The 144,179-nt window shown below is 42.0% G+C and overlaps 3 protein-coding genes across 4 annotated transcripts; 1 reads left to right on the top strand and 2 right to left on the bottom strand.

The window, feature by feature from the left end:
- Positions 1–30,358: 30,358 nt before the first annotated feature.
- LOC147893498 (uncharacterized) lies at positions 30,359–32,984 on the bottom strand. Its single transcript, XM_087386104.1, has one exon. It carries the CDS (start codon positions 32,343–32,345, stop codon positions 30,699–30,701), a length of 1,647 nt encoding a protein of 548 aa, XP_087242230.1. The 5' UTR covers positions 32,346–32,984; the 3' UTR covers positions 30,359–30,698.
- An 8,595-nt stretch (positions 32,985–41,579) lies between these two features.
- LOC147893497 (uncharacterized) lies at positions 41,580–95,148 on the bottom strand. Of its 2 annotated transcripts, XM_087386038.1 has the most exons (11): positions 94,928–95,148; positions 94,557–94,751; positions 79,153–79,266; positions 78,145–78,249; positions 77,346–77,452; positions 77,092–77,198; positions 59,459–59,671; positions 42,505–42,557; positions 42,097–42,200; positions 41,876–41,969; positions 41,580–41,788 (listed from the first exon to the last, which is right to left on the bottom strand). In XM_087386038.1, the coding sequence occupies exons 1-10, from the start codon at positions 95,074–95,076 to the stop codon at positions 41,893–41,895; spliced, it is 1,224 nt and encodes a 407-aa protein (XP_087242164.1). In that variant the 5' UTR covers positions 95,077–95,148; the 3' UTR covers positions 41,580–41,788; positions 41,876–41,892. The 2 variants fall into 2 exon arrangements, with proteins under 2 accessions (XP_087242164.1, XP_087242163.1); XM_087386037.1 differs by having other exon boundaries at positions 41,580–41,969.
- Positions 95,149–124,155: 29,007 nt separating this feature from the next.
- Positions 124,156–130,844, top strand: LOC147893496 (uncharacterized). The gene is made up of 11 exons (XM_087386481.1): positions 124,156–124,226; positions 124,729–124,839; positions 126,773–126,847; positions 126,959–127,048; positions 127,206–127,289; positions 127,493–127,570; positions 127,705–127,954; positions 128,150–128,285; positions 129,635–129,729; positions 130,196–130,319; positions 130,518–130,844. Exons 2-11 carry the CDS (start codon positions 124,794–124,796, stop codon positions 130,584–130,586), a joined length of 1,047 nt encoding a protein of 348 aa, XP_087242607.1. The 5' UTR covers positions 124,156–124,226; positions 124,729–124,793; the 3' UTR covers positions 130,587–130,844.
- Positions 130,845–144,179: the final 13,335 nt, after the last annotated feature.

Genomic DNA, 144,179 nt, shown 5'->3' with positions numbered 1-144,179 from the left:
GCTTACCACATCACTCATCTACCTAGCATTTTTGCCTTACCCATCCTCATATCATATGCCCTCATGACAATGCCACCCAATGCATTCTTTTGTGTGTGGATTTACCATGTCAACAATTATACTACCACATGGGAAAACTACCATTTTATCATTTGTCAAATCATTATTTAACTAATTATATTGGACTATATAATCTATTCATTTATTCTAATACCCATATATTTATTATAGTTATGATAATAATAATAGTATTAGTCAAATTTTGGTTCATATGAGTAGATGTTTACATATATGTCCTATACTTACTCATTTTATTAATTAATACGTCACTTTTTGTCTTTTCAAAGCCATTTAAAAAGGTATTCAAACTAATTATATTGCATTGTTTCTAATCATTTTTTACTTTGACTTTTAAAATTTTGAATAAGTATGCTTCACTAACCTCATGTATTCTATCTGGATTGTTCCAACTTTGAGATGTTAAAAACCTCATTTTTTAAGTGCCTCCATTTGTGGAGTTCCTCTTAATCTTTTTTTTGGGGAGAAAAAAATGTATAATTTTATATTACTTGCTCAAAAGATAAATATTTATGTTCTATTACATTCCACCCTCTAGACGAGGAGATATCATCATATAGAGAAAGAAATATATGACATTCCACCCTCTACACATATTATTATAAAAGGAGCAAAACAAAGCAGCAACATCACTTTGAATCCGAACCAAGCTGAATAGAACCTGTGCACGCATTCTATATTGTGTTTCAGCTATGATATCCTTCCTGATGGTCTTGAATTTCCTTGAAAATATGATTGTGGTGCTTATTGAACGACCTAATGGCTTGATCTAGCCTTTGTTGATCCTGATAACCAATCTAGACTAGTGTTTTAACATTAGTAATAGTTCCATTAAACTGAAAAGCATTCCTGGAGATCCAAATAAGCCACAATTCATATGCTCTAGAAGGTGTCCAAAAAACATGTTTAACTTTAGAAGATTCTCTCAAAAGAATAGACTTCTAGCTTAGAGATTTCCCTAACTGCATTTGGGCTATTTTCCAAACTTTCTTGGCAAAATCGCATGCAACACATAGATGAAAAAAGTCTTCTTTTTTGCCTAGAAAATGTTTACATAGCACATCCCCCTTGCCTATTTTGTGTCCCTTAACATTAGTTCAGACTGCCTTGTGTAATATGACCCAAAGCAGAGTGGAGATTGTTTTTGGTATAACTTTACTCTAGATTTTGCAAATTTTGGCTTTGCAATAGAGCATGTTATCCCTATGTTCCATCTAGAGTTCAGCTCTTACTATGTCACTAATGTCCTCCATGGGGATAGGATGGGAAGCAAGTGTGTGGAGTTAACCCAGCTAAATTCCATTGCATAGTTTAAGACTATACCCCCTTCCATTGAGCATCTCCTTCCCACAAGACAATCTTCATGGAATCAGCTCAGCAAATTGGTTGGAGATTTTGGATCTCTAGCCAAGTCATCCACTTGAACTATTCTCTATTGCACAATTGGCCCCAGGACTACAAGCCTTTCTTATTTATATAGTGGTAATAATAAATTCAACATGAGTCAGAGGAGAGCTTTTGTGAATCATGGAAGCCCAACTAGAATCAAGGCTCATAAAAGTTCATTTCCCAAAAAAAATGAGTTGAGTCTTAATAGTCTCAAAAGCTATCCATAGGGATTTCCAAAGCTAACTGCCTTTCGTAGAGCAAGAATCAGGATAGAACATAGTTGATAGAATGGGATACCCTTTCTACTTAATAACCTTCTAGTAGCTTCTAGATTCCCCCACTTAGAGTTGCATATCCTATTTTTAAATGGTTAATTTGAGACTCCAAGACTTTGTAGAAGAGATCCAAACACTCCAAGACACCTCTAACATCGTTCTAAGTGTTTCTTGGAATTCTTGTCATCTACAAATTGTTGTGAGACAAGATATTTCCCAAATGGTAGCTCAATACCTTTCAGGGTCCCTTTTTGGGTCTTGTCAAGAAGCAACCAATCCAAAGCATTTGATGCTACAATAGCAAAAAGAAGGGGGACAATGGGATATCCAAACTCATACCTCTTAATCTAGACCTCCAAACTCATACCTCTTTTAATCTGGAAATGTATTTATTTATATTAGCATCAACATAATTTTCCTCTTACTTAGCATGGGTTCAAAAAGTAGGAACTCTTAACAATAGATCTAGATCTGTAAAAGCACAATCTTCAAGAGAATTCAACATAACGTTTCCTTAGAATTGAAGAAAAGATATTAAAAAGACATCAATCATCATCTAAATTATAAAGAGTTCGCCCCATGGTTATAATCTAAAAAGCTGTCACTCTTATTAGGAACTTTTAGACATTTATAAAAAATGCATTTTATTGAGAGTAAATATGTTCAACACAATCTTCAATAAAACAAAAGTAACAATCCAATATTCAAAAGACCAAGCCTCTACCTTGAGATATGTGTGTAGCATAATATCAACCAAACAAAACAAGTGAACAATACACCTTCTTTATAATTAAACCTGCCTTGCTACTGTACAAAACCAAAAGATGAAATGACAAGGTTCCTTGCATGTCACATAACAAATATACAAAACTAGTATAATCAAGGAGCTTCCATATACAATACAATGTTATTTGTCAGCCCATACATGACCATACAAACACTTCCCATCATTTAAAAGGCTTTCAATGCCATTTTAAAGATCAGTTTTAGAGTTGTTTCTGCAATGGTTAAAAGTTGTACATACTACAAAACTATTTTAATTTTTCAAATCTTGATCCACTCAATCCTTGTAAGGATCAAGGAGATCTGTGTATCAAAAATTCCAGAGAAGTCTGACTCAAGCACAAACACTTCCTTACAAAAAGTTTCCTACAATAATCTTGACACAATAAAGCTGACTTGTTTATTTGTCCCAGCACTAGTAATTGCTATGGGTGGTGCTGATGAGTAGATAACCTTTGTCTTGCTAGAAACTAAGAAGCCATGGCCAACCTGTGAAGCAATCAAGTCTTCAGTAAACCACAATGGTTTAATTATAGCTAGCTTCCTGCTGCTTGCTCTGCTATCCAACATGGGTTCATACTTGACACACCAAGGTTTATACCAATTAGGTTCTTAGTTTCAAAGCTAAATATGGGACCACGTGCAATAAATAAAAGTGAGCACAAAATATGATTTAGAAGAAGAACAAATAAAATGCAAATAACATACAAACCAGTAAAGAATTTAATCAAGAGTTTCTCAAGTAAAGCAAATGATGGTATACATCACTTCCCTAACACCATTGAAAATGGAAATGCATCCAAAATGGAGGGAGGGAGAGAGAGAGAGAGGGAGAGAGAGAGAGAGAGAGAGAGAGAGAGAGAGAGAGAGAGAGAAGCAATAGTAGTAGCATTTACATGTGTAAACCTCTGTGTGTGTGTGTGTGTGTGTGTGTGTGAGAGAGAGAGAGAGAGAGAGAGAGAGAGAGAGAACCTGAGTTGCCCGTGGCCCGATACACCTCTTCCACTTCGAGCCACACAGAATAAGAATTAAGCATGAAAGACAATATATGACCTGTAGTAGCAGTCCAAAGCAAGCACCAATTTCTCCCTGCATCCACCTTGATACACATGGAATATATGATCATGATATATTCCTTTCCCATGTTGTAAGAATCAAGAGAAATATCAATCGGTAATAGTATAGTGTCTCTGTCCAAGAAGTCAATCACTCGCAACAAGATGTCATCATGAAGGGGATTCACAATTGCAAAGTTGCATTTTATGCTCTGTAAAAAAAACAAGGCACAAAGTTATTAGATTCTTAGTAAATCCTGCTTTGATATCTGAAAACATTAAAAATTTTAGAAACATTTTAAAAAAACTATGTAAAACACATAGATGATCAATTTAATAAACCTTTAAATGTGATAATCTATTGAAATTTGATCATTCAAAATCAAAAGTACCTAGATGTCCTCATTCACAACACTGCGATGCTACTTGGGAAAGTTTCAAGATATCCTCGCTCACCTAAAGCAAAAATAACGTGCTACAACCTTAACACAAACAGACAACTCTTCTTCTATCACACCAACACAAAAAATGACCACAAAGATGCAACACAAAGAAACGACCACAAAGATGTGACACATTTCTCTTCAAAGCAACCCAGCAAGAAAAAAGGCACAATTAATTAATGTGTAGCGCACAGGGGAGTGTTAAGGCTTAATCAAGGTGCCAAATGATTGTTTCATATAGGTAGATATTCGCTTGGAGGGGGAAAATATTTGAGAGAAGGGTTGAGATTCTTGGAGAATCTTCTGCTCTCTAGAGGTTGCTACTATAAAGAGCACGCCAGTCTAAAGGGAGAAGGGTTAAGGAGAAGGGGGTTGTGAAAGTCTCCCAATGTGGTAGTGAAGGAGGAGGAAGGGCTGAGTGGAGGGAGAGGGAGGGGAGGGATGGAGGAGGACTACAGGTAGGGGAGAGGGAGGGGAGGGAGAGGAAGGGAGGGGAGAGCTGAGAGCAATAGAGAGGGAGGGGATGGAGAGGAAGTGAGGGGAGAGCTAAGAGCAACAGAGAGGGAGGGGAGGGATAGGCAGGGCATGATGAGCGAAGGAGAAGAGGGAGAGGGAGAAGAGGGCTAAGCATAGGGGAAAGGGAGGGAGAAGGGAGTGGAGATGGCAGCGAGGAGAATGTTAATGTACAAGAACAATAATCTTGAAAACTTAACTTCAAGTCATCATACGGCACAAAGACCTATTAATTAATTAATTATTGTGCAAGGGGGATTCGATGGCCAAATAGGAGCGACTAACCTAAGGCTGCAAAGTTATGAATTAATCGATGAGTGGCGGTGGTGGTTGAGGGCATTCTAGAATCATGCCTAATTCTCAATTAATTGTCCTCCACCTCCGTCAAGGGTGGCTGCTGAGGGTGTTCCAGAACCATGCCTAATTCTCAATTGTTTGCCCTCCACCTCTGTCAGACCGGAGTACAAAATGGCCAATTCTCAATTAATTGCCCGCCACCTCCGTCAAGCCGGAGTACAAAATGGCTTGAGGATTTGTAAATGCTACATTTAGAACTCCTAGCCAGCTTCAAACAACTGATGCATGGAAGCATCCATGTCGAGATGAACTCTAGCTACTACATGGTCAAGCGCATTGTTCCACAAAGTTTGTCCATCGCTTTCCAAATCATTATTCAAGAACCAATCTCCTTCATCGGGGGTACATCAATTCTAGTTCTCCATAAGTGAGTTAATATCCACTTCCACTTCAAAGAAGAGGTGGACTCTTTGGAGCCTTGGGCATACCTTGGGGGAGCACTAAGTGGTTGTCGATGGGGCAATCCCAGGCACAAGGCGGACATGAGCTGGAACGCCCAATGCCAGCGATGCCTTCCACAAAGCGCCAGTAGAGAGGAGGGCCAAGAACTTAAGCTGTGAGCCCCAAAGCAAGCATAAGAAAGCTAGATTTGCTTCTGATGCATCATTTGGTATAGAAGAGCGAATTCAATGAAAGCAGGGATATTTTCAAGAGGAATGCATGACCAAGAACACGATCCGATGGAAGGGATGAAGGCCAGATGCAACTAGATTAGTGAATTGTAGGATGAAATGAGGTAAGAAGGGGATTTGGAGAATGAAGAGATGTCATGGGGATCCTTTAACCTTTACTTGCGAAAACTGCTGCTTCACCAATGACAACTTTCAGGCAAGTTGCATTGCATGCTTGCTATAGATGCATCAGATTTGCACTGTTCTGAACTGAGCTAGTTTGAGCATATAAAGACATGCTGTGATACCCAACAAAGAGCAAATTGTGAATTGCTATTGATGATCAAGAGTGTTATCCTTCTCTCCTATCAAATTAGACTCAATGACGAAGATGCCAACAACATTTGGGGACTTTTTTTGGCTGAGATGCATAGCTCTCCTATGGCAAGACACATTGGGCTAGGAAAGACCTATGAGAAGGTGAAATACAACTTCTATTGGAAGGGGTCTTGGAAGGATGTAATGTATAAGGGAAAAGCATGAGGGAGGTTTTTTCTCAAAAGGAAAATGGCAAGTCACTGAACACAGACTTTTAACCATATGTCGAGGGCCTATAGGAGGATGAATTTCTACTTTATAGCTCAGATTCTAAGACATCTTCTAGGCTTGATGGCAATGGGGGAATGGGGACACTGATGCAAATAGCTTGTATGCACTGATTTAAGTTCTACAAAGAAAAGGGTGCGATCGAAAGGTCGAGATCTCCTTCTGTCCGACTGCGAATCTTGACGAATTATGTCAAGAGTTGTGAGCACTATCAAAAAAATAGGACTGAGAACAAGGTCTTTTGCATCCCTTACCCATTCTTGAGGGTAAGTGGACACATATTAGTATGGATTTTATTAGCCCACTATAGCAAAGGGATGGAATAGTAATTTTGTGGTGTTGGATGGGTATGACCAAGATAGCCCACTTTATCCCTACCAAAACTACTTATACCACCTCACAAGTGCCCAACCAATTTGTGGAGAATGTATTTAGGTTGCATGGTCTCCCATAGGCGATAGTAAGTGACAGGGATGCCAAGTTTATGAGAGGTTTTCAGAAGGAGCTCCTCTCACAACAAATAGGGCATTGTTGACCATGAGTAGCAAGAGCAATATAAGAAATAGCATGGGAGTTTTCATCATCATTCCATCGGTCATCTTAAATAGCATTGTTCTAAGTCGCAAAAAACTCCTAATCCTCTGCACAAGTCCACTGTAATCATTGAAGAGATTCTTGATAGTCAGTTCAGTGTTCTCTCTTTCTTAGCCAGCCAAATCCTAAGCAAGCAAAAGTTTTAGCCACCTCCATGCAAAAAGCTAAGCAAGACGGCATTTCCTCCATTCTTCTTAGTGTCTCTCCCAGTCTAGATGAGTCAGTTTTGCTAGTGGTTCTAGGAATGATGAAGCAGTAGTCATGTTAGCACAGTTGTTCAAGAGTCATAGCCATCTTAACTAATATCTAGTCATGGTTTTATTTGATTGTGGTTGTATGAATGAGTACCTCAACCAACTATGTTGGAAACAATGCCCATAAATCGACATGTCTAACTCTCTCACTTGACATGAGTACCCAAGTCAAGTATTTAGTTAAGGGTACTTTGTTGAATCTCTAAGAAAATCAAGTTGCTCAAGTCTATATAGTTGCATCTATTGTAGGAGTAGATATCATCTTAGAAGTCAAGTGGTCTCGTAGGTGTAAGCCATGGATTAATTGATAGTAATGTTATGTATTAAAGGCATCTCATTGGTGGTGTTTAGGGGAGGATTTACAAGGCTTGAATATTTTAATTGTGCAAGATATAGCACCAGTTGTTGGAGAGTCGAGTAGAGATAGGAGAGTCAACCCCAATCCCCACCTCTTGTCATACACAATCAAAGAGATGATAAGAGCATGACAACCCAAGTAGGGCATGGAGGAATCCCATAAGTGAGAATGATGAAGACCTCTTTTAGAGTATACTCCACCCCAAGTCTAGCAAGGAGGACATGCCATTGATTGGCAGCCTCTCCCTGCTACTTCTAGCAAGCCCAACACCTCTCCCTCACTCCATTACTCACAAAGAATGCAAATGCATCAATGGCAAGCAAGTGTTCACCATACAAGAAGGAAATCATACATAAGGCAAAGCACATCCAAGCATGCAAGAATCACCTCATGCAAGGACTCACAAGTCAAACACATAAACATACATGCAAGCACAAAGAGGGTGAAGAAGGTGAAAAAAGACAAGGAAGAGCTTGAGCTCCATTGGGTCTTTTAGAGTTATTGAATTCTAAGGTTAAGTTTGTACTACACCTACCCTTAAGTTAGAGAAACCCCTGAGTGAGTCTATAAATATGAGCAAGGGTCGATATTTAGGATCCCAATGGGATAGACTCCTTGGGACACTTCAGACCTAATGATGTATCCCCACTAGATTAACCCTAAACAAAGTCCAAATAATCTCTAAAGACTATATAAAGATCATCAAGAAACTCGCTTCCCAGCCACCCTCGGGTTGGAGATCAAACCCCCACAAGACCATCATGCCCATAGCTTCGGTGTCCCATACACCAGCAAAACAATCCACAAGGAATCTTCAGCATAGTATCATATGATCTACCATGTAGAAGGTAGGAGTCTAGGCTCATGATCCAGACAAGCACATAACATTCTTTCCCTATTTTACGTGTTTACTCTTCAACAAAATTGGGAAACTTTGCTTGCAAACTAACAATACACTCCCAAGTTGAGTCTTCCTCATACCTATCCTTGTACTTAACCTTGTGTTGAGACATTGAGCTCCACTCGTGATATGCCAGGGTGACGTTGTGCATTTATGTCACCAACTTGTTAGCTGTAGATGCGGTTGGTACACCGCCCATGAATAATAGCTGGATGACAGCTAACTTTATGTACTCTAGTTAGTGACTCAGTTAGTATGCCACCTTAGTTAGCTGAGTTTGGTTTGAGAGCCACGTATAGGGTTCACCTATTCTTTTGTACTAAGTGAGAGTTCTTTTGGCTTTCAGCCTCCACCTTTGTGTATATTCCCCCATTGTGTATGTGAGAAAGTCGCAAGTGAGACTCCTTCCTTCTCTCTAACTCTCTTCACATGGTATCAGAGCTCGGTTCGTGGTAAGGAGCTCAAGAAAGCAAACCAAGTTCACGGTGTCCTAGTAAGAGGGTCAGTGTTGCTTTCCTTTTTCTTTCGAGTTTGGGAGCGAATCTCTACAGGTAGCACAGCCGAAAAGTGCAAGAGTGCACTGTCTCATATTGGGACACCCTTCATGGTGTGGCGGGAGGGCAGTATATGCTACAGGAAAGAGCGAAGCCCTTAGTGAATTTTTTTTTGATTCGAGGCCTTTTCGGGGCCCGTTTTTGTGGCAGAAGTTTTTCAGAGGCACTCAGGAAAGTGCCTTGTTTTTGCTGTGCGACCACTGTTCTACAGGTCGGTGAAAAGTTATCGCAGAAATTACATCGTATGCCGATGTGTAGAGATATTGGGAGTAACAGAATCATTCTTATTGCCTGTTGATGCATAATCATCACTAGGAAGTGACTGTGTGGTCAAATACCACCGTCGTCAGTTTTGCAGATTTGCCCTTGTGAGGCAGAAGTTGTGTTTTTTTTGCAGTGACATAATATCTTGCAGTGTTCTCTAATGGCGTCTTATGCTCTTTCATAGATTGTCACTGAAAAGCTTGACAAGAACAACTTCCAAGCATGGAAGTTTAGAATGACGAATTTCCTTAAGGAAAAAGGTTATTGGGAGTTCATTACTAGAGCTAAACAAGAACCAGTTACTCCTAATGTTCCCAATCAACAAGAGTTGCAAGCATTTAAAGGTTGGCATGAGAAAGCCAGAAAAGTTATGTACTGGCTATCTATCAGTATTTCAGATTCTATGATTGTGCATATTCAGGATGCAAGCATGCCGAAGGAGGCATGGGATACTTTGATAAAAATGTATAGCACAAATACACAAGCCAAGAAAATGCAGCTCAAGCAGGAGTTGCATAATGTGCAGAGAGAAAATATGAGCATAAATGACTACCATATGAAAGTGAAGAAGATTGCAGATGCACTTGCTTCTATTGGGTCGCAAGTGGAAAAGATGATGATTTAGTTTCTATTACCTTGAATGGTCTAGGAAAGGATTATGCATAATTTCGGACATCCATTGCCATCCGTGAGAATTTTCCTGATTTTGAGGAGTTGATTGCTCTTCTAATTTCTGAAGAGCAGAGAAATGGTGGTGCATCTTCTTCAGGAGGAACTTCAAAAGAAGCTGTCTTCTACTCAAATGCTAGAAGAGGTAGAGGTGCGGGTAGAGTAGGCTGATTTGGAGGCTATGGCAAAAATCACGATATGCAACACATTCAAGAAGACCAATCCTATGGAGGAGGATGTGGTAACTTTAGAGGTAGGGGGAGCCAAAGAGGTCATGGTGGATGGCAGAGAGGCCAAAATGCAAACAACAATGTTGAATGCTACTACTATGGTAAAATGGGTCATATGGTTAAAGACTACTATAAAAAGCAGAATGACATCATGATGACTGGAACATTGCAGCAAGGCAATTATGCATCCTTTAGTAGACAGATGACAGAAATGAGCATCTATTTATGGTGCAGCACATGACCAATTCTATGACAAGTGTAGAAGAAAGCAATGATGTGTGGTATGTCGACTCAGGTGCATCAAACCACATGACAAGTCATGCAAAATGGATGCAGGATGCACGAAAAATGGAAAGACCATGATTTGTGGAGACTGGTAATGATATTGCACATCCTATTGTGCAGATTGGTAAAATTCCTTTGTCTATGTAGGATGGAAAAAAGAAAAACCTGTCTGATGTATTTCATGTCCCAAATATCACCAAGAACCTAGTTTCTATTGGTCAAATGGTTGAGCAAGGCTTGCAAGTCAAATTTAATCCTCATGGATGCTTTGTTGAGGATATGAAAAATAAAGGTCGCTTGATAGCAAAAGGGAAGAAGAAAGGCAGGATGTTTACATTGGATGTAGACATGCCTGAATTGAGTGCAGCAATGTTTGCACATGGGACCAGTGTAGTTGCAGATATTGATATCTGGCATAAACGCATTGGTCATGTTAATGTAGAGCGACTTAAATTAATCCACACCCAAAATATTATTGCAAGATTGCCTAAGTTCAAGGTTGCAAAAATGCATTATGTATGTGAAGCCTGTCAATTTGGAAAACAGGCAAGGAAACCATTTCCTAAACATGTTCAAGAGAGTAAGAGGCCATTGGAATTAATCCACTCTGATATGTGGACTACTAAAGCTGCATTTATTAGAGGCTATCATTATTTTGTCACTTTTATTGATGACTACAGTAGAAAAGTTTGGGTGTATTTTATGAAAAAGAAAAGTTTTGTTTGGGCATTTCAAAGCTTTGAAAGCTATGGTTGAAAAAGAAACAGGCCTGCAAATAAAATGCCTAAGGTCAGATGGAGGGGGAGAGTACCTCTCAAATGAGTTTGCAAGGTTCCTGCAGGAGCATGGCATAAAGCAGTAATTATCATGCAATCATACCCCACAGCAAAATGGACTTGCAGAAAGGAAAAACAGGCATATTGGAGAGGTGCCTATGCAGGTCACTCTTATGTGGATGGTGAATCCAGTGGCTCAGAACAGAGCCTTGATGATGAGTTGGGTATTCCTTCTATTGTTACACCTAGAGTAAGGAAGACAAGGGAACCTATTTTGCACAGGTCTACCAGAGCTAGGTATCCTGTGGATAGGCTGAAATATGATAGATTTACAGCCATTCATTATGCCTATATGGTCAAAGTGATACATGAACCAGAACCCACTTCTTTTGAGCAAGGCATGGGAAAAGAAAAATGGGAGAAAGCCATGGATGAAGAAATGGATGCCTTGGAAGCAAATGCTACATGGGAATTGGTGCCTTTGCCTAAAGATAAGAATTCAATTGGCTGCAAGTGGGTTTCTAAGGTGAAGCACAATGCAGATGGTTATGTGAACAGATACAAAGCAAGATTAGTTGCCAAGGGGTATGCACAGACATATGGCATTGATTATGAAGAAACATTTAGTCCGATTGCAAGGATGGCAACCGTAAGAGCAGTCATTGCTATGGCTACATCAAAGGGATGGACTTTACATCAGATGGATGTAAAGAATGCTTTCTTGCATGGTGATTTGCAAGAAGAGGTCTATATGGAGCAGCCACCAGGTTATGTTCATGCTGTTCATCCTAAGTTTGTTTGTGTTAGATATCAATGCTCCACTCTCCTGTAACTATGCAGGAACCAGCTAACTCTACTTGTAAGCCCCCCATATGAGGAGAAGGCATTTGAGTACCTCGGTTATCCGGTAGGTCCTGGTTTGGACACCAGATGGGGGCCATGTGTGGCCTAATGGCTGGACGGCTTTAGATAGACTAGGCTACATGCAAGTGCGGGAAGGCATCCTTTGATTAACTGCACTGAGGGTAGATGGAGCATTTCCTGGGGCAGCCCACCACTCTTGGGTTGCAGGGCCCGTTTGGAGCCTCAGATGATCCCAGATGGCTCTGGGGTGCACCGGTTCTATCGTATGGTCAGTGGCCTATTTCGAGACCGACCCCTAGTCGACCATTTTGGGTGGACTAGGTCAGCACCCAATTGAGCCTAACCAACTACGACTGGTGGCTATATAAGAGCAAGCCCGTGAAGCCCATTTCATCACTGGCTACAGCAACCGTGATTCCTTAGCATCTAGCCTCCGTCGTCGAGCGCACGGTTGGGAGGCAGCGCCATCTATTGTATCAGTTCTATAGTAATCAAATTTTTGATTCTCCATACTATCTTGTTTTCTCTCTTGTGTACGAGATCCTGTTATCTGTTGAGCACAGACGTTGTATTATTTTCTTACAGTTTGCACGTTGAAGAAAGCCTTGTATGGCTTGAAGCAAGCACCCAGAGCATGGTCTGACAAGATAGGACAGTATCTTGTCACTATTGGCTTTCAGATTTCCAAGGCAGATTTCTCACTTTATGTGAGAAAAATAGAGAAAGGCATTATGCTGCTTGTCATTTATGTCGATGATTTGATCATCAGAGGTGATAGTGATGAAGATATCCTTCATGTGAAAATGTTATTGAAGCACAAGTTTGAGATGAAGGATTTGGGAGAGTTGTGTTACTTCTTAGGCATTGAGGTGATTAGATCCACAAGTGGGATATGGCTCTTGTAGAGGCAGTATGGATTGGACATGCTATCCAAATATCGGACGACAGGTTGTAAGCCTATTTCAGTTCCTTTAGAGCAGAATGTGAAGTTGAGCGCAGATGTAGGTAAGCTTCTGGAAGACCCTACTATGTACAGACGCATAGTAGGAAGTTTGATTTATATGACTATTACCAAGCCAGATTTGAGCTATGCTGTTGGGTTGGTACACTTTATGCAGGCTCCAAGGAAACCGCATTTGGATGCGGCTAGATGCATACTGAGGTATGTGAAGTCCACATTGCAGTATGGACTATTTTATGAGATTGGGGTTCAGATACAGTTGCATGGATACACTGATGCTAATTGGGCTGGTAGTATTTCTGATAGACGATATACCATTGGATATGTGTTCTCTTTTGGGAGTGTTGCAATCACTTGGAGCAGAGAGAAAGAGCCTACAGTTGCCTTGTCGAGCACAGAGGCTAAGTACAGGGGTGCAGCAATGGCTGCATGTGAGGCAGCTTGGTTGCATAAGCTACTTTATGATATGCATCAGTCTACAGATGGGCCAGTTGTCATTTATTATGACAACATGAGTAGTATACACTTGGCAAATAACCCAGTCTATCATGCTAGAACAAAGCACATTGATGTGCATTATCACTATGTGCGGGAGAAGGTTCTAGTAGGTTTTATTGATCTAGTTTATGTCAGCACAGAGGATCAGGTAACTGACATATTCACAAAGGAATTGGGTGCAGAGAAGCTACACAAGTTCAAAGACTTGCTTGGTGTGCAAGAATTGGGATTGAGCTCGAGGGGGAGTGTTGACATATCGAGCTCCTTGCTAGGGTGACTGTTGTGCATTTATGTCACTGACTTGTTAGCTGCAGATGCGGTTGGTACACCGCCCATGAATAATAGCTGGATGACAGCTATCTTTATGTACTCTAGTTAGTGGCTCAGTTAGTATGCCACCTTAGTTTGCTGAGTTTGGTTTGAGACCCACGTATAGGGTTCACCTATTCTTTTGTACTTAGAGTTCTTTTGGCTTTCACAACTAAGAAGAGAAAAACTGTTTTCAACCTCCACCTTTGTGTATATTCCCCCATTGTGTATGTGAGAAAGCTGCAAGTGATACTCCTTCCTTCTCTCCCAGTCTCTTCACACCTTTAGAAAAAACTTATTCTTGGTTTCCTTTCTTTGAAATCAATAACTCTTTTAGGTTCATGTGAAACATAGGTGAAATCCTCAACTTCTATAAGTTCTTGGATTGAGCAATGACTATCTCCAATCAGACTGCCTCTTTCAGCCTACTGACACAAAAGACTGGGTGAACTTTTACATCTAGAGGCCATTCTATTTTATATGCAACCTCATCTATCTTCTTTAATATTAAGAGTGATCTACAATACCTAGGGGGAATTTGGAAACTTTTATACCAACCCCATCTCGTAAAGTCTATGAAAACTTTAGGATTGGCATGTATGTTCGCATGCCCTCATGAAACTCTCCCAGTGAACTCTGTCTATAAAAATCTAAGCATTCTCTACCTTGAGAACTCTTGATAGATTTCCATGTAGTCACTAACATCTCTTGCCAATCGTACAAGGACAACCATCAAGCTAGCTTTAAACCTACCTGATGGCATGCTAAAAAGAAAGGGGACCCGTCGATGCAAAATATATGAACAATTGTGGGACTCCAATGCGGGTCTCATGTGACCCATCCAATCAAGGTAAATAAATTTTCTTTGGTTTAATTAGGAGTAGATATAGCCACCTCCAAGAACTAGAGCATTGTGTCACACCAAGCCGATGTTAGTATCATGATTGCAAATCTAGATTAGAAGAGAAATCTAAAGTCTTTTCCACATTTCAAGAATTCAAAGCCATGGAGACAGGCAGAAAGATCAAAGTCATGAGATCAGACAGAGGAGGTGAATACATGTCTTCAGCATTCATGAACTTTTGCAGAACTAATGGCATTTAAAGACAATTCACATGTGCCGATACTCGTCAGCAAAATGCAAGAGCTAAAAGGAAGAATGGTACTTTAGCAGACAGTGCTAGAGCAATGCTCAGTGAGAAGCATCTTCCAAATCAGTATTAGGCAGAAGCAATTCCCATTGCAAACTACTTGCTTAATCAACTTCCGACCGAACCATCACAAGGTATGACACCCTATGAAGAATTCACTGGATACAAGCCATACATTGGGCATCTCAGAATATTTGATTGCATAGCATATGCCCACATACATGACAATCATCACAAAGTTTGGATGTTAAGTCATCTAAATGCATCATGGTTGGCTATAGTGAAGAAAGCAAAGTATACAAATTGTATTAACCCATCAACCAAAAGGTCATCATCTCCAAAGATTTAATCTTTGATGAGGAATCAGAATGGAAAACATCAAATCCTTAGGAGATAGACACACCAATTACTCAGTCAACTACAGAAAAGGTTGATGACGAAGAAGAGCAAGAATTACTAGAGACACCCCAAGAAGAACAACAGCTCAGATGGTCTACCAGAGAAAGTAGACCACCAATGAGATTGACATATGCTCAGAAAGAAAAAGCAATTCAAGTTGAAACTACCAATTATGCTCTTATGACTACCATCATGGCCACAGAAAGGCCAGTGTACTTTGAAGATGCAATTGACAAACCGGAATGGCAAATTGCTATGAATGAAGAAATAGAAGCTTTGTACAAAAACAACACTTGGGAATTATGAGACCTTCCACCAAGAAAGAAGGCCATCCCAAACAAATGCAATTACATAGTGAAGTACAATCTAGATGGTAGCATTGAAAGATACAAAGCCAAACTAGATAAAAAGGATTTGTACAGCAATATGGTCAAGACTCTGATGAGACTTATGCTCCAATAGCAAAGATGAATTCCATACGGTTCTTGATATCACTAGTGACACTCAACAGATGGAATGTGTACCTTCTAGATGTCAAGAGTGCTTTTCTCAATGGTTACCTCGACGAGGAAGTCTACATGCAACCACCAATAGGTTGAGTTGAACCAGGTAATAGAATCAAGTTTGTCATCTCAAGAAAAGACTCTACAGCTTAAAGCAAGCACCTAGAAGTTGTATGATAGAATTGACCAGTATTTTGCTAATCTGGGATACATGAAGTCCACCAATGCACATCATACTCTCTACTACAAAGTTCAAGGGGAAGACATTACTATTGCACTTTTGTACATAGATGATTTGATTATGACAGGAAGTAATGATAGCTTCATTAGCAAAATGAAACAAGACTTACCTGCAGAGTTTGACATGAATGATCTTGGACTTATGTTCCATTGTCTTGGTATTGAGTTCTGGAGAGACTCAAACAGCACCTTCATGAGTCAGCTAAAATATGTTAACAGTCTCCTAAAATAGCAGATTGCAAGATTGTAACCACTCCCATGGAATAGAGTTCGAAACTTACAAAAGATCCAAAAAATCCTACAGTTAATGACACGTACTATCGACAATCTCTTATATATTTGACTATCATGAGGCTAGATATCTGTTATGCAGTAAGTACAAAACAGTCTCACTAGAATGTAGTCAAGAGAGTCTTGAGATACATCAGAGGAACAAGACACTTTGGAATAGAATACAAATGAAGTTATCCAAGGTTGCATGGATACTATGACAGTGACTATGCAGGAGATCATGAGACCAGGAGATCCACACAAGGATATGAACTTTTCCTTGGTAAAGGTGCTATATCATGGTTTTCAAACAAGCAACCAATTGTTTTTTTCTCTTCAATACAAGTGGAATATAGAGCACTCACAATAGGTGCATGTGAGGCTATATGGCTCAGAAGACTATCATAAGAATTAGATTACTTTGATGAATCAAGCCAGAAGACTATTGTCAAAAATAGATTACTTTGATGAATCAAAGCCAAAAGACTATTGTCAGAAACAGATTATTTTGATGAATCAAAGCTAGAAGACTATTGTCAGAAATAATCAGAAATAGATTACGTTGATGAATCAAAGCCAACAACAATATTCTATCAGAAGGACTATTTTTAGAAACAAATTACTTTGATGAATCAAAGCCAACAACAATTTACTGTGGTAATCAATCGACTCAAGCATTAGCCAAGAATCTAGTATATCACTCCAGGACAAAGCACATTGATGTCAAAGAGCACTTCATCAAAGAAAGAGTGTTACTTGGTGACATCACACTGTAGCATTGTGATAGCAAAGAGAATGACATCTTTACCAAACCACTTCGGAAAGAGCTTTTTAAGAAGCACCGACAAGCTCTTGGTTTGACGAAGAGGAAGGAAATTACCATTAAAGGGGTGTGATGGAATGTAATGCTCAGTCCTTCTTTGATTAATGCTCAATCCTTCTTCGATTCCCCAGAATCATCATCTTGAGGGAATGCCTACTTCATGATGATGATCTTGAAAGAAGATGTTGAGGAATCATCTCAACATCATATGTTCGATATTGTGCATAGCACTAACACATAGCATGATATAAAGGAAAATGTTAGAAACTCTATCCCTAACCCTAAAGGGGTTTGTATATATTCAACATTTTCAACTAAATGTACTGTACTTTTAGTCATTTGTGGTGTGCTCTCTAGCTATGCCCTCTCTCCTCATCTCCGCTCTTCTCCTCTCCTCTCTCAATATTTGTTCACCTTTCGCACTACCATTATATTATGTTACATAACCAATTTTGTTAAGGTAAAGATGAACCATTCTCTATTATGTTAAAGATAACCTAAGTAACAAGGGACTTGACCAAAACTTGTCCTCACTAAGTGAGCATAGTAGCTGTAGTGGGAATAGTTAGAAGTCACACATGAAATTGAATGAAAACATGTCCCAATAAAGTCACTTAAGTTGATTTTGACTCCACAACAATGGCTAGAATCATTGAATTAGAGATGCACCATTATCATTATCAATATCTATGTCCCATTTAAGCCAATTAAGCCACACATGTCAACCTAATGGTTGTATTCAATTGCAAAAAATGAACATGCGAGCAAATTTCTTCCATCGTAGTGGGTTTGAATTAGAGACACACCATCTTCCACTCTCGCCATCTTGCCTTTTTGCATCCTCTCCTACTTACTCTTTACACTTCACTTAATCTCTGTAATCCTTGCACCTTGCAATCCTTCTCCTTGTGATTTTTTTTCCTTATTCCTTGCAAGCCTTCTTCTTGTAACTTTTGTTCCTCATATTGATCAAGATTTCACCTCACAAATCTTATCCTTGCAACTTTTATTCCTAATATTAAAATGGAAGTCTTAGTAGAGGCACACTTTGAGGTCCAATTCCCTCCAACCAACTGCTTTGCAACACCTAGTGAGTCCACTACTCCAAATATAGTCTTGCAATCACAATATCCAATGCATGTACCCACTACTCTCTATATTAATGCATCCACCCACTGCTCTCTAAATTAATACCTTAACAAAAACAAAAGATAATGAATGTGAAGGACGTATACATTGTTTGTGGGATTATTGAAATACAAATCAACACAAACATGGTTGAGGATGTGCTCAAACTCCTTGGACGTAGTTTGTAGGCTAGCTTTTAGAGAGTCCTCGTGGAAGAAACTAGATCTCATGAAGGAATTCCCCCTTGTGTAGGTTTAGCAAACAACAATGCTAGGGTCAAGGTTTTGATATTTCCAGAAGAAGTTCAAAAAGTCATAAAGAAAATGAGCATTTCTTTTCAGAAACTCTAGGAAACATCAAATAGCAGTACAACGACTGCGTGGAGTTCAAGTCTTCTATTCAAAGGTGATCAGTAGAACCCTATTAACCAATTTAAAGAATATTTTTTAGTGAAGTTATACCAACATTACCTCAATCCAATCAGATAGGAGTGCACTTGTTGAACATGGGCCTTACAACTCACCTGTGCAAAATTGATGAGGAGATGAGGAAGGTACACAGGATAGTCAATGAAGGACACTCATATGTGGTATTTGAGTAACATCTCAAGGAGAATGCTAAAGCCAATATTAAGAGGCAAAATCAAAGGTAGATGAAGCACACACAAGGGAATTGCAAGCATTGTTACAAATTGAGGTAGCCAAGGTAAAGGAAGCTAGAAAGTTGTCTATAGTGGAGAGGAAGAGATAGCAAGAAGTAGAGAAGTGCATAAGGAGCCTGAAGTAATAAATCAAGGACACTAAGGTGGAGGCAAAGAGTATAGAGAGGGAGCTGAAGTCCATGAAAGACACTCTTGATAGTCAAAATATGGATAAGAATGAACTTTTCAAATAGTTTTGACATGTAAAATGCTATGATCATTAAAAAGGTTGCAATCAAGACAAGCTATGAAAGGATAGTGACGGAACTAGAATGGTCTTAGGGGGGCCTATTAGTGGGGATACACAAATTCTTGAAATAAAAAAAGAATGCCTTGAATTTAGATTGGGCAGGGAGAAATTCCAAGCAACATGAAACGGCTACATATTGGAGGGAGATGTTCTACTTGAGCACAATGTCACTATGTAGGAGCTTGGTAAAGCTATTGATAATGGTGAGAGGCAGGCTGCCCATAGTGCAAAATGAGAGGGTAGAGTGACCCTCTTGCAAGCTACCTACTCAAAGCTTCTAGGAAGATTTGAAATGGTTTAGAAACATTTGGGTGTTCTCAAGGTGTTCTCTAATTCTATCATTGCCAAAAGAGAATAAAAAGTGGAGCATCTAAGAGACAATATCTGCCCCAAGTTGAGGGAGAAAACAGTCAAAAAATAGCTTGCCAATGAGGAGTTATAGATAGCAATCCTCACTATAGCATACATAAAATATGAAAGTTGTCCTCTAGAGATGTTACACGGATGATAATCATGGCAACATCATAGATGGCTACCGCAACGAATGGGCACCTTGTGCACTTCTATTGCTTTTTAGTATTCATGAAGGCAAATTTAACATATTTATTGTGAAAATATCCATTGCCTAAAACGTGGTATAACATATGTTCCTGCCTCATGAAACTATTAGGATGGAGAATATGAAAGTTGTCTAGGAAATGCATGGAGAGATTACTTGAACCTCCATTCAACAATAAGGCAAAGCCAAGGGACATAAGTTGTGAATCTCCACCAAAAAAGAAGGCAAATCATGGGAGCCAAGTTGTGTACCTCCACCTAATAAGAAGGCAAAAAAGAAGCAATAGGCCTAGTGAGGTTGTTTGATTAGTCATCACTGGATCACTCTTGGCACATGAATTGAGACTTTCATTTCAATCATTAGGGGAATTTTGGACTCAAAAAGAACCTTTTGGATTAGGCCTTTAAGAAATGTGACTAAGAAACCAGCCAATCAAAAGGCTTGGGCGTTAAAAGAAGGGAGGATTCTTGTTTGGCCTCTCATGGAGAGATTGTGTCCTTGGTCCCCACTCTCTCTCACTATCCCCCCTCTTGTCCACATCCCCACTTGTGGCATTTACTCACCCATTTGACTTTTGGGGGCTCCCCCTACTCTCCCCCTCCCTCCTCCTTGATGAACATGAAAATTCGTGCAACTTTTTTCTCCAAAAAAAGCAAAATTTTCCAAAAGTTTCCCCACATGCCCAAAAGTCCTCCCAAACTATCCTAATTCACCCAATCCCTTTGCAAATGCAAAAATGGCTCTTGTTGTGGTGTAGAAGCCCCAGCAATCTCTTCCTCCTCTCAACCTCTTCCTTCTCCCAAGCTATCCCCTCCTCTCAACCTCTTCCTTCTCCCAAGCCATACCCTCCCCTCAAACCTCTTACTCCTCAAGCACAAATATGTATAGCACAAATATGTATAGCACAAATATACAGGCCAGGAAAATGTAGCTCAAGCAGGAGTTGCATAATGTGCAGAGAGAAAATATGAGCATCAATGACTACCACATGAAAGTGAAGAAGATTACAGATGCACTTGCTTCCATTAGGTTGCCAGTGGAAGATGATGATTTAGTTTCTGTGACCTTGAATGGTCTAGGAAAGGATTATGCACAATTCCGGACATCCATTGCTGTCCGTGAAAAATTTCCTGATTTTGAGGAGTTGGTTGCTCTTCTAATTTCTGAAGAGCTGAGAAATGGTGGTGCATCTTCTTTAGGATGAACTTCAAAAGAAACTGTCTTCTACTCAAATGCTAGAAGAGGTAGAGGTAGAGGTAGAGCTGGCCGATCTGCAATCCATGGCAGAAATTAGAATATGCAGCAAATTCAAGAAAACCAGTCCTATGGAGAAGGACGTGGTAACCTTAGCGGCAGGGGGAGCCAAAGAGGTCGTGGTGGATGCCAAAGAGGCCCAAAATGCAAACAGCAATGTTGAACTGTGGTAAAATGGGTCATATGGTGAAAGAGTGCTATAAAAAGTAGAATGACATCATGACTGGAAAATTATAGCAAGGCAATTATGCATCCTCTAGTAGAAAGGGTGATGACAGAAATGAGCACTTGTTTATGGTGCAGCACATGACCAATTCTGTGACAAGTGCAGAAGAAAGCAATGATGTGTGGTATGTTGACTTAGGTGCGTCAAACCACATGACAAGTCATGTAGAATGGATGCAGGATGCAAGGAAAATGGAAAGACTAGCATTCGTGGAGACTGGTGATGATACTGCACATCCTATTGTGCAGATTGATAAAATTCCTTTGTCTATGCAGGATGGGAAAAAGAAATACCTGTCTGATGTATTTCGTCTCCCAATATCACCAAGAACCTAGTTTTTATTGGTCAAATGGTTGAGTAGGGCTTGCAGGTCAGATTTAATCCTCATGAATGCTTTGTTGAGGACATGAAAAATAAAGGTCGCTTGATAGCAAAAGGGAAGAAGAAGGATAGGATGTTTACGTTGGATGTGGACATGCCTGAATTGAGTGCAGCAATGTTTGCACATGGGACTGGTGTAGTTGCAGATATTGATATCTGGCATAAACGCATTGGTCATGTTAATGTACAACGACTTAAATTAATGCAGGCCCAAAATATTGTTGCAGTATTGCCTAAGTTCAAGATTGCAGATATGCATAAGGTATGTGAAGCTTGTCAATTTGGAAAACAGGCAAGGAAACCATTACCTAGACATGTTCAAGAGAGTAAGAGGCCATTGGAATTAATCCACTTTGATATGTGGACTACTAAAGCTGCATCTATTGGAGGCTGTCATTCTTTTGTCACTTTTATTGATGACTACAGCAGAAAAGTTGGGGTGTACTTTATGAAAAAGAAAAGTGAAGTGTTTGGGCATTTCAAAACTTTTACTCAGCTTTTAAAGCTATGGTTGAAAAAGAAACAGGCCTGCAAATAAAATGCATAAGGTCAGATGGAGGGGGAGAGTACCTCTCAAATGAGTTTGCAAGGTTCCTGCAGGAGCATGGCATAAAGCAGTAATATTCATGCAGTCATACCCCACAGCAAAATGGACTTGCAGAAAGGAAAAACAGGCATATTGGAGAGGTGTCTCGTGCCATGCTCAACAAAAAGACCTGCCAAATTATTATTGGGCTGAAGCAGTTGCTACAATAGTCTACATAATGAGTCTACATAATGAATAGGACTCCCACTACAACAATACATGGCATGATGCTAGAGGAGAGGTATACTAGTATGAAACCAAATATTTCTCATTTGAAATTTTTTTGTTGAATTGCCTATGTTCATGTGCCAGATGAGTTGAGATCCAAGTTGGATCCAAAAGCTGAGAAGTGCATCTTTATTAGTTATTCTCTACAGTAGAAAGGGTATAGATGCTATAACCCTTCTACTCATAAGTCTACAGTGAGCAAAGATGTTGTTTTTAATGAGATGAGCAGATGGTATAAACTAGTAAATGTGATGGATGATGTAGATGCACAAAATGGTAATGTTGCACAGAATTCACAGTAGCAATCACAAAATATTAGTGGACCTGTAGTGTCCTCTAGTAGTGGTTCACATACTTCGCCATGGACAGGCAGATTGAGATCAGGAGGATCTCCTGAAAGCAATGCAGATAGCGGTATGCAAGTATGATGAAGAGGAAAAAAGAAAGTAGATCAACAGCCCATGGTTGATGTGAATGCAGGTCACTCTTATGTGGATGGTGAATCCAGTGGCTCAGAACAGAGCCTTGATGATGAGTTGGGTATTTCTTCTATTGTTACACCTAGAGTAAGGAAGACAAGGGATGTTTTGAGAGCACCTAGTAGTGAGCCTATTTTGCACAGGTCTACCAGAGTTAAGTATCCTGTGGATAGGCTGAAATATGATGGATTTACAGCCATTCACTATGCCTATATGGTCAAAGTGATATACGAACCAAAACCCACTTCTTTTGAGCAAGCCATGGGAAAAGAAAAATGGGAGAGCCATGGATGAAGAAATGGATACCTTGGAAGCAAATGCTACATGGGAATTGGTGCCTTTGCCTAAAGACAAGAATGGAATTGGCTACAAGTGGGTTTATAAGGTGAAGCACAATGCAGATGGTTCGGTGAACAGATACAAGGCAGAATTAGTTGTCAAGGGGTATGAACAAACATATGGCATTGATTTCGAAGAAACATTCAGTCCGATTGCAAGGATGGCAACCGTAAGAGCAGTCATTGCTATGGCTACATCAAAGAGATGGTCTTTACATTAGATGGATGTAAAGAATGCTTTCTTGCATGGTGATTTGCAAGAAGAGGTCTATATGGAGCAGCCACCAGGTTATGTTCATGATGTTCATCCTGAGTTTGTTTGCAGGTTGAAGAAAGCCTTGTATGGCTTGCACCAAGCACCTAGAGCATGGTCTGACAAGATAGGACAATATCTTGTCACTATTGGCTTTTAGATTTCCAAGGCAGATTTCTCACTTTATGTGAGAAAAACAGACAAAGGTATTATGCTGCTTGTCATTTATGTTGATGATTTGATCATCACAGGTGATAGTGATGAAGATATCCTTCATGTGAAAATGTTATTGAAGTAGAAGTTTGCGATGAAGGACTTGGGAGAGCTGCGTTACTTCTTGGGCATTGAGGTGATTAGATCCATAAGTGGGATATGGCTCTTGCAGAGGCGGTATGGATTGGACATGCTATTCGAATATGCAATGACAGGCTGTAAGCCTATTTCAATTCCTTTGGAGCAGAATGTGAAGTTGAGCGCAGATGCAGGTGAGCTTCTGGAAGACCCTACTATGTGCAGATGCATAGTAGGAAGTTTGATTTATATGACTATTACCAAACCAGATTTGAGCTATGCTATTGGATTGGTAAGTCAGTTTATGTAGGCTCCAACGAAACCGCATTTGGATGCAACTAGACGCATACTGAGGTATGTGAAGTCCACATTGCAGTATGGACTATTTTATGAAATTGGGGTTCAGATACAGTTGCATGGATACACTGATGCTGATTGGGCTAGTAGTATTTCTGATAGACGATCTACCAGTGGATATGTGTTCTCTTTTGGGAGTGCTGCAGTCACTTGGAGTAGCAAGAAACAGCCTACAATTGCCTTCTACAATTGCCTTGTCGAGCATAGAGGCTGAGTATAGGGGTGCAGCAATGGCTGCATGCGAGGTAGCTTGGTTGGGTAAGCTACTTTATGATATGCATCAGTCTACAGATGGGCCAGTTGTCATTTATTGTGACAACATGAGCAATATACACTTGGCAAATAACCCATTCTATCATGCTAGAACAAAGCACATTGAGGTGCATTATCACTATGTGTGGGAGAAGGTTCTAGTAGGTTCTATCTAATCTTCTATGTCATCCATATACATATATGTGTTTGAGTATTGTACATAACTGAGGTTCAGGCACAGTGGCCTTTAACCCCCACAACCTCCCATTTAAAGTCCAATGTTCCTTTAAGGGAGAGCATCTAGTGAACATACTATCCAATGCCCATCAATACACGATAATACTCAAACCGCTGACTAGGTAGACTCTTCATTAGCATATCTGTAAGGTTATCATCTATATGAGCCTTGAGAAGATCTATGTGCTTGTTCTAAAGTACCTCCCTAATGAAATGGTTACTGACCTCAATGTGTCTGGTCTTTGCATGAAAGACCGGATGCCATGCTAGTTGAATAGCACTCATGGAATCACTATGCAATGTTTGTACACTTGTATGAGTCCCCAGATCTCCCACTAGCCAATCAAGCCATATAGCCTCCTTGCAACCCTCTGTGGTTGTTGCAACATAGTCAACCTCTGTGGTAGACAAAGCAATGCACTTTTATGCATGAGACATCCATGGCACTGCACCACGTGCAAAGATGAACACATAGCCAAAAGTGGATCTCTTGCTATCCACATGCCTTGCATAGTCTAAATCTTTGTACCCAAGTACACGCATCTCTCCTCTACCAAAGCTGATGCACATCTCCTTGGTACCTTTCATATAACTCATGATGCACTTAACTACGTCCCAAGTACATGCATCTCTCCTCTGCCAAAGTTGATGCACATTTCCTTGGTACCTTTCATGTAACTCATGATGCACTTAACTACCTCCCAATACCTCTTTCCTAGATTATCCATATACTGGCTAACAACTCCCACTGCAAATGCACTGTCCAGTCTAGTAGCTATCATAGCATAGATAAGACTCCCAATCGTTGATGCATAAGGAACCTTGGCCATCATGGCCCTCTCCTCATCTAATTTGGGACTATCTTCTTGCCTCAGTTTCACATATGGAGGCAATGGAGTACTTACAGCCTTCCCCCCCTCCATATTAAAATGTTGCAATAATTATGTAACATACTCCTTCTGTGAAATCCAATGGAGTTTCCTACTCTAGTCACATGTGATATGCATACCAAGAATATGACCTACAGGTCCCAAATACTTCATGTCAAAGGCCTCATGTAACTTGGCCTTCAATGCATCCAACTCATATTGGGCTATTATCCTTAGCCCTTTTAATATAGAGACATTGATCAACATCTGGCAACATTAGATGTGTTTTTTTCTTGTTGTGTTTTACAATTATCTATTGTAGCCAACATCTGTATCCAATTATTCATGTCACTTTGTGTATCCCCTTCTATGGGCTTTTGTGCATTGGTAGGTTCAGGGGATGCATGACTAGTGGCTGTAGTGGAAGAAGTGTCTTCAACATTTCTAGGAATAGTTGGTTTGATTTCCCCTGTTCCCAGATTTATCTTTACAGTGGTTTCTCTATTTTGGATAGTGATCCTATCGGTGCCCCAATCATGGAGTACCGATGCTTCTTGAAGCCATGGTCTTCCCAACAATATCTGGTTCACTTCTTCTAAAACCCTGGAACTGAATGAAAGCATCAAACTTCAAATACCATTCTCTAGGCCTTGCTTGAGTCCATAGAAACTCTTTTTTAGCTCGTAAACCAAATGCTCTTTGTCCTTTTCTTCAAAGATTTTGGACTGTACCATATAAATTTCCTCACGCAGATCCCCATGCAAGAAAGATGTCATGACATCCATTGCATAAGTCCAAGTACACATCTAAGTGTGGTCATCTTCACAACCGGAGATAACATCTCATCAAACTCCACACCCTTCTCTTGCTTGAACCCTTTAGCAACCAAACGGGCCTTGTACTTAGGCACGTCATCACTTGTGACCTTCATCTTGTAGACCCATTTACATGGCAATGCTTTCTTTTCATGTGGCAAAGAAACCAAATCCCAAGTATTACTCTTCATGAATGAACTCATCTCTGATTGCATAGCATACTCCCACTTGTGCTTATCCTCTCCCATCATAGCCTCTCTGTAGCGCAATCAGCACAAGCATCACATAGTTTGCCCCTGGAACAAATCTCTCAGGTGGTCTAGACACTCTAGCTGATCTTATCAAGGGCATTTCAGCTTGCTTTTGTGCGTGCATATCAGCCTCATTGGGCTCATTATTTCCATCAATAGACGATCCATCATTTTCTCTTGATTGTGTAACTGTGGGAGTACCTGGGGATACTATTTCGTGGTGCATGGACATCTTGTTGTCTATCAACATATGCAGGTGGATTCACACCCTGGAAAGTGATTCTCCTCATTTTCACATCCCTCATGGGTGTCTTATGCATCTTCTTCTCATTGAGAACCACATCATGGCTTCATGTGATCTTCTTTACTTTTGGATCCCAAAGATGATAGACCATCTCTCCACTTTCACCATAACCCAGAAAGATGCATTTCCTAGACTTAGGATCTAGCTTCTTCCGAAGCTCTTTTCGCACATGTGCATATGCCTCACACCCAAATATATGCAAATGAGAGTAAGAGGGCTTCTTGCCACTCCATGCCTCTTTAGGAATAGGTGATCTATTGATCACATGCTCTGCAGTTTTCGTTGCCTCAACCCAAAAACCACCAGAAAGACTTGCATTGGAAAGTATACATTGCAATCTTTCCTGAATAGTGTGGTTCTTGTTATCCATGCTAAAGAATCATCCAATGGATGTGAATTAACTGTATATCACTAGCCTGACCTAGTTGCGAAATCGAAATGTGTGTTTAGGTTAAAAAGTCCCATCAATAATTGAGCCATACAATTAATTCTATCGGTTGGATAAAAATTTTAAAAAAGGAGAACACATAAGGAAAAAATGTTTGAGATATCTAAGTTGAAAAATGAAACAACTAGAGTTTGCAAAAAAATTCACCAAAATTAAGAATCTTTAATAATATTGAATTTGACAAACATAATCTTGAAAAAAGATGTGGAATCCTTAGGCAGCGGTCTAAGTTCTGAGGTCAAGGTCCACTTACCTGCCACCATCCAAACAAACTAGGTGTTAGAACATCATAGTTACGTTTGGGTAGACAGGTAATGCCTGTTTTCCCTAGCTTGTTATCGCTTTACCTAGGAATATTAACAACCATATGGATTCTTAGATAATTATTTAAAAAAAGTTTTAAGTCACAAGTGGAGTAAGGAGCGAATGAGTGCATGGGTTGAGAAGGGATTAGTGGAGGTATGGGAGGATTAGTGTGCTTGGTGTGTGGGGTGGTAAAAAGAGAGTGTAAAGGCATTTCATGGGGGGCACATAAAAGAATAATTCATAGATGGGGAAGTATACACGTGTGTGTGTGTGTGTGTGTGTGTGTGTGTGTGTGTGTGTGTGTGTGTAAAGAAATAAGTGTCTATGTGTATGAGATACATTTACTAATCAAAATTTGTGTGTGTGTGTGTGTGTGTGTGTGTGTGTGTGTGTGTGTGTGTGAGTGTGTGTGTGTGTGTGTGTGTGTGTGTGTGTGTGTGTGTGTGTTTGTGCGCACGCACGTGCACATGTGTGCATGCATGCATGTGTGTGTGTGTGCGCACGTGCACAGGCCCGCGTGCGTTTGCGCGCGCGCGCGTGTGTGTGTGTGTGTACATGCATGCATACACACATGTGTGTGTGTGTGTGTGTAAAAAATAAAACCTTTTAACATGGCACACGAAGCTCAAATAAGGGTGGATAAAATAACACTTTTTTTATATGGGTGTACATAAAATAAAAGTTAGTACAAAAGTATCGAATTTGTCCTCTGTGTGTGTGTGTGTGTGTGTGTGTGTGTGACTGTGACCAAATATGATATAATATCTACTCCAAACTCGAGAAGCTTTAATGCTATATCTAAGTGAGAGTAAGACTACATGATTGCTGAAGATGCTACTATAGCTACATGACTACTATTGCTATGACTCTACAGTTCCCAAATTTGAAATGGAGTAGGTAAAGTTAAAAGACAAAGTTAAATCTAAGCACAGTGTCACAACAAATTTAAATGCATCTAGATGAAGACAAAATTGAAAAAAAATGATCTCTATTTCCGAAGTGTATACTCTACCACTACCAACACACACACTTGGATCCAACATGAGAGACCTTCCCTCTAGACCCACAGCCACTTGGACCCAACACAAGAGACCTTTTCTCTAGACAGATAAGAAAACAAGGCTCATCATTCTTGTCACAAGAACTATTTGAAAAAACATCCTTATCAATTTTATTGTCTATATTTATAACTGCATCTCATTATGCAGAGATTAGGCTTAGCCGAGTAGTATCAGCTAAGAAAAGTCCCCCCTTCCAAAATAAGAGAATTGGAAGCACTTGCTCTGGCACCATACTACTTTGGTGACTTCTATCAACACATTGGGTTGATCTCTCTTACCTTCTTTAGCTACAACTATTGTGCCAAGGTTATCCACCAAATCCATGTCTCAATTTTATTGGGTCAAGATTGGAAATAGTTGGAATCAAGAGGATGGTTCAAGTCTAGCCAAATGGCGTACAAAATGGTAGGACCTTTTGGTAGGTCTTCAAGGTAGCCTATCATGTGCTTGCATGTGCAATGCAACTAGCTGGCATGTGGCTAACTGCATAGCAATGTGGCGTTGCTACATCCACTCCATGAGAAGTACAGTTACCTACCATAACAAAGTGAGTGATAAAAGTTCCAATCTTGGCCATAATGATAGAGACAGTGATAAGATTTCCAATTTTGGCTAGCTTTAAATTAATATAATTTGCACAATTTTGAATGTGGAAGATGAGAATCTTATAGGCATGATGTATTCTAATAAGATATCATTCGGAGTCTACATGATGCTCTGGCTCTTGCTTTTTTAATTTCAAGCAGCCTTGAGAAAGCATCAAAATTTTTGTACATAATCAAAATTCATTTCTTTGGAAGAAAAAAGGCACCCTTTGTAATCTAAACACTCCTCAATGGAGTGGGAGGGCTTGGAGAAGAGCAAGGAGTTGTCAAGGAGTGTGATGTTTTGAAGTGGTCCAAGGTTTAAATTTTAAATTGCATGTTGTCCATGACATCCTCATGAGTTTCTAAAGACAGTTTGTATATATGCTCATCCCCCTTGTGAATAAGTTGCATAGGAACTTTGATTCTTTGCACTAGCTACGAGTAAATTAAGACCTCTAGTTTGTTTTTGAGAAGGCGTTAATGGTAATCATTGAACTTTTTGTAATGCAATCCTTTGACCACTCGGTAATTTGCTACAATAGTGCCACCCCGTCCATCTAGAGTTGCCTTAATGATTTGCCTCTTTATTTTGGTGCATTTTATAACATAGAGGTTAACACCTTTTTATTTCCTAGCTTTGCATTCATAGCCAAATTGTCATCTATGCGAAGAGCATGAACTTGGGGTGTCAAAAAGGTCTTCATATGCATCAATCACATCTTCTTCCTCCTACCTTTCATCCAGAATGGGCAGATTGGGTGATAGATCCATGGCTTGACACTTGATTTGTTGATACATCTATGCCCTCCCCTTGGATGCAAGCATTGCAACAGCATGAGAAGCTCCTTGTTCTGAGTGTCATGACATCCTCTTCTAAATACCCTTGAACATTGTGCAAGGAGCAAGTTTTGGAATTTTTTTCATTTTCCGTGCTAAGATAATAAGGTTGTAAAGTCAAATTAAAGCAACCCATCGACGCAAGCAAGAGTTCGTCTGAAAACTGAGAAAGAAAAAGGGGCAGAGGTAGAAGATTTGCTTGAGCACACAAGAATTATAATTCTTGATCCTAGAAATATCTTGAAATTATGATTGCAATTATAAGCAAGGCACTTTAATGGAAACAAACTTAAAAGCTGGTTATTATATTAGAACATCAACAACAAGCCATATATAGCAGTGTTAGCATCTCATGATTTTTCAGGTACATTCCGTATATGAGATAAAAATGACAACATAGTAGATATGATATACATATCCAAAGTTTGGTTAAACCTCAGAGCTCCCTAAGCTTCTTGCAATTTCACAAAGTTGAAAGTAACCACCCAAAAATGTTCATCTACATAAAATTCCGATATCCAACAAAACTATCATAGATTTTTCCAAGACCTTATTACAGATTACAAATATGTACAGCACTATCATAATACTAGGTTCAAGCATCTATGAGCTCTGCAAACCAGAACAGTTGAACAAATATGCTAGTGCAAATGAAAAGTCATTGCATCTGACATTACGTATTGACATGCTAATTCAGCCGCCGCCTCTTTCGACCATGTGAAGAACCTGGTTCAATATCCGATGGACCAGAAGCACCGCTCACAGGTCTATGCCATTCCCTCTGTGAAGATTGTGGCAACTCTGCTGAATCTTGCTGTTGCTGCCCATTTCCATTTGCTGAAGGTATCTCTATCGTGGGAGGAGGTATCCTTTCTTCACCAGGGATCACTTGATCAGGTATTCCAGAGCTCATGGTCCTCTCTTCAGAGTGAGCGGACCCAGCCCGTCCAGGGATAGAGTTAGCAAGTTGCACAAAACTCTGCACACTTTGAATGCTCTCCCTTAACCCATCCATGGTAGCTCCAATAGCAGCCAAAGAGCCAGCTGTTTCAAGGTTGTTCATGGTTAGCCATGTTTGCATTCGCTCTCTGAAGTATCCTAGATTTCCAGGATCAAGCCGGCCTAGAAGCCTCTGACGCAGCCTCAATCTTTCCTGAATTCGAGATCTCTGTGCCAATCTTATTCCATTTAGAATGAGTTCTGCTGCATTTGATGCTTCGGGCTCACTTCTTTCGTTTTCCACCTCTGACCTGCCACTAGCTGCAACTCTGACCCCTGTATCAAAACAACGATGCCGTTTGCTGTTCAGGCGGTGTGCATGAGGCCGTGGGGGGATGTTGCCAAGTGGTTTTTCTGTGTCTTGAACAGATCCTCTTCCGTATATGGGAGTAATAGCAGCATCTGAGATAGAACCCTTACATACAGGGCATTCTTCATGAGTAGAGTGCACATGCAGCCACTGGTAAAGGCATGGCCAACAAAAGAGATGTCCACAAGAAGTGACCACTGGCTCTGTAGCCATCTCCAGACAAATGTTGCATTCAAAATGAGCTCCTACCTGAGTTTCTTCAATCTCCTTAGCACCCCCATCCTTTGAGTCTGTGCTGCTAATCCCTCCTGTGGCAGGTGCCATTTCCGGGGAGGATGAGGTAGTTCCTTGATTTCTATGAATCTCAGGCATTCTGCGATTATCTGTTATCCTACGAATGGCAAATGACGGCCCCGAAACATCTGCCCCAACGATTTGAGCCTCTGTCGATGAACCGCCACCAGAGGAAGCTTGAGTCTCTACTCGATCCAGAGAAGAGGCTACTCCTTCCCTAACCCGTCGCAAATGCCGTGACTGTCGGCCGCTCCTCAGGAGACTTTGCCTGATCACTGGAACTGGAACTTCTTCGCGACTCCAATCACCCCCCAAAGCCTCGAGTTCCCAATGTCGTGAACCAGACTCCTGCGAAAAACCTCGAGATGCACTTTCGCCCCCTTCGTTTCGGTGGCTTCCTCGACGCCTAAGGTTCACCAGCAACAAATTCCTGCGCCGACGACGACCCTCAAGCGTTGCAGAAGCCTCATCTTGCTGAGCACCGGCCAGGAGCAGGCCTGACATGCCGGGCTCAAATCGCGGCCAATTCTGGCGAGAAACCTGTACTGACCCCTCGGCATCGTGACCTCCGAGGGCAAGTTCCAAAGCAAGACCATCGGGCGGTGCCGGAGAAGGCCCCAGGTTCAAATTGAGATTGAGATCTACAGCGTTGAGGGCAGACGAAGCCCAGGCGCCCTCCAATTCTGCCATGTCCACTTCCGGTCCTGCAATTGAGCTACTGTCACCAGACATTCCGCGAGGAAAGATCTCAGAATCGAGGCATACCTGCTTGCACGGAGCACCAAAACTGGTTCCGTCTCAAATGTCATGGTTCCGATGATGGAGCAAGGCAATTCGATGCGCCATGGACGAGATCGATCTGCGCAACAGCAACTAGCGCAGATCTGTTAAAATCCGCACCATGTCCGTGACAGATTCGCCGAGGGGAGCTCCGAAGGACACGATCGTCAAGATCTGTGGTGATGGAAGGGGAAGAAGGTGGGAGGAGGACGATCTTCTTGCTGTGTGAGGCAGATAGGGTTTCTCGCCATCGCCATAGCCATTGCAAGCTCCATCTCCATCTCCATCGCCATCGCCATCGCCATAGCCATAGCCATAGCCATAGCCATTGCTTGGAAGACAACAACAACAACGAGACCTTGGTTTTTTCACCCAACCTTGATTCACCCTTCACCTTTCGCCTTGCTTCACATAGTTCACCCAACCATGATTCACACTCTCTCTTCACCTTTGGGCTCGGCGGCGCTGCTCCCACCGCCGCAATCTCACATTCTGACACCGGGCACACATCGGACCGTGACAACCACGGGCCTCGGTGGAAAGTTATAGGCTCGTGCTCGGTCGTCGAAACTTGCAATCGGTTCAAAGGTAGTTGACCAGTGCTCGAGGGCGGAGAGGGTGGAAGGGGAGGGGTGGGTTTGCTGTTCAAAACCCTCCTTCCGTCGGACATCTCGCATCTCAAATCACCTTTCGCCTTTTCAGTGAACACCCCTATGACATGGGCAGCATCCACCCCGTCTAAACTCGACCCGAGCTTCTACTCACACGAGTACCGATAATTGCCAAGGTCTATGAGATTATGGGAAATTCTTGAATTCAACATTCACTTGGTTTGGGAATCCCAAGATATGCAACTCGAATTCCTAAAACCATGCTTCACCTCCTTTTCGCCCATGTCATTAGGGTGTTTACATACTTGTTGCCCACCCATGAAAATCCAATAACAATGAGTGTGGACAAGCAACCAGGATGAAGTGTGGGCACCATGTCTACTGGTGTTTACACACTCATTGCCCGCCCATAAAAATCCACTGACAATGTGGGCAGTCAACCAAGGTAAAGCACACTAAAAAGAGAGCTGGAGTTACAACAAAGCTTTTGGCCAAGGCGATGCATGATTGGACCTATGGTGGTGCCCATCATTTGGCCAGGTGATTGTCCTTAGAAAAGGCACAAAACTTTAGGCTTTAGTTAGCCCATATGAGCATTTGAAACTTGTGTGGAAACGGATTTTCATGTAAGCGACGTAAGCTTGGCATTCCATTGGTTGTTCACAAACATTACTTGGGCTTCCACCCTAGTATGTAAACACCCTTAGACCATTAGCCCTTGAAGCATATAAATTGCACTCCATACTTCATATAGGTCTACCTGGCTTGAGTCATGGGACTAAGGGACACAACCCCATCCACCTATATAAATAGTCATTTTTTCCTCATTTCAATGTATTGTACAATTAGTTGCATGTCTCTCTCTGCTCTATCATGGTATTAGAGCCCTCACAAGAAGATCATAGAGTTTTCAAGCCGTTGCATGCAACATTGCGAACATTCAACCCCTATGAGTTGAATATCGCTTATTTTTTCGAAGGGAAGCTCTCATTTACAGTGAGCATCTATGAGAGTGAGAATGCGAGATTTTTTAAGCTTGTATTGGTGCTCCTAAGTAAGTGTAACTAAGAATGGGAGTTCTTCAAGTCTCTTGAATAGCTCATGCTATTCTTCATAAAGCTTACATAGTTATATGCAAGCAAGGGTGCAAGATTTAGAGTCTTCTGTAAGCAATTCCTTTTCTACAAGTCTTTACATATTTTGCTAGTCCACATTTTGTTTTCCATTTTGGTAGCACCCTCTATGCAATGTGAAGCTTTCTACTACTCGAAGATCATTGTTGCTACCTCAAACACAGCCCATTATAGGAGCTATATAATAGCGTTCAAGATTTCACTTTTCACCGTTTAAAGAATTAACATTGAGCCTTCTATAGCTTACAGTAAGTTTTTTCAAACCCACAAGATTATATGATGCTTTGTTCGACTTTTGAAGTAATCATCTGTGCATTTAGAATTCTGTTTTTTGGGTTTGGAGCTTGTTTTTGTCCTCAAATCCAATTATCTTAGGAAGGTCTTTTGCAAGACAAAAGTCGAAGTGTTGGCTTGCTTCGTCGAGTCAAAGGTTCGCACAGTCAAAATGGAAGTGATGGAAGAAACATAGTATTTTGGAGAAAGATGAACAATTGATCAACGTGTGGAAACGATAAGTTTTTGAAGTGTCTTGAAATTGAACACAATTTTTACTTCCCACTTAAGTCTCCAAGGTGGTTTATTCCAATAAAATTGAATGTGATGTCGATTTCCACATGTACAAAGAGTTTTCTCGATCATTATATTGTGGTTGATTTAGTCACAACTTATCTCTACTACTTCTTCAAACATGTGGTCTAAGACTTATAATCAAAACACAAGCTTTTACAAGGAAGTGAGCTCATGTTCATCTTCAGCATCAAGTCATCATTGAATCGAAATTCGTTCTCAAGTCTTCAACAAAAATGGCATTTTTTCAAGAGTTTTGAACAACAGCTACAATCAACTCTTTCGTCCATTTTAGATAGTGTCCAACTTTTGAAGCATGCAAAGTATTTTCTTTGGCACTCATCCTGAATAAAACAAGTGATAAAGTTGCAACATCTTCCTTAGTTTCTGCGGGGTTTCTACAAACTTTAGAGAGCTATAACTTCAATCTAATCTTCAATTCTTTTTAAAATATCGAAGCCATGCAAGACAAACCAACATTGATACTACCAAAGGTAGAGGTAAAAATGTATACTTCCAGCAAAAGCAACGATCAACAAGCTAGACATAACTATTCTCACCCTATCACAGACATTATCATAATTCTGAATCATCTTCTCCATCATCTTCAAGTAGTCATCATTATCAAGATATAAAAGAGCATATGAGCTCCAACATGCTAAAAATTCAAGAGATGTTTGCATACTTGGTGATCCAAAGGTAGAAAATGAATCCTCTACAAACAATTGGATGAATACTACAATAGCAAAAAGAGGTTGTAGAATTGAAAATCAAGAAGGTTCTTGATAATTAAAAGATGCATGTAGATGCTTGTATAACAACATCTCCCAAAAGCCAATGCAAAAGCCTTATGGTGGTGCAAGCAAACGTAGAGATTGTAGACTATGATGGCTCATTGGATGCTGATGTGTTATAGGATTGGTTGCTCAAGTTGGAGCAATAGTTTCATGCCCAAAAATTGAATGATGTGGACAAAATACAATTTACAATATTAAAGATGAAATGGCATGCAAGCATGTGGTAGACGAACACACAACAAGAGAGAAGATACCGTGTAAAGCCTCCAATGTCTCGATGGAGAGACTTTGAGGATATGGTAAAATTTATTCCTTTCAACTATGATTTGTAGCCAAAGTCCTATTAGAAGTCGGGCAGGATGGAACCAAGGCATCAAGCATTATATGGAGACCTTCTACAACCTGTACATCAAATTGAATGTGTAGGAAGCTAAGAATATGTAGGCCATGAATTTTATCAATGGCTTGAAGCACTCCATCCAAAGGGATTTGGCTTAGTTTGAAATCATGACTCTTCAAAAGGCATATCAAATGGCCTTGAGAGTAAAGGAGAGGCTTCGTTTGACTAAGAAGCACAAAAAGGCTTTAAGGATTTACGAGAGTAGGAAGCAAGCCAAAAAGGCTACAATAACCAACATGGAAGGAACTAGCAAACTGGTCAGGGCAAAAAATAGTAAGCTAGTTATGATAGAGGAAACCGTGTGAAAGTTTCCGAAGGGTTAGGGGATGATATGCAACTATGGAAGATATGAAAGAGGCCAAGGAAGTGACAGTCATAGAAGCATTTGCTACGAGTTTGGAGTACAAGGGTATAAGTCCTTTGAATGCCAAATTCAAGAAAAGGAAAAAGAGAGGCAATGGCACAACAACAAGAACCTACAAGTATGTCTTAAAATAAAGCCCAAGGCTAAAGCTACAAAGAAGAAGAGTGTATCAATGGCAATTAAGACCATGGGACAAACTCAATGCAAGGATGCACAAAGGAAGATGATCTTCCAGATACGATACAGTGGTAATGGGAGACTAGGCCTCATTATCATGGAAATTATGTCTTAAACATAAGATAACTAGTTGGAGCTCCAATAACAATAGCATAATTGATAAACCAAAATATTGATCAATGCCTTGCCATCTTGGTAGACTGGCCATTTACTTTCTTTCCTAGCAACCTTCACCTTTGCAAGTTCCAAGATGAAAAGGATTCCTCATCCACACCCATATAAATTGGGGTGTGGGATAGAAGATGGCAATGAGCTATATGTATTTTAATAGTGCATTATTCCCATAACTTTAGAAGCATATCAAGGTGCGTTATTGTGTGATATTTTTCCATGTTAGTTTGAGACGTCTTTCTTAGAAGACCCTGGCAGTGTGATAGGAATGTTGTGCATTATATAACGCACAAATTTCCCTTCTTGTAGAAAAAGCATCGGAGGGGGAAACAAGAAGCTAGGGCAAAAGAATCTAGCTAGCTTGTGTGCAATAGTCCATCTCCAATTATAATATTAGAATCTTTCAAACAATGGAGATTCATACAAAACCAAACATCAAATAAGGTAAGTAGGAAAAAAGTGGAGGCAATGGAGGTTTAACTCTAAAAAGGGCTCATCACCTTCATTCCCTAAATTTCCTTGCTTAGACAGACAATCAAAGAAACGACTATAGAAAGAAGAGTTGAATCTACTCCTCCTTCGTCCATTCATTGCAATTGTTAACACCATTTGCAAACTTGTGTAGTATCCATTGTGAGTGAGAGTGTTTCTCTTTGAGTTTGCAAACTTGTATAGTCTCAACTGTGTGTAACAATGTTTCTCTTTGAGTTTGTGAGTGGAGGTGTATGTGGTATTGAGCAGAGGCACGTCAGAGGAAGATACAAAGAAGGGATGCTTAATCGTTTGAGCGACATGAGTGGTTGTAGTCACACAAAGTGCAATGAAGGAAGTGTTATTTCTCCCAATTGTTGATTAATCTCACCAAAAACTTTTAGCAAGGTATTGCTAAAGGTAAGGAAAGTCTCAAGCCAAAGCTAGAGCACTTATTGTTGCTCTAGTAAAGAGAATTGAAGGCTGGATTACAAGTGGCCTAAAATATTGATGCATAGACAACTTCATGGTACAAGCACCAATTATAGAATGGTTTGGAGGAAACTGACCCACATAGAGACCAAGATGTTGGTTGAGTTTCATGTTATTCAAGAGTTATTTGGATGAGTTATGAACATATCTATGTCTTAGGCTATTACAACAAACACCCTATGAACAAATGTCTTTGTTTGCTTTCATCGGTACATCCTTTTGATTTAGGCCTATAATGGATCTTTGGGATGAAAACATGTTGGACCGACGAGGTGGTTGGCCAAAATCACGATGGTGGTCGAGTGATGATCCAAACAAATGAATTGGTTAATTGGCCAAAAGTCAACGAGGTGGTTAATAAACCAACAAGGTGATGTGACCACGTGGATGTCTATCAACCAAAACTAGTAAGGTGGTTGACAAACAAGTGTGGTGTTTATCTAAACAAGCGAGATGGTCAGTTGCAAGTCATAGTGAATGCAACTGTGTCGTGGGAGCCAAGGCTAAAAACCAATACACTTGCTAAATTTAATGAGGTTAAGCTCCCACATAGCCTATAGATTGCTTACAAAAAAGTGAATGTGCCTTGTTGAACCTTGGACTTCAATTATTATGTATGAAAGTGGTATCAAAATAGCATGTTTAAAGAGCTTGCAAGTTCCTCCATGCATGCACCAATTCTGTTTCTTTTGTACCCCAAGAAAATATATCTTGCTTCTTGCTTGACCAAACTATGCTAAGCAAGAATGTAGAACTAGTTGTTGAGTTTGCCTCTTTACCTAATCTACATCATTGACTCCCATAAGGTAATGTTTTTAACAAGGCACATAGTACCTTTGAGGTACTTAAAGATCCTTTTCAATAGCTTCCAAAGATGCTCATATATCATCTTGATCTTTTAAGATATCTCAATTTAAAGCATTCATCTTCTTGAGTTCCCAATTTTTTGTCAGTTTGATAGTTTGTTTGGATAGTTGGATGAGAGGCTTTTTTTTCGCACGTTGCAAGAGAACTCATATAGAGGATCACCTTGTGCACTCTAAGAATAATGCCTTGATCTCAAAAACCTCCAAAATCTTTCTTGAATCATTATATGCCTTAAGTTCCATCATCATAACCTCTAACATTCAAGTGTTGTAATGTTGAATCCTTGCAAATATGATCCTCCTAAGAGATCCCTCATAAATAAACATAAATATTCCTTGCAAAAAAGATACTCCTAAGGGATAACTCATAAATAAACATAAAATACCCCTAGGGAGAAAATACTTGCAAACAACCATCTAATTCTCACAAGGTAGTGGTTGCAAGTGGAAGAATAGCCACAAGAAGAACTAAAATAAATACTCACCAAAAAGATGGTGGGTATGGATACTCGCATGAAGAGGTACATGTATAGTGGATTTAAGCTAGGATTGAGTTAGAAATGACTTGCACATAGCTCATAAAGTCATGCCAGTGACCCAACCTAGTGTAGGGATTTTTGCAAGAGTTGGTTGGGCTTGACAAAAGCTTGATTATCAACTACAAGGCTTGTAGATCATTCATTGTTGCTAAGCATAATGCACCAAACATGAGGAGGCTCAAACAAGCCTTGATGTGGTAAAGAGGTATAACAACCATCATCAATGTGGCAAAGAGCTATAGCAACCGTCAATGCAGTGGGGAGCTATAACAACCATCGATTGAGATAGAAATCTCAAAGAGTAAGCTAAAAATTCTACTTGGGAGACATGCAAGCTCATGAGAGAAATGAAGAACATTAATGATTTCTTTAACTAGCTTTGAAATGGTTTCAATTGTCAAATGATATCTTCTTCAATATCATGCCAAGCCAATATTATAGTTTGATCCATTCTAGGTGCTTTCAACTAAGACAGAGCTCATGTTAACCTTTCAATGGCACTAGAAATCAGGCTATCAAGGCAAGCAACACTCATAGACAATCACAAGCACTCCATCACTAGCTACACATCAACACAACCTCACCCCCCTAATTCCCCCCTAACTTCCTACACCCTTTCGGCATTCCCCACATTCTATTACATTGGCCTGATAGGATGATGATTCTTAACATGATGATGATGAGGAGGATGAGTATGATGTCATCATCATTGATGATATGATTGTATCACTTAGGACTTAGCAATCAACATGGGTGAGGATACTCATTTCAATAGCTCCACCCTTTTTGCTTGCTATATCAAGTTTTCTCTCAATCTCATAGACCCATTGTCCTTCTAATTACTATAATAAATTCTTAAGATAGCTTGTGGATACTTGAAGCAATGCTTAATCTCTCATCACCAAGAAAATGACTCTAAAAACCATGTTTTGAAAGCCTTTGACTCGTCAAAGGGAAGTAAAACGGGCACTATTGCTCTCAAAAGACGTGACAAATCAGAGTGTATCATGACAACACATGGCTACCTAGAGTATTGCATGACCAAAATATTATGAAAGCAAAGGATAGAAGTCTCAAACTTGCCTTAAGAGTTTGTAACTTCTTGAAACCTCCATAGAGAGAGCAAGAACATCAAAATACACAAAACAACTTTTCTTGAACTACAAACCAACATGATGTAGGAGGTGATTTTCCTCCAAAAGGCAAGACCTTTTCCACACCGAATACTCTCCCAAGACGAAATGAGCTTCAATATAGCAAAAACTTAAGACAAGGACTAGTCAAGCTTGAGAGCTCAAAATCCAAAACTTCTTAATGTAAAAAGAAGAAACAAAAGTTGTACAAGAGAATGGGGAAGATAACTACCAATGTACAAAAGAGGCTAGAGCACAATAGGCATACATGCGTCAAAATACAAACAAGGTAGCTTTTCTTGTACTAAAAAACAACATGAGGTGACAACAAGTTGTGATGTTTGTCCAAACAAAATGCCTTTTCAACCCAAATACTATCCTTCAGCTTCAAACAATTTTAATAAGAACATTCTCCCAAGCTTGAAACAAGATTTCAAAACAAGATTGATCTTGAAAGCTCATAGTCTAGAATGAAGAGGCAGACTAATACAAGAGGTGGGTGAGATACCACCAGACAAAAAAGGCTAGGGTGAACAATAGGCTCAAAATCCAATATTTAGTAGTGTATTGTCAAGATAGACAACCCAAGGCATCAATTGCTATGGGAAAATATAAATCCTTGTCTAATGGACGATTTCAGAGATTTGTCCCTCATAAGCCTTGCCAAAGATTCCAAGATGTATGGAAGATTATTTGAATAATGGAGAATATCTAGCTGACACAAAGTAAACAACAAAAAAACTCCAGTGAAAAGCCAAGCCATTCACTCTAGTTGAGGAGTGTCTCTACTACGGGATGGGTATTGATGGTGTATTGCAATCAGTGGTATTGCACAAAGAGGTAAGAGTGTATCCGTCATGCTTCTAGGGATATTACTGCAAGGAGAATATGGCAAGTAGAATATTGGTGGCCCAGATTCATGAAGGGGTGTACAAATGGTGAAAGATACGCAAATCGCAGGGCCCTTGCATATAGTGAAGGCTTATGGACCATTCAAGCATTAGAGGCTTACTTTTGTGGGCCTTTACATAGGAGTTCCAATGGAAAACCCTACATCTTGGTAGCTACCCATTATGCCAGTCGATGGGTGAAAGGGAAGGCAACATCAAACTACAATTTACAGTGGCATCTTTCCTAATCAACAACATTTGAGCTAGATTTGGAGTGCCTGACAAGATACACAGCATAATATATTACACTTTACTTTGTTTCAGGCAGAGTTTCACACATATTTAAAAGATCTGATGAGGATGGAGGGTGTGTAAGTACATACGTCGTCTTATCATTGAACTTGTAATTATAAAAAAAGTTGGGGGGGCACAATAGATTTCATGGGCAAGGAATATATCAGATGTAGATCGAATACAAAACACATGACAGTGCTCTCAAAAACTTCCGCATGATTTATGAAGTAAATTTGCCATCCACTCTGATCAGAAGCCTCTATTGAACCATAGATCACGTAGAAGACCAACTTAAGAGAATGTACATATAAGGAAAACCAAAAGAATGCATTAATAACAAAATCAATAAAAAACATTACACCAGGGAAAAAATTTATTGATTGATACATTAGGCAACATATTGCATTGGCAGGCGAGAAAGGTACAAGCCTGTTGCTGGAAAAGGTATGAAACTTCATGTTCAGAGCAGACAACCGGAAAGCTCTTGCAACTGCACCAACTTCACAATTAAGAATCAATGCACATTGACACCCAACTTCTCCAAGGCAAGAAATTCAGTAGTTCAGTAATAAGGTACCTCTCTCGCCGTGATCATCATTGAAAAAATGTATAATTATTTCCATACCGCAAAGCTGCTGACCTGAACACATCAGCATATGCTTCGATAGATGCTGCAAAAGATGTAGGACACATCAGAACACATTTATAAAAGCCACCAATATCTTAATCAAAAGAAATATAGCGATGATGACCAGAAACCACAAAAAAGGAACACTGCAGTAACTGACAAGCTTTGACCTTCTGAGGGCCTGGAATATCCTCCACCCAGTGTGATGACTAAGGGAAGCTTTCGAGTCAAGCAAGCTGTGTACACTGTATTATTTCTATGAAGTAATCCCTGTCTGCCAAAAAAAAGATTATGCTGGTAAGAATTGAGAGTGGGAATGCTACAAGGAATGCCATCAATACCAAGAAAAGAGAAAAGGTCATAGCCAGGACGAAAAAATTTAATTGTATCAGTCATGGAATTTGTAGCATTCAAGCCCAGGCAATGCACGCCTTCAAAACTTGTCATCTCAGGCCATCTTTAGGCATACAGCTAGTTTCATCGGGAACCTATAGTGTCATCTGTGGCAGGTTCTATTAAGAACCTTTACAACACGTCAGCAGATATGTTTGCTTAGGCTAAACATTCACAAAAAATACCTCGTCACTGAAAGGCTGCCAGAAATGTCTTCACAAAGGGCATCAACTCCAGCCTGCATAACAGGAATCTTGTTCAGTTCTCTCTCTCTCTCTCTCTCTCTCTCTCTCTCTCTCTCCACCCAAAAAAGTAACACAGTGGGGTCGTGAGACAACATTTGGTACAACACAACAGTTTCTTAAACAAGAGAATAGCAAGAGGCTGGGCCTCCTCTCGATCCCAACCCATGCCTCCCAAAAGGTGAAGATGTTGTCCAAGATGCTCCTCTCCTAAACAAACCTGGGGGGGTGTCATGGATGATGTTGGGGAGATGTGAACAAAACCTCAAGCTCAGGGCCTTGGCTAAGATCTTGTAGGTTGTGTTGAAAAGGGTGATGGGGCTCAGTCCCTTCCTTTTGAGATCAAGCATATCCAGCCTCAGGCTAGCGATGAGCAGAGCAGCCCATAGCTGAAAATCTCCTGGAAAGCTGAGCATAGGGGAGTGCTAATGTGCTCCCAAAAGCAGTGAATGAACGTTGGGGGCAAACCATCCTCCCTCTGCCCTAGTTACCAAGGAATGGGAATGTTCTGGGAATGTCAGATGTCGGAAAGGGAATGTTTCGGATTGGGACATGGACCAATAACGGGAACGCCATACCATGACACATCATCAAATTACATGGAAATATACCAAAATATGAAAAAGAAAGACTTTTACAGCTCTAAACATTCCATTTTAGAATATGAGAAGTGAGAGGAGGCGATTGAGAGGATTCAAGACGGGGCTAAGAGGAGGGTCAGGCTGAGAGAAGGCTCAAACAAGAGTGGGCAACAACAAACAGCACCAAAACAGTACAGCTTTGGCTTTTTTCCACAAAACCCACAACGGCGTCAAACAGCAGAACCTGGCACGCCATGAACGGCACTCCATAGAGTACCACACTGATGAACATTCCAAGAACGTTCCAGACATTCTAGGACACTTGGACTTCCTGGAATGCACGTTCGCTCTTGCAGCTGAGGGAACATTGTTTCTTGGTAACTATCATTTCTGCACAAAGAGAACATTAAGGGCTTCCAAGAACTACTCATTCATGGAGGGGGCCTCTAACTGTGCCGTGATGTTTGGGGTGAACATAAAGGGGGTGTGGACCCAGACCTCTGCTCGGGCTGCAAGCACCTCAAGGGTCTGCTCCTCTGCCTGAAAGAGCTGGAGGTAAAAAGAGGTAGTCATCCCTATGATATCCTATGGGTCCAAGTGCATCTGGCCTCCCTCCGCTAGGGCTGAGACCATGCTGACTTGAGGCGATGGTCTAAAACAACTACCGTGTCATCCTGTCTCCTTGTTGCACCCATCTCGCTCTAGTGATAGTACTCCACACGCAGATCTTATCGCCTGCAGGTCTAGCTTGGCGCTCTCATATCTATCCACCATCCACTGAGAGGCCAGCTCGTACTCCTTGAGTCGTTTGATGGAGCTGGGTCCTGCTTGAGTTCCCTCTCTCTCCTGAAGTTGTCTACGCTCTGCACCACAATGGACTAGAGCCTGTGCAACTCCACTGAGTGGCATCAGCCGACCAATAGGCCCAAGTATCCTATGAGGGCGCAACCTCAAATCTGTGCAATGGTATACTAGACCTCCTCCTCATAGAAACAAAGCTTCTGGAATCCTGACCCCTTTCTGGGGGATCCCTTACCGTCTGGCTGTTCTAGATCTAAAACAATAGGAGAGTGATCCTACATTGTCGTAATAATCCCCCTATGCATGGGCCAGTAGCCTAGGTAAAATCTATCTAGTCTCTTTTGGAGCCCATCGTGTCAACTCATTCGCTCACCAAGGGTCCCAACCCCTGATGGTAAAGATAAACTACTCCCATGTGCCCGCCCTGAGGAAGGCATGGCAGTGAAGGTGCTCTTCCCCCCCCCCCCCCCCTTCGAGCTTGCCCTCCACGAACTCCAGGTCGTTGAAGCCTGTTCCTATAATCCAAGAAACCATATCTAGAAGACTCTTTGACAAGTTCTATTGTTGGAAAGCAAGTGCATAAACGTTGAGGATCCCTACTCCAGTATCCCCCTCCACACTGTTCATCCCGCTATGAGCTCACCTTGATCGTACACCTCCAAGGCTAGGGCCTGCCCCACTGAGATGCACCCCCCCCTCCCTGGAAGAAGTCACCTTCATCTATGGACGTCTGCAGCTGAGAACAAATAGAGGGATGAACAGGCTGCCACATAGGCAGTATATAACCTGCCATGTGGGCAGCACACTGACTACATTCTTGTGTTTAATTTGACCCCCCACATAGGGCTTGACAGTTCCACGTAGGACTGCCATGGAGCTACCCGTCATTGGGGGTGCTCATAGGCCTGTTTGGAGGCGTCAAGAGCCAGGGGTTAAGCCCAGCATATATCCCTTCATGTAGCAAAGAGGCACTGGAGATGGGGCATTATAAGACGGCAAGAAGGGACTGGTCAGCCAGCCAAAGGGCAGGCTGTACACTGCACAGACTGTTTGGCAGACCAGGCTGATCGGTGGGGTGGGCAGACCCACAGACTGGGTCGGCGGGATCAATGGGCAATCAGCCCTATATATACAGCCCCCATTGGGGCAGCAAAAGTATAACTAGAGCACGTCAGGAGTGCACTCCCAGGCAATAGAAGAGGCACACATTGGCAGCAGCAGAGTGCACCGTGCAGCAAAGACACTGGCAGTAGCTAAATTGAGGACAAGGATGCCAACAGTGAGAGGAATGAAAATCAAGGTGTGCCTGCTGATGAAAGGCATCAGAAACTTGAACCAAGATTGTTGTGAGATTCTAAAATCTCAGGTTTATGAAGAAAAGGATGGCACTTTGGAGGCGGGTATAGCTCACCACAATAGTAGGCAACATCTGGACATACACCCAGGGTATGTATGCTCATTGTTTATTTATCAATGTAGTAGAATGCTTTGCAGTAAATGTTGGCCTGGAGTTCAAAACAGGGAGAAAAGAGACTGGCGTTAATAACCAGCCAGACAGCCAGAGAAGGTGAGAGTTTGCTTTCTGGGTGGCTTGAAGGCTGCAATGCTCATAAGGTCCGTCATCAAAGAAGTCACCCCCGATGTAATCCAGTTCCAGAATAAGAGAGATTCACACAGCAGCACTCAGTCGAAGACTTTGTATTAGAGACAGGAGAGCTACCCGTGCAGGATAGGACAATTCGTACCTGGTACCTTGGACGACCGAACCTGAGGTCTGCTCATAGGCAGCAGTGTTCCGAAGACAAATGATTGTAGAGTCAACGTTTTTGGGTGGAGTGTTGGTGAAGGAGATCTATGTGTGCACAAGGTTCCACATAGAGATTCACAGACATATCAATCAGATGGTCGCTACCACTTGCAGGAAGGGCAACATCATGGACTAGTTACCTAGATAGGCTCACATGGAGCATGGATGATTCCAGATGACATGGATCACATCATCAGAGAGCAGAACTTGGAAAAGGTTGATTTTGAAATAAAGGTGCTTGGACCAGACTTGAAGGATGCCTTCGACAAATCCTGAGTGCCCTTCCAAGGGAGACGATTAAACCAATTCTTGGAGGGCAGCTCACATTGGCTCATTGAGAGGGAGTGTGCGAGAATATGGATCAACCCCCGAGTCCCCACAGGTAAGCCCGCATATGTGGAGAGCACTAGGGCATAACATAGGCTGCCATGTTGGCACTATACTGATTACCTTCTTGTGCTTGATTGGGCCCAGTCCATGTAGGACTGCCATGGAGCTTCCCTTCGTTGGCGCTGCTCATCGGCATGTTTGGAGAGGTCAAGGCTCGGATTAATCCCAGCATATAGCCCTATATATGGGCAATGTAGCTGGGGCAGCACAGCCCAGCAAAGGTGTGCTGGAGATGGGCCATTCAGAGGGCCAGGAAGGAGGGATTGGTCGGCCAGTCAAAGGGCAGTTTGTGCATTGCACATACTGTTCGACAGACTAGTCTGGTCTGTAGGGTCAGCAGATCCACGAATTGGATAGGCCACATCAGCGAGCAGTTAGCCCTATATATAGTCCTCATTGTGGGGGCAAAAGTAGAACTATCAGACCTGCATATCAGCCCTTCAGCAGTGCAGCCCTAGGCACCAGAGGAGGCAGATAGTGGCAGCAGCATGGTCCAGCAAAGGCACCAGCAAGCAGAAGGAGCCCTTATCACATGTGGAGAGCTCAATCAACGAGCACAGAGATGCAGATAAGGTGCTGACAAAGCCATGGTAGGGTTCCTCCCTAAGCCAATCAAGACCTCTCTCGAGAGGCATGCAGGAGCAGGAGAGAGTAGGAGGTTTTATAACAGCTTGTGCCTCGGATCTAGCACAAGTGGAGCAGCATCCGTTGTCCACGTGGTGTAGGTTGTGAGTGCACATCTGTATCCGTATCATGGTCCTAACTGTTAACCTTTATAGTAAGTACTTGGTTGCTACACATCACTGTCTACTTCAGTGCTGTGCATGGAATTATTACCTGCTTGTGTGCACATATTGGGTAGCATCTAGATCTGGGTGTGATCTTGTGGATTCATTTCTTTTCCGCTATCGCAAGCAAGGCCCATTCACAGTTAATCTCTAACAGTAACCGACGTCCTTCCACCCACTGAGTAGGCATAAACTGCATCTGTAAAGAAATGAAGATCCATGTTTTCATTTTGGTATAAACAAAGTCAAATATGCGTGGATACGCAAGTATTTTCCTGGATTCTCTCCAATGAAATTCCCTTGGCTGCTGCATACATCTGGCTCACTTTGTGCACTGCATATGCTGTGTCATGCTTCTTAGTGGTCACATATTTAAGGCTTCCCACAACCTGCCTACAACACGTGTTATCCACTAAGCTAAGCTGTCATAAGCTGTCAGTCACTACCATCCATGTGTGTGTGTGTGTGTGTGTGTGTGTGTGTTGCGCGCAGCTCTGTCAGACAAGGATGTCCACTGAGTGCTTTACTTTTTGCCATAGCCACTCATCCACTGCTTCAATATCTGGATCACCTCTTGGACACTGACCACTTGCACGGTTTGGAGATTCTTGGCAGTCGCAGCATGATTGCTTTTGCCTTAGAAATCCCCCTTTCTTTTGCTTTGAAGAGTGAGCTATAAGCCCTCCAAATTCAGCTCTCTAGTTTTGACAGTTTTGACAAGCTTTTGAAGATGATGCTACATAAAATGCTACTCTAGCATTTCTGGTCTTTTGAAGTTTTCAATAACTTCAGTACAAGTTTTGCTTCAGTTTTGTTTTGACTTGCTAGACCTGGTTTTGATTGGAAAGTGTTTATTTCACCCACTTCTATGAAGCATGTAAGAAGAAGCATCATTGTTTGAAATCTGGTCACTACTATTTGCTACATCAAGTGCTCATATTTTGGAAGTCTTTCAGTTATTTTTGCCTAAAAAATACTCGGGCTGATCTGTCCATGATTATGCATGCTCTTTCTACATATGGATTGGTTGCTGGCCTTCGGGTAAATTTTCAAAAATCAAAATTGCTGCCTTTACATGCACAGGCCTGGCACAACCTTTTCTGGCCTGGGGAAATTTTCCCTGCTTCTCAATTCATTCGACATCTTGGTTATCCTCTAGGCTGGGGACTCACCCGTTCACAACAAACTGATTGGGTGCTAGTAAAGTTAAGGGCAAAACTTGAATATTTGAAGCTTGCAACTTGGCCATTACATGTTTGTCTGCGAATTACACAATCCATTTTGATAGCATACATACAATTTTATCTGCCTCTCACTATGTTCACTAAGGCAGATTTGGTTTCATTTATGTCAGCTATCATGGAAATTTTCTGGCATTCAAAACATGGCAAGAAAAGTCTCAGATTACTCTCCATGCATCGTCTCTGTTCTCCAAAGATGCACGGGGGTCTGAACATTCTCAATATTCAAATGCATTTACTTGCTCACACAGTACAGGAGTCTCTGCCCCCCTGGCCTTTTCATCTGAAGATGTTTCCTATGTGTTCGACATGCTGAATGACGAATTTCAGCAAAGCAGAAGAGAATGGATGCTGCCTGCTCAGGAACTCGCTTACAAAATGAAGCTGCCCTCTCTTGTGCATCCTCTGAAGAAGCTCTCCCAGACTGTAATCATCATCTTTTTCCTTGGGAAACTCCCTTCGGCAAATGATGTGGGACAATGGGTTAATTCCCTATTAGGTGGCTGCTATGTGGAAGGAGTTTATTTTGCCTCTCGAGGATTCTATGAAGTTCATCTCTTGGATGCCTTGACAAAACAAAAGTTGCTTGAGATGTCCCTCTTATTTTTTGGCCATCAGATGATGCATGTCATGCCTTGGTCTCTAATAAGGACTATCAAAATCTCATCAAGCATCATTGCCCTGTATGGGTTGAAGTGGTTGATTTCCCAGATTACATGAGGACAGAGCTTCCTGGCTTAGCTATGACATTGGAACAAGTGATCTGTCCCCCTCGCCCCACAGGTAATAAAAATCGCTTTTGCATCTTATGGGATACTGATAGACCAACCCCTCCTTCTATTGTTGTGGAGATTGAGGGTGTTCCCTAGTCCATTGCATCAGATCAGTTCAGATCAGATCAGATCTTCCAGCTAGTAGCTCTTCACCTAGTATCTGTCTAGATCGCCATCTAAGCTCCACTGTGGGAGCGCACGGGTGGACGGAGCCATCATTTGTACTAGATCAGTATTGAAGGAAAATCTTGTTCATCTCCAGTTTGCTGTGTACTCTCTATTCTTTGTTCAGTTTTTGTTCCGCTGCACCGTGTAATTCAACATGGTATCATAGCCCAAGCGGCTCTAAGGATCAAAGAATAGAAGAGAGGCAAGGGCTTCAACAGCATACGAAGTGATGGCAACAGGAAGTGGCTCAACAGGAAGCAACTCGAGTTCAGTAGCTGTTGCTGCACCAACAATCCAAGCGTTGAGGATTCGCCCACCAACCTTCACCGAAGGCAAACTAGATGGTACGAACTACACTCTGTGGAAGTTTAAAATTACTGCTATTTTGGATTCATATGAGCTTCTGGAAATAGTACTGGGGATTGACCCAGAACCACAAGGAACCCCCGACCCAGCAAATTCAGGGAGTATGATACCTCCTAATGCCGACCTTCTACGAGCTTAGAAACGCGGGAACGCAGATGATCTGTGTGCCCTGGTTACAAGTACTATTGATAGTGTTTTGATCTTGATTCAGCATACATCTAAGGCAACTGTGGCCTGGAACATATTGAAGAGTCAGTATGAGACGCGGAATCAGACAAGGATCCAAAACCTGGAGAATCAGCTTGCAGCTGAAAAGTTTAATGAAGGAGAGATAGCGGAGGCGTTCGTAACTCGAATCAAAAATCTGCATGACCAGATGGCTGGTGCTGGGATACAAAAGACTAGCGAAAAGCTAGCTCAACAGTGTCTCCGGATATGTCCACCAAGGTTTGATGGACTGGTAACAGCGCTTAACACTCAGGTGAGACCCCAACCATTGTCATTTAAGGAGTTTTGTGCTTTACTTATGGAGGAGGAATTGAGGCTTAAAGCTCGAGATGGAGGTGGCAATGGGGATACCGCGTTCTCTGCCACTGCGAAAGGCAAAGGTGGTTCCTCCACCACAGGTGAGTCCTCTACTAGTGGTGACAAAAAGAAGAAGAGCGGCAAGAAGAAGTTTCAGGGAGAATGCTTCTACTGCAAGAAGAAGGGCCATGTGATTGCAGATTGCTGGGTCAAGAAAGCAGATGAAAAGAATGATACCTTGAAGAAGACAGATAAGGAAAAAGAGACAGCTAACACAGCGGAAGCAGAGTTGGATCTATTTTTGACCATTGAGGAAGAGTGTTCCTCAATTCAAGAAGCGTCAACCACTGATTCATGGGTGTTGGACCGTGGTGCCTCCCGTCACATGACCTCTGCAAGAAGGGTCTATATTGTTCCATGCAACCTCTACAGGAACCCATCATTGTAATGGTTGAAAATAACACAAAATGCCATGTTGAGAGTACAGGTACGGTTTTATTTGTTTCTGTAAATGGAGATGTTAAGAAACTATCTAATGTGCTATATGTTCCACAAATCAAGAGAAATTTGCTATCAGTTGCTTCCATAACTGACCTTGACCATGAGGTGAGATTCAACAAGACATGAGCAAAAATTCTAGATAGTGCTGGTAATCTTGTTGGTGCAGGAGTAAGGAGGAACAACCTGTATGAGCTAAGTGCTCTTACAGCCACCGCTGCAGTGGGCACAAGCAGATTTTGGCACGAAAGATTTGGCCACATTGGATTTGCAATGCTAAAGGAGATGCAGAAGCAAGGTATGGTTGCTCACTTACCTACAGTAGCAAAATTCAAAGAACCACATGAAGCTTGCATAATGGGCAAGCAACAGAGAAAGGCATTCCCACAAGAAAGAAAGAATAGAGCAAATGCTCCTCTAGAGTTGGTGCATGTTGACTTGTGCGGTAAGATGCTTACACAGGCCTTGGGGGGATCTTCCTATTTTTTATTCATTGTCGACGACTATAGTAGGAAGATGTGGGTGTACTTTCTTCACGAAAAGGCTCAAGATTTTGGTAAGTTCAAAGAATGGCTACATCTTGTTGAAAATGAAACAGGGAGAAAAGTAAAGAAAATTAGATCGGATGGTGGTGGTGAGTTTGTTTCTACAGAGTTGGAGATTTTTGCAAGAGCAAAGGGATCATGCGACAAACGACGATACCACATACGTCTCAGCAAAATTCGGTTGTTGAACGCCGAATGCAAACCACCGTGGAGATAGGGAGGTGTATCTTGAAAGGTGTTGGACTGTCAAACCACTTTTGGACTGAGGCTGTCAAACCACTTTTGGACTGAGGCTGTCAATACTGCAGTTTACATCCTTAATTTGCAGCTATACAAAGGCACTCAAAGGTAAAACACCACATGAGGCTTACAGCGGTAAGAAGCCATCTGTCTCCTACTTCAAAACGTTTGGGTGTGAATGTTATGCGCATGTACCAGACAAAGAGAGAAACAAGCTACAACCAAAAAGCACCAAATGTATCTTCTTAGGCTATTGTGATGAGAAGAAAGCCTATAAGTTGTATGACTGAGAGGCAAAGAAGATCATAACGAGCCGCGATGTGGTGTTCACGGAGCAGCCACATGTAGTGGAGGCAGAGAAGAGCTCTTCCACTTTATCATCAAGCGAAGAGGTAATTCTGTCCTAGGAGCTATAAAGGAGGAGGAAAAATAAATATTTCTGTTTGAAATGGGGGATTTTTGCCGGAGCTAGTTTTTCTTGTCACAAGTTTGCACATTTAGTTTCTGAGTGCCTCTCTATCCTTCATCCTCCTCATCCAGCTGCCATTCCCCATCCATCTAATAAAGGAGGTCAGAAGGCATATGTGGAAAAGACAGAAGCCAAAGGGGCAAAGCCTTCAATTCATACAGGGAGTCAAGCCATTTCAGCTCAAAGTAAGGATAAAGGAAAGGGCAAGCAAGTGGAAAATAATTCATCTTCTCATGAGGGATGGCAGCATGCCAAGAAGACAGTGCCTCTCAAACAAAGACCTCTACAATCTAGTAATTGGGATGCTTCTGCTCCTCCTCCTGGTCAACCATCTACCTCTTCTGATAGCCCAATCTCAAAGGCATGGGTCAATGCAGTCAAGAAGGGTATTCCGCTTTGTGAAGAAGATGATCTTGTCTCTGGGAATTGGATTCTGAGAGTCAGCAAGACCCTGAGCCTATGGCAGAGGCTTAATGCCTCCTTTTCTTTCTAAGGTTTATTTATTCCTTGTACATATTTTCATGTGTGCTTCTCTTACAATATACAAGGCCTCTGCAATCCGAATAAATGGAGGCTCCTTTGGCACTATGTAAATACAACTCATCCAGATGTTGTGTGTTTGCAAGAGCATAATCAGCATTCTTTTGCTAGTCAGCATGGGTTTTTTTCAGGATATGATATATTTCTATGCAAGTTCTGATCAATTCTCTGGGGTGTGCATTCTAGCCAGACATGATTTGCAGCCTTGTGTAGCATATAATGATCTTTGTGGCAGATGGATGATTATCCAATGTATAATCAATGGAGAAATTTTTGAAATTGGTTCCTTGTATGCCTCTTAGACTTCAGCTTCTAGAGCTCGTATGTGGGATTCCATGAAGCAATATCCTTGGTCCACTAATGCTATACTTTGTGGTGATTTCAATAATTCTCCTCACTGGAAGGACAATACTACTCATAAATCTCATATGTTGCCCTCTAAATTCAGCAATGGGAAGATTTTATTTCATCACTTCATGCTGCAAATTTATGGACAGCAACTCACCCTTCAGTTTTGGGCTTTACATATCATCATAATGCTTTTACAGAGTATTGGGCTAGGCTTGACAGATTATATCTTATTTATGCTCAGCAATATGATGATTACACATGTCAAATGTGGATTGACTATTCTCAACAATTGTCTGATCACACGCCTCTTTGGCTGCAGTTTTCATTTGGTATGCCTTTGGATGATATGCAGCTCTCTCTAGTCAAACACTTGCATGTCAATCAATTATATCTTTCTCATGAAAAATTTCAGCAAATGATTCAAATGGCTTGCAAGCCTTTGTTATCACATGCTTGGGAGGACATTGACTTTGCTTGGAACTCTTTTGTGCATCGCATTCAAAATGTCATTAAGGATTATGAAAGGTGGTACATGGCAGAAACCAAGCATCAAATCCAGTGGGCAAAATCACAAAAGCAATTCTTGGTACAGATTAGCCATCAAAGGTCTCTTTCCTCTTCTAAACAGGGTTCATTGTCTTGTGTTTCTTCCATCATTGGAGCCAATGATAAACGCAAGCTTTCCAAATGGCAGACAAGGGCTAGAGTTAAGCCTTTGCTAGATAAGGACTGTTCATCAAAATCTTTTTTTCGGAATTTGCATGCACATAGACAAAGTCAATCTATCATAAGAGTCAGAAAAGCAAATGGTAATTGGACCTAGACTTTATCTCAACTTGGAAAACAATGTCTGGATCATTTTCAGCTTCTCTTTTCTCAGCCATCTTCTTCTAGGTTGAATTGGCTCAGAGCAAATTTATTGATCTTGTCTCTCGTATTGTTTCTTTGCAAAAAGCTTCATTGCTGGAAATGTCTTTTTCAGATATTGAATTGGATGATGCTCTCAAGCATTTGGGTAAATCCCCTATCTCGGATGGTTTGAAAGTTGAATTTTGTGTTGCCTTTTGGGCTGAATTGATGAAACCAACCTCAACAATGTAAAGGGTGGTAGGATCCACGCAAATACAACATATACAGTAAATAGACAAGCAAATTTGCAACACACCACAAATCACACGGTAGCTAGAGCGCTCCTACTCAGAAACAAAGACACCGATTGGCCCCAAACATTGGCGCCCCTTGCGGTATTTATTTAACATTCATTTGAAGCCAAGAGGCTGATTACAAAGGTCTCTGGGAAGCTGCTCCACAGCCAAACCAACGCCCTCAGACTTCCTGTCCAGCCCACCCTGTAATTCCCTGCTCAACTTCAAACGGTGAATGGCATCCAATCCCTAGGCAGTCCTGTATCCTCAGCCAACCAAAGCATGCAACAGAGATCCCAATAGCATCCACTGTCTAAACCACTCCTGCAATCGCACATCCAAGTGCCCAACCAGCCAAACACGACTGAACAACTGCAAGACAAAGCCCTCAACAGCTGAACTCTGGTGCAATCAAACAACCAAACTCTTCCCAGCGGGTTGCCTCAATCTATAGCCTCCCTAGCCACTGCCCAACAGCATAAATCAACCCTTCTTCACGAGGAAAGAAACCCAAACGCAATAACTAGCCAGCAACCAATCAGGAAACGGCAAAAGCAGGCAAAGACAAGCCTTCTTCTACCCGGAATCCACAGAAGAAAGGTCACCTGGGCTGGAAAACCCTAGATCCTCCGGAGATCAGCTGATTCTGCCCTGGCACAGCCCCAAGAGCAACTTAGAAGCGAACACTCATGTCTGGAAAGCTACCAAAGTCACCAGAATCAAATCGCAATCTTCATGGACAGCCTGGACAGCCTAGAAAATGAATCGCAATTTTCCTGCACAACCTGGACAGCCCAGAAAGAAATCGCAATTTCCCCGCACAACCTGGAACAGCCTGGAAACTCCTGAAAAGAAATCGCAACCCCTATAGAAGCCCGGAAACAGCTGGAAACAGTACCAAAACAGGACACAGTCACCTGGCACAACCCGGAAGACTTGGAAACTGGATCGCAATTTGCAACAGATACCCCTAGTAGAAATCGTAATCTGCTACAGACCTTGGATCTAGTGCGTTTTCCTTTGGCAGGTCCTGGATGTGCTGGTACAGGCCTTGACTGGTGACGTTTTTCCCTGGCAGGCTCCTGAAGCTCCTGGGAATCTGCGACTTTTGCTCTAGCAGCTCCTGGCAGGCTCTGGCAAGTCACAACTGATGATCTGGCTCCTTCTGAAACTGATTTGGCCAATTGAACTCAAAATAAGAGCATTGGGTCCCTTTTGTAGTCCTGTGCTAAAAAAAGCAGTTTTTAATTGCACCACTCTTTTGGTCCCCCTGTTGCACACTTTGGCCCTAGGAATTAATTGCCTAGTAACTGGACGCACATTCACTATTTCCAAGGGCCCAATAGGAATTTTGATTCCCCAAGTCCCACCCCATGGCTGGACCCTCGCACCCCAGAGGCTTGCTCAAGGCAGTCATGCGCAAATTCCGGAAGTCGCAAATCAAAAGTCCCATAATTTCACGTCCTCGTGACAAATGAAGGGTCTAATCTTGCAGCTCATTAATGTAGCCTGGCAGCATCAACATCTTCCTTCTGCTTGGAAGCATGGTCTAGTCAAGCTTGTGCCCAAAAAACCTCTCTGTGAGAATATGGCTGACTGGAGACCCATCACTTTGATGCCTGTTATATATAAACTTATTGCCAAAATGTTGGTTCACCGGATAAAGGATATTCTTCATGATGGTCTTCATCCCAAGCAATATGGTTTTGTTCCAAGAAGGCATATACATGATAATATCTCCAATACTCTCACTGCAATGGAATATGCTAAATATTCAGATCAAGATGTTTTGGTCATGCAGGTAGATGTGGCAAAGGCATTTGATAGCGTACAGTGGGATTATGTCTCTTAAACCATGTCCAGACTTGGTTTTGGGACAAAGCTAGTTAATGTCATTTATTGGCTTTACTATGATTCCACTACTCAATGCCTTATAGGGCATCATTTGTCTGAGTCCTGGACTCTGGGACGGTCAATCCAACAGGGATGCCCTCTCAGTGCTTTGCTTTATGCTATTGCTTCTCATCCTTTACTTCTTTATATGGATCATCTGGTTGATACTGGACAGCTTGTGGTGTTACAAATTTCAGGCTCACAGTCTTTTATTACGCAGGCTTATGCAAATGCTGCCAAAGAATTGTCATGTGGAGCTTCACTTATTGATGGATTTTGGTTTGGCAGCTGGTCTAAATATTAATTTTCAGAAATCAAAACTTTCGCCTTTCAAGCTTTGTGATTGGCATGCTCTTATTTCGCCAGGTCAGATTGTTCCTCCTAAGCACATAGTAAGGCATTTGGGTTATCCAATTGGCTGGAAAATCAGCAATACGCAACAAATGTCTTGGGTATTCAACAAAATTCAGGACAAATTAGAATATTGGAAGATCTCCACTTGGCCTTTGCATGTTCGGCTTCGAATTGTCCAATCCATTGTTTTGGCTTATGTCCAGTTTTACTTGCCTTTACTGCATTGGTCATCTCGAGATCTCTCTTCTCTTATGTCTCAGGCCATGGAGATTTTTTTGAAAACTAAGCTCCATAAAAAAGCTTTGAGGTTGCTCAAAATGAATCTGCTTTACTCTCCAAAGATGCATGGAGGTTTGAATATTCTAAACATCAAATTTCATGTATTGGCAAGAAAGGTCACTATGCTCAGGACCTTTTTTCAGCAAGAGCAGCCATGGTCTATTATGTTGGCAGTTATGTGTGGACAGATGCGCACCAATGCTTATAGGCATTGGATCACCGATCCATGGGAAGTAGTACTTGGCAAGTTTCAAGGCAAAATACCTGGCTGTCCATTTTCTACTACCTTGATTCAGGATTGGAAGCAGGTGCTCTCTCACATCAAATGGTCTCCCCATCCTTCTTCTATAGCTTCATCTCTTCAACTGTAAAGCCTTCACTGGAGTGCTGTTTTTTACTCTCCTCTTGCTGTACAACAACCAATCAGGGCTTACAATCTCATGAAGTTGGGCATTCGGTTCATTGATGATGTGATGGATATTCAGGGGCATATTCTCTGTTTTCCGGCGGCTTGTCGACAATACAATCTTGGGATGCATCATAGACCCATATGGAAAGTTATTGCAGCTCTCTTACTCCCTTTTGTTCCGATTCCACCATTGGTAGTAAGAGACAGGCTTCAAGATTGGCAATTCAGTCTTCAAGTCCAGGCTTATATTCTCAACCTTTGCGTTTACTGACTTCAATACAGGCTTATCAATTGATTTTATCTTCTCCATGGATTGCTCATCATGCCAATACTCTTTGGCATCTGAATAAGTCTTTATCTTGATGGAAAGCAAACTTGAAATTAATATGGAAGCTGAAAATGCCATTAAAGCATGGACTCTTTTTCTGGAGATGCATTGTTGGTATTTTTCCAGTGGGAGTGAAATTGGCTCAAAGAAGGATTGCCTCTCCTCTTTGTCCAAGATGTCATCATGCTCCTGAGAGTATTCAGCACTTATTGTGGTTTTGTTCATATTCCAAGGACCTTCTCGACAGGATCACCTATTTTTTATATCTCAGATTTCCAGCACACAGATTCTCGAGGTTTTTTTGGATGTTTGGCAGATTACCAGCTCCTTTGTCCCAGTACTCTCTTTTCTTCCATTGGATCAGATATTGGGCGCTGTGGACCCTCTGGCTTCAACGAAATCATGCATTTTTTGCTCATCTCTTCAGCACCCTTATGAGTTCTTCCGGGCCTCATTGCGGCAGTCCTTATATGATGCCTTGCATGAGGAGGATTTGGATGTCTCTTGCATTGAACTTTTCTTTTACTGTTTCTGATAGATAGAGTTTGGCTCTTTTCTAGAGCCCTGCCCCGTTGTAAAATGGTTATTTCATAATATAATGTTCATAGTTTCACGAAAAAAAAAAAAGTGTGTGTGTGTGTGTGTGTGTATACATATATGTGTGTGTGTGTGTGTGTGTGTGTGTGTGTGTGAGCTGCTTTCCCATGCTTGTGGATCTCAGTTCTTCTTTTCTATTTCCTACTTTACTTTTCCGAGCGAGGATTCAGCATGTGTGTGCACCTACATTGTGAGAGAAATCAGTGAGTTTGAATTCATTCTGCTATGTAGGGTTGCCTTTTCAGTAGGCCCTCGACACCAACAGTTCTTTACTTGAACCCTGTTCTTGCAAATCAGCCCACTCTGTCATTTTTTACATATCTTCTGGAAGATTCTCAAGCTGTTGAAAGTTATTCAAAGGAACATTGCTGACGGCATTGTTCTCCAAAGGTTGCTTGGTACTGTCATGGGTTACTCTGACTGCATCAGAAACTGCAAAAGATAACAATTCCTCACACTTTTAGGGAGCCTCCTTGGAAGGATGCTTAGAGCCTTGTTCAACCAGCTTCCAGAACTGAGTTAGAGGTTTGCCAGTTGAAGGCTGTTTTACTTGAACCAATCATAAGCCTTGGTGTTCCATACCACCAAGTCAGAGATTATACACAGTGGGTCTGCCCCTTAGCAGCAAAAGCAGTAAAATGAAATCCATCTACCAACCTTACTGCACTGTCAACTATCCCAATTGACCCAGTCTTTCTTGGCAAAGGATGAAAAAGGGACCTTGGCATGGGAGTGCTTCGGTGGAGCCTCGATATGTAGTGTTCCAGAGACCAACCACCAAAAATCCTAAAAACAGCGCTGCACCGGTCAGGGAAGGAGATGCCCACTTTGTGAACTAAGGGGGAAGGGCAAGGGAGGGGAAAGTGACTCCACCTCTGAAGAAGAGGGAAGGTGACACCCCTTTGAAGGCTCCAAAGGGGGCACAGAAGAAAAACTAGGGAGTTGATGCAAGGAGGGGAGGAGAAACAAGTGGTGCAAGAAAGGATAGGGACTCCCAACTCGCACTTATCCTAATCCCCTAAGGCTGTCCACTCTCCCTACCATTACTTAAATTCAGCTTGTTATAGCAGACTCGCTGTCGAAGGATGGCAGCAGCAGGAACAGGTCCGCAGTAGACTGCGGCAGATGGCTGGGTACATGACAGCTTTGTCTTAGCAGATGCAGTGCTGTACCTGGATGAAACAGGATATTTATGGATCTCTCTTAAAATCGGGCAGATTTAAGTATCGCAATTGGATCTTAAGACTCCGTCTTTAATCAAAACATGTTGGCTCATAATAAACAATAATGCAGCAATTGCTTAAACTGAATATCCATACATTTCATGCAGATGACAATCATGTTGTATTCAGGACCTTCCAAAATAATGAATACAGATTAGGAAGGCTCCATGAATTGCAGGGTTCAGCCTACAGGAGAATTGTCTGACTAGTATAGGTATATGGATCTTCAAGTTTTGACTGATCCCATACCTGCAGGATAATATCCCGCGTGTGGGGAAATGCTGCAGGTCTCTCAAAGACTCAGTTTGATGCTCATGTACAAAATATGGGACTATTCCTGAAGTAAATCTGCCTTTCAAGGAAGAAATAAAATTGAAAAGTGCACAAAGCCATTTCATGACACGTTCATAAAGAATGACAACTGCACTGCTTTTCTCACCTTCCAAAAACAAATATTTGAATCAAATCTAAGTGCAAAATGCAAGCACACGGCTATAAAAGAAGCAAAGACAAGATTTTGAAATGAACTCTGATGTCTAAGGTTTAATCAGGACAGTGAAAACCAAAAACATTAAAATGTAATCACCTGGAAAAATACCAAGCTCGGATTATAAGAGCTGAGTAGCTGTTGTAATAAATTAGACAAGACTGCAAGATAATACTCATCCCCAGTGCTGTCTAGTACATCAACACTATAACTGGATTTCATTTTGGTATGCCAAGGAAATCTGTTCACTCCATGCATGCAGAAAGTAACAACCCTGTCATCTGCCTCAAAAAATTTGGCTATGCCATTGTCCTGTCATGTAAAACCATGCATCCCTTCATTAGTTCAAACAAAAGAAACCCGATTTGTCCAGATTGGAGAAGAGCAGGAAAGAAAGTGCATCGCAATTTTGTGGTTTGGGGGGGGAGGTGGGTGGGTTCCATGGCTTTTTTGAGAAAAAATCTATAAGTGTAAATTGGTTTTTTACCAAATGTCTTCTAGAAGCAAACCAAACCCAAAGCTTACGAGTCCAAGCAAAATGACTATTCAAAATACACCAGATCATATTCAGAATTATAATCAAGTATCTTAAGCTTGAGAAAGATGAAATGAAATACAAACGCTTGAAAATACAACATGTAAGTTTTATATACGTTTGTAAGATTAGAATAAGTCCAATCATACAAATTTAGATTTTTTGTTGTTCTAAAGACCTAAAAAAGAAAATGAAAGAGAATAAAAAAGAGGCAAACAAAAACTTTTATAAAAAACAAAAGGAAGACATACTTAGCAAGCAAAGCAACACTTACGTCATCATCAGTGCCCAAGCATAAGCAGCTATACTGGGTTTCTAAAGACCCGCGGAGTCTCTTGGCAAACCCAATGATTACTAAAATACGTCAAATAAACAAAAAGAGAAAGAAAACAAGAAATAAAGAAGAAAGGAAGAAGGTGACTAAGCAAAAATAAACAAGCAAGTCAAGAAACAAAATCTTCCAAAAAACTGAAATTCTCTCTCTCTCTCTCTCTCTCTCTCATTTAAAACTTAAAAAGCTAAATGGACCCTTTACACTTAGGTATCGCTTCCTACAAAGAAGCAAAATTACATTCCTAACTTAGAAAGAACAAGCATACTCAATCAAACTCTCTTTTGAAACTAAAAGAAAAACAGGCTATTTAGCTCTCGGCTTTTTGTTTTCAACTTATGTTCAATCATTCTAAACATACCTAAGGCCGATACACCATTGATAAAAGACTTCATATCTAAGATTGTGCGTACTTTTTTAATTATTTTCCTTGGATTATACCTCTTGTGTAAAAGTAAAGTGATCAAATTACTACATTGAGTGATAAAAGCCTCCTTAGTTATACAAAGGCGGGAAAATCTATGGAATTGGGAAGAAATGACTCCATATTTTACCAAATCAGAAATGTTTGAGTCAAGTGTAAGTTTTGTTCAAAACCTTGAACCCTAGACTAAAATTGAAACACGTGGCATAGTATCACCTATATACCTAGATGAATCCAAGAACATTCCCAAACTCATCTTCTAAAAACACAACATAGTGCAGTTTCAATCTCACGATAGTCACTCATAAGATTGAAAACCATAAACAATGTTTTTTAAAAAAAATTACACCAACCTATGGGAATCATAGATTCCTTCATTGAGATTCTATATTTGAACTCTACAAATTATCTAGGACCTATACACTATTTACACATGTTGTAACTATTAGAGTTAGTCATCTCCTAGTTGTTAGTTAGGGAGAGAGGGTTTCTACGTGGGTGTGCCAGCCCAGAGAGAGCTGTAGCATTTTCATCCTTTCTCAAAGTATTTTTGTAGGTTAGGAGGGGGTTTAGCTAGGGCTTATGCCCAGGTTAGTGGCTCAGATACCACACCTGGTTGAGGCTAGGGACCTAGTTTGAGGCCCAGTTGAGGCTGGTTCAAGACCAAGTTTGAGGCCTAGTTGGGGCTACTTTAGGACCTTGCCCAGAGTCGGGTCAACCAACCTGACCAGGGTCGAGTTAACCGACCAGACTAAGTCAGCTAGGACAACTAGGTCAGCACACCTAGTTCGACCACATCAACACCCCCTGCCCCTATGTATATGGCTATTTTTCCCTAGTCTTATACGGTGTGGAGGCGTAGTCTACAGCCTACCTATGAGCTCTCTGAGGGCAGTTCTACCTTGGTTTGCAATTTGCATAGCCTATGTGTGTTGGTCCAGTTCTTGCCCTAGTTTGTGATCCTTCTTTGGAGGTTTTCTTACACACATTGAGGTGGTTTGAGCGATTGGGGCTCCACATGGACAGACTTCCTCTCTTCCAATACAGAATTGATGCACCGTTCTCCCCACTCTGGTATCATGAGGTCAATCAAGTCATACGTGAGGATCTTCTACAACTACACACATTCCGGACCTAGTTGGAACCGAATGAGCTCCCAGTGAAGCTCAGCTTCTATAGAGATCATTGCCTACATATCTCAGACGAGGATTTATTGACCCACCAGGATATCCGATATACGCAGATTCATTTACCCCATTCACTGAGGATCTCTATTGGACAGTTTCGGATCTCTTCACATAGACTTCGTATTGAGAGTGGCAGGGTAGAGACTTCGTATTGAGAATGGTAGGGTAGAGGGCTTACCCAGGGAGAGATGCATATGCACCTTATGTGGCCTACAGGAGATTGAGTCTGAAGAGCATTTCATTCTCAAACGCCAGTGTACTATAAGATTCGGGGGCGCTTTTATTGTCGATTCAGAAGTGCTCCGGGTTGTTGTCCCGATTCCTCCCTTTTCCAAATCAGATATGCTTGGCCACGTTCATTCATGAGGCAGTCAAACATCATGAGCGCCTACTTCAATCATAGAGATAGGAGGAGCATACCCTAGTAGACTCTTCTCATAGCATAATCACGGAGTTCTTCCAACCGGCTCCCCCCCCTAGGCCCTAGACACGATTGAGAACCATAGCCAGTGACATGACACAACAAGCAGAGGGTTGATGCACAGATTATGCTTGAGGACATTACCTCCTTGTTCAGAGTGGGAGCGTGACCGATAGGGATCATGGTTGCCCTTGTTAGACGTAGAGCTGTGACCAGGAGACATCGCAAGACTGTGCCCACAGGCAACTAGCAGCATTCTATCTCTGATTTTATGCTCTCGCTCCCTCACCCTTGACCAGGGCGATAGAGAGGATTACAATAGTGACATTGGCGCATATTTCACTTTGTATTCAGATCATAGATGATCTGAGGTTGATGATGATGATAGTGATCATGGAGAGGACTATTATTCTGATATGACTATGTAGCATTTAGCTTTCGTTTTTTGCATGCGTGTTGATGCTCGTTAGTAGCTCCACCCTTTCAGCTTGCTTGTATCAGGTTTCTCACAGTGTCATAGACCTATCGGTCTTCCGAAGACTTTAATAAACTTTCTTTCTTTCTCAGCAATATATGTAGAGCCTTTTCTTGTATACTCGTCTCTCTACTTGCAGTTTGATGTCTCTCTCTATTCGCAAATCTGCTCTCTATCTATGTTCATATATATCATGTTGCACCTTGACATGGCATCAGAGCTTCAAGCTGACTCTGAGATAGTTGTTGTCCATGTCTCACTCACCCTTTACTGCATCGCAAGATGCATGAAACCATCACCCGTGTCTTGATGGTGCGGTGACTGCGAATGTAACATCAGACCCGAGTTTGTGGAAAGTCTGAGTCCAAGAGAGCGTGAGGGGCAGAACTGATTTCTGAAGGCGTGGACAGAACGGGAATACGGTCTGACGAAGGGGCTCTGAAGGCATGGAGAATTTAGGAAGAAGGCAACTTGCTGTGAGAGATAAAAATTACTCTAGCTGGCTTACAGGCATGGACAGCTTGAGAGAAGATCCTCGTGAAGAAGGCGTCATTGAAGCAGCCTCTTCTGTCTCTCTTCATTCCCAGCCACCTCCCTTCTCTTCTTTCCCACCCACCGTCCCTTTCACAAGAGCAAGCTTCTCTCTCCCCGTGCCCCCCTTCCCCCCCTCTGATATGGCAAGTCTAAGAGAGATGGCTGAGAAACCAATGAAGATCCATGTTTTACCCACATTCCTTATCAACTTTCAATTGGACGGGAATAATTGCAAAGCGTCGAGAGTGATGATCGAGCCACAGTTGCAATCAAACAATCTGGCTGAGTTCATACTTGTTCGAGTTGAAAGGCCAGGTCCAATTCGAAAAAACCTTGGGATTGTGGAGCAAAAGGAGATAGACCAATTAGCCCAATTATGGGATCGGGTAAATGCTCACATTCGCTCTTTCAATTTTCTAAATTGTACTCCTCTAAAGGTCACTCTTGGAGAACGTGCCCTTTATGAAGCCACGAGCTGGGTACCGGTTCATCAACAGCTGCCGCGACAACCCTAGCATTCATACACTTGGAGATCGCGGGGACACAGGAGTTCCATCTCCTTCAAGTTCAGAGGGAGCACCTCACACCGTTGATGCATCTCAAGGATAGTTACGCTAAAGCGAGTTTTAGGGGCTATTTTGCCCCGAAACGTTTCAGCAAAAACGTTTCTGAACAAAAATGGTGGTTTTGTCCAGAAACGTTTCTCCCCCCTGCAACGGCTTTTGCAACGTTTCACAAGGTCCTGAAATGTTTCAGCCCTCTTGAAAAGGGCCATTTTAGAATGACAGTGTGTGCTCATTGTGCTGAATGTAGTCTCTTTCTAAACCCCCTTGCTGACGTGGTGTTTCTCCATATACCTCCCAGGTTCTAATGTTCCGACTCTTGGTTACCACCTACTGTCAATGCACAAAGTGTACAAGATTGGCAAGTGTGTGGAGTTCTAGAAAGAATGAGTAGCCATGAAGGAAAGGCAACATGGCGGGTAGTCTGGGAAGGAGCTGCTGATGACAGGATCTCTAATTCCTGTACTGATGTAGCGAAATTGAAGCTGCAAAGTATGAGTGACTCTAGCTGAGGAGGTGATCTAGTCACAAGACGTTCAACAACAAAGAAAAGTGTACCCCTGTTCCAGGACCGATCTCATGAAGCAGTAAGACGCAACCAGCCTTGTCATCAACAGAGGCTACAAGCCAGGCTGCTAGTAGAGCTACAGAGGAGATGGTGTGGCTACGACAGCTACTTGGCAAGGATGCATGGTCGATGCAAGACAAAAAGCCTCTTCAGCTCCGCCAACTCCTCCGCCCGTCGCTACCCCCCCCCTCTCTTCGCTACACTCACTCCTCCGCCCGTCGCTACCCCCCCCCTTTCCTCGCTACTCTCACTCCGTCCCGCTCTGTCTCGTTCCCCTCCTCTCCTCTCACCTCACCTCACCCCATCCCACCTCCCTCCATTCCGCTCCACTCTCCTCACCCTTCCCACCTCGACCCCCTCTCTCCGCTCCACCCCGCCCACCCGTTCCGTTCACCTCACCCCACTCCACTCACCGCACCCCGCTCCACTACGCTCACCTCACCCAACCCGCCTCACACCACTCCGCTCCGCTCACCTCACCTTAGTTCACCTCACCACCCTTAGTCCTCGTTTTTTTTTTTTTTTTTTTTTTGGCCACCCCTTGTCCATGCCCACCTTCTTCCACCCTTAGCCCTTACCTCTCACCCCCCTCTTCTTTTCCTTTCACCTACCTCGGGAGTTCGCAGTTAGTCAAGCGATATGGCGGCTACGTGCCAGGAACCGGTGGCCCCGACGGACCCCCCCCCTCCACCAGCCTATCGCGTTACCTTGACAGAGCACTAGGTCTCCTTGGTGAAGCAGGCCGCCACGGACTTCTCCCAGACATCAGTTTATGGGAGGGTCATTGGTTTCTCTCCTTCACGAGCAGACATCAGGGATTGGTTGCCATCCTCTACCTCAAGGACAGTCACATTGAGGAGGTGGCACTCATGGGACGTGGCATTTTCTGGCTTAAGCTCTCCTCAGCACAGGCTGCGAGCAACATAGTCAGGCGATCCTCTACTTCTGTGGGTGGGAAGATCATCCTCATGGTCCCTTGGTACAGGGGTTTCAGTGTAGCGGACTTCGATTCCCGCTTTCGCATTCCTCGACACCCAGTTACCCTTATTTTCCCAGGTCTCGCAACCGAGCTTCGCCCGATCATCAAGGACCTAGGGGCACACTTTGGTTGGCCTATGCAGGACACTTACGTTGATGCGGCGGCAGCCCAAGGGGTGCCACGTGTCAAAGTGGCAGTCCTTGATCCACAGAGCATCCCGTCGGAGTTCGAGATAGAGACAGACACAGGTGTGGTGACGCAGCGCATTCTGGTCACTGGTCGCCCAAACCAGTGTCTGAGATGCCATGGCTTCGGGCACCAGGCTCGCTCTTGTCCTCGCTTCATGGGTACAGATTCCCAGAAGACCCCCGTTCAAGCAGCTCAGGATCCTCCGCTCCAGTCAGCGACATCCCCTCCCGAAGGGAAAGGCTGGACGGAAGTCAAACGAAAACGGAAGGGCAACAAGGCAGGCCCCAAAAAACCTTCCCAGCCACAGCCAAAGCCCCCTCAGATGATCCCTACTCATCAGCAGCCCGGTAAGGGGAAGGAGAAAGGAAAGGAGAAGGTCAGCCAGCCTCCCCCTCAACCCTCACCCCGCCCTCCCCCACCTCCCCCCTCCTCGATTCTCCGACCCCCACCCCCCCCTCCAGGATCACCCCCCGCACCAGTGGTTTCCGCTCCACCCTCTTCCTCGAGCATGACCCAGAAGGAACCCCCCCCCCACCTGCGCCACCTTCAGCCCCGAAGCTTGCATAGACCTCACCCTCGTTTATCCTTCCGGGCCCGACGGCGGGGATAGGCCTTTCCCCACAGGTGGCCAGCACCCCTCCCTCCGGTTTAGACTCCTCATCTTCATCCCCAAGCCCAAGGGCTGCTCCTAGAGCTCTTCCATTGGACTTTTACCGAGCAGGTCCTTGGGACTACTTGGATGCAGCGGGTATTGGCTCCTTTCCCGCATGCCTAGACATCAGCATCTTCTTCCTCCGCAAGGGAGTGGAGGGTAAGGTGTCCATCCTGGCTCCGCACGATGGTCCTAGCTATTCCTTCACTATCTCCAGTGAAGGGAATGAGCAATGGACGAATGAAAATGTTTGGGAGACGATACGAGACCAGACCCAGGAGCAGGTGCAGGACTGGATTGGTAGCAGAGCAGCGGAGCTTCTTCAGCAGCAGTGGCAGGAGGGCGATGTTCGTCTGCGTTGGCGCCACAGCGCCAAACGTTTCCGACTCCTGGTCATTATCAGACCACCGCTGGAGTGGGCCTACGCGGAAGGGCTTCGCCCCTGGAGGACTTCAGAGGTTGCAGGCTTCTACAGCATTTCCTTGGCAGAGGCGTCGAGCTGGTTAGAGAGAGCTTACCACCACAGGACGAAAGGCCTTTCCCCTCTGCTGAAGGTTTTAGAGGATGGGTCCGATGATCCGGCCTCTCCTTCGAAACCTTCACAGAAGCGCCTTCGTCTCCACACAGGACATCCTCCGACCACTTCGACTTCGACCGCAAGCAGACAGCTGTTTGTGGCCCACCTTCCCTCCTCATGAGTTTACGCATTATCTCTTGGAATGTCAACGGGTTCCACTCATCAGGCACCCGTGGCCCCAGGAAGATGGTGCTCAGACAGGAGCTCCAGCCAGCTTTGGTGGGAAAGGTAGACGTGCTCCTATTACAAGAACACAAGCTTTCGGCTTCACAGACTAGTATTTGTGGGAAGGTCCTCACAGGACGCTCCCACACCTACTGGGAACCTTCGATTGGCGAGCAGGGGAGAAGCAGAGGTGTCTGTACCTCCATCGACGCTTCTCTAGTTCAGCATGTGTTTGGTTCTTGCACTTTGATCCCAGGACGGGCGCTTTGGGTGGGCTTGCATATTGAGGGATCCCGCATCGGCATCCTCAATATCTATGCTCCGACTGATCTCAGACGTAGATCCATTTTTTGGAGATCCTTGACAGACCTATTACCAGAGATGGACTCTTGGATTGTAGGAGGGGACTTCAACAACCTTGAGACCTTAGAGGATCAGCAGCGAAGGGGCCCAGAGTTCCTCGGTATAGCTCAGGCAGAGCAGGCAGATTGGGACTCCTTCCTCTTTGCAGTTGGAGGCCGGGATAGCTGGAGGAAGCCTTCCTTTCGCAGATGGCCTGGGAGTCTGGACTTCTCTTGGGGTTACAAGAGGGAGGGAGGCAGACTCCTGGAGAGACTGGACCGTTTCTATGTCAGTGATTGGGCGCTTGGCAGAGGAGGAGAGTCAGGAGTGGTTCCAGGGACGACACTTTCAGACCATGCCCCAGTCATCCTAGTCCTGGACTCGGCCTCTCAGTCCTCACCTCCACGTTCATGTCGGATCCCAGAGTCCATATACACCAGAGCAGCGGTTCACAGCAGGATTGTGGACCTATGGGAGCAGGAGTGGGACCCTACCAGGGATATGGCAGCACAGGTAGCACAGGCACTTGATGAGTCTAGCTGCATTTGCCAGCAGGAGGCGATTCAGGTAAGACAGTGGTGTTGGGCGCGGGAGAGGGGTCTCAGACGTGACCTCGCCTCAATTCAGAGGATGCAGCAGTCTTCTCCAGGCTCTGAGGAGCTCAGACAGCAGGAGGTTCGGGCCCGGGCCATGCTAGAGGAGATCACCCAGCGTCGCTCAGAGTTTTCATTTCATGCTTCCAAGTCCTTCTGGGCTAGGAAAGGCGACAGGATGTGCAGGGAATTCTTCAGGACTCATGGACAGAGGTCAGCAGGGGAACAGCTCCGTTCTCTTAGGGCGCAGGATGGTAGTGTCAGGACAGATCCATATGAGGTCTGGGACTTGGCGACAGACTACTACAGATCCTTATTCCAGCAGGAGCCCCCAGGCCCTCGTGGTCTCATTTGCAAGGAGGTGTGGAGATCTACACCGAGACTCGTGCAGCCCAGCATGAGCGATACCCTTCTCGCACCTTTCACTGTTGCGGAGATGCAGGATTCGGTGAGTGCTATTGATGGGCAGATATGCCCAGGTGAGGATGGCCTCTCTAGAGCTTTCTTCACCACCTTTTGGGAGCAGATCCACCGGCCCTTGCTCGCAGCCTTCCAGCACATCTTCTCCAGCGGGCAGATGCGAGAGAGCCTTGCGACAGGCCTGATTTGCCTCATCCCCAAAGGGGGGGACCGCCAGGAGATCAAACAGTGGCGCCCAATCACCCTCCTTCCGACCGCCTACAAAATCCTCGCCAAGATGATCAACAGTCGCATCCGCCCCCTGCTACACGACCTAATTCATGACACCCAGACTGGTTTTGTCCAAGATCGCAGCATCTTGGACAACATCTTCACTTTCTCAGAGGCGACGGAATGAGCCCAGCACAGTGGCCAGCACCTTGCCATACTCCTTCTCGACTTTGAGAAGGCATACGACATCATCCTGCACGTATAGGGCTGTGTCAGTGATTGGGCGCCTGACAGAGGAGGAGAGTCAGGAGTGGTTCCAGGGACGACACTTTCAAACCATGCCCCAGTCATCCTAGTCCTGGACTCGGCCTCTCAGTCCTCACCTCCACGTTCATGTCGGATCCCAGATTCCATATACACCAGAGCAGCGGTTCACAGCAGGATTGTGGACCTATGGGAGCAGGAGTGGGACCCTACCAGGGATATGGCAGCACAGGTAGCGCAGGCACTTGATGAGTCTAGCCGCATTTGCCAGCAGGAGGCGATTCAGGTCAGACAGCGGTGTTGGGCGCGGGAGAGGGGTCTCAGACGTGACCTCGCCTCGATTCAGAGGATGCAGCAGTCTTCTCCAGGCTCTGAGGAGCTCAGACAGCAGGAGGTTCGGGCCCGGGCCATGCTAGAGGAGATCACCCAGCGTCGCTCAGAGTTTTCATTTCATGCTTCCAAGTCCTTCTGGGCTAGGAAAGGTGACAGGATGTGCAGGGAGTTCTTCAGGACTCATGGACAGAGGTCAGCAGGGGAACAGCTCCGTTCTCTTAGGGCGCAGGACGGTAGTGTCAGGACAGATCCAGATGAGGTCTGGGACTTGGCGACAGACTACTACAGATCCTTATTCCAGCAGGAGCCCCCAGGCCCTCGTGGTCTCATTTGCAAGGAGGAGGTATGGAGATCTACACCGAGACTCGTGCAGCCCAGCATGAGCGATACCCTTCTTGCACCCTTCACAGTTGCGGAGATGCAGGATGCGGTGAGTGCTATTGATGGGCAGAAATGCCCAGGTGAGGATGGCCTCTCTAGAGCTTTCTTCACCACCTTTTGGGAGCAGATCCACCGGCCCTTGCTCGCAGCCTTCCAGCACATCTTCTCCAGCGGGCAGATGCCAGAGAGCCTTGCAACAGGCCTGATTTGCCTCATCCCCAAAGGGGGGGACCGCCAGGAGATCAGACAGTGGCGCCCAATCACCCTCCTCCCGACCGCCTACAAAATCCTCGCCAAGATGATCAGCAGTCGCATCCGCCCCCTGCTACACGATCTGATTCACGACACCCAGACTGGTTTTGTCCAAGATCGCAGCATCTTGGACAACATCTTCACTTTCTCAGAGGCGACGGAATGGGCCCAGCACAGTGGACAGCACCTTGCCATACTCCTTCTCGACTTTGAGAAGGCGTACGACAGGGTAGACTGGTCTTTCTTGGAAGGTACACTCGCTCGGTTCGGTTTCTCGGACGAGTGGATTAGAGGTATTGCTAGCCTTTACAGATCGGCCTCCAGTCAGGTTATCATTAGCGGCAGGATGGGGGAGAGATTCACACTTGAGCGCTCGGTACGTCAGGGCTGTCCATTAGCGCCTTACCTCTTCCTATTTTTTGCGGAGGCCATGACACACTTCCTTCGAGCTCGCACCACTGGTCTTCACGGGATGCGTCTCCCTATTTGAGAGAATGCCGAGCTGTTGGACTCTGAGTATGCAGACGACACAGCCCTATACGTGCAGGATGATGTCGAGTCACTGGAGCGTGTGAGACTATCCCTAGAGATGTTTTGCCTTGCGGCTGGAGCGAAAATCAACTGGCATAAGTCGGTTGGTTTTCTTACGGATCCGGGAGCCAGCTCACAGTGGGGTATTCTCCTGGGGTTTCGTTGGATACCTAGAGGACAGACGACATGTTACCTAGGATTCCAGGTAGGCCTGGACATCACATCGGCTCAGCAGTTCTTGCCGGTCCTAGCCTCCATACGACGGAAGCTTGCTTTCTGGAGCACGGCTCGACTTTCCTTGGCAGGCAGGGCCCTTGTGGTCAACCAAGTCCTTCTTGCCACTGCTTGGTATGTGGCCTCTTGCTGGTGTTTCTCGAGGTCTTGTGTAGCCCAACTGAGGAGACTAGTGCGGAACTTCCTATGGTCTAGTTCAGACGGCTCCGGCACCACCCGAGCTAGGGTTGCCTGGCAGACGGTCATTCTCCCCCAGGCAGAGGGCGGCCTTGGCATCATAGATCCAGAGCTTCAGAGTCAGGCACTTCTTGGCAAGCTAGTCATCCGCGGCCTGACCCCAGGAGGACAGACGTGGAAGCTCTTGCTACAGCATGGTCTCAGTGGGTGTACCCCCCAGTTAGGGGGTGTTTGGCAGCCTTCTATCCGATGGATCTTCGCTTCAGCACCTTTGACTCAGCCCCGTTCCCCCTTCCTCCGTAGCATCATTTCAGTCTGGAGGAAGTTGCGACACAGCCTCTCCCAGGTCCCTCCTAGCTGCCGAGAGGAGACAGACAGACAGCCCCTGATTTGGAGCAGCCAGGTGACAGATGGTACAGGTCGTCAGCTCGGAGAGAGATCCCATATCCCTTGGGCGCTCTGGGCGCGTGGGCCCGCGCGCTCGTTCTGGGTTTGGAGGGACGTCTACAGTCTGCTGAGTCCAAGCGAGATGGCAGCAGCAGTAGGTACAGCTCGTGGGATCCAGGCTCGGCGAGCGGAGATTGATGCTGCCATCCCTGCAGGTTGGAGGATTCCCGTAGACACCAGACAGCTCTTCCCGGGAGATGAGAGCTGGCTCGGACAGTTCACTCCACGAGGCATTCCTTTGGTGGTGGCAGGCCTCTTCTCGGACTCTTCGGTACACTTCTTCTCCATCACTGATGACAGTCGCCTACAGAGCAGAGAGGCCATGATCGACCCCCAGCTTCCCTGGCAGCGCCTTCGCATTGTAGGGCTGCAAGGGAAGACGTGGCATATAGACCCCCTGATTATACAGGACCAGGATTGGAGACTCTGGATTTGGGAGGGCCGCTCCTTGTCAGAGGTGGAGTGGGACCCAGGGGAGTCGCGTTGGCCACCATCGGAGACCTCAGAGAACCCCACCCCCTTCTTTTCTTACAGTGCACGCATGGGTCGGCGTGCTCTTGGGGCCCTCCAGCGTGGGCTACCCACACAGGCACATAGCTGGTATGCCCAGGGGATATCCTTGGTCTTTCTTCGCACCTTCTGGAAGACTCTTTGGGCTAGCTGGCGTCCAAGGAAGATCTCCTACTTCCTTTGGATGGTGGTACACAAGGGGCTTCCAGTTGGCAGCTGGCTGAGACAGATGGGGCAGGAGGGGCATTGCGAGATGTGCTTTCAGGAGGAGGAGACCCTAAAGCATTGCCTTTGGAGCTGTTCGCATGCGCAGACGGTTTGGAAGGGAATCATGGGGATCTTAGCTAGGACTACACCCGAGCTAGGACCGATCACTTGGGGAGCCGTTTGTTGGTGCAGCACTGAGCCGGGGCATCACTTGGCCTATGAGTTCTCTAGACAGGATCCCGTCTTTTTCATCACGCAGGCCACTTGGGCTTACATGGACAGCTTCCCTTGGCATCTGACAGAGACAGATGCAGGAGCGTTGCCTCGACACCCAGTTTGGGAGATCATAGGGAGCATCGCAGGCTAGCATATCTGGACTTCCAGATGCGCGCAGACTGTAGGAGCTCAGACTACCTCTACTACTCAGACCCTAGCAGATATCTAGAGCATGATCATTCACACGCTCAAGGGTCAGTGGGATCAGATACAGGGAGAGTCCCGAGCAGGGAAGGAAAAGAGACGACGTTTCCTTCGCGACTGGGATCACCGGGAGTTATTCTTCCAGCACTCCACTCAGAGTCTTCAGTGGCATTACGCCCCTCCACCATGGCTGTTTGTCCACTCCCCGATGATTATGCCCTAGGAGGCTTGTATTTAGCTTTTTGACTTCTCAGGCTGAATCTGTTTTGTGATTACAGCCCGCTGGCCTTTAGGCCTTCTTGTACTCTCGCTTTCAAGTAATATAACTAGCACTACTTTTTGCGCAAAATAAAAGAAAATTGTGCTATGCATGGTAAGACTTTAATATTTACGATTCATTGTTACTCTTGAAGGGGTGGAAATGTTACCAAAGAAAGTGGCTGCGATATTGACTTTGCTTGTCCCTCAGATTTTGACCACTTTGCGATCATTCTTAGGATTTGTCCAATTTTATCGAGGGCATATCAAAGGATATTCTGAGATAGTATCGCCATTGACTGATCTAACCTCAGATAAAGTACCTTTTATATGGGGACAGAATCAACAAGAAAGTTTTAACACCATAAAACTCAAGACCAGTATTAAAAATAGTTGATCCCCAAAAACCGTTTTTCATAGAAACCGATGCAAGTGGCATTGCGGTAGGAGCAGTTCTCCTCCAAGAGGGAGTGTTGGTAGCCTTTGAAAGCAAGAAGCTTTCTCTCTCTCAACAAAATTGGCCAACTCATGAATAAGAGTTGTATGTTGTTGTCCATGCTTTGAAAACATAGAGACATCACCAAATGAAAGTAAGCCCAAAGATTTGTAAGCTTCAAACTATTCGCTGGATAGGGCCTTGGTGAAAAGATCTACAACGTTCTAACGTGTAGAATAGTAGATCAAATTGATCTCTCCTGCATTGCAATCTCTCTCTAACATAATGATAATGGATCTCAATGTAAGCATGAAACACAAGATTCCATGCCACAGCAATAGCACTCTTAACATTGAGTTCGTATGGGAGTAGACGGCTGCAAACCACCACGAAGATTTGCTATCAATCTCCTAAACATACACATTCAACTAAAGTTGCAAGGCTGCCCTCAACTCAGCTTCACAAGATGATGTTGCCACACTGAATTGTTTCTTTCTCAACCAAGAAATGCATGCGCTGCCAATAAAGAAACGATTGGAATGTCTAGTATCAAAATCCCCTGCCCAAACTGAATCACTAAAAGCATGCATGTCAAAGTCTCTTGGCATTCAATAGACCAAGAGAGTGAGTACCCTGCAAGTATCTAAAAACACGCTTTACACCATACCAATGCTATGTCTTTGGGCTGTGCATATACCAGCTCAATTGGGATACATTGAACTGAATATGGACAGGTACTGTAGAGATAAATAAGGTATCCAACTACTTGACTCTATACAACAGCATCAAAAGATTCACCTGCCTCATGTATAGACAGCCTCAACCCTAGCTCCACGGGAGATAGAAAAATGCTTGCAGTCCATATATTGAGCTTTTGTTATTTTGACTGTTTGAGCACAATGCTTTCATCATTTTGCATAAATTGAATGCACAAATTATAGTGTAAAAGCCCCACATCAGACATCTCAAATGAAGCTTCAAGATCATTCTTTTCTCTTCATTTGTGCCTATGAGCAGCATATCATCCACATACAAGATGACTATCGACGATCCTTTTTGTCCTTCACATTAAGGACACTCTCAGTTGGACTGTTCTAATTAGTAAAAAATATATGAATTATCTCATACCAAGCCCGTGGGGCTTGTTTCAGCCCATAACGGGCCTTATGGAGTCTTCATACTTTATGCTCCTGATCAAGCATCTGAAAACCAGTAGGTTGACTCACATACACTTCTACCTGAAAAGTCCCCATTAACACAGGCTGTTTTGATGTACTTTCCACCCAAAATGAGCAGCCAATGATACGACACATCTGCTGGTGGTTATCCTAGAAGCAGGGGCAAAGGTTTCATCACAATCTATCCATTTTTGCTGAGAATAGCCCTTGAACAAATAGCCTTGCCCTGTACCTATCAACGGTGCCATTTGATCTTGTACACACTTTGTCCCAATAGCTTTCTTCCCTATGGGCACATCCACCAGTTTCCATGTATTGTTCTTCATGATAGAATCCAATTCTAACTGCATGGCCCTCATCCAATGCTCATTGTCCTGAGCATCCTCAAAACTGCATGGTTCTTCCGTATCATACAGTGAACTTTTTCAAGCTGAATCAACAAACTTTGCTCCACCTGTCCCTCTTAACCAGCCCTTGTCCTACTAGAGAGAGGGACTGAAAGTCTATTGTCCCGCAAAGTTTGTAACAGCCATCTAGGGATTTTTCTAGCTTCCCGTGAAGCAGTCCTCTCCTCTTCAACAAAATCCTGCACATCCTCATGTATGATATGTAGAAGCCCGTAGGATAGAATAGATGCATCTTGAAAGAGGTGTGAGAGCACAATGAAACAAAATGGTAGTTCTCTATTATGGATTGTAAGAGAGAGGACTCTCTCTTATAGAAAGGGGGAGAAGGTAGTACCTTCCCTACATAAGTGGCAATCAGCCCCTACATCAGTGGGAATCAGTCCCTACATCAGTGGGATTGCCTTTGGCTTACATCATCACTTAGGTCACACACTATGGCAGCAACCAAGGACAGCTCGTCCCAGTAGGGCCCCTTATAGAATGAAATGCATTGACATGGATGAAATTGATGAGCAAATTCACGAACCAAAGATAATCAAGATTCTTGACGAATAGCCCATACCTTCTACTGTTCATGAATTACAGTTATTTCTTGACATGTAACTATTACCGACGATTCATCCAGAATTTTTCCAAGATAGGATCTTCACTCATAAGTCTGCTCAAGAAGCATTCCATTTTATGAGTGGGGAGCAGAAAACAAGAGAGCTTTCAATGAGCTTAAGATAGCTTTAAGTATTGCACCAATACTAACACTCCCTAACCTCGAGAAGAGTTTCTTTGTAGTATGTATTGAAGCCTTGGAATTTTACAGCCCATAGCCATATCTTCAAAAAGACGCAGACACATTATGATGGATTTTGTCCCCCAATTTCCTAAAAGTGGTTGTGTAAGAAGGCTGCAGATAGGAGATCTGAAACTTTAGAAAGGAGATTGCTTTCATTAAAAGATTGACAAACCACGTACAAAGTCAATGTGAGGGCATGCCAAATACGTGAAGCTAATGGTCAAGTACTATGGTCCCTTTCAAGTCAAAGAACTGTTGCATCCATACATATATATGCACACACACACACACAAGTAAGTTACTTATCATGTTCAGTTACCTGCTACATGGAGAATGAAGGAAACCTTCCATGTCAGTAAATTGAAAGGGTTCAAAGGAGGACCACCAACACAAGTTATCGAAGACATAGGATCTGAATTCGAGAATGACGGAGACATTCTCACTCAAATACATTATCATCATACAGAAAAGGGCTCCAGAAAAAGTGGAAGATATATCTAACTGATCCAGTTTCAACGATAGCCAGCAATTGATGCTACTTGGATGGAAGAGAGCTTCTTTACAAAGTATCCTGATATACTAGAACTTTACCATGAGTTAAGGGTAATACACATAGCATGCCCTCTTCCCCACTGGAAGGCCAATCCAGGATCGATCTACACAATGTGTACAAGCTCTGAACTCTTTAGCCTCCTATAAATAGTAGCGCTGTCTTTTAAGGTAGCAACGTTTCATCTATCATTTTATGGATTCTTTCTAAAATAAATAAAAAAGTGTTGTTTTCCTGATGATGATTAAATAAGCATTTCACTCCCTTCTTGTTATTAACTTCTGTTTTGAAGTGGCATGCATATATACTTATACTGTCTCCATCAAGCTCTCATTTGTGAGACAACAAGGATAAAACATAATGGTTAACCTTAAGGGATTTACATGTACTTGACACCATTTCTTTTTTTTTAAGACTATCCCCCCATACTAACCTCATCACCATTGCAAATGATAAATACTTTGCCTTAGGCGGGAACCTTATTGACAAGAGTAGCAGCATTTGTGTAAATTTATCACCACAAATAAAAAAGCACAGAGAACACAGCTGTTTAACAATTTTCAGCTTGAAACTCACCTTTGAATAAAGAAGACACAAAGCAATGAAACAATAACCTAAACAGAGTGAAAATGATTGTCTCGTAAATGAGGGCCTGTATTTTGTCTAGCTCAGAAATCTAAGAGTATATACCTAGATGAATCCAGGAACATTCCCAAACTCATCCTCTAAACACACAACAAAGTGCAGTTTCAATCTCATGATAGTCACTCATAAGGTTGAAAACCATAAACTCCATCACGCATAGCAAGGACTAGGCATCCCCACTGACTTCATCAGCACCCAACAGTGTGTATAGACCATAGTATAAAGGTATGCTCTCACACATACAAATCCACACACTTACACATACTTGAGCATCCATTTATACAAAGTCTTCGTACTGAGTTTCTGTCGGCACTCCGGAGGTGAAGGGCAGACTCAGTCATGACGAAGGCTAGCACTAAAGGAGAAGGCTAATCAAAAAGTAGTCCAAAATCTCTTCATTCAAGCTACAACTGCTTGTGAAGTCTAGACGATTTCATTTTAGTCTCTCCCAAATGAGCATCTAAATTTAGCTGATAGGGCAACGCACCATTTAAGATAGAAATCTAAGAGTATGCCTAAAGCAATCAAACAAAAACATCCTATTACTTGCCTGGTGTACATCTAAATCAATCACCAGAATAGGTCTTTTCCGATTGCAACTTTCAGGATAAGTCTGTAAGGCTTCAGATGCAGCTACTGCAATGTCATTGAACACACCTGTCAAAATACAAGGAAACTAATTGAGATGAATGTAAATACAAAGCTGTAAGGAATACGTCAAGGGCGCTCCATTGACAAGAAATGAATTTGGTATGCCGAAATTATGCTCAACATATATAAGATTAAAAACACAAGGAACCATACAAGATCCTTCCCCATAGCCAGTAATGTTATGTTGCATGCCACCAGCAATATTCGCTGCTGCCCTCCGTAATCCAAGCATTACAATATGCATGGCCGCTACAGTTCCACTGCACGATAAACAACACTGGATGCATCATGTCCCAACAGTACACATACTTTGGCACAGCACCAATTTTAGCTCAGAACAGGGCAGAAAACCCCAATGATAAGCTGCTCATCACTGATACCAAGCATCCCTGATCACACTCGCACAAAACTTCACAGCTAGCAAAACCTAAAACACACAATTAAATTCTAACACTTACAACAGCAAACTTCAGAAAATTATGGGTGTATACAATTCTCCTCAGCAGATACTCTGGAACAAACATAATCAACATTTTGAAACTTGTCTCACAACTTTTTTCACCTTGATGCCGCAGTGTATCATATACACAAATGTAAACAACCCCAATTAAAGCTAATAAGTACTTGAAACTTGCTAGTCTAATTATCATATCAAGTGCTTTGTCTAACTTTAAAGTAGCCTAATCATTGTGGCTCCTTTCCTTGCACAGCCAGGAGAATTCAACAGCTTAAAGATTCTGACACCATGTAGCTTTGCTTTGAACTCGTTGTGTTTTACCAATGTCTATGCCCATATGTTCCACACAACCTCAACAAGTCGAAATCAAAGTCCCACTTTCTCCAACAATCCATCACTTAACCTATTCCACGCATGGTCTATTCGATGCATGGCCTATTCCATGCATGGCCTTTCACAAATATGTCCAAAGAAGTCTTAGCAACATAGACATACCCAACCGAAGCATATGACCGCTTCACAAGCTCTGGACACCATGAAAAGCTAAAATTTCGTTTTTCTTTTTCACTCGAGTCTCCATCTGAAATCTTTTGAATATACCTGGCTCAAAAAAATGTAAACAAGAGTCACCACATGCTCATTATTACAAAGGTTAATATACCCTGCCCAAAAGCTGAGCTCCTATATCGTGCATTACCACATGGTCACTACAAAAGCATTTCCAATGCAGCAAATGTGGAAATGTCATGCATTTTAATCTATTTCAATACTTGTGGCCAAAATTGTCAAAACCCTTGGTATGTGTATTAACTCCCACATATGTGCAAGTGTGATGGAATGCGTGCTCACCCACACATGCACGTTTATGTTACAATAGAGGATAAGAAGTGCATGTACACTAAACATCATGTAGCATATGTACAAAGAGGAGCTATGAGAAGGGGAGAAACTACACAAGCATTTGTGGAGATGGAATCGAAGGCCTCAAAATTTCATGGTGAAAAAGTTCGATACTGGAAGACCGCATGGGAGATCGTAACAAGGCTTGGAGTGGGAGAAGGGAGAGTGGAGACAGCAAAGAAAGGAGGTGACATCAAATGGTGAAGAAGAGATCCCAAAACGAAGCATTGCCCTTAAATTCATGTGGGTAAAATGCAAAAGAAATGAGTATTGTTTCATAATTCACAATTCATGAAAATGTGAATAGTCAATGAGTCCACAAAATAAGTTCATAGTGAATATGCAGGATCAAACACTTACACCTACTCATTGAAGCAACATGGGATGGACTACCATATGCTAATTGTATATCCACAAGCTAGATTCTCACATCCACCACCAGTAGAAGACCCACAACAGTACCTTGTATTTGCTTCACAAATGTAATGGTGTAGAGAATTAACAAAAAGTTTCTCAAAAGGTGCATGCCTAGAAATTAACGTAGCAATGTTAACAAGAAAATATAAGGAGGGAGGGAAAAGCGACTATCTCATCTACAGGTACCGTTCATCATATACCAGACAAAGTTCCTCGAAAGATGCCATAGGAGAAGGTCGAGTGACAAGAAGATTCAGCAACGAAGTATCTCCTTCAAGCAACAATCTAGTAGCCCGATACCTAGGAAACATTTCCATTGAACAATTTTAGGTCATTAAAAACCACTGTCATCAAGAGCAACTCATAAATGTTGCAAACACAAATATGTTTAGTGGATATATGTGCATCAGACTACAAAATAAAGTTGACACCTTAACACAAAGATATATTGCATTTCATTCAATATCACATGATACTTTGTTTTTATTCTATTAAAATTTAAAAAAGATAATGGAAAATCTACAGCATCTCACTTCACCACACTCAACTTCTTATCAATTGTAGCCTTCTCAATTAAGCATTTGTGCTCATCATACTTCAAGCTCCGTTTTCTTCCTTGGTACTGCCATCTCTCATCATATTTCAAGCTCTTTTCTCTTCCTTGCTACTCCCACATCTCAGCTCTTTGCCCTCCCTTGCGTGGCCACCTTCACCCACTCTTGCTACACATGTGCCTTTTGGTTGCCCTAGAACACCATATCCCTTGTTTGCTACACACCTCATATCAACTCACATATTGATTACAAGGTTGCCAGCCCACAAAGGCCTGCTCAAGTAGTCACAATTACTGTTTTGCTCTTATCTTCCTCTACCTCTTTTTATTCATTTTCTCCTCAACTCTCCCTCTTCTTATCTTCCCTCAGCACCTTTTTTGGATTTTCTCCTCACTTCTCCCTCTTCTTCTTGTTCTTGTCTCTCCCTTCCATCATCCCTTTCCTTTTTACATCATCTCCTCCTTCACTAGCCTTGTTCCTCTCCATTTCCTTGTCACCCATCTTTCTCCAACCACATATCTTCCCCTTCCCTTCTACCTCCTCTTTAAGGTAGCATTAAGCTACATGGTTCGTTATTGATTATGTGAGAGATATGCGCATGTGGAAGCATACAGGAAAAAACGAGGGAGAAAGACACCAAAATGAGGCAATAGCAACTATATGTTTCCAGGGATACAACTCAGCCTAAGGGACTGGCAAAGAGAGAGCAAATGCTCCAATAGAACCCCAATATGAGACACAAGGATGAGTGAGGGAGGGATCCTTTTATAGGCCCCTAACCTACCTAGTCGGTCTGCCAAGAGCAGGCCGACTGGCTGACCATCATGTCGGCCTAACCCAACGGTCGGGTTAGGTTGGGTTTGCCCCGACTTGTTTGGTGCCCAACTAGGTCCCGGCCCCCAACCCAATCCTAATTATGGGCCTAAAAGTCCTGAGCCAGCCAGCTATTTGCAGTCCACCATCTGGCCAGGTTTGTCCTAACTCTACTTCTCTCTCTAAGCGGGCACACCCACAAATAAGCCCTCTCTCAGTATGAGATGCCATACTCTAACACCCTCTCTAAAGCTCATGGTGAGCACAATCATTTGAAGAAGCAAGACAATGAACAGGCAACCATGGACCCTCCAGCACCGCGCATACTCAGAGAGAGCACCATGTAACCTAGATCCTTGAAACAAAAAATGCCACCTCAAACAACAAATGAGATTTCCTTGGCTTTGATTTCCGATGCTAGTTTGCAGTCAGTTCCCAATGGGGTGTAATGATCTGTGGTACACCACAATCCATACCCACCTATGAACACATCACATACAGGAACCTCGAACAATGAATACCGGAATACACCATGTCCATGGTCTCTGCAACATCAAGCAATAAACTCTGAATGCATCTAGTCCATAGCTCCATAGCCTCGCTTTACCTACCAAACTTTCAACTGATAGAGGCTATTATCAGCCCGCAATCCCGCCCACATGCCCTCTCTAGCTGTAACCCGTGGGAGGGCATGTAGCTAGTGCTAGAAAGCTCGTGCAATCTGGAGATCTTGGCAATGGATGTTGCCTTGGAACCACCTAGACTAATTCGAAGATGAGTCCGACACCGTGTCCGAGTCCTTAAATTTGTTCTTCGATCGACAACCCTTGGCTAGATGCCATCTCTTTCCGCAAGCATAGCACTTAGACCTTCCTTTCTTGTGCACTATCAAAAGTGCTTAACCACCTGGAGTGAACTGAAGCTTACCCTGGGAGACGAGAACTGATTCCTCCTCAAGGAGAAGGGAGCACAAATCATCAAAGTCCAGCTGACCTGGCACCTCAAAGTTCAAGAGACCATGTTGTGGCCGGGATGATGGGCATCTACCAATAGACTTTCAAAGCCCGGGGCTGCATGCAAAAAGCCGACCTTCACGCTCCCGCACGGCTCAACGTCTCGACTAGTCTCAAGAGCCTTCATTGCAGAAGGAGATAGGCTGTGGCATTGCTGCTGGCAGGCCTTGTAAGGGTCGTGGTGCAGAGCCGCTTCGTTGGAATCCCATCGCATGTAGCTGATCATAGAGGACCTTAGCCTACATCAAGAATGGTTGCATGGTGCTCCCTCTAGGGGACTCGAGATTGTAAAAATTGTCATTGCAAAGTGACAGCTCGCTTGCTGCCATCTCCAACAGATGCCGAGCCCAATGCTTGTCCACAGCACTCCATGCCTCAGATAGACTACACCCAACAGCTTTGTATGCTGTTGTACTATCAGACGCCTAGGGCAAACTGCTTCGAACAGTCTCCTCTTCCTCCTGCCTCAAACTAGGCCCTGCAAACCCTGATCAACCCGTCAATTCCCCTCAGATTCTCCTTGGGCAGGCTGCTAGGAATTGCTGCCTCAGATCGTCTTTGGCAGGCTGCTCCTGCTGCCTCAAATCGCCTTGAACAAGCTGCTAGGAACTGTTGCATCAAATCGCCTTTGGCAGGCTGCTTCTGCTGCCTCAATTCGCCTTGAATAGCCCTCCGAATTGCCTTAGATCTACGTAGCCATGCCCTTATCACATCAGCTCCCCGTGCTCCCCTGGTCCCTCATCAACTATGGCGAATGATTCCATGTGAGGGTTGTGCATGTGCGGAAGATAGAGAAAAGAGAGAGAGAGAGAGAGAGAGAGAGAGAGAGAGAGACTGAAATGAGGCAATAGAAACTGCATATTTCATGGGATACAACTCAGCCTGAGGGGCTGGTGGAGAGAAAGAATGCTCCAGTAGAACCCCAATGTGAGACACAAGGATAAACGAGGGGGGACCTTTTGTAGGCCCCTACCCTACTTGGTCGGTCTGCCAGGAGCAGGCCATGACCCGACCATCGGGTCGGCCTGACCCGACCCAAACAGGGTTGGGTTAGGTTGGGCTTGCCCCAACCTGATTGGGTGCCCAACTGCGCCCCAACCCAGCCCTAACCATGGGCCTAAAGATCTTGAGCCAGCCAGCTCCACCATCCAGCCAGGTTTACCCTAACTCTAGTCCTCTCTCGGGGCGGACACACCCACAAATAAGCCCTCTCTCACTATAAGATGCCATACTCTAACAAATTACTCCTTACGAAGGAGACGCGCCCCCCCTCGGGCCATTTGGGGTGGGGGAGAATCAGGCTTAAACAATATTCTCTCTCAAGTCCATATTATCTAAACTCTTTATGAAATTCATAAGGTTCGATACATGCATTGCAAAATAGTAGTGTGACCTCCTTACAAACCCCTTTGATTGACCACATTTCCATGGTTTCAACCTTCCCATAACCAAAATTCCACCATGTACAATTTGCTACTAGAATGCTACATAGTTATTCATTTACTCCTTCAATAGGGTCCTGTTAGAATTGATTGCATCTCATGTGTGATGATTGAGAGCTGCTATGTGGGTGTCCCACCTAAAGAGAGGTATAGTGATTTAGTCCTTTCTCAATGAGTTAATAAGCTGGTTTACGGCCTAGTATAGGCCACAATATGAGCTAGTAACCAGGCCAGTTAGTGGCCAGCCAGGAGCAAGCCTGAGAGCCTGACCAGGGTCGGATCAACGGACCTGACCAAGTCAAGTTAACTCGACCAAATCTGGGTTGTGGGCCAACGGTGGGTTAGGTTAGGCCAACGGGCTGGTTACCAATCGGAATTCTACTAGAGCTTCCCCTATAAATGGGCTCCCCTTGCCACACTTTGATCATTCCATTTCATCCACACACACAATTTGCTGGCACTGCATTTCCATCTAAGTTATCTTGCTCAACCAGTGTCGCTCTCTCTCTCTCTCTCTCTCTCTCTCTCTCTCTCTCAATTACTCTCAACATCAGAGTACGCAGGATCCCACGCACTGAGGCTACACCGATGGTAGATGCGACTGCGTTCGTGACCGCTACCTTGGGTGTGGCTGAGCACAAGATAGAGAGGGCATGGCGGGTGGGGAGAGATCCCAACCGAGAGCAACCGCTCATCATACGATTTCATGACACTCAGGCGCAACTTTCAGCTCTACGACGCAGGTCAGTCCTTCGAGATCAGCCAGCCATCTCTATGGATGAGGATCTCACACCTCTACAGGTTGAGGAGAGGCGCTCTTTGCTGCAGCAGCGGGATCAGGCCCGAAAGGAGGGGAAGTGGGCAGTGGTACGAGAGGGACGACTTCTTACAGGCCCCCGTAGGACACCTGCCCCCTCCCCTACATAGGGAAGCGGGGCCTATGAGACTCAAATATCCGAGACCCTGTCCTGCACCATTTGGAACTGTAATGGTACCTTATGGTCAGAACCAGGGAACTTCTCAGAATCCTACACAGGCCACGACATAGTCTTCTATACACAGACACATCAGAGTCCAGAGCACCCTCTCCCAATAGTCAGCGGATATACATGGGAGTCTGCCTACAGAGATGAGACAAGGGGTTCAGGAGGAGTTCGAGGTTCAGGTGGAGTTGCAGTCCTTTTCAGATCCACACTTCGGGGGATCATTTTAGTAGAGCAGAGAGATACACATTCCAAATTTCTTTGGATCCGGATACGACACATGGATAGCCAGGATTTGTTTGTCGCAGTTTGCTACTTCCCCACGGAGACCTCCCACTTTGCCAGAGATATTCGAGGTGATGATGAGACATCCCCATTTGCTGTCCTTTATCAGTCCATTGTTGACTTTTCTAGCCGCGGAGAAGTCCTTCTAGTGGGGGACTTCAACGCGAGGACAAGGACCCGTCAGGTACCACTTCTTGATTTCAGAGATGATTCCACTCTACTAGCAGATGTTGACCTTGAGGAGGCAGGTATGCTACGGGTTTTGGCTGACAGGCGAGGTCCACTTTCATCCTATGGGCAGGCCCTATTAGACCTGGGCAGAATACATGATCTCATTATCTATAATGGTCTTGACAGATGGCCCGCTTCAGGTGGTTTCACATGCTTTCCACATGGGGGGGGCTCCAGTGTTGTTGATTACATCATGGGATCCCCTGTCTTCACATCTCGCATTACTGAATTCACTGTAGCACCTCTCCCCCCAGGGGCTGATCACACATACCTTTTCTTTCGCATCTCCACCTCCCCTCGCACAGCACCTTCCACCCCACTCAGGGCTTACTCCACCTACCACGATTTACGCTTTGATCGGGATCACTCACCTTCTTACTCTGGCCGTCTGTACATACTTCTCGCTTATATTGACTTCATACCCCTTTTAGAGGGTCGTGCTGCCCTTGTCACCCGCTCACTACACGAGGCTGCCATTCACGCCTTTCCCCACACCACCCGCTCCACCTGCCCACCACCCCCTGGAACCATACCCTATAATAGTTGGTACGATGATGAGTGTAAGTCCTTACGCCGTCAACTCAAATTCGAAACCAAAAACAGTCTTCCGAGTGCACCAGATACGCTACGTGAATACCGTAGACTGGTACGAAGGAAGAAACTAGACTTCATTCGTCGAAACGAGGAGGAGCTACTGAACATTTTGTTTAGTAACAACTCTAAGGACTTCTGGCGGAGATTTCTAGAAGGACGGTCCCCTCCGCCACTCACTGACACCCAGATCTGGTTTGATTATGCACGCACACTTTATGACATCCCAAATCAGCCAGTCCCTAGCCTCTCACACATGCCTCCTCCCACATCCTGCACCCTCTTCACTAGAGGAGGGGTAAAGGATGCTGTAATGAAACTTCATAATGGCCGAGCGAAGGATCATGAGGGACTATGTACTGAGTTCATTGCATATGGGATTAACCTCCTAGCCCCAATCTTAGCAAAGCTTTTTAATGAAGCGGTTTGTTTGGGATTTCCACACACTTGGACCATTAACACTATCTCACCCATCCACAAGGCAGGGGATCCCATGAGCCCGAAGAACTACAGGACCATTATGATTGGACATGTCATGTCTAAGATTTATGCATCAGTACTTGACTCCGAGATTAGCAGACTTGCAGAGTGTCGAGGACTCAGAGCAGCAAGCCGGATTCCGGCGTGATCACGGAACCATGGACCACATTCTGACGCTCAGATGTATCATCGAGGAGGCGAGATCACGGAAGCAGAGGGTTTATTGTTGCTTTGTGGATTTTCGCAAGGCATTTGACACAGTCCCGAGAGCCCACCTCATACGGCGCCTACAGGACTTGGGTTATGACCAGGAGATCATTTGGGCTGTCATGGCACTTTACGAGAGAGTTTCTGGCAGAGTTCGGGTAGGATCCGGGTGGACAGACGAGATCATGAGTACCATCGGGGTCAAACAAGGGTGTCCTTTGTCGCCAACCTTGTTTGGCCTCTACATTGACGAGCTTGAGACAGTGATGCAGACAGAGGGGGGTGTAGGTTGCTCTCTTGCAGGCACGTTGATCCAGATTTTGCTCTATGCAGATGACGTGGCTCTCTTGTCTTCCTCAGCAGAGGGGCTTCAGAGACACCTAGACGCACTACAGTCCTTTTGTGAGTCTCATGATTTGAAGGTCAACCTGGGTAAAACCAAGGTCATGATCTTCAATACATCTCGAGCCATCATGCGTCAGGAGCAGTTCACATTCGCGGGGTCATCTGTTGAGATAGTTTCACCATACACTTATCTTGGGGTTATCTGCTCCGGACCGAACTTCACTATGAGACCCGCGATGCAGGCACGCTTGAGTAGAGGGTATGCCTCATTGGCTAGGCTAGAGAGGCAGTGCTTCCGCTCACACTTTCAGGATCCACGCACCAAGGGGTTGCTTTTTGACTCCATGGCTCGCCTAGCGGGGATATACGGCAGTCCTTGTTGGGGACCAGACTTGTCGGATACAGAGTGGGCCCGTGTGGAGCGGCTACAGGTTCTCATGCTATCCCGGATGATTCGTGGTAAGTCATCCGTTCCTCACCATTCATTCAGGCTAAGTTTAGGTCACCCCCTTTACAGCTAGATGCTGCATTTCAGGTCATCGCATATCTGTACCGAGTTAGGGAATATGGGGATTATACCTCGGGGCGTAGCAGGCTACCATGGATAGCTTTATCCTCTTCTATGGCACTTGCAGCAGGAGGAGATCAGAGGTGCTCGTATGCACGTACAGAGAGATGGTTTGAGCGACTGGGGCTCCACATGGATAGACTACCTCCCTTCCACTATAGCATGGATGCTCCGTTCTCTCCCCTCTTATCACACGAGGTCAACCAGGTTATCCATGAGGATATACTACAGCTACACACTTTTCGGACCTGGTTGGAACCGAGTGAACTCCCAGTGAAGCTTAGCTTCTACAGAGATCACTTCTCATCACAGCGGAGGGTTTCATTGACCCACCAGGATGCACACAGATTCACCTACCCCACTCGATGAGAATCTCTCTTGGGCAGTTTCGGGTATCTTCACACAGACTTCGCATCAAGAGCGGCAGAGCAAAGCGACTACCCAGGGAGCGGCGCATATGCACACTATGTGACATACAGGAGGTTGAGACAGAGGAGCATTTTATCTTCAGGTGTCCTGTGTACTATGAGATCAGAGGACATTTCCGCTGCCTCTTCAATAGTTATGGGATTTTAGCCCATTTCCTCTCCTACCCAGACCAGCGGTGTTTGGCAGGTTTCATTCATGAGGCACTTAGACACCATGAGAGGATACTCCCAGCACGGAGACAGGAGCAGACTTCTTCCTCGGTTGATCCCTCTCAGAGCTCTATCACGGAGTTCTTTCAGCTAGATCACATGGATCCCAACGAGACGAGGCCTCGACATGACCGTGACCCAGAATCCATGACCCGACAGCTCAGACAGAGGGTCGACACACAGATCACACTTGGAGACATCCCCTCCTTGTTTAGAGTTCGAGCCCGACCGACGGTAGCCCTGATTAGACGTAGAGCTACGACCAAGAGACGTGCCAAGACCGCACCTCTGAGTGGCCGACAGCACTCTATTGCCGACTTCATGCCTCCACTGCCTCATCCATCCTGATATCTTGATGTTGCTGGGGATGATAATGATGATGATATTGATGATGATGCTGAGATTGATATATAGTTGACCATCGACATCACTATGTTGTACTTAGGACTTAGTACTGCCACTCTGCATTTTTGTCATTTTGCATTTTGCATTGGTATGGACGCTCGTTTAGTAGCTCCACTACCACAACTCGTTGTATCAGGATTTTCACAGTCTCATAGACCCATCCGTCTTCCAAAGACTTTAATAAACTTTCTTTCTTTCTTTCTTTCTCAAGTGTTGCTCTCTCTCTCTCTCTCTCTCTCTCTCTCACAATTACTCTCAAGTGTTGCTCTCTCTCTCTCTCTCTCTCTCTCTCTCTCTCTCAATTACTCTCAAGTGTTGCTCTCTCTCTCTCTCTCTCTCTCTCTCTCTCTCTCTCTCGCGCTCGTGTATGCTTACGCAATGAGTGCAACATTGGCAAGCAACGGGTCATCTAAAAGCTTGGACGTGGAGTTTGGGGTTGACGTAGTTTGCTACTAGCAAGCGTGAGCCATTCGGAGTTAGCTGCTCGCATTAGACCTTCGAGGTATTATCGCAGGCCATATCCCACACACCCTTATTGCATTGGGCATGGATGAAACCATCGCCAGTGTCTTGATGGTGTGGTGACTGCACATGTAACATCAGAGCACAAGATCGTTTAAAGTTGATCTAGCAGAGCCAGAGGGGCAAACTGAAGGCGATCTGAAGGCAACCTAAAGGCATGGGATGTCTAGGGATTCAAAATTTTGTGAAGAAGGCATCGTCCAAGCCTCTTCTCTCTTCCTACACTCCAATCCAGCATCCCTTCTCTTATTTCCCAGCCACTCTATCTCTTCTTCTTTCCCACCCACCCTCCCTTTCACCAGAGTTGTTCATACAAATCTCTACTGCCCCAAGGTAAGCTGCAGGTGTCTCACGGTGGTGATCAGGCACTTACGACAGTACAGAGCTGGTGCTATGCCTGTGGTAAGAGAGGTCACCTGGCAAAGGATTGTTGGTCTTAGGACGAAGGCAAATCTAGGGACAATGACATGACTTCATCAACACAGGCACAAGATGATAGGTCAAGTGATCCAAGAGCGGCTCTTGCTCAAGAAAACCAGACTGTACCTGCTTTCTACAAAAAAGGTAGGCCCCACTGCTACAGCTAGAGAGGACATGTGGGCAGGAGAATGGGCTGCTTGCAGCTCCCATTTAACGAAATCTAGCAAGGAAGGTAAGATTTGGCACTGGAGCTATGAACTAGATGTGTCCAATGGAGACTATGGATGGGATGTGTTCCGAGTCCATTGTTTGGGGTTCTTGGATGCGACGTGTGTTGAGGAATATGGTGCCATGAGCACATAGTTAGAGGTGTAGGAATGTATTAAAGTAGCCACCCTAGGATGTGGACTACATGATGTGAAGATGTGGATCAAGGACATCCACAAGGAGAGATGTGGATAAGAGGATCCCACAAGTGTTGACTATTCTAAAGGCTCTCTCTATATAAGAAGCCTATCATGTATTATTGATTACACAATTGCAATAAATTGAGTGTTTTGCTACCATATGTCTCTCTCTTGGTGCTTTGATCCTCCTTGATCTCTCGCTTTTACATGGTATCAAAGCTCCCTTATCTTCCGTTGAGACATGGCGATCCTTGCAAAAGCATGAGAGTTCTATTCTCGTTCATTGAGAGAAATCATTGTCATACATTTCCCTCCATTGATTGAGAGAGACTCCCTAGCACTCAGGAACTTTAATTGCAATTCCTATACATGTAAGCGCCTTTAGATGCAACTTGCATTCTAATTTGGGAGGTCCATTCAATGTACAAATCAGCAGGTGCCAGGGAGGCAAAGGCCAAGGCCACTAACAACCTCCAACAAAAAGCAGCGACAACCGACGCTAGGCACTGCAGCAGACAACAGCATACAAGCAATTTAGCGGCTTCCAAGAAGCTTGCGCTGCGCATAGACCTTGAAAGGCATAGCATGCACGCAAGTCTTTATCGTCTCCAGTTGATTCAATGAAGGCTTCACGACCTACAGACTCAACGCTCCTTCATCACGCACAGCCGGTCTCCTTCATCATGCACAGCCGGTCCACAACTGCTCTTTTAAAAACTTCCGAGCAGCCACACCGCCCATGCAATCGAGGCAGCCTTGACCTCAAAAGCAACCAAGCTATCCACCGACAGCCTACAACCGTGGCTGCCGCAACGACCAACTATTGTCACGATCGGCTAAGCAAACAATGACAGCCGACTACCTTTGGAGCAGCACACCGAGCTATACCAGCCAGTTGAAAAGGGGGATAGAGCTGATGACGGTCTAGCCCCGTAACGAACATCATCTGTGCCTAGAGCAGAACCTTCAGGTGATCTTTTTGAGTGCTCCATATAGAGAAACGATACGGTTTGCAGTGGAGCGATTAAAAAGTAGACAATACTCAGACACAACTAAAGAACGGAACTCAGAAAACATAGTGCCTGTCAGTAATATGAAAAACTGAATACAAGAACCTCAAGCTGTCGTGTCTCAAGGACCGTGGCTGAGGTGAATCAGAAAGATGATTCCATGTAGAGAAACTGTAAAAAGATAGCAGCAGAGGGAGCATAACGCAGTCCTCCGTGTGGCTCGATGATGATGAAGATAAGGAGCAGATCTGGAGCAGGAGGGGACAGATCTGGAGCAGAGGAGCAGAAGAGACAGATCTGGAGCAGGATGGGACAGATCTGGAGCAGAAGGGACAGAGCTGAAGCAGAGGAGCAGATCTGGAGCAGAGGAGCAGAAGTTGGGGCAGATCTGGAGGAGAAGATGGAGCAGCCAGGAGGCAGAAAGGAGAGGCAGAGAGAAGGCAGCAGCCAGGAGGCAGAGAGGAGCAGAGCTGAAGAGGAGAGGTAGAAGTGGAGCAGGCGGGGCTGCAGCAAAGCATGGAGGAGAAGAGGAGCAGCTGCAGGTCCTGTCCTAAGGTAGGAGTGTGGGGGCTTGTGCCTTTATAGGCCAGACCTAGCTGGTCGGCCAGCTCTGGTCGGCCAGACCAGCTGGTCTTTCTGGCCACTTGTTTGGCTGAGGTGGCTGGCCTTTTGGCTGGCCTGTGAGCTGTTAGATTGCCCCAGAAATTGGGGATTGTTAGTTGCTTAATACCCCCTCTCAATTGCCAATTTGGAGGGGCAGACATTGTGAGCTTTGGAGCTTCGTGTAGGGATGTAATGCAAAAAATGCAGAGAAGGTCACAAGAGGAGTGCCCTTGCAAGGGAATTGTTCACTTCCTCAAATGCCTGAGTTACACGTATGATACCATATAGAACTAAGAACACTGTGAAGCTTGAGAGAATAAGCCACCCCCTCTCAACAAGGTGGAGGGAAAAGCAAATATGTCGTAGCAGCACTGATAATCCAGAGATGGTAGGATTCCTGCCAAAGGAAGAGATCGGAGCTGAACAGTGATCTAGTGTGTGCCCGATCTTGAACCTCGGGAGAGAGGAGTCTATCCCTGCCTCCATGAATGTAGAAGAATTCGAAACAACAGTCATCAAGACACATCTGAACAGAAAGGGTCCCGCCTAGGGAGAACTTGAAGATCCTGGAAGTCGATGCCGATGGTGGTAGAGGTGAAGGATCATGACCCCCTCTTTCGAAGGAATGGGGAGTGTCAAGCCGGAAACCGAAAAAGGAGGAAGGGATGGGAGTAGAAGATGAAGTTCTGAAAGGGAGGGAGGCATGGGAGTAAAAGATGGAGTTCTGAAAGGGAGGGAGGGATGGGAGTAGAAGATGGAGTTCTCTCCCTTAGTGCGCAGCGGAATGAAGAGGAAACTGATATATTCATAGGAGTGATGCTCCCTGTACCTATGGCCTCCATGAAGAAGTAGGATCTTTAGATCACCAGAGACCTGGGGTCTTTAGCTCACCATGGCTCTGATACCATATAGAGAAACAATAGGGTTTGCAGTGGAGCGATCAAAAAGTAGACAATACTCAGACACAACTGAAGAACGGAACTCAGAAAACATAGTGCCTGTCGGTAATATGAAAAACTGAATACAAGAACCTCAAGCTGTTGTGTCTCAAGGACCGTGGCTGAGGTGAATCAGAAAGGTGATTCCATGTAGAGAAACTGTAAAAAGATAGCAGCAAAGGGAGCGTAACGCAGTCCTCCGTGTGGCTCGATGATGATGAAGATAAGGAGCAAATCTGGAGCAGGAGGGGACAGATCTGGAGCAGAGGAGCAGAAGAGACTGATCTGGAGCAGGATGAGACAAATCTGGAGCAGAAGGGACAGAGCTGAAGCAGAGGAGCAGATCTGGAGCAGAGGAGCAGAAGTTGGGGCAGATCTGGAGGAGAAGATGGAGCAGCCAGGAGGCAGGAAGGAGAGGCAGAGAGAAGGCAGCAGCCAGGAGGCAGAGAGGAGCAGATCTGAAGAGGAGAGGTAGAAGTCGAGCAGGCGGGGCTGCAGCAAAGCATGGAGGAGAAGAGCAGCAGCTGCAGGTCCTGTCCTAAGGTAGGAGTGTGGGGGCTTGTGCCTTTATAGGCCAGACCTAGCTGGTCGGCCAGCTGGTCGGCCAGACCAGCTGGTCTTTCTGGTCACTTGTTTGGCTGAGGTGGCTGGCCTGTGAGCTGTTAGATTGCCCCAGAAATTGGGGATTGTTAGTTGCTTAATACTCCATCTGTTCATGGTCAACTGCGTAAGAAAGGGTGACTGTTCAAGTCAATGGCTGCGCGAAGACAAAGAAATGAGGTCTTCCAACAGAAGGCCTCACAAAGGATAAGGAGCTTGTGCCGACTGAGGCTTCACTTGGTCACTAGGTTGCGAGGTCGAGAGGACGAAGAAGTGTGAGGAAGACTCGGTGTGCAACAGATTCGCCATTGCTGTCAACGCCCACACCGCCTCACCATGCATTTCCGCCGCCCATCGCACAATTTCGCCTCTTGCAACCTTAGCCTACAAAGTTTTAATTCCTAGGTTAGATTTTTAACCAGGGTAGATTAAAATCTACCATGGTTAAGTTTGTTTAGACTTCAATTAACTAAGTTTAGTTAGAAGATTGCCACGTGGCATAGTGCCACCCAAGCACAATTTATAAGCAGCATGTGACTCCCTATGCCACCTCATCATGCCCACTCTTTTTCATAAAACTTCGACAAGCCTAACTTGCAATCTAGGAAGAATTTACACACGCTCCAAAAAGGAAAAGTGATCATCTTTTCGAGCCCTACGCGCCTGTCAAGTCAAAATCATTATTTGCAATTAGACACTGCCATTGAAGCAAAACTAAGCTCATGGAAAGACCTTTGCAAGAAATGATAAAGCAACGCATGAATGCAAAAAGCATGCCGAAAGCACAAGTGCGTGAGATGACCATAAAGCATTAAAGGCACACAAAGAACAAAGCATCACACATCAAGCAAAGAAGAAAACGCCATCGGCAACATGTATTGAGAAGCAAAAGCCTTTCCACCTTTAGCCTATATTCTTGTAATCAAACCCGACCACCTGCAAGTAGCCATGCAAGCAGTCAGGGGAGATATTGACATGTAAAACCACGCTTGACCACCTTAAGTAGCAAGGTATGCACTAAGGGGAGGTGATGGGTTTGTAACTCACATCTAACCACCTTGCGATAGCCAATGGATCATGGCACCAAGGGGAGGTGTTAAGGAATATGGTGCCATGAGCACAGGCAAAGGTATGGTGTAGAAATGTATTAAAGTAGCCACCCTAGGATGTGGACTACATGATGTGAAGATGTGGATCAAGGACATTCACAAGAAGAGATGTGGATCAAAGGATCCCACAAGTGTTGACTATTATAAAGGCTCTCTCTATATAAGGAGCCTATCATGTATTGTTGATTACACAATTGCAATAGATTGAATGCTTTGCTACCCTATGTCTCTCTCTTGGTGCTTTGATCCTCCTTGATCTCTCACTTTTACAATGTGTTCACCGTCCACGGACAAGGGATACTGGGCATCAGATATCTTTGTTGTTTGTGGTGGCATTGTGTTTTGAAGAACTAGGTTGGTAGGCGCTCTCTCCAAGGTGATTCCAGAATTTGCGGTGCTGGAGGGTCTGTGTTTGCATCTTCAGCTTTCTTCATCAAAGTAGTTGCACACTATCACCTGCAGAACAGGTGTTAGAATACATTGCATCTCATATGTGATGACTGAGGGCTGTTGTGCATGCCTAGAGAGAGGTATAGTAAATTAGTCTTTCTCAATGAGTTAGCAGGCTGGTTTAGGGCCTAATATAGTTACCAGACCAATTAGTGGACAGCTAGGGGCCAACCTAGACAACCGTACATCATGCTAGAGCAACCTTGGAGACCACCTGTAACCAAGAGAGAACTCATACTAGTCACACTGGGAACCCAAGGCCAAGTCGGCCCAAGTAGGTGATGGACACTCCAATTGTGCTTTTCCATCTATTAATATGAGAATATGCGTTGTTATTTGGCCTGTACTACGTATGGGTCTCAGAAATTCATAGATCATAAGGGACTAACGGGCAGTAATAATAGAGAGGAACATTCTACGGCTCTAGAAGCATAACCTCACGTAGTACAGGTCTCAGAAATTCATAAATCATAAGGGACTACAACGGGCAGTAATAATAGAGAGGAACATTCTACGGCTCTAGAAGCATAACCTCAGCTCGTTGTGAGTATAAACAAAGTCCAACCTTGCCTGATGTCATTAACAAAGAGAGTGATAACATTGTCAGAAAATAATTGTCAAAGTTCTAATGGCAGTAAAATTCAGAACGCCAGTTACCAATCACTGTCTAACTTTGCATTGCTAATCCAGTCCTTAAACACGCCAGTTACCAATCAAGCGTTGCTTAATCATTGTCGGAAAATAACTGTCTAATTTTGCATTGCTAATCCAGTCGTAATGGCAGTAAAACTCAACACGCCAGTTACCAACCAAGCAGTGCTAATCATTGTCGGAAAATAACTGTCTAATTTTGCATTGCTAATCCGGTCGTAATAGCAGTAAAATTCAACACGCCAGTTACCAATCAAGCAACACAGAAAATGCACTATCTGAAGGAGTAGTTGAAGGAAACAAAAGCATCTGACAAGATGACTACTTATCCATTGGAAACGTTTGGCCAGCAGGCATCTGAACGCCATGGTGATCTGAATAGAAAGCCACCAGACTGAATCCTCTTCCGACCTCGATTGCTGCCCTTTTGCTATCAGTTAATGCAGATTCATTCCATGACGACGCGCCTGAGCTTCCTGTCTCCACATTTGAAGGGGATGTCCTATTAGCCCCTATGCACCTGGAGCCAGAGACATTCAATTCTGACAAATGAGAAACAGGACAGGTAGAGTAGAGTTGAAAATGCACCAAAAGAATCAACTGGGCGATCAAAAGCAAAACTTGGTTGGAGGGGAAAGGCAGTGTAAAAAACCCAAATGAGATAAAGTGGGCGAAGGAGGGAAATGGGAGGGGAACCTGGTGAGAGGAAGTCCAACAGGGAGGAGGCGAAGAGGGGAAGTGGAAGGAGGAGAGGGGGGGGAAAGAGAAATGCGAGAGGAGGGAAGAGGGGAAGGAGGAGGGCGAGGAAGGAGGAGGGGGGGCTGCAAGACGTAGCAAGGAGCCATGGATTATTGGGTTCTGCTCAGAAGCTGCAGCATTGGTGCGTTTAATCAGAATAATCCTATCGTCCTTTTGAGCTTTCCTTGCAAAACCAAGACTCCATCCAACTCAACCCCTTTTCTCAATTCCTTCTTTCCCTCGGGATAACGGTGGCCCCCCATTGGATTTGTTCTTGCATGGCATCTAGATTACCAACTTGATTACGGACCCCAATTCATTTTTGAGACCCTATTAACTACTTCGTGCTCGCTGCATGGAAAGATTACTTCGTGCGCAATTCTCTATACGATAACGCAAGTAATCGGCGCGTGATACAGAAGCTTGTTGGAGAAGCTTTCGCTCTACAGAAGCTTCTGCTTTCCAACCTGCTACAAAACCAAGGCAGAGTGAGGGGAGGAGGGTAGAGGAGAAGGAAGGCATGTGAAAGGCTCTCTAGTACTTGAAATAGGAGAAGGCGGAGGGAGGGAAGGAGAGTAAGGTAAGATAGGTTAATCAACGCAGAAAGAGGTAGAGGGAAGGGGGAGAGGGGCTGAGGTGCGTAGGTAAGGTAGCCCATTTGCTATTGATTGGCAATCAAACTCACACATTTGACATTCCGACGACTAAAAAAAGTATATGACTAATAATCCAACCAACCAATGCTAAGCTAAGGTTCTCTCTTTCTAAAGTGGTTCGCCAGCGTTCAAAACTCCCCAAAGATACCAATAGCCGAAATTGTTCCCATTCCTTAGCCAAAATTGTTCCCATTCCTTGTCTTTGTGTTCCAAAAACAAATACAAATATATCTTTATTTTAAAAGAAAACCCCTCGAGGATATTAAGGAAACCTATTAGCTCTCACCTAATTCCTCTATTAGGTTGCTCATCTATTCTTAATCTCAACTAATTATTCCATATATATAACTTGGCTTAAGGAGAAACGCTTTATTTTTCAATGGAGAAATTCCATTGAATATGGGTCCCTAGAGAACTTTAAATCAAATTTCCTATAAATTAGTTGTGGAGAAAAGAAGAGGGGTAAAAAGGAAGGGGGCAAGGGCATGATTAAAGTAAGGGATAAATGGGGGAGGGGAGGAGTTTCAATTAAAGGATAATGGAGGGTAGGGGGCCTTAAAAGGGATGCACTTGAGATTGGGGAGAGAGGGAAGGACCACTTATGAAGGGGTGGGGGACCACTTATGAAGGGGTATTAAAGAGGAAGGGACTTCCTAAAGGGGGAGGGGAAGAGGGACCATTTATAATATTATGGTTAGTAATAGGCATGATTTACCACACTATATCTTAGTGGTAGGGCTCACTTTTGAGAATGATAAGATCGTGGGTTCAAATCCTTTCTTCAAAAGATTAACCTATGCCCATGATATAATGTGCACCCTCTTAGACCTAGATTGATCTATGTTTGAAATAAATCAAGATAGAATTAACCTATGAACATAGATTAATTAGCCTCCTAGGCCAAAACAAATAGGAAAAAAGTAAGGTGGAGTCAGTATGTTACTTTAACAAAGAATGTTAAAGTAAGCTAAGCCAGTATTGATTTCTTGGGTGAAAAGATGGAGATAGTGTAAGTAAGCGAAGGTCAAAGAGATAGTGTAAGTAATCAGAAACTCATCTGGTTGCATTACTTAATAGGCTTACACCTTGTTGCCTTTAGTTATTAATTGAATCTAATGTCCTATATATTCATTTTGTTGAGATGTGTTATGAAGCACATAATTGCTAATTTAGAAGATAATCTCAATTTTATAATTTTAGTATTTTTAAAAGAGAGATAAAAAAAGAAGTAGGGAAATTTTAGAGATGAGATGCAACAAAAGGTCCAATCCCGGAAATATCAAGGCTATTGCGTTTATTATTCATGATGGACAAAGATTAGCACTTTTGGAAACTGTAGCCCAACAAATACGTGAATAAGGGATTGCTTACAAGAGCTTGTGAGTCCTCTCTTTGTTAACCTGGAAGCAATCATCACTACCACCTTTGAGATATTATGAGTCAAAATACGATCACATGAATGTTGGCATTATCATCCTTCGATTTTGCATTCACCATGGTCCTTTCTTTCGATTTCCTAGCTCTTGGTTATTGTACAACAACATGCATTAAAATAGAGGCATGGTTAAGTATAGTCATTAGTTTATAGGATTTAAGGCCGGATGTGTTGTAAAATTGAAACTTTACAACTCTTCTTTATGCTCTCCTTCCTACTTAGCTTGTTCTGCTTAACGTAGTTCAGATCTTAAAAGTTTACCTGCAATGGTTTGCTCATATTCTCCTTTTGTTGATAGTGATGCAAGGGATTACCCAGGGGTAGTTGTAGATACGGCGTAGAGAGATGGGACCATGATCAAAATAGTCCTAACACCATTGAAAACCGTTTGGTACAATCTTTCACAATCAATAGATCCGTCATAGAGAGATGGGACCTTGATAAAAACGGTCCAAACATCAATTAACAACTATTAGGTACAATTTTCTCCAATGGGCAACTACCGCAGATCATTTGAAATAATTGGAATCATGGGATTCATATTGATGAGGTTTACATAAGACTCTACTATCAATGTTCCATCTAGGCCAGCATCTAAGCTCATCAATTAAGAGAAGGTGATGAAGAATCAAGGGAGGACTAAGCTCTTAAGAAAGGCATAATCATGGCTAAGACTTAAGGGCAAACTAATGTTGAATCTTGCATTCTTGCATGGCCATTTGATGTATGGGTATCCATCTCTTGCTAAGTTCAACCTCTGAGGTGCCTCAAGCATAGTAGGTTGTGTAGAAATTGTAGCCTACGAAATCCACCAAGTCAAATTTTGCTCATTATTTGAGAATACTAGGAGATGACTACTTACACCTAATCCGATGGATGACTCTGGGAGGATCAGATCCAATAGGCCAACATAACCACCAAGCTTTTAACTTTCAATCCAAGCAATGTTGAAAAGTTGAAACACATATCATTCAAACAAAAGATCAATGTCACTTACCATCATTAGTTCGAATTTGATGCATCTATGTGCTGCATCAATGTCCTCTTGGGTAACTGCATATGGCTCATACCACTTTGAGTTAATAATTATGCTAATCATGCCTCTCTACCTTGTTGGAATTGAGATCCATATCATGATAGTTGTAGAACAATAGATTGGCACTAAAATTATACATTCTTGGAGAGGCTCCATTGACCAAAATGGACAAAGATATAGGAGCCATTGCCATGATCTTTGATAGTAGGTCATGACCTCCATTAATATCTTGCTAGATCCAATTCATAGAAGTCACCCTCAGAGCAGCATATAAGTCACCCTTTCTTGCTCCACTGCCGTCGACATTAGCATGACCAGATTTTATGTGTAGAGCAAAATTGGACCTTGTTGAGTGGTTTTGCTCATCAAATCCTTTGAAGCTCATCATCCAAACGTGATGTTAAGGAGTTGTGCCATTGAAATTCAACTCTCTAAGAATCTTTTTCATGATTCTTGGTGGTGATGGCCAGCAATCTTGTTAAACCGATCGTTTTGTTGAATGAACACATCGCCACTAGCTTGAATGAACACATTGTTGTCTCTAGCCTCATCCTACTATTAGATTTTCCATATACACTTTCTTTGTTTGAGGCTATCTCAATTTCCCACATCGTAGTTAAAATGAATGCATTCCAAGGTCTATCCTAAGCCAAATAACATACGCATGATCATTAAAAGACAATGGTGTTGGACCATTAGAAGACTATCACATTGCATTTGACACAATAGCAACAACTGGAGCATTCTAAAAGTCCGGTACATTGTCTCCCTTCTAGGCACTACCTAGGTACTAGCTAATGTAGAATTAGAGATTAAGCAATTCGCAATGTCAAAGATTATGAGAATGCAAGATCAAGCTCCTCCATAGCTTGCTCTGATCTTGCCAATGCAAAACTCCATCCTCCATGGCTTTCATAGTGGCTCTCACCTTGCAATCCAAGTAGAAGGCCCAATTCATCTACTTTATAGGCTTGCTTAGCTATCAACCCATGTTTACAATCTTTCCTTGCCATGCTTGCACCATATGTGGCACCACAACCTAGATCAAAGTGATTGGGCCTATTGGCAACATTTTCACATGCTAGCAATCTGATCGCATGAAGACACTTTAGCACCTATGAAAAATAAGTATTTTTAATGACACAATCAAAATTGCACAAGTAACTTCTATTCTAAATGGAGTTTGCAACACTACATGCAATAGCTATGAATCCTCATGGAATGGTAATAAACCTCTGCATCAACATCGCAAGTTCTTGTGGGTAGCTGTGAATCTCTCATGCAATCACTTAACTTCACATCACTAATTCTTCTTGAAAAATACATATATAAGAGCTCCAAAAGAGTAGCTATAAATCTTTCAAATAGGGACAATCAATGATCATCTTCAATGACACCACAAGTTCACTTAGAATTGCAAGTCAAAATGGGTAGCTTTGTGTTTCTTACACTTTAACAACATTAGAAAAGCATCCTCCATGACATCATCCCCCCCGATTCATTCTATAAAGCTCTAGTTGAAATGCATGTCAAGTATGTTTGTTTTGAAGGTGCTCTCTAGCAGAGAGAGGGGCAACTCGACCATGGGAGCCATGCAAGGGACATTGACATTATTGATAAGGATTTGTAGTTGTGGATAACTAATTTGACAAAGTGGGAGATGGAATCCGGAGAGGACAGGTGAAGGGGGAGCAGAGATCGATAGGGTGTTTGAGAGGGAAGGAAGCCATGGTGGAGCTGGACATGCAAGATGAACACTACCTTTAATTAAATATTGATAGCCTATACAACCCATATTGAATAGAACGGCACACTCTGGTAGCCATGCAATCCCTGTGAGTGTGATAAACTTCGACAAGCTCAAATTCCCATTGACTGCAACTTTAGCGAGGTACCCATCGATCAAAGTTCATTAACTTTAATCATCGGATTTTGTGTTGGAGTCGCTGAGCTATTATTTGATGTGAAAAATTCTTAGAAGATGGTGAAAAGTATAGACATTGAAGAGCCTCTCGGCACTGTAATTAGATGAATGGATGAGTAGACCATCGAGAGTAGTTCATGCAGCTACATAATGATCCATTGCTTGAGATCTCGGTGACACTAGAGTGGTATCTAGGATACTAACATTCCTTAGCAAACCTATTAGGAAACTGATTGATGCCACATTCTTCTCACAAGGCAACAAGATTATATTGGTTTCTACTAGAATTATGCTCCATGGCAATGGATGTGTCGTGTAATTTTAGCTTTGATTGGATGCTTAGATCCCACTAACCTACATGCTTCTGTGCAATTCCTTTAAGCAATATGTGAGAATAGTCCACAAGTGCACCATCTACTTGCTCTATCCTTAATCCCCTTGCTCTCAATGCTACCAATAATCTCTAATAAAGATCAATGAACAATGGTTTGTTGCAAGACCATGCGCTCAAAGAAAATATGTTGCTTTTTGAAACGTAGGTTTTGGCACGTCAAGTCCATTTCAACTTTCTCTTTGCATAATTAGTTGATATGATTAGATGAAATACAATATAAGGTCTAAAACTTAACATGTGGCTCGATATCAACTCAAATATCTTTAAGTTGGTATATGTAAATGTAAGAAAAATAATACGACGTCTGTGCTCAACAGATAACAGGATCTCGTATGCAAGAGAGAAAACAAGATAGTATGGAGAATAAAAAATTTGATTACTATAGAACTGATACAATAGATGGCGCTACCTCCCAACCGTGCGCTCCTATGAAAGAAGCTTCGATGGCATGCTGGAAACAGTAGAAGACGGAGGCTGGATGCTAAGGAATCAGGGTTGCTGTAGCCAGTGATGAAATGGGCTTCACGGGCTTGCTCTTATATATCCACTAGTCGTAGTCAGTTAGGCTCAATTGGGTGACCGACCCAATCCGCCCAAAACGGTCGACTGGGGGTCGGTCTCGAAATAGGCCACCGACCATACAATAGAACCGGTGCGCAAAACAGAGCAACTAACCTACGGTCTCCGTTCGAGCCGGGGTCATCTGAGGCTCCAAACGGGCCCCGTAACCCAAGAGTGGGCTTGCCCTGGGAAATGCTTCGTCTACCCTCAGTACGGTTAGTCAAGGGATGCCTTCCCGCACTTGCATGTAGCCTAGTTGGTGGTGTGCCAACTCTATCTGAAGCCGTCTAGCCATCAGGCCACACATGGCCCCCATATGTTGTCCAAACCAGGACCTACCGGATAACCGAGCTACTCAAATGCCTTCTCCTTGTATGGGGGGCTTACAAGTAGAGTTAGCTAGTTCCCGTGTAGTTACACGAGAGTGGAGCATTGATATCTAACACCCCCCCTCAATGTCCACTCGTAAGTGAACTTACTTTTTCGGCCCAATGCCAAGTCAATGAAGATGCCTCTCCAGCAAGTCTCTTCCAAGAGCCTTTGTGAAGATGTCTGCAGCATTCTCTGTAGCCGGACAGTACACCAAGTTGACCTCTCCATCCATGATGAGCTTGCGTACAAAGTGATATTGAATCTCAATGTGTTTTGTGTGAGCATGGAACACCGGGTTCTTTGCAATCGCCATGCAACTCTGATTGTCACATGATAACTACGTAGGCTTGTTCTGCACTGCACCCATGTCCCCCAAAATCCTCCTCAACCACACTGCCTCGCAAGAAGCAAAGCATGCAGATTTGTACTCAGCCTCAGTAGAAGAAAGAGCAAATGTGGGTTGCTTCTTGTTGACCCATGACACAACTCCAGATCCAAGTGAGAAACAGTACCCTATCACTGATCTCCTGCTGTCCATGTCTCCTGCCCAATCCGAGTCACAGAATCCGATCAAGATGTTGCCCTTGGTATAGGTGATGCCATAATCAAGTGTGCCTTTGATGTATTTCAACATCTGCATCCCTGCCCTCCAATGGTTCTCCGGAGGCTTATTGGAAAACTTGCTTAGTACACTAGTCGCAAAACTGATGTCTGGCCGTGTGTTGCATAGGTAAATCAAGCTACCCACAAGCAATCTGTACTTCGCTTCGTCCACCAATGGTGATGAATCCTTGTTTGAGAGCTTTGCGTCAACCTCCATAGGGGTACCAACTGTCTTGCACTCAGCCATGCCAAATGCCTTCAGTATCTCTCCAACGTACTTCAGCTGTGAAATGAAGATCTATTTCGGCTCCTGCCAAACTTCAATCCCCAAACAGAAATGCATTAGTCCGAGGTCCTGTCATTTCAAACTCTCTTCCTAGCAAATGCTTCGTCTACGAGATCTTCTCTTCATGGTTCCCTGTTATGACAAGGTCGTCCACATAAAGGACCACGATCATACACCTGCCTCCTTCTCTAAAGATATACAAATTTGCATCAGATGGGCTCCTCCTGAACCCGTTTTGCAGAAAGTGGGCATCAATTCACTGGTACCACACTCGTGGGGCCTGTTTCAGCCCATAAAGTACCTTCTTCAGTTTGCAGACTTTACCTTCTGAACCAGGGATCTCAAAACCTGGTGGTTGTTCCACGTATACCTCCTCCTTGAGATCTCCATTCAGAAAGGCAGATTTCACATCCATCTGAAACACGGGCCAACTTCCTTGGGTAGCTAAAGCCAAAACACTACAAATTGTGGTTAGTCGAGCTGTGGGAGCAAAAGTATCTTGATAATCAAAACCATGTACCTGTGCAAAACCTTTTGCTAGGAGTCGATCCTTGTACTTATCCAACGTGCCATCAGACTTATACTTGGTCTTGTACACCCACTTGGTTCCAATTACCTTGCGTTTTGGTGGTTGATCCACAAGGTCCCAAGTGTTATTCTTCATTATGGAGCCATACTCTGACTGCATAGCCTCCATCCACCTATCATCGCCCTGTGCCTCTTCAAGACACTTGGGTTCATCAGCATGGATCACCTTTGTCATCAAAGCATAGTTGACTAAGTGTTCCTGTGCTCTTCTTTGCTCCTCTAGTCTCTTGGACCGACGGTGTTCGGATGGTTCCTCCTCAATGGCTAGAGGTTCTTTGCCATCCAAAAGCTACTTTACCCACTTTGGGAATGGCCGTTGCCATTGTGGTTCTGCAGGCTCTTCTTCATCTTCTTTATCTTGAATCCTCCCAAGCACCGTTGGGGGAGTTCGGTCTACTATTGGTGGCGGTACTAGATGGATATCCTGGTCCTGGTTGTCTGGGAAGGAAGCATCCTCCTCCAATTGATGCGGCTGTTCTGAGAAGACCACATCGTGACTTACAATTACTTCTTGGTAACAGGGTTATAGAGACGGTAACCCCAAGAAAATACACTTCCGGCTCTTCGGTTCCCATTTGGTCCTGGTAGCATCAGGGACATGCACAAAATAGTCACATCCAAAAACTCTGAAATGTGCAGCTGAAGGTTTCTTACCAGAAAAGGCTTGCAGTGGAGTCATCCCCTTCACAGCCTTCGTGTAGCTACGATTCAGAATGTAAACTGCAGTGTTACATGCTTCAACCCAGAAAGTCTTTGGCAAATCTTTCCCTTTCATCATACTCCGGCCCATTTCGCAGATGACGCGCATCTTGCATTCTACTACTCCATTTTGCTGTGATGTATGTGGCGGGGATTTCTGCCTCTTGATTCCGTGACTTTTGTAGTAACTTTTGAATTCAGTTGATGTGAACTCTCCTCCTCTGTCTGATCTCAACTTCTTCACCTTCCTCCCCGATTCTTTCTCGACCATTACATGCCATTCCTTGAACCTACTAAAAGCCTCGTCTTTAGTCTTCAGGAAGTATATCCATATCCTTCTACTGTAGTCGTCGATCAGCGTCATGAAGTAGTAGGAACCACCCAAAGCTTCCGTCTCCATCTTTCCGCAGAGGTCTGTGTGAACGAGCTCTAGAGGAGCCTTTGCCCTGCTGGCCTCTTTAGGAAAGGGATGCTGATGCTGCTTGCCCATCATGCAAGCTTCACATACATCGGGCAGATCTGAAATTTTTGGTAGGTCTGCAATCATTCCACTTTTATGCATCTCCTTTAAAGAACTAAGGTTTAGATGACCAAACCTCTCATGCCATAGCTTAGTGTTCTTCACATCCGCTTGAGCACTGAAAGCTGAGAGTTCATAAATGTTGTTGTGCCATGTACCTTTACCAATGACCTTTCCTTGAAGATCCAAGATCTATGCACCATTCTTATCAATTGAACTTTGAGGTCCCGGTCCGTGATCGTAGAAACAGACAACAAGTTCCTCTTGATATCTGGCACATAAAGAACATCGGACAACTGTTTTACAACTCCATCTGACTTGAGAGCAATCGTACCTTTTCCTTTTGTTGGACATTTTGCATCATTGCCGACTACTACCAGGATGTCATTCCCTACCGGCTGTAGAGAGGTATACCAATCCTTCCGACTGGTCATGTGGCACGATGCACCACTGTCAATGATCCAAGGTTCATCCGTAGGTATATGAACTGCCTCCATGCAAATCTCCTCAATTGCTACAAACAGCTCTATTAGTACTGCGTGTGCCCTGTTGCTGGACTCTTTCTTTACTCCGTTCTTCTCATCTGCAATCTTCTTTCGACACTCATTCTGCTTGTGCCCTGCCTTGTTGCAATAGAAGCACTCGATCTTCTTCTTTCTCTTTTTATCATTAGAAGAAGATGGGTTACTAGAGTCCTTACCCTTACCTTTCTTTGATCTGGTCCAGAAAGCCAAATCTTCTCCAGTCCTCATCTTTTGACGCATCCCTCCTCCAGAAGCATTGCGCTGAAATCCTCAAAGTTGAGGGGCGGATTTCTGTTCTGCGTATTCAGTGCCATAACAAGACCATCGTACTTTGGTGGGAGAATCTGTGTGCACCTTCGTGCTAGATTCTCGCTGGTGATGTTGATGCCAATTGCAGTCATCTGATCATGCAGATTCTTCACCCTGGTGATGAACTTCTCTGCTGCTTCAGACTCAAACAACTCGTTCGCGAGTTGAGTCTCCAGATTCTGAATCCGTGTCTGATTCATGGTCTTGTACTGATTTTTCAAGACCGTCCATGCCTCCTCCGCTGTGGTGACATGTTGAATTAATGCCATGATGGAATCACTAACACTGCAGACAATAGAACACAGTGCATTTGCATTTCTTCTTGTCCACGCGAGAATCTCATCCACAGTTGGTACTATCTGTTGTCTTGCATTGGCTAGATTCGGTCTCGCAACCGGCCTCACGTCCACCCCAGTAGCAGTGTCCCAAAGCTCATATGCAGGATGTCTTCATCTTGAACTTCCAGAGTGGATAGTTAGAGCTGAACGGTGGGATTCGCAGTCTTACGGGTTGGGCCATCTCTCACAATCTGCTCGCAAACAGAAACACACTACCAAATCTTCTTGCTAGAGTCTGGGCTATGATACCATGTAAGAAAATAATACGTCTATGCTCAACAGATAATAGGATCTCCTACGCAAGAGAGAAAACGAGATAGTATGGAGAATCAAAAATTTGATTACTGTAGAACTGATATAATAGATGGCATTGCCTCCCAACCGTGTGCTCCTGTGAAAGAAGCTTCGATGGCATGCTGGAAACACTAGAAGATGGAGGCTGGATGCTAAGGAATCAGGGTTGCTGTAGCTAGTGATGAAATGGGCTTCAGGGGCTTGCTCTTATATAAACACCATTCATAGTCGGTTAGGCTCAATTGGACGACCGACCCAGTCCGCCCAAAACGGTCGACTAGGGGTCGGTCTCGAAATAGGCCACCGACCATACGATAGAACCAATGTGCAAAACAGAGCAACTAACCTATGGTTGCCATTCGCGGCCCAGAGCCATCCGGGGTCATCTGAGGCTCCAAATGGGCCCCGCAACGCGAGAGTGGGCTTGCCCCGGGAAATGCTCCGTCTACCCTCAGTGCAGTCAGTCAAGGGATGCCTTCTCGCACTTGCATGTAGCCTAGTTGGCGGTGTGCCAACTCTATCTGAAGCCGTCCAGCCATCAAGCCACACATGGTATGGGGGTTAAAGGTCACTGTGCCTTTACCTCGGTTATGTACAATACTCAAACACATATATAAATGAATGAAAAAGAAGATTAAGGTGGTTGTGCACCCACTAAAACTTGTGTGGCTCTCTGTTTCTCTCTCTCCCTCTTTCGTTCTTGCTTCTGTTGATAGCACTCTCAACTGGTATCAGAGCCCGGGTGATCTAGCTGAGTGTGCGTGAATGCTTGAAGCTCAACAGCTCTGTGGGAGGAAGGAGAAGATCTGTGGGAAGCTTTGTGGGTGATTTTACTTACATCCGAGTGTGCAGAGACCTTGGAGGAACCTTTGGAAAAGTCACTTTGGTTTTGCAAAGTGGTTTTGAGAGCCTGTTAAGTGTTTTCAAAGAAAAAGTCGTTTTTTGAGCTTTTCCCTGTTCCGTTCGATGACAGAGACTCCGTATTAACTTGTAGAGGCAACTATTGCTTGCTTTTGGTGTCCACTTCACTTCAGGAGCTTGGAAACACCTTCATTCTTGAATCTGGGATCTTTGAGCTTTGATTTTTGGTGATATTTCACTCTATTGTGGCATACACATTTGGGTGCACCTGGTATTTGGTGTGATTTCTCTTTTGCAGGTACTAGCATTTGGGATTTTTCTTCATTTGCATCATGGCATCCTCTTCCATGTCTGAAAAGGAGTTTTTCAACATTAAAAAGTTTGATGGGACAAACTTTTCTTTGTGGAAAGAATAGATAAGGGATGTGCTTATTCAAAAGAAGCAGATTAAACCCTTGGCAGGGATTGAAGCTAAGCCTGCAAATATGTATGAGGATGATTGGAATGAGTTGGATGCATTAGCAAAGTCTACTATTAGACTTCATCTTGTAGAGTCAGTTTATTTCACAGTAGTAAATGAGCAAACTACGGAAGATTTGTGGAAGAAACTATGTGCCACTTATGAGAAGGAAACTGCCTCTAATAAAGTTTACCTCATGAAGAGGTTGTTTGAGCTGCACATGAAGGAAGGGGTCTCCATTGCTTCTCACTTGAATGAATTCAATATTATTTTCAGCCCGCTTCAGGCTGAGAAGATGAATTTTGATGTGGAGACTAAGGCAATATTTCTCTTATGTTCATTGCCATCCTCATGGGATACCTTCCGTACAGCTGTCAGTAACTCTGCACCTGGTGGAGTACTGAAATTTGATGCTGTTGTGGGTAGCTTGTTGGCCGAGGAGATTAGACGGAAGTCTATGGATGGCAACAAGCATGATGCAGCCTCAAATGTGCAAAGGGGTAGATCACAGTTCAGGGGGAAGTCCCAAGAAAGAGGAAAGTCTCGTAGCAAATCGAGGGCACGGAACATTGAGTGTTACCACTGTGGCAAGAAGGGCCATATGAAAAAGGATTGCTACAAGCTGAAAAGAGAGCAAAAGGATAAGAAAAAGAATGCAAATTGGGGTGCAAATCAAAAGGAAGAGAGTCCAAGGGAGAACAAAGGAAAAGTCAAGATCGAGGAGATCAATGCAGTCACACATGATAGTGACAATGACATTCTCTTCATGTCTAGTTTATCTGCAGAGTTGCTTACCACTTCAGATGATGCATATTCCCAGGATTGGATTTTGGATTCTAGTGCTTCATTCCATGTTACTCCCCATAGGGAATGGTTCTCCACTTATGACAGTGGAAAGACAGGTTGTGTGCATCTTGGAAATGACTATGCATGTGGCATAGTGGGAGTAGGTGACATAAAGTTTTCTTTTGCAAATGGGTCTGCATTTATTTTGAAACATGTGAGACATGTGCCTAAGTTGACCAAGAGTCTTATTTCAGTGGGTCAGCTAGATGATGCTGGTTTTCACATCACTTTTGGCTTTCAGAGTTGGAAAATTCAAAAGGGCTCTATGCTTTTGGCCAAGGGTGCCAAGTGTGGGACTTTGTATCCCTTACATGTATCAGGGGTATTTGATCATTTTGTCGCAATAACCGAGCAGCCAAGCACTTCTTTGTGGCATTGTAGGTTGGGGCACATGAGCCAGAATGGAATGAAACTCTTATGCCATTTGGGTTATGTACCGCATTTGAGTTTCTCAGATTTTGAATTTTGTGAGCACTGTCTCTATGGGAAGCAGACTAAATCAGCCCATAAAAGAAGGGGAAAGAAAGAGTTTGAAAAGCTTGATTTGGTGCATTCAGACGTATGTGGTCCCATGCCTACACGGTCATTAGGCGGGGTTGAATACTATGTGACATTCATTGATGATGCAACTAGGAAAGTGTGGGCTTATGCTATAGCTCGGAAGAGTGACGTGTTCTAGGTATTTTAGAAATGGCTGGCCTTGGTTGAGAATCAGTCAGGTAGAACGCTTAAATGCCTACGGACTGACAATGGTGGAGAGTATCTCTCTCATGACTTTCAGCATTTCTGTGATACACGTGGGATTAAGAGGGAGCTCACATCCCCTCATACTCCAGAGCAAAATCCAGTTGCAGAAAAGATGAATCGTACCATTCAAGAAAGGTTGCAATGCATGCTTTCCAATGCAAGTCTTTCTGGTGGTTTTTGGGCTGAGGCAATGAAGACTGCAGTGCATGTGATCAATAGATCACCTAGTAAGAGTTTGGATGGTGGTATTCCTGAAGAGGCATGGAGTGGCAAGAAGCCCTCTTACTTTCATTTGCATTTATTTGGGTGTGAGGCATATGCACATGTGCCGAAAGAGCTTTGAAAGAAGCTAGATCCTAAGTCTAGGAAATGCATCTTTTTGGGTTATGGTGAAAGTGGAGAGATGGGCTATCGTCTCTGGGATCCAGAAGCAAAGAAGATCATACGTAGCCATGACGTAGTCTTCAATGAGAAGAAGATGCATAAGGCACCCATGAGGGATGTTGAAATGAGGAGAATCACTTTCCAGGATGTGAATCCACGTGCATATGTTGATAGATAGCAAGGTGTCCATGCACCAAAGGTGCAAGAAATGGTACCACCAAGTACTCCCACAGGTATATGCCTGATAGGTTTGTTCCAAGGGTAGAATATGTGATGCTTACTGATTGCGGGGAGCCTTCTTGCTACAGAGAGGCTATGAATGCGCGAGGATCAATGCAAGTGGGAGTCTACTATGCAATCAGAGATGAGTTCACTTTTGAAGAATAAGACTTGGGACTTGGTTTCTTTGCCACATGGAAAGAAAGCATTGCCATGTAAATGGGTCTACAAAATGAAGGTCACAGGTGATGATGCGCCTAGGTACAAGGCCCGTTTGGTCGCTAAAGGGTTCAAGCAGAGAAGGGTGTGGACTTTGATGAGATATTCTCTCTGGTTGTGAAGATGACCACACTTAGATGCATGCTTGGACTAGTGGCATCAGAGGATGTGGAGCTTATGTAGATGGATGTCAAGACAGCTTTCTTACATGGGAATTTGCATGAGGAAATTTACATGGTGCCGCCGGAAGGCTTTGAAGAAAAGGGCAAAGAACATTTAGTTTGCAAGCTGAAGAAGAGTCTCTATGGCCTTAAGCCAGTGCCTGGAGAATGGTATCAGAAGTTTGATGCTTTCATTCGGTCCTAGGGTTTTAGGAGGAGTGAAATTGATCAGTGCCTCTATACTAAAAGGGCTAAGGATAACAGCCTGATAATCTTGGCACTATATGTGGATGATATGCTATTGGCTAGCAAGAATACTTATGAGCTAGATGCATTAAAGGCCAAGTTGCATGAGGCCTTTGATATGAAGGATTTGGGAATTGCAGGTCATATTCTTGGTATGCGCATCATGCGTGATCGGAGTAAGAAACTCCTTTGGCTTTCATAGAAGGAGTATGTTACAAAAGTATTGCAATGTTTCAATATGGAGGGGGGGAAGGTAGTGAGTACTCCATTGCCTCCATATGTGAAACTGAGTCATACAGATAGTCCCAAATCAGATGAGGAGAGGGCCATGATGGCCAAGGTTCCTTATGCATCAGCGGTTGGGAGTCTTATGTATGCTATGATAGCTACTAGACCAGACATTGCATTTGCAATGGGAGTTGTTAGCCGGTATATGGCTAATCCAGGAAAGAGGCAGTGGGAGGCAGTTAAGTGCATCATGAGGTACATGAAGGGTACCAAGGAGATGTGCATTTGCTTTGGTAGAGGAGACATGCGTGTACTTGGGTACATAGATTCAGACTATGCAGGGCATGTGGATAGTAGGAGATGCACTTCTAGTTATGTGTTCACCTTTGTAGGTGGTGTAGTGTCATGGATGTCTCGAGCACAAAAGTGCGTTACTTTGTCTACCACAGAGGCTGAGTATGTTGCAGCCACAGAGGGTTGCAAGGAGGCTATATGGCTTGATCGGCTAGTGGGAGATTTGGGGATTCATATAGGTGTACCGACATTGCATAATGATTCCATGAGTGCTATTTAGCTAGCACGGAATCCGGTCTTTCATGCAAAGACCAAACACATTGAGGTCAGGTACCATTTCATCAGGGAGGTACTTGAGGACAAGCGCACAGAGCTTGTTAAGGTTCATACAGATGATAACCCTACAGATATGCTGAGGAAGAGTCTACCTAGTCAGCGGGTTGAGTATTGTCGTGTATTGATGGGAATTGGATAGTATGCTCACTGATTGTTCTCCCTTAAAGGCACATTGTCCTTTAAGTGGGAGGTTGTGGGGGTTAAAGGCCATTGTGCCTTTACCCCGGTTATGTACAATACTCAAACACATATGTAAATGAATGAAAAAGAAGATTAGGGTGGTTTTGCACCCACCAAAACTTGTGTGGCTCTCTGTTTCTCTCTCTCTCCCTCTTCCGTTCTTGCTTCCGTTGAGAGCACTCTCAAATAGAGGGATGTCCTCATTATTCACTCTCCTCTTTACCCCCCTCCAACCCCTCCCCTCTTGCATTTTCCAATAATTAGTACATTTTTGAATTCCTTTCAATTGGGGACATAATGGCTATCACCTAATTCATCCATTAGTTCATTTATCTATACCTCCTATCCACATCCCATTTATGTATTCTAAATGCCTTCAACTCAACAAATTATCTCATGCCTATAGCTTAACCTAAGTAGAAAGGTAATTGGAAAGGCCTTTATTTTCCAATTTAGACATTCAATTAAATTGTTAGGTGAAAGGTGGAGTAGGTCGATTGAGCTAAAGTCCAAGGGATAGATTCTAAATTTCATGAAACGGGGATAGGGTACATGAAGATGTTGTAAAATAAGTATAGTATAAGGCCTTTAAAATTTCACTCATTGATTGAGCTAAAGTCCAAGGGATAGATTCTAAATTTCATGAAACGGGGATAGGGTACATGAAGATGTTGTAAAATAAGTATAGTATAAGGCCTTTAAAATTTCACTCTCATAGATAAGGGGAGACAGGGCCCACCATCTCCTTCTAAATAGAGGGAGTTTGTCATTGATCACTCTCCTCTTTAACTCTTCCCGCTCCTTCCACCCCTCCCCTCCTAGATTTTCCCTCTTGAATTGGTAAGTCCAATATGCACATGATTATCTTATGGCTATATTCTCCGAAGATATGCTTACCATATATGGTCTAGATGTGAGTTGTCTATAGTAGTTATTTGATGAAATTTTAAGGTCATTTTGAGCTTTCCAATGGTATTCTTACTGATTTCTTCAACATATCTATTTCAAAATCTCCAAGAGTGAAAATTTGCATGTTTTTGTTGCATTGTGTACACATTTGTTCAATGTACTTTGTGAATATTTTATAATTTGGTGTAGAGATTGATAATTTGATTGTAATTTAAAATTTCCTATATTTTGAAAGTTGACTTGTAGTAATCCCAAACCCCCTCATGTGGATTACAATGGGTCTAATCCTTTTTGGTTTGCATGGTTCACAAGCATATGTGTTTGTTATAGGGAGCTTTGTGGGAATGTAACATTCACGTAGGTTTGGTGTAAATTTTATTTATAACTATAATTGGGTGATGATTTTGTACTTAATAATTTATTAGTGTAAAACCCATGGCAAGCCATGGGCTACAACTAATGCAAGTTCGAGCCTCGTTAGAGCATAGTAAATATTATAGTTAGTACAATCTTTCCCTCCAATGCAAGGTCTTTGTTGTCATAGATAGCACAACAGCATGTTCTAATTGCTAAATGAGTGTGTAATTTCCTATTCAATAGCTATGTGTTTAGTTGCACTAAATATTCAAGCTGTAGGTGCAGACTTGCTATAATAATACTCCTCACCACCCGGTGAAGTGAGCTTCACACCCACGCCAGCAGCCTTGGTCGAAGGTTTGTAAGCTCCACCAAATTAAAGGATCCAAGATGTCATCACACCAAGACTAAAATTCGGACATCTGAAGTTTCTCAGTAGTCCAAGATAGGTAGAAGGACAGGGTGGGGAGAATTCAACACTTGAGCCAAACGTTCATCACCAAATAAACTTGCAATCCTTTGTTGATTGAGTTTCATTCATGTGGCGCATAGAGGGAGAGAGAGAGAGAGAGAGAGAGAGAGAGAGAGAGAGAGAGAGAGTGAGAGAGTGAGAGAGAGAGAGAGAGAGAGAGAGAGAGAGAGTCAAAGAAGACGAAGTCACTAAATGCATGCATTGAAAGCCTCTTACAAGGAGCATACTTGGACCAATCACCTTAAAATAAAAAGAAATATCTTAAAAAATACCTATTTTTGGCCTGCCCTCTTAGCAACGGTTCTACTTTTGCAAAACTGAAAATCCAGATTATTGGAAATTTGGAAATTCTTCTTTTTTGCAATTGGTCCAAGTTATTGCACGTGTTTTGTTGTTGCAGTTTTCTTTATTGTTGGAGGCTCCATCATCAAAGTGCTTTAATGCCTAGTCTTTCTTCCCTTGGAGTTGCCCTCATGTATTGTTTTCAAACTATGGCCTTTTAGTTGTGGATTTGATGTGGTTTGGGTTGCCTTTGATTAAATGCATGCCACTTGTGAAAACAAGATTGTTTCCTCTAGATATCCTCCACATTTTTAGCATCTCTCTCCTCTCTCTCGGCTTTCAATTCATCATTTCCACCCTCTATTGCTATATGGATCTCGGGCAGGCCTTATGAATGATTTATTATCATTGACCTTGTTGAATTCATCATTTCCACCCTCTATTACCATATGGATCTCAGGCAGGCCTTATGAATGATTTATTATCATTGACCTTGTTTACACTAAGGCCTTCCTATGGTAGGCCAAAAGAATTGAACCTAATAATAAAAGGGAGCGATCCACGTGGCTTCATAGGATGCAAGAATTTGAGAAAATGCTATAGTGCTGGCCAAGTAACAAGAGTTTGTGGCCGAAAAAGAAAAAGAATTGAAAATGTACATCATGCCATTACTCAACAAGAAAAACCTTCAAATGACTCCAATCCAAACATCCACAAACAAACTAAACAAACAAGAAGCACGCTTGATTTCCATTCGCATACCGTTTGCACAAATTTGTGAACTCTCTTATGAAGGTCAATATGGATTGCATGGAAGTGTTGTGAATGTGTTTGTAGATGTTGATAGAGATCAGAGTGTATTGCCAAGGTTCATTGAGCAAAACGACACAGTTGCAATAGCAATTAAACGTAAGCTATCGTACACGCATAGCTACATGAGTGGTGTTGTGTGACCAACTTTAATTATGATGTCCTTAGTGGAGTTATCACATACACCTCTATATAAACAATACAATGTGAAGATAAATCATCTTTGGGACAATCAAATTAAAAATGTACAACAACATGAAGATGATTTGCAAAAAGAGATGCAATAACCCATTGTAAGAGAATAAGATTTATATGCAACATATACTTTAGTACATGGAATATAGGCAAAAGCCAACAAGTTATTGACTTTGAGGATCAAACTATTGTAGTGGCTCCATCAGAAGGCTTCTCACAATTGAGTATATTTAAAGACAAGTTTTGTGAAGAACTAGCATACCCAAAACTCTTTTTTGGACATCAGCGAAAGTACAACATTCCCGAATGCACTTCATAGTATTGCTTCTTGGGAACTCACAAAGGTTGATTGCTGGTCTGCAATGTCAATAGAAAACCTCTTCTTCAAAATAATGAAAATTTTGGTGCGACAAGTCCTTTCGTCCTCATGGGTACACATACGAAAAAGACAAACAAAAGGGAAGACATTGCAAGTAAAAGATGCTCTCGTGGATACAAAATATTGAAAAACTTCTTCAATCAAACATAGGCTTTTGTGATTTCACACACTTAAGAACTTCCATATTTGATTTCAAGCACCACCTCAAAAAAACCCTATTCGCTATGTTGCAACAATTGGGTCCTGGCATGTTTCTTCATAATACTATCAATCCCAACATGTCCAAAGAACATAGGAGATTGCATCGCACCCTACATTTAAAACTCGAAATGATTATCAAAATATGTTTAGGAAACTTGGATATACGAGATGGCCTCGTAAATGAGGCTAATGTTTAAACTATCTTTCACAACCACAGAACCACACGTAGTTTGGTTTTTTTAAAACCACAACATTGGCAAAAGAGCATGCTATAACAACTCCAACCTCTACAACAATAACATTCCTTGCAATTGGACTCCCATCCACCAATTACAAGAGAATTCTAAATTGGCAAGAACTACTTAAACACAGTCTCAAGATGCCAATTTCCCTTGCAACTAGCAACTACAAGAACAATCCATCGCTCGCAATGTCTTTCCATGGATTATCTCGTATTCAACCCATCCTTCATTAAGGCACATGGGCTGACATATACTACTCTTTCATGTATACATGATCCTAACAATCTATACTTCATTAACCCAATCCAAGACAAGCACATCAAAGTCAACAAAAAAGGACTACAAGAAATTGAGCACTTGAGAAATGAACGACTTTGGCAGCCAAAACAAATAAACTTATCCAAACAAACATAGACATTAAACACATTGCAATCACTTAACACAAGAGCTATAACTTCACACTACAAAGACATTGTTAATGACAATAGCCTCCTAAGTGCCACTATACTCTATCTACAAGAATTACATTGCAAAAACAACAAAAAAATTTCATTGCCAAGATTTACATGGCTGCAAAACAACTCCGGAGTTGGAATTGCAGCATGTTATAAAGATGGCCTACAATTAAATACACAAGAATAATTTTAGCCACGAAATGTGAATGTTCTTAACAACTTTCATAACAAATAATCTTTCCAAATTGGCAATTATTAACGTATACAAGTCCCCTTTCTCACCAAATTCAACTCTTCTATATCTATTGCAAACTTTGTTGCACAAACTACAAAAAACGATACCAATTACAATAATAGGAGACTTCAATATTCACTATGACAACTCCAAAAATGAAACACAAATTTGTTCATTCATGACACAAAACAACTTCAAACAATTGATAGAAGAACCAACAAATACTCATGGCTCAACTATTAACCACATTTGGACAAACCATTTCAATGACCATACACATTTTGGTACAAAGTACATTTTTATTCTGACCACTCCCTAATGTACACCAACATCATATAATAGGGCAGGCCTTATTAATGTAAAATTCATCTTGTTTCTTAATCTATTAGGGAATTTCGGACTCAAAAATGGCCTCTTCCATTAGGGGCTATAAAATATGGATTAAGCTCTTGGATAATGAGCAGGCTCAAGCATTAAAAGAATGGAGGTTTCTTCTTTCTCCCTCATTGATGGGACTGAATGGTCTCCACCCCAAGTTACTGGAATCACCAAAGTAAAGGGCCTTAGGGAAAATCGTGGTTTTATAGGGATGGTTGGATCATGCTTGATCTAATGGTTAGCAAGCCCTTTCATCTATTCACACACATCCATTGGATTGTGGATGATCTAATTAGTAAGATTAAAGAAAGAGATGATCATAACGTGGATGTTGGATGGTGGCTTGATCCAACGGTGTGGATTGTCATGGTGGCAGGATGGAGGCTATGGAAGTGTGGTGGTTCGAAGGGAGCATGTAATCATGGTGAGGCAAAGTGCATGGCTGCCTACTATAATAATGCCATTGCCTTGGATTAAGGAGAGCCCTTGGATGGGGCCTAATATCCAATCATCCACAATCGGCACACTACATGCGTCCTTGTGGGAACATGGATCCAACGATTTAAAAAGGTGTTGTTTGTGAGCCTTTGGATCATGAGAACATCTATAGTGCACACTTGAGGCCCATAGTCAATGGTGAGCAATTGGATTGAAATAGGAACAAAATGCCAAAAAAGGTGAACCCATGCATGCCATTAGATTAGGATCCCGATTGACGACAGGCAAATGGAAGCATCGTCAACATGTGAACCATCATTATGATAGATCAAATTCCCCCTTTACCACCACAAGTGGTCCACAACCTTTTCACTTAGAGATTAAGGAGTTAATCTTTTTCTTAATCTCTCCTGTATGAGGCCCTTTTTAAGCCCAAATTTCCCCTGATTGAAGGTGCAACATCATGGTTTTCCACAAACGGTCAATTTTTTCTTTGTCTTCAATAGAACTTCATAATATAGAGCTTTCAGGACAAGTGCATGTGAGACTATATGGTATGGATAGAGAATTTTGATGACACTATGCCAAAACCATTATTATGATAATCAATTTGTCGCTTGATGACACACCATTGCAACATTGTGATAGCAAAGATAATGCTATAGACAATTTACCATTCCACTTGGGAAAGAGATTTTTCAAAAACATGGCAAGATCTTGGTTTGAATAAGAGGAAGTACATTCCCATTAATGGGTGTGATGGAATGTAATGTTTATTCCTTCTTCATTTCCCTAGAATTATAACCTTGAGCTGGGAGTCCTACTTGATGACATTGATATTGAGGAAAGTTGTTGAGGATCCATATCAACATCATGTTTTATATTGTGAATAAGAAATAGCAAATAATATTGTAAAAAGGAGAAAGGGTTGGAGGACCTAACCTTGACCCTAAAGGGTTTGTATATATTCATTATTTACAACTAGTCTAGTGTATAGTTAGTCTTTTGTGGTGTGCTCTCCAACCTTGGAGGACCTAACCTTGACCCTAAAGGGTTTGTATATATTCATTATTTACAACTAGTCTAGTGTATAGTTAGTCTTTTGTGGTGTGCTCTCCAACTATGTGCTCTCTTCTCATATTCACTCTTCTCCTCTCCTATCTTCATATTGAATTCTTGTGAGGCTCTATGGCTCTCAAAACTATTGTCAAAGTTTGAGCTATTTGATGGGCTTCCTACTTCTATGTATTCTAGCAACATTAGAAATCTACATCTAGCAAGAAACCTAGAGTTTCATGCTTATACCAAGCACAATGAGGTACATCATTGATTCATTTGAGAAAAGTTAATTTTGGAAGAATTTGTTTTTGAAAATAGTTGGTGGATGTCTTCACAAAATAATCAAGGTTTGAGAAAATTTTCTACTTTTAACATTGACTTGGGATCTACCAAAACCTCTTGCAATTTAAGAGGGGGAGAAATGGATCTCAGTTTTGCTAGTTTTAAATGAGCTTCTAGCCCATGCTTCCAGTAGTATGGTGATTTTTATTGTTCTCATAGAAATCTAATGAGAAAATTGGTAATAACATGTCATCATGAGACTACTATTGATTTTTGATCTCACCGACTATTGCACAAGGTGGAATGCCCTAAGATTAATTCCACAATTGGATACACCTAGTATGCTTTGAATCTAAATTGTTCATTAAGCCCTAAGATTAGTTCCACAATCGGATACACTTATTCATGCTTCGAATCTACAATACATTCATTATGGAAACAAGATTAATCAAATAATGGGTGAAAATCATGGCCATTAGTCATGGTTTTTGCAACCCTCCATTGGTAAGTCCTAGACATCTCAAAGTTATAGTTAAGTATGAACCTAGACAAGGCAAATTCAAGAAAATAAGATAGTGTAGAAAATAAAAAATGTAACATGTTGCTTTAGTAATAACATAATGGAGGAAACCAACAATCTATTGATTATGGCAAAATAGTTTCAGGCATGGAAAAGCTTATTTTGTGAATTAATCATGGCCTATAACCACATCAAAAGATGAAAAATATCCCAAGTTGTATATAACAAGCTTGTCTAACTTGTTAAGCAAATAAGATCTACTTTCTTTTAGTATAGATATTGTAACCAAATGTTATGTGATAACCTTTCAAAGTGTTAAAGAAACTAGGCATAAGAGATATTGATGCTTCTCTGATTGAGTGCAAAGGTCAAAGTAGGGGCAATCCATATGCTTGAACAAAAACTAACAAACTCTTAAAATGGTGGGTTGTGAAAACATGGATAATATATGGTATTTGAGCTTATTAAGATGTGATTATGAGGGTATTGTGAGGGCATAAAGATTTTGGAGACATTTGTATTCCACACCCCACTAGTTCTTGTTGTTCATCAATGATGGCATAAACCCTCACATTGGGAGAAAACTATTGAAAATCTTACAAGATCTCAATGTAGGCATATAAAATTTCTTTTCATAGAGAAAAAGGTTCCATTTGGAGCCAACAAATTTTTAAGTTTACTATAATGGAAGTGCAACAAAGTTAATTACAAAAGGGTCACTAAAAGCAATATGCAAAGACCTACAAGATAGACATTCCATTAAAAAATAATATTGGAAATCTTGTAGAAATACAAGCTTATAAGATTTTATTTCAGTAATAATCTTAATAAGTTTGGAAACATGACATTATTTATTATAATAATGACTAATCAACAAGTAGATTTCATAAAAAGGGAAACTAAAGAAACATTATTTTGACTTCTTGAGATATTATAAATATCACATTTTGAGATATTATTAACATATTAGCATGTGACATTTGGCAAGGAAGGTAATGTCATGTCATGCCTACTACTTTTCTTCTTATTAGAGAGTTTTCAAACTTTCAAGAAATGCTTTATGAATGTGATCATGCAAAACACTCAATAACATTACATCTTTAAGCAAGCTTTAAGCTTAATATCTTGTTAAAGATTTCCTACTTTGTACTATGCTAAAGCTTCTACAATTATTCCAAATAGTATTTATTATTACAATTAGTTGAGTTTATGTTTAAAGGCTTTTAAATGCATTTTAAAGTTTGTGAAAGTATAGTCCTTGGGATGACAAGCAATTTTATTTTGAATGAGTACCTTAGATTGAGTTTTGAGAAAAGTATCTTCATGTATTCATGTGGGATTCATGCATGGTTTTTCGTCATTACTTAAATACATTAGCATTTTGGCCAGATTTGAAACGATGCACACTTTATTGATGAGTTCATACACCATGGTATATTTATGATTATTCATGTCAAATTTGAGATATTATTAGGGAGTGTTATCGATTTTTGATTAACTTTTGATCATTTAAACTTTATGGTGGATATTATAGATTTTATGCATACCCCTAAAGTATCACTCAATAAAAGCTAATGACTTGCCTATATGTGAGAAACTATTTTATGGTGCACCATACCCATTCATGTAACCTAAGAGGGAAAGAAAAAAGTTTTATAAAATATACTGCTATGATTATTATTCCTCCTTTTTGGGACTTTTTAGTTGGGGTATCAACTATCCTTTCATGTGGAATTAAAACTTTGATAGCAAATAAATGGCATGTTTTTCTTAAGTTGATAGAAATGATATTAGTCCCAACATATTGATAATCATGTATTCATGAGTGGAGATTGACTTAGGTGGTGGTTCTAATCATGGAAGAAAGAATATGTGCAATATATTAAAAAAAGGCTAATCAAGCATAAAATAACTCTTAAGATTCAATTCCAAAAGGTTTTTCTTTGTGACATGGGGCATATACTTCCATATATAAATGCAAAGATATGAATAGAATAAGCACAAAATATGTAAAGCTAAGATCTTTACCTGAAGATTGTAGAGTCATGTATCTTGATCTCAACTAAATAAGCCATTTTTGTCCATCTGTTAAATGCTATGATTGTAAAAGAATGAAAAATGTTAAAGCCTACTATTTTCATTATGGATAAATTAAATATATGTAAATAATTAAATCTATTTTATATAAAAGGTTGCACTATAGCTATTACATGATAGATTTTAAATGAACTATTTATTAAAGCTATATTTGAGCATTAATTACAAATAAAAACAATGTGTTTATTAAATGGAGCAACTTTTTGATTGCATAGCTTCCACATAACTTACTAGGCTTATGGAAAATATTGTGTGGATGTAAATAGATTGATTCTAAATATGCTAACATATGAAGTAAGCGAATCTAGCAAGGCTATCTTAAGTATCAACTCAAATATAAAACGAATGCAACATGTGGATTCAACTTTTTAGTTCACCCTTTACATAAAATACTTTATGTAATAATGGGGCATTTTAATCATATATTAAAAATAGATGTAATTTTCTAAAAGAGCAAGGGGTAATTTTCAAGCGTTAAGACTAATAATAACAAATGTACTTCTCTAACATAGGTGCTATATAGTGTTCACATGAGGTATCAAATCTCTTGAGAAGATATTGAGTAATGTTATCATATTATTCATGATACATTTTAAAGTTACATATTTCTAGATAGTTAAGGCTCTAAACACTTAGAAACTATAACAACTAAGAGTATAAAGTAAAAATGCATAAATAAGTGTGTTTATATGTATCAAGTCTAGCTTATCAACTATTTTATTGAATCACTAATTAATTTGTAGTGGTTAGAATGATCCCGTAATATATTTATTGTGTATATGTGACATCTTTTAACACATTGTGACATTATTTACTTGTATGTACTTATTCACATATAGCTACTACAAAGTTATGGTGATGTAGAAACAATAATGCTATTGATATATAGATGTTATAGAATCATGGTAATATAAGAAATAGTAACCATACATATCTAGTGGTCAAGTTTTAAAGTTTAAGCCTTTGTGATGGTAATGAGTACAAGGCTTAGCCTGATCAATGCCCTAGAAGATTGTGTCTTAAACAGTGTGCCTCACATGAAGTTCATAACAATAAAGGGACGTGCTATCATAGAGCCCATAGATATAATTAGAAATGATGATGTCATTGAGACAACATAATTTTGCATGGAGTGATGATGCATCTCTAATGTATGCACAAGCTAACTTCAGTAAGTACACATCTAGAGTTCATATGTTTTTCAAAAAAGTTTCGCATTTTCAAGATTTGCATGTGAAGGAAAAGCATAAATGAAAGTTAGAAACCTCTAGTCAAAGTAGAATCATTGATGTAAAACTTAAGATGTTATTTTGTTAATGTCTTTTGGCATGCATGTACGTGTGTTCTGTATGCATGCACGCATGTGTGTATGTGCGTGCATGCTTGCTAAAGCATGTGTGTGTGTGTGCATGTGTATGTACATGTGAGCATGCATGCATGTGCATGCGTGTGCACATACACATGAGAGAGAGAGAGAGAGAGAGAGAGAGAGAGAGAGAGAGAGAGAGAGAAGTTTATAAAGGGAAAATAATTGGATATTAGGGGGGCTTCACACTCATCCGCAGACAAGTGAAGCCCCTGAAGGTCATGTCCGCTTCCTTTTTCCCCAAATGAGGGCGTCCATCCATCGCCCCTTTCACAAGCAACACAATATGTATTAAATGCTGTACTATTATTACAACCAATGTGGTGAGCCCAGTGGTTGAACTGCCAAGCTGTGAGCACGGTGGACCCAGGTTCAAATCTCCTCATTATGTGTTATTGGCGGAGGTCTGGCAGACAACCTCTTGGGCGGCATGTTGAGGCCGCCCAACTTTTCTTCCCTGATCGGGCGTGACTAGACTGCCACATAATTTCTTTTGTTGTGATGGGCGCCTATATGTGAAAGCTGCTTCAAGTGAGCAGGGGCGTTGATTGGCCACACCAATATTTTGATCACGACAAGCATCTTTGTGTGAAACCCACCTTAAATACGCAATGAGGCATGAACAAAGGGAGCTTGTGTCCATTAAATCTATTATTAGCAAAGATTCCCGATTGAACATTTGATACTAGTAGAGTTTGGGAAGGTGGAAATTGATTGATGACGTTAAAGAGGGGCTCCAAGAGAGAGAGGAAGACCGTCATCCCTTTTCTCACCTAGAGAAACATCATGGGGGTGCTTGTTGTGGCGAGATAAAGCTATGGCGTTATAAGAAGAATATATGGCGTCCCAAAGCGAAGATGATGAAAGCATGACTGCAAGGACCGAACTGATGAATGGCAAACCGAGGAAGGCAACATCTGAGGTAATCCATTTCCACTCCTCAAAAACAGGTAGATGTTTCTGAACTTGGCCAATTCAGCCAAAACTGCTGTCTGATCCTGATGCTAGCTAGCTTCTTCGGTTGTGCTCTTGGCGACTTCGTATATGGATTTTGTATCCCTGTGCAAGTATGCAAGTTGGCCATTGGCAACGTTACACAGGGATCGGATACCTGGATTGTTATATTCTATGAATTTCCTATGGCCTCAGCGGTTCACTCTAACAATTATTACGAATGTGCGAGACCCGAGATGGTCCTCGTAAAGACTGCCCGACGCGCAGCAATTCTAGAGATAGTGATTGGGACGCTGCCCATTATCCGGAAAGTGACAAGCAGACTTCTGTCAAAGATGAAACCGCTGACCGTAGACCAGGAACTTGAGGGGAAGGCAATGCCACAAGTCATGAGTGGGTGGAGCTTTGGGTGTCACGTTTATGGGAAAGGCTGTTGCCCGTGCCCGCAAGGGACATGCTAGCCAGTCGGTAAAGTGGGTGAAAACTTCTGGCCGGCAGGAAAGCATGTTGGCAATCCGATGCATGATGCATGGTCTATCGGCGGGCCAGTTTGCTGAAAGTAGCTAAAGTGGAATTCCAGGAGTGGTTCACGGCTCTTTTCAGCTTTTGATGCGCTCTTCACAACTTTTGCTGAGCAGCAGGTTGTAGTGGGCGTAAAAGTCGTTCTTAGTAGTTAGCCCAGATGGGAACTGTTCTGAGAAGTTGGACGAAAAGCAGCAGGTTAGAGATAAGGTCGGGTAGAGTGGGGAGCCACTGCCAACAGTATCAAGCCGAGGTTATCGATTCGGGGGGCAAACTGTGCATTGCTTCGTGACGAGCAAGGAAGTGGGAGGTTTTTGGGTGTCGCAGACAGTCGAGTGGGAATCATCATCATCCGAAGGAGAAATACAAGCATGCGGGCGCACTTTCTCGAATGGGAAGAGATACTAGAGAGCTCAGTCGAGACTGTAGACTCAAGTGTCTCGATTGTCACCTTTGTCTCTCACGTAAGAATCACGATCGACCACCTTCTTAATGTTTTTTTGGTCTTTACGGATATGCATGCATCACACTAATATGTTGATTTGCATCATAGATCATAGTTTGATCGAAAGTGCCTATAGTTGGCTTGACAATAGTCGTTCAACGTTCAGCCATCGTTTGCATGGCATGAGGCATTCCTTTTGGCACCCAATTCTCTCCCTTGAAAGAAAATCTTTGCCATCGTTAAAATCCCTTGCCACGGCGTTTTCTGAAACGCTTCTCCAAGTTGCCACGAATCCGAGCATGAATCCTTCGTGCTGCCATACTATTCCATACAGCGTGCAGGCGTTAAAAATCCGTTCGAGTGAGTCGTGCCCTTCAGCACACAGTCTCCCTTCCGTCTTCTCATCCCCTCCAAGTCCCACCGGCTTGCTCGATTCAAATCAGCTATACAGTTCCTCCATGACCGCAACTTGCGGTGCAACCACCTCCATGACCTGCTCCATTACCGGAACCTGCTCCAGCTTGCTGCTGATCGCGTTTTTATTGTATAATATGCTTAATGGCCTCAAGCTTTATCGCTTGGATTAGCTCCAGAGCCACCATCATTACCAGCACAACCCTCCATTGGTGTGGACCTAGCTCATGTAATGGCTTGTTTAAAATTCCATCCTCAATCCCTGTTTCGAGGGCGCCACCTCTCAGAAATTCGTTATATAGAGGCACACACCACAAGATTCTTTGCATTAACGACCTATGCCCATTGCCCGCTATCAGTGTAGCAAGTTAATGTGCTTGACGGTCGTCCTTCCAGTGCCTCGTACCGTAGTCTGGCAGCCCTTTGATTTTATTAATATATATATAAGTAGCAGCTTTCTCATGCTCGGTTCAACTATCCAGCTTTGCATGCACGAGCTTGTACCGCAGCAAGCTGACTGAAGATGTAAGCTGCTTGTCTCATTCTCCAACTCTAGCAACAACAATGGCGTTGTAGTTTGATAGATCGATCAAGATCGTTAGATCAATGTGCCTCAGTATTTCGAGGGGGAGGCGAGCTGTGTCACGAGGGCAGTGAGAAGAATCACACAGGGAGAGGGTATGCAAGTGAGCATAGCCTTACTCATAGTAAAACCACATCCATGCACTTAGAATGTTTGGCACCGAGAAGAATTAGACAGGGAGAGCGAACACAAGTGAGCATAGTCTTACTCGTAGGAAAACACAGACATGCAGTAAGGACCTTTCACGTTTCCATTTTCGGAGCACGAAGAGAGCGTTCGCCTCTGCGCCCAAACGGCCGAAAGATTGTGAGCCTGCGTCGATGAACAAGAAAAGCGCTCAAATCACTCGTTTGTTTTCTATGTTCTTCATTCACTTTTATTAACGAGAGTTGCGGATGATTGATAGCATTTATCTGATCCGCTTATTGGTCCCATGCATAGCAGATCACAAAAAGAAGGAGGCGTTTCCGTCGGGTTAAGAAAAACTACGTCACACTCAGATCCGCTCAATGGATCCGGCATGCCGGCCCGAGTATTCTGTTTATAATTCAACAGGTTAGCTTCGTTCACCAAAATGATCACGCCTATGAAACATCTCTTAGCTCTTTCTCACGTGGCTCATTCGTCGTTTCATCTCTAAATGAAAATTCACAGTTTTTGCCGTAGATAGGTTGACGTAGAAGTTGAGGATCTCATGCACTGCTTTTGACGACGCACACTAACTCCTTGGTAATGTCTAAATACGGTTGGATTTGTTCATAGTGAGCTCATGACGAATTCACAAATTTACTTTCCTTGTTGGATATCAATAAGGCAAGTAAATTTGGAAGCTAAAGGATGCTACTGGAAGCTTTGTTGAGTGTAGCACCTTGCATGTGGTTGTTCGTTTTCCTGGCTTGAATAGAGAGGAACCTATTTTATCTTGAAAAGACCTAAGAGTAGGAGTAGAATCCAAAAAACAATTTGTCTAGATAATGGTTTTTATTTGAGAGGGTGGTTAGTTTGAATAAACGTCTTAGATATCAGCTCATTTGTTTATCCTAGTATAATGTTCCATTCTAAGTTATAGTCATATTTGATATGCATATTCTCAATATTTTTCACTATCTAGTTAAAGTTCTAGTATCCACGTTCCCCTTCCTGTTAAGTTGTCTCAATTTTCTTCATTCAAAACATTATGCATATATATTGTGATAAATCATGTGTTTCTATATTTCGCATCTTGCAGAAGGTCGTTATATCATCCCATATTGTACATCTTGTTGTTTCCATGGGTTATAGTTGTGCTATTTCATTCGTCTCTTGGTAGCTTTTATGCTACAGCTTTACAGCTTCAATCATACGTTCCTCCCATCTCATGGTTGTGTGAGTGAAATACTTAGCCCATTTGATACAACTTTACCATAGTGAGAGATGGTGTTGGCTACCAAGATAATGTGCTTGAAATCTTGTCACAACCAAATTTTTATCATGGCCAACACGTGTGACTCAACCTTTTAATTCCTCCTAGCTAGTGCTCAATTGCTCAAAGAAATAGTTCATTCATCGAGCATTTGATACACATCTCATACTCCAATTCTTAGAGTGTGAAATATCTTGACAATCAAAAGTTAAGGCCTTAAGATGCATCTAAAATTGAGGTGTAAAGGAGTCATCATATATTAATGGCAAAGGAAATAAAGAAAAGTTCCAAAAAAGCATAGCCTTGGACAAAACAACGTTGTTGAAATCCAAGTAAATGTCAAGTCTAAGAACTTGGATGCAAAACTTGAGGAAAACTTTATAAGGTTATGAGTTGTAAATATATGGAGTTCTATTGAAGCTACATGATGGGAGATGCTCCATAAAAGATATTTTGCAAGCGAATTTTAATTGAACCATAATATATTTATGAAGAGATTTGTAATCTTTCTTACTTGAACCATAATATATGATGTTTCATGATTGACTTTAATTGATTATCCTAGCCATTAGTAGCTATACAAGAAAAGGACTATAGTTGGTCTATTAAATTTTGATCTTCAAGGAACAATTTGTTTTAGGTCACAAAGTTTGTAATTGGTCTATTTGACATGCATTATTTTTATCTTTTAAGGAGCAATTTGTTCTAGGTCACAAGATTTGTAATTGGTCTGATTTGCAGTTGTTATCCTAATCTTTCAAGGACCGATTTGTTTTACCTGACAATGTAGACCTGGGCAGGGTTAAGAATATAGACCCAATATTTTTCTTTTGAATTCCATTGGATTTCTAAACATTTAAAACCTAGAGGCTAGGTTATAATTGGACATTTATATTTATTCTCTCTCTCTCTCTCTCTAACCTGCTTACTTGTGTTTACGTTATAATGATCTTAAATTTGATAAGGTCATTAGATTCTAGTCTTCAAAAGTTATCTTTTGTTTTGAGCTATAAGGCTTTGAATTATTCTACTTGAAGAGAAGATTAATGGAATGTTTTTCTTGTCATGTGTTTGATGAAACTGAAGCATCCATTCTGAAGGCTACTAGATTTGAGAACATTTTTTGTATTCAAAAGAGGAAGAGAAAACTTGTGAAGGATGGTAAGCTCCCATGTTGTAGGACTTTATTAATCTCATTAATTTTGAAACATTAAATTGGTACCAAAATAAGGACTAAAGGTGATGGAATTACGAAAATTTCGTCATGTGCAGCTACTAGCAAAAATGGAAGCGTGTTACTTATAGTGGAGGGAAGAAAAGAGCGGTTGAAGCGGTTAATTAAAGCCACCCTTTTTAAAAGCTGTAGGTATTCTCATTCAGAAACTCTTGTAGCCTTGAAAGGTATCCTACCTTTAGGATATCTTGCTTTTATTTGATATTATAAAGTTGTTTGATTCAACCATTATAGCAATGTGAGATTTTGCACTTTTATGAGAAGATTGTTTTTTTTGCATGAAAGTTGGTCGGGTAATGGGAATTTGTGAAAGAAAACAAAAGGCCAAGATAGTTACAATTCCGGATCGAGCAGTAAAATTCAAACGAGGTAGACATGAATATTAACTTGTATTTCATTTCCATTCATTGTTAGTTTTATGAAGGCCTATGATTCACATTCAATCTTATCAAAATTTCAGGATAGTTAGTAGTAATCTTTGCATGTAGTGCTTTGGTTCAATATGATTTAAAGTGAATGGTGGAGAATTGTGGATATTTACTTTCATGGAATCCATAATTACCAAAAAGCAGATGGCATCCCAAGGAAAAAGGTTCTTCAAGAATGGGAAGCAAATGAGCTCTTGGCTGATGTGGATGTCATAAAAAAATGTAAGTATTTCATTAAAACCTCATTACTTTTATTGCTATGCATGGAACTTTGTATCATAGGATTATCCCTTTTGTGTTATGCATGGTTACATTAGAGGGTTGCCAAAATTCTTGATCATGGTGTTCTATTTCAGTGTGTAATGAAAGCGAGAAAGTTCTATTGCCTGGTATGGTTGAAGGCATTCGTAAAGATCTTGTGAGGTATTGGCTTCAACGGTACAGTCTCTTTTCCCGATTTGATGATGGAATAAAGCTAGATGAAGAAGGGTTGTTCTCTGTCACACCTGAAGAGATTGCAAAACACCAAGCTACACGCTGTGGTTCTGGTACTATAGTCGATGCATTTACTGGTGTTGGGGGAAATGCCATTCAATTTGCACTCTTGTAAGTCATGATTTTGTTCTAGTATTTATAATATTGTAATACAAATGTGTCATAGAAGGTGGTTGAGAGACAAGAAATTAGTCATTAGGATAATTAATCTCTTTCAACATTGCAACCAAGAAGGTGATGATCCATCTGACCCCTATCACACTAGTGAATTTCTTAATAGCCCCTTTCATTTTGGTTTTGTTTCAGGAACCACCATGTGATTGCAATAGATATCGATCCAAAAAGAATTGAGTGTGCACAACACAATGCACGGATATATGGTGTTGCTGATAGAATAGAGTTTATTGTTGGCGACTTCTTCCAACTCGCTCCATCGCTAAAGGTTTGGCCTAAACTTAGTATAGTCTATCACTTTTATTGATTCCTTTTTAGCAATAATATTCTTAGGTATAAGAAATTCATGTAATGTATCATAAATTCAATGCCTTTGCTTATTTGGATTTTTGGCTATTCATATTTCTTGCAAAGAGAAACCAGAAGGCCGCTTTTTCTAAGATCTTGGTTATATGTGTAGATTTGTTAAAAACTATTGTATAGAATGTTAACCATTTTCTTCTGTTGTTTATGTTATCAATGGAAAATTGACTTCCATAGTACTGTAGTGTTTTACTCCAATGGGTCACAATTTATCATAGGTGATATTGCAACTTGTACTAATAAACTCCAATGGGCCAGAACTCATCATTGATGATAACGTAATTTGCAATTACTAGTTTCTTCTCATAGCATACAATTATTTGTATGCGACAAATTTCTACTACAAATATTTTTGAATTTCAAATACATATGGTGCCTTTTAAAAACATTTTCATATCCCCAAAGGTGAGGTTGCTATTGTTCCTCAAACGTGCTACCGTATTGAGGAATTTCCAAAAAGACACCTTCGTGATTGGTAGCTACCAGCTTTTTTTTGACACATTAATCTTTGTGAAAATAAATTGGTTTATCTCTTCTCAATTAATACTATGAGTTACAATGTAATATGTTATGGGTAGTATCTCTCCATCCTTAAATCCACCTTTAGTATTGCCAATATTTGCAAAGAGAAAGAGACATTGTGAAGCATGTGAAAGCACATGGAGGTAATTCTTTTCACAAAAATGTTGCAAACTATGAAACTAATCGACTAGACGCAATTTGAATCTAAGATACTATTTCAGCCATGGTTGGTATTTTCTTACTTAAATGGATTATATCCCCATCCTATTCAATTCAACATAGTCTTTTTAATAGTATTACAAGAACCATCACACCTTGCTTGTTTAAAAGAGTCTACAAGTTTAGATCAAGTATGTTCTCTAACAATTTATCCTAGAAAGTAGAGGCTTTTGTACTCTTTTGTACCCCTCCAACCTTCTTTACCATAGGGTATATCTCTTACAATTTCGGTTGAATGGACTTCAAGAAATCAAATTTAACAAATGTATTACTTGATTTCTTGGTTATGCAGTGTTTAAGTCATAAGTTCAAGGGGATAGTTTGATTTGAAGGCTTTGTGAAGTAGAAGTCACAAAAAATATTATTTAGTGCATGTAGCAACATCCATCTAGAAACTCTTTACAAAATTTCCATAAGAGGATTTCTTACATCATAACTAGATAGTGGATGAAGGTTTACAATATACTTATTACTATATCTTGTGTTGCTAAAGGCTTATTTTGATTGCACTAGGTAGATGTTGTTTTTCTTTCGCCACCATGGGGAGGCCCTGAATACATACGAGCACAAAAGTACGACATTGAAACCATGTTGAAGCCTAAGGATGGGTAATCTCTCCCACTCTCATATGCAACTTATTTGTGTATGTGTGTACAATTCTAGTCGTCGAATGAAAATTTTTAAGGTGGCAAATCTTGCTTAAATAACCCTCCTATGATTTATAAATGAATGCCATTTTTTTTCCTAACTACTTAAAAATTTGTATATTCGTCCTAATTTTGAGCAAACTTAAGATGCAATTTTGGCCTTTGTAGCAAATAAATGTATCTCTATGAGCTACATGTTCTCAGTTATTATAGTTTAGACTTAGTTTAACATTTTTGTAGAAGATACAAGCATCTTTATGACCTCTTTATGAGTTATCATTGTAAACATTATGTTTTTTACCATATCTTTTAGACGAAACCTTTGTGATTTTATGGAGGTAATAAGTGGTGCAATATACATCTTCTAGAATTGGTGAATCTTTATCATTTAATTACTAACCTTAATTATAATGTATTGTACGTGTAGATTCTCTTTGTTTAAGGTGGCTCTGACTATAGCCCCTAGCATTGCATTGTTCTTGCCTCGGACTGTTGATTTAGATCAACTTACAAAGCTATCTCTACTCTCTGATCCTCCGCTTTCTTATGAGGTATTTTTGTTGAAGATATGATGTACATGTTTTATTTGTAGATATATAATTTTTTGTTGAACAGGCATATAAATATAAGAGAGTGAGGTGAATAAATATTTCAAACAACTCACATGTGTTGATGGTGTTAAAATTTGCACAAAACTCTCATTTTCTACATGTTCACATATTGTGCTCTAAAACTCCTTGCCAATGCAGATTGAAAAAAACTATATTCATGATGAGCTCAAGGCAATCACGGCATATTATGGGAAGATTGCTTGTTAAGAGGAAAGATGTGAAATTTGATGCCCCTATTGTAAATACTAGGGAACTAGCCTTTTTTGTGGGCATTGAGGTGCCAGCTTGTCTTACCCTACCACTTATAGGACTATGTGAAAATGAGGAAAAAAGCTCTAGATGCTCCCAAGCCACATCCTTCCTATGCTGTCCCAAAGTCCCACATAATGATATTTAACTTATATCATATCATTATTCCATGCATGATGTACTAAAGTCACATTGACTAATTTGGTAGTATTTTGATACTTGGGAGACAATTCACTTGTATACAATCTTTTTACATGTGCACAACTTTTTTGGCATCAAAAGTCCCACATTTTAATACACTTTTCCTATCTATATTAATTTTCAAGGACGTTTAACATTTCTATACATCTTTGTGTAGTGGTTTTGGTGTATACCACTCTAGCATTCATGATGACAATATTATGTGAAGTATATCAAATGCATTTATAGTTCCATATATAGCCACTATATCAAAGGCATGATGTGCTTGCATACCAAAAGAGGAGTCCCCTTACATTATTTCTGAAACTTTAAAAGACAATAGACTTTCATGAAAAAGGCATATCTAGAGCTTAAGTTTAGTAAGCATAGTACAAATGGTCAAAGATCATTTGATTATTCATGGATCCCGATTTTAGTAGGCATAATGGTGTTTCATTCAATATCCAAACTTATTTCCATTTGAGATAATCATGCCCTATATTTTCTATATAACATGTACAATTGTAGTGCGGTTGTATTAGGGTTAACATGGGCCATGTCACACCTTCCAAAGATGGGAAACAATAGTTAAATAAACCTCATGTGATCACCTAGGACCACACTATTAAGTTGAATCAAATTTAATTTTTTCATGTACTAATCATAAGTTTGCAAAAAAGCAAGAGGGTTTCCCCTTCCTTTCACATCCATTGGAGATGAGATCACCTTCTTCTCTCATTTAACATTGCAAAATATGGATTTAAAAATATTACCTCCAAGGACAATATTCTCTCTTATAAGACTAAGCTCAATATGTGAAAGGGTATGCCATAGCATGAACATAAATTAGCACCTTAAAGGAATATATTACTAAGAAGTTGGGATTGAATATTCACATAATCATGTGAATTTTCTTGTGATTACATGTTGTCATGATGCATTTCACACAATCACGGGCATAGTCACACTCTCTGATGGCTATGACTTGTCCAATCAGCATATTACCGGCGACAGTAGTTCCAAAAACTACCATCGGTAGTCTTACTTCAAACTACCACCGGTACTCATAGCAATAACGCCAGTAATAAAATAACTGGCAATAGTGTTAAGAGTACCATTGGTATTTTCCTTATTATCGGTGGTAATAGGCTTACTATTGGTGATTTCTTGTGCAATATCACTAGTAGTACTACTGGCCCAAGTTATAATTCCAACGTCGGGCTCATTTTCAACATTGTTGTTAGATAAAGAAGAGGCAAAATCTCCTCCTCTCTCGAAGTCTAGGCTGGGAGGCTTGGTCCAAGAAGTGGTTCTTTGTCTCATGTCCTAAATAGGATGGGGGGTTAGTTGGGACCACAACCTAGATCCAAATTCCCTCGGATCTCCACATCAAGGGGGGATTATTTTGTTGTTTTTTAAAGAGAAATATATAGCATGTTTTTCATCTTTGCATTAAAAATAGCAAATGCATCTTTTGCATCCATGCATGATGCATGTCTATGCATTGAAAATAGTGAAGGAATATTTTGCATTCATGCATGATCATTGATTTGCATTTCATGTATTATTAAAAAAAAATCCATAGGGTTGGTATGCAAGGAGTTAGATAGTAGGGCCCAACTTTCTACACACATAATAGCATCTTCTGCGACCATGGCATGGCCTCGATAGCTGGGACAAAGCAAAAACTAGGGGAAGAGCTGAGTAGGGCCAAACAAAAAATAGTTATGAGAAGCATCCATGATGCCTTTTTTGTGAGGGTATGCAATATGCATGACAGTGAGATGCAAACAATAGTATCCAGCCTAGAGAGAATCAATAGTATGAAGAGAAGCATTCTCGAGGATGCTAAGAGCATTTTACAATCTGAAGGTAATAAGAATCTCATCAACTTGGTGCAATGGGAGAGTGATGGAACGATTTGAGTTGACATTCTCATCCAAAATGCATAGACACACTTTAAGGACGTGTGTAATGTTGATCAGAAGGCCACATCAACCTATGGTTGAGACACATCCCTAGCCACAAGTGAAGAGCATACAAACTCTGGATCTTCTCAGCCACCATTGAGGGGCTATGACCTCCAAAGAGCCCAACACCTAGTAAGCAACATAAGCCATGTGTCTTTCTTAACGTACCTCAAGAAAGAGATAGAAGTTGGCGAGAATGTGGGCTTAGGATCATATGGAAGCATATTTAAAGTGCACTTGGTAGGATCCTAGGGTTTCCATATCATATGGAATATTATGCTAGCAAGAAGTGCAAGGGGAATATTGGGACTCACACACAAGAGGCAAGCAGGGAAGAACAAATGCAAATATGACATCTAGTGCTTGTCCGTATGATCATAGCAACAGTAGAAGTATCACTGTGGACCATCATGGCATATTTCAATGTTGGTAGCTTGCTGCAGTTTCTTCAAATCTTGCCACTGCTTAAGGGAAAGTTCACATGCTATGTCCACCAAGTTCTAAGGGGAGGGGAAGGTTTAATGGTCACAACAACGGGGGCACTAGAAGGTATATTACACATTAAAGGGAGAGCTCGAGTCAATGTATTTTGCAAGAATATTTTGCATATCATCCATACCTTAGTAAATGGATTAGCTAGGTTGTGTGCTAGAAATTGGATGCATGGAACTTGCATTCAAGCAACATTCTCTTAGACTTTGTTGGAAATTCTAGATGTCACGTAGGCATCATAGACAAGGGGATGGCCATGGACTTCATGGAGGCTCAAATTGTATTGAAGAAACTAAAGAAGAAATTTGGGATGAAAGATGTTGAGTTTGCTGAGAGAGTTATCGAGAAAAAGAAAGATCGTTTGCAAAAAAAGTGGTTTGTGCCTGAGGTACAATATGGGGCATTAAGAGGTAGATACAATCCTCATATAGAGACATACACATTGGGATGGATGATCATTGAAATGATCCTATAACACTTATTTAATTAATTTGGACTCATTTGTCTACTCTTAGACTAATCCTGAAAATCTTTTCTAAATGAAAAGTTTACTTTATGAAAATCTCATTCAAGAATCAAAAGTTTACTTTTTGGCATTGTCATTTCCACATAATAAATTTCACACTCTGTCTCTATAATGGTGCACTAATAATACAAAACTTTGATTAAATCCTACTTTTGTACTTCTTGTTTTTAACAATCCTATTCACGTTAAAAAAAAATCATGAGTTATTAATTTAAATCCATGAAAAATAACTTTCAAAATAAAGACTTATTAATATAATTTAATCCAAAAGAATGCACTTAAAATTTAATGTAGAAAGCTATAACATTCTTGAAGTCCCAAGAAATTTAAATGTTAAAATAGACAAGAGACATGGAAGACTCTTTAAATGTGCTCCAAAAATAGTAATAGCTATGCTTGTAATTTTACATTGTCATATGTTCACAAGAAATATTGCTCTTGATGAGTCTTTGTACAAAGGAGTCTGACACGCAGCTTTTTCAATAACTCAATTTTGCCTTGAAAAATGTGTTAAGTACAAATGGGCAATCCTAACACTTGTTTGTTTGAATGTTTGTGTTGCTTGGATGCCATCCTCATTCAATCTCGTTAGAACACCATTGTCTTGAGTCTTTATTGATGCTTGAATGGTATTGCCATGGGCATTCTTCATTTGCGCTATCTCCTTCTACCTCCTCTTTAGCGAGCATCTTCAAAAACTCCGTAATGTGTGAAATATTTGGTAGCAGTATTCTTATTTTTTCTTCTACATCATATCCAATGTGCTTCCTTGTTTTCTTTGTCCTTGATTTCCAGGATACTATGACTGTCTCTGTGGAAATCTCTGAAACTACTTCATGGTTTGGGACACATTCCTTTTTCAAACAACCAATATACAGTGTATTGTTATCCTGGCTCTCCTTTCTACCCCTTGGCTCATACCATAGTGCTATACATGTTGCAACTTTTCCCTAGTCATCCATGCTCACGTCCACCACTTTTGCAACCCAGAACTTAACATTCTCATGCTCATCATCTGCTCATCATCTGATAGTTGAACTACAATAAAAAATGGATGTCTATGTCTACTTCTAGAATAAACTCTCTTCCTTAGTTCACAATATGGACATGGGAGTAGAGAATCAAACTCATTCTCAAAGACATCAAATCCATGGGTGTAAGTCGTTACCAACATATGGGCAAAATAAAGGCTATTTTGCCTTAGCATCATCTGCTCACATTTTCTCAAGGTCCTTTATCAATTGTCTTCTTAAGTACAATAGCAGCGTGTTTCTTCCAACAGGCCTTCCAATCAGGAAATCTATGAAGCATTTCCTCTTTGTATATAATAAAAGATTTTAAGCCTTCTATTTCACCTTTAGATTTCTCACTGAATTCTTTTATAGGACCCCATACTGGATGCATTTCTTTGCTCATGTTGTGTCATGGGAATAATATTGCCATTGCATCATTGGTTTTTCATCCTGTAAGAAAAAGCAAAAGTAGTGTGGAGTGCTATGACCAATCAGGGCATCACCACCTTTTTGTATGAAAGGTAGAGTAAAGCTCTTCCAATCATACATCCTTTCAACCATGGAGCATATTGTACCTTCCGTAAAACTAGCATTGAGAAAAATGCAAAAAAGAGTACATTCTTATTCTCTTGTTTGCAATTGTTTGCCCATATTCTCAAATTTGCTGGTAGGTGACCTTTTTCTGCATGTACACTATGAATTGCCTTCATAACTAATGTTACAACTTGATTGCTATCATGTAGATGCAAAGAATCAATCCATATGTTTGCCAAAAACTTAAATCCATGCACTAACACTCCACATAGATGTGCCTTCAAAAAGTTTCCTTGTAGCTTAGGTGGAGTATTAGTGAATTGAGGTAATGTTGTTGTGTTCTCATCCATACCATCTACAATAATGCACATGTACTCATTTGGATGAGAAATAGCTTTCTCCTTCGAAAATGCATATTTTACTCTAGAATGTTGAACAAGTCCATGATGAAATTCTTTTTTTTTTTGGTATGATTCTTGCTGTTCTGGAGACGTTGCACTCTTAAGTGCTCGCTTTAGATCATCACAATCACTGCACTTTAACATTTTTTGCATCTTTGGGATTTTAACATGTACAAAGCTCTTCTTCCAAAGAGTATACAAATTGTGAAAAGATGTCAGAGCATGCCCTCTTTGCCTCTGTGTCTCTCCAATAGACTTAAATACTTATTTTTTTGTCAAACCTATTGGAAGATGCATTCAGATAGATGGGGTTGAGGTAAAGCATTTTCATGACTGTAGTCTTTTAAAATTGCTATTGTTGAGACCGTTGAGGCTCTTGTTTTGGGCCTTCCTGTGTTTCCATGAATGTTAAACTTTACTCCATACTTTGCTTTGTTAGCCAAATCCTAGTATGTGCCATGTGATAATCCTGTAGTAATGCAATATGTGTTATTGCAAATACTTTTTCCATTTATATAAGGCTTTATTTGTTGTCCAAAATTTTTCTTTTTTGTGTCATTTACCAGAAAGCAAGAGAGCCTCATGAGTAGGTATTCATTTCTTTTTCTCCCTCTTCTTTGCCATACCTATTTGACAAAATATGAAGAGGGGAGAGGAGAAGAGTGGAGATGAGGAGAGAGGGCACAGCTAGAGATCACACCACAAATGACTAACTGTACACTAGATTTAGTTGAAAATGTAGAATATATACAAACCCATTTAGGATTAGGGTTAGGGCATCTAACCCTTTCCTTTATAGCAATCTATTGGGTTAGTGCTATGCACATATAATCACATGATGTTGAGCATGGTCTCTCAACACCTTCCCTCAAGATCAACATCATGAAGTAGGCCTTACCTCAAGATGATGATTCTGGGGAATTGAAGAAGGACTGAACATTACATTCCATCACACCCCTTTAATGGAAATTTCCTTCCTCTGTGTCAAGCCAAGAGTTTGTCAGTGTTTCTTGAAAAGCTCTTTACTAAGTGGTTTGGTAAAGGTGTCTGCAACATTCTCTTTGCTATCACAATGCTACACTATGATGTCACCAAGTAACACTCTTTCTCTAATGAAGTGCTCTCTGACATCGATGTGCTTTGGCCTTGGAGTAATATATTGGATTCTTGGCCAATGCTTGATTGATTAGCACAATATATTGTTGTTGGCTTTGATTCATCAAACTAATCTATTTCTGACAATAGTCTTCTGAGCTATATAGCCTCACATGCTCCTGTAGTGAGTGAGTGCCCTATATTCTGCTTCATTTGAAGACAAAGAAATAGTTGGTTGTTTGTTTGACAACCATGATATAGCAACTTGACCAAGGAAAAATGCATATCCCTGTGTGGATCTCCTAGTCTCATGATCTCTAGCATAGTCACTATCACAGTATCCATGCAACCATGGATGACTTCCTTTGTATTCTATCCCAAACTGTCTTGTACCTCTGATGTATCTCAAGACTCTTTTGACTGCATTCTAGTGAGATTGTTTTGGATTTGCCCATAAACTGTGCTAGTGAATGTACTGCATAACAAATATCTGGCCGTGTGATAGTCAAATATATAAGAGATCCGATGAGCTTCCTATAGTACCTATCATTGACTGTACGCTTTTCTAAATCTTTAGTAAGTTTCAAACTCTATTCCATGGGACTGGCTGCAATCTTGCAATCTTCCATATGAAACTTCTTCAGGGAGACTGCCAACATACTTGAGCTGACTCATAAAGAAGTTGTTTGAATCTCTCCAAAACTCAATTCCAAGACAATAGTGCATAAGTCCAAGATCTTTCATGGAACTCTACAGATAAGTCTTGTTTTAGTTTTTTGATGAAGCTATCCTTGCTTCCTCTCACAATCAGATCATCTACGTACACAAGTGCAATAGTAATGTCTTCCCCTTGAACTTTGTAGTAGAGAGTATGATATGCATTGGATTTCATGTATCCCAGATTAGCAAAACACTTGTTGATTCTATTGTACCATCTTTTGAGTGCTTGCTTTAAGCTATGTAGAGACTTTTCTTAAGATGGCAAACCTGATTCTCTGTTCCTTGGTTGTTGCGTGTAGACTTCCTCATCTAGATAACCATTGAGAAATGCATTCTTGACATCGAGATGGTACACATTCCATTTGTTGAGTGTCGCTAGTGATATCAAGAACTGTATGAATCCATCTTTGCTACTGGAGCATAAATCTCATCATAGTCCTGACCATATTGCTGTGCCAATCCTTTTGCAACTAGTCTAGCTTTGTATCTTTTAATACTTGCATCCAGATTGTACTTCACTTTGTATAATCATTTGTTTGCTATGGCCTTCTTCCCTAGTGGAAGGTCACATAATTCCCAAGTATTATTCTTGTACAAAGCATCCATTTCTTCATTCATAGTACTTTGCGATTCTGGCTTGTCAACTGCATCTTTAAAGTTCACTGGCTCTTCTGTAGCCATGATGGTAGTCATAAGAGCATAGTTAGTGGTTTCAACCTAAATTGCTTTACCTTTCTGAGCATATGTCAATCAGGTTGGTGGTCTGCTTTGCCTAGTAGACCATCTGAGTTGCTGTGACTTTGCTTGGGGTGTTTTTGGAAATTCTTTCTCTTCTCCATCAACCCTTTCTGTAGATGGCTGAGTAATTAGTGAGTCTCTCTCCTGTGTATTTGGGGTTTTCCATTTTGATTCCTCATCAAAGATTACATATTTGGAGATAATGACCTTGATGGGATCATACAACTTGTATGCTTTTCTTTCTTCACTGTAGCCAGCCATGATGCATTTACGTGACTTCACATCCAATTTCTTGCAATGATCATCATGTATGTGGGCATATGCTATGCAACCAAATATGTAGAGATGCCCAATGTGTGGCTTGTGTCCAATGAATGCTTCATAAGGTGTCGTACCCTGAATTGTTTCAGTAGGAAACTGATTAAGCAAGTAGTTTGCAATGGCTATTGCTTCTGCCCAATATTGATTCAGAAGATGCTTCTCACTAAGCATAGCACTATCTGCTAGAGTACCATTCTTCCTTTCAGCTCTTGTATGAACTATTGAGGAGTATCTACACATGTGAATTGTCTTCGAATGTCGTGAGTTTTGCAAAAGTTCATGAATGCTAAAGACATGTATTCACCTCCTCTGTCTGATCTCATGACTTTGATCTTTTTGCCTTCTAGTTTTCTACCATGGCTTTGAATTCTTGAAATATGGAAAACACTTCAGATCTCTCTTTCAGAAAAGTAGACCCAACAATATCAACTGTAGTCATCGATGAAAGTCAAGTAGTAAAGGGAACCATTGATGCTGTGGGTCTGGGCATACATCTATATGTATCAAATCAAGAATACCTCTTGCTCAAAAGGTGTTGGTTTGCCTTTGTTTGCCGAAGCAGCATGGTTCGCAAACTTTTCCAAGAAACTGTAGCTTAGGAATCTTGATTGCCATATTCTAATTCTTGAGATCTAGCTAGCTCTTGAAATTGACATGACCATATCTCTTATGCCATTTTGCTGATAGTGGCATCTGTTGTGGTTGAGCTGACATGGCATGCAAATCTAGTATTGTAGCTAGCATTGGACACACAAGAACAGAATTTGAGGTATTCATTGCAAAGGAGTTGCAAAGGAGCATGCTAGTCATCTCTCAAAATAACAGACTCTCCCTGTCTAGCTCTCACAGTATCTTACTGTCTCAAAAGGAATTGAACAACCACTCATTCTCAGGGAAGAATGAACAAAAAATCTCTTAAAGATGAAGTGAAGAATTTACCTAAATCTCTCTATGACAAAAATCTATCACCAATGGATGAAAATTCTTCACATGAATGGAACACTCAAGAAGACTCAATCTCTCAATCACTCTCTATGTCTCTCACAATGATCTCAATGCCTCAGCGGAAGGCAAGGGGCTGTGATACCATGACAAAATATGAAGAGGGCAGAGGAGAAGAGTGGAGATGAGGAGAGAGGGCACAGCTAGAGAGCACACCACAAATGACTAACTGTACACTAGATTTAGTTGAAAATGTAGAATATATACAAACCCATTTAGGATTAGGGTTAGGGCATCTAACCCTTTCCTTTGTAGCACTCTATTGGGTTAGTGCTATGCACATATAATCACATGATGTTGAGCACGGTCTCTCAACACTGTTCTCTACATCCCTTGATGTCAAGTAAGTTAATGGAATGCATACAACTTCGTTTGCAACATGTAGATCACATTGTTTTCAGCATAACATCTTCATTCATTACTCTTATTCTCTTTGGTTGCTTTTCTACATCTACCTGGACTCGCTTTGTACATCTACTTGGACTCGCTTTCTTTTCATGCATATGTATGACCATCTCTTCTATACATTTGTATACTTCTCCCCGTCAAATTTATTTGTCACTTTATTTTCATGGGATGTTGCATCCTTCATCTTATTACAATCAAAGAAAATACCGAATAGTCCTTTGTTGGTTTCTTTTGTACATCCTTTTTTGAATTTGTACACTTCTCCCCATCAAATTTATTTGTCACCCTGTTTTTAGGGGATGTTGCATCGTTGATCTTCTCACTGTCAAAGTCAAATACCAAATGGTCCTTTGTTAATTTAATTCTTGTCTTTGAAGCAAAGACCATTTGAGTCAATAACCATGTCATACATGTTTGATAAGCCAACACTTTCAAACTCTTTGTGCTCCTTGACAATGTCTATGAATTCATCCACTCTAGATGAGACATCACTACTGAAACCTTTTGCTTTATCTTAGTACCAATAAACTCATCCACTCTTGAGAAGATATCACTTCTATAGCTGAGTGCATTGAAATCATCCAAGTTTGAGGAGACAACACCGATGATATCGTTATCCTTCTTGATGTGCATGAATTCATCGACTCGAGATAAGACATCGCTTTTGAAATATTTTGCCTTCATAGTAGCAGTGAACTCATCCATTCCTGATAAGATGTGACTTCTATAGATGATTGCATTGAAATCATCTAATTTTGAAGACACAACACTTTTGATGTCTTTTCCTCTCTCAATATGCATGAATTCATCCACTCCAGAGCAGGCATTGCTTTTGAATTCTTTATCTTTCTCAGTATCAATGAACTCATCCACTCAAGTGATAAGATGTCACTTCTATACTTGAGTCCATTGAAATCATCCACGTCTGAAGGGACAAATCTTGGCTTGTTGGCATAATCTTTAAGTCCTTTGAAATTTTAGTATACCTTATCTTTATCTCATGTCCCTTTTGAATCTTTAAAAACTACATGCTCCATCTCAAATCTTTTCCTTCCTCATAATAGGGACCATCCAATGACATTGCCTTATCATCCATACCATCATTAGTAACTTTCACAATCCTCATCTTCGCAAATGACCACTGATCCCAGTGTTCAAACCCCAAAACTTGACCTTCTGTTATGTTCTTATTTGCAAATGATATCATTTGCAAAATATCTCCCACACTAAAATCCATAGAAATGCACTTTGTATTCCCGATGATATGTGTTGGATAAGTCTCATCTCTATCCCATGCAATAAATGATTTATTGAAAACATTAAAAGGCGTAACATCTCCAAGTACTTCCATATCTCCACACTTATGCTTTAGCTCGACATGTGCACTAAGAATCTTTGATACAATAACTGTAACCTTATCTTTGCCAAGTCTTTGAACGTGATAAAGAGAATTTGGATCATTATCATGGATTGTAGCAAATGCAACTACTTCTCTTTGGTAACATAATATCACCTCCATCCCAGGAATGAACTCTGTCATCATCTTCCTCTGGTGGAGCAATTATAAAAAATATTAATTTCTTTTGAATATTTTTCCTATTTTTATTAAATTACTCTCTTTTATTTTACTTTTACTTTATTTATTTAATTTTGATGGTAATACAAGGATATGGGTTTTCAATAATGGATCATGTTTAGCATTTAGCTAATAGAATCTCTAATTTAAATTTGTGATTATAATTTTATAATTATACATGATAGTATAAAGAATATAGATATAGCGAGATAAGAGACTCCAAGGATGTCAAAAGATCCCTAAATTTTGAAAATGGATTTAAGGGTATAAGTATTATACTTTTTAACATGCTCATGATGATTTTATAGCAACCTTGTATCTAATTATTAGTAAAACATGTGCCATTGACAATTGCTTCAAAAAGGCATGATCTGATTAAAAGGGTTGATTTTGAGAGGACTACATGATGATCGAGCATAACATGATGACTAAGCACAGTGAGAAGTGGGGGAGTGGAGTGACACTTGTCGCCCATCTAATGCTTTGTAGAATTTTAAAAGACGACTAGTGTAGAGGACACTTGTCACCAATCCAAAGCTTTGAAAATTTTGGAAATGCTTTAAGGGTGCAAGTGATGTATTTAGAATAGAAGTCATTTACAATGGCTTTAAAAAAGGAGTGATTCAATGGATAGGCGGTTGTGAGGTTACTAGTTTCAAAAAAGGCGTGATTCAAAGGATAGCCGATTTTGAGTAAAAATTGACATTAGAAAACTATTTGTGAGGTTAGTAGTTAGGCGGTTGTGAAATTAGTAGTTTTAAAGAAAGTGTGATTCAATGGATAGTTGATTTTGAGTAACAATTGACATTGGAAACTATTTGTAAGGCTCGTAGTTTCAAAAAACGAGTGTTTATTATGAAAACAATTGCGCTTAGTAGGATATTTATTAATCAAAAGGAAAGAGAAGGGTAACATTAGAAAACTATTTATGAGGTTAGTAGTTTTTAAAAAAACGTGTTTATTATGAAAACGATTGCGCTTAGTAGGATATTTATTAATAAAAAAGAAAGAGAAGGGTGAAAGGAAAGGAAAAGGAAAAAGAATAGTGAAAAGAAAGAAAAGGAAAAGGAAAAAGAAGGGTACAAAATGAAAATCTAAGTTGGCCTAAAAAAGTATAAAAAGGTCTTCTTCCCTTCATTCATTCTTATCTCAATCAATTGGAGCAAAAATCAAGAAGGAGCAAGAAGAGGAAGGATCAAGAAGAGTCTACATCCTATCTACAACCTTCAGCCAAAACCTTAGCTAGGTATGAATAATTTATATATGTTTCCTAAAGAGAGAGGAGGAGAGAAGCTTTTTGGGAAGGAGAGGGCTGCCATGGCCGATGGGAGAAGCAGGGATGGGAGAAAAGGAAAAGAGAGGCGATGGAAGAGAGGAAGGGAAACAAGAGAAGAGGGCGATCAGATTGGAGAAGGCAATGGCATGAAATAGGTGATGGCACGGAATAGGCAAAGGAGGGGAGTAGGGCGATGAAGGAAGCAAACAACGAAAGAGGGGAGGAGGGCGATGAAGGAAATAGACAATGAAAGATGGGAGGAGGGCGACGAAGGAAACCGACAATGAAAGAGGGGAGGAGGGCCTTTCCCTCCCCTTATTCCTTGGCAACCGCGGCAGAATAAGGGAAGGGGGATTACCTTCCCCCTTACCTTTGCGACGGACGGGTTGGCAATGGACGCATGATAGAAGGGCGAGCGAAGAAAGAGCGGACTGCGAGCGGGACGTTCACCAAATTCTTCACACAATGCCTTCGACAAATTCTACATGAGTAGGGTGAAGTGGCAAATTTTGAGAGATTTTTGAAAGAGGCAAAGAGAAATTTATTGCTGCATTGTAAATTTGAGCCAATTGATGGTCAGCATTATGCGTATGCTTGTAACGAACTTGCTAGACAAGTAAGGGACTGTAGAAGACTCACTGCAAAGAAAATTTTAAAGGTTCTTCCATTCAATTTTTATATGGCCACAATATGTATTTTTAAGCATCTAACAAAATATTTGATTGAGTCTGAAAGACTGAATCATGATATTTTTACAAAATGTAAGATAACCTCAACATCGGAAATCCTAATGAAAGCGAGGTGTCTATGGACGACACTTGGTTCTCTATTAACACATTGGAAAAGAACTTCCACAAAAGTGGATGCAGACACACTAGTCAATTTTTACACATGTTTAAATGTAGTTGTACCAAGGGGAAATCAAGAACGAGAAGAATCTCTCACAAGCTTCAAGGTAGCAAGAGATAGATATGCTGACTACACAAGTATAATTTTTGACTTGGTGAGGTGTTTGAGCAAGTTGTGGCAGTTTGTTGTGCATATAAGAAGGGTGGGGTTACTTATAAAGGTCCTTTGTTACTATCACAAAAGTCAAAGGTTGAGAAAAAAGAGGTAACAGTAAGAATGTGGAGGCCCATAAAATAGCTATGTAACAATGGCAACAGAGAAACTCCTCAAGAAAGAATGGTTTTTTAGCAGGAAGGACAAAAATCATTGCATGGAGGAGTGCATCAACATATAGGTGAAACATGATGCAATGGATAGTGCGATTAGATATTTACTCACAGAAAAAGATAT

The sequence above is a fragment of the Dipteris shenzhenensis genome, chromosome 15 (assembly GCF_047967505.1).
Source record: "Dipteris shenzhenensis isolate YYH24624 ecotype China chromosome 15, Dip_SZ_1.0, whole genome shotgun sequence".
NCBI lineage: Eukaryota > Viridiplantae > Streptophyta > Polypodiopsida > Gleicheniales > Dipteridaceae > Dipteris > Dipteris shenzhenensis.
Note: the sequence above shows the minus strand (reverse complement) of the source record. Positions and strands in the feature narration are given on the sequence as shown.

What these genes read in the sequence shown, in the direction of transcription:
- LOC147893498 (XM_087386104.1), bottom strand. Translation starts at nt 32,345, where the DNA reads ATGTCTGGTGACAGTAGCTCAATTGCAGGACCGGAAGTGGACATGGCA.
- LOC147893496 (XM_087386481.1), top strand. Translation starts at nt 124,794, where the DNA reads ATGGATCCGGCATGCCGGCCCGAGTATTCTGTTTATAATTCAACAG. An exon ending in GAGAAAACTTGTGAAGGATG is followed by an intron (nt 126,848 to 126,958) that starts GTAAGCTCCCAT and finishes CGTCATGTGCAG; the next exon opens with CTACTAGCAAAAATGGAAGC. An exon ending in AGCAGTAAAATTCAAACGAG is followed by an intron (nt 127,290 to 127,492) that starts GTAGACATGAAT and finishes ACCAAAAAGCAG; the next exon opens with ATGGCATCCCAAGGAAAAAG.
- LOC147893497 (XM_087386037.1), bottom strand. Translation starts at nt 95,076, where the DNA reads ATGGCTCCTTGCTACGTCTTGCAGCCCCCCCTCCTCCTTCCTCGCCCT. An exon ending in CGAGCTTGGTATTTTTCCAG is followed by an intron (nt 42,558 to 59,458) that starts GTGATTACATTT and finishes CCTGTTATGCAG; the next exon opens with GCTGGAGTTGATGCCCTTTG. An exon ending in ATATTCCAGGCCCTCAGAAG is followed by an intron (nt 41,970 to 42,096) that starts GTCAAAGCTTGT and finishes CATCTTTTGCAG; the next exon opens with CATCTATCGAAGCATATGCT.